Source organism: Mobula hypostoma, chromosome 8 (genome assembly GCF_963921235.1).
Source record: "Mobula hypostoma chromosome 8, sMobHyp1.1, whole genome shotgun sequence".
In the NCBI taxonomy this organism is placed as follows: Eukaryota; Metazoa; Chordata; class Chondrichthyes; order Myliobatiformes; family Myliobatidae; genus Mobula; species Mobula hypostoma.
Window position 1 is genome coordinate 140,555,858 of NC_086104.1, and position 142,094 is coordinate 140,697,951.

The window sequence follows — 142,094 nt, forward strand, 5'->3', positions numbered from 1 at the left end:
GCAGCCAAGTGGAGTCTCTAATTCCTGGACCTCCTTGCTATCGACCAAGACTTTGGCCTGCATTGGCCATCCAACATGGATGCACACATTTTCCACCTCGCAGAAAAAAACAGGTTTGCTCTGCCTGAGAAAAATGCACTAGAAGACAGAATCCAAAAAGCACCACTAGATGGTGCTGACCACAAAACAAATGTAAAATGGAGTTGGAATAAGCATCTGCTCTGATAACAAAGCATTTTGTTTTCCATTGCATTTCACTATCACCACACATAAATGACTAAATTTACTATGCACAGAGAGAGAACTGTACACTGTGTGATACACTTAATCCTGACAGGATTTTAAGTGGAGCTTAATAGGTCTGTTTGGGAGCCAGTCATATGTTAGTGACAATATTGTGGGTGTGGAGTCACATGTAAACCAGACCAGATCAGCATGGCAATGAACTGGACTGGTTTTTAAATGACAAAAATGCTGTCCATTTTTGTTACTGAAAACTTCCATGGTAATACCCTTCTCTGGTAAGTCATTCCACAGCTCAATGTTAAGGAGAATGTGTCAGCATTGGAGAAGGAGCAAAAGGATTTACAAGGATGGCACCAGAGAGACTATGTCCAATAGAAAACTGACTCAGCTGAGGCACTTTTCTCAAGAAAGAGAAGAGCTGCAACAGAGATTTAATAGAAGTCTTTAAAATCATGAAAGACTACAACATTGGGAAGATGTTTACATTTTTCTGGAGGTCCAAGCAGGGGACCATAACTTGTTATAACGGGAAGAATTATTTTTATCCTGGTTGGAATATGGAACTCACTCCCACAATATATAGTTGAAATGAACAACATAGATATATTTAAGGGTAATTTATGTCAGCACATGACAAAGAAAGGAATAGGTTGCTCCAACGACAGAGTAAGTTGAATATCCCTGTACAGAACATGCTGCCAACAGGGACCAACTGACTTACACATAAACTAGTGAAAGTATGTAGATGATGGAACTCCAAGCAACACACATAAAGTGCTGGAGGAACTCAGCAGGCCAGGCAGCATCTATGGAAAAGAGTACAGTCGACGTTTCAGCCCGAGACCCTTCAGCAGGACATTTTGCGTATGTTGTCCAGCTGATCTACATTCTGCCCTCTATATTGTATGCAATTCTATGCAACCCCTTGATCAATACTGTAAGGGTGGCAGCCATTCAAAACTTTTAATATAAATATTAAATTGTCAACAGTCGTGAATAATTTACCTGTTGTTATTTTTAATTTAATATTTTCCACAAGATTGAATGCTAAAATAGTTCAGCAGGAAGTCTCTTTCTCATAACAAGAAGCAAGTCCCCTTTTTTGACCTTTCATTGTCCTGACTGGAAGCTATGTCCACTTGGATTTAATGTAATGTGGCTGAAAGTACCATAGAACATAGAACACAGAGGGAAGGGATGTGATGCAAGCTGAGTTTGCCACCTATCACTAGCACTCTGTTTAAGAGGAGTGAAACAATGTCATGATTAAATGCCATTAATTATTTAAAAAGTACAAAATCAGGTATGTAGGGATAAAGTTGTGAAGCTCAAATATTTCAAATATTTCAAATATTTCCAGGTTTTGAGTTTTACTAGTCCATTCACAGTTTTTGACAGGTGCCTGAACCCCGTGACTCACCCTCTTTGCCAGGAAAATCCAGCCCTGAAATTATGTATATCTCATCAATGTTGGTCCTGTTATAGGATCATAGAGTCATACAGCACAGAAACAGTCCCTTTGGTCCAACTGGTCTCTGGCAACCAAGATTCCCATCTAAGCTAGTCCCATTTGCCTGTACTTGATCCATATCCCTCTAAACCTTTCCTATCCATCTACCTGTCCAAATATATTTTAAATGCTGTTAGTGCATCTGCCTCAACTACTTCCTCTGGCAGTTCATTCCATATACTGACCACTTGCGGGTTGAAAGAAAATTTTCCCTCAGGTTTCTATTCAATCTTTCCCTCGTCACCTTAACCTGTGCTCTCTGGTTCTTGATTCCCCAGACCTGGGAATAAGACAGTGTGAATTCACCTTCTGTCTATGCCCCTCATAATTGTATACACCTCTACAAGATAACCCCCATCCTCCTACACTGTAAGGAAAGGTCTGAACCTGCTGAACTTCTCTCCTTAACTCAATGCCTTGAGCCCTGGCAACATCTTGGAAAGTCCCTGCACCCTCTCCAGCTTTATGACATCTTTCCCACAGCTGGGTGACCAAAATTGAACGCAACGTTCCGAATGCAACCTCACAAAATCTTGTACAATTGCAACATCCCAACTTCTGTACTTGATGCCTTGATTGAAGGCCAGCATGCTAAAAAGCCTTCTATCCTCCCTGTATACCTGAGATGCTACTTTCAAGGAACCAGGTACTTGTAGCCTAAGGTCCCTCTGTTCTACAACACTCCAGGGCCCTGTGAACAAATCTACATATCTTGATACCCATGTTGTCAGGATTTCCAGAATGATCTGTTCATGGACAGATTTTGAAAAGTTCATTACTTTTTTGCCAATTTCCATCTTTGACTCTTCCCTTCCCTTTCTCCACCCATATTTCAGGGGAAGTCAATGACCAATGTCCGCTATAAGCAAGCAGACACCCATAGCTATCTTGACCACTCTTCCTTTCACCTTGCTACCTTGTTTCATGTAGGAACTCAATTCCATTCTTTCAGTTCCTCCATTTCTGTAACATCTGTTTTGACCAGTGTTTGATTTTTCCTCTACAGCGGATTGCCCTGCACTATGTTGCTAATATTTAGTCCATTTCCTGCACTCCTCCATCACTCACTCTCCTCACATCAGAATTAGGATAGGATTTCCCTTGCCCTCGCCTTCTATCTCATCAGAATCCTCATTCTGTGGATCATTTTATATAGTTACCAACTTATATAATGAGATCCCATAAACAAAGACACATCTTCCCTCCACTCCCCTTTCAGTATTTCCAACGCTGGGACATCTTGGTTCACTCTTCCATTGTCTTTACACTTCCCATTGAATCTCCTATGCAGCTGCTGACAAGAGATGTAACACCTGCCTCGTTACCTGTTCCTAGAATCCTCAGCATCCCTGCCAGGTGAACGAGAGATGTGCTTGTACTATCAACTTAATGTACCGCATTCAGTGCTCACTCTGTGATTTTCTGTGATCTCCTCTACTCATGCATGGAATCCTAGAGGAAGTAGGTTTAGAGTCTTAGCTAAACCCTTGACATCTCTGTGGCAGGGAAGCATCTCTCTTCACAGACATTGCCTGACCTGCTGAGTAACTGCAGCAATTTCTGTTTTTAATTCAGTGTGTGGGGATTATATTTAAAAACCTTTTCCTTTCACATCATGATATTTCCCATCCCTATCACATATGAGTTAATCAACAAAGGAAGGTCATTTTAAATGAGCCTCCTGTGTAGAATTGAGTCATGTAAGATTCTCTGAAAATCCAGAGTTGTGGAGGATAAACAATTGGTAACTGACACTAGTCAGAGTTCTTGTGGCTGATTTCTATTTAGTTGACATCAGAATCAGGTTTAATATCACCGGCATATATCATGAAATTTGTTTTTTTTTGCTGCAACAGTACATTACAATTCATAATACTAAAAATTATAAATTAAAATAAAAAGTACTGTATATTTAAAAAAATAAATTCAATAAATAGTGCAAAATGAGAGCAAAGAAATATTGAGGTATATACATGGGCCATAGAGCACTACAGCAGAGAAACAGGCCTTTCAGCCTAACGAATCTGTGCCAAACTCTGCCTAGTCCCATTGACTCGCACCTAGACCATAGACCTCCATACCACCCCATCCATGTACTTATCCCAGCTTCTCTCAAATGTTGCAATTGAACCTGCATCCATCACCTCAGCTGGCAGCCTGTTCCACACTCACACCACCCTCTGAGTGAGAAGTTCCCCCTCAGGTACCCCTTAAATATTTCACCTCTCACCATAGCCTATGACCTCTAGTTCTAGTCACACCCAACCTCCATGGAAAATACCTGGTTGTATTTACCCTTTTTATACCCCTCATAATTTTGTATACTTCTGTCAAATCTCCTCTCATTCTCCTGTACTCCAGAGAATAACGTCCTAACCTGTTAAACCTTTCCTTATAACTCAAGTCCCGGCAACATCCTTATAAATTTTCTCTGGACTCTTTCAATCTTAGTGATATATTTCCTGTGGCTCGGTAACCATAACTGCACACAATAATCCAAATTTGCCCTCACCAATGTCATATACAACTTCAACATAACATCCCAACTCCTGTACTCAATACTCTGATTTAAGAAGGCCAATGTGCCAAAAGTTCTCTTTATGAACTTATCTACATGTGACACCACTTTAAAGAAACTATGGATCTCTATTCCCAGATCCTTCTGTTCTACTTCACCCCTCAGTGCTTTCACCATTCATGTGTAAGTCCTACCATGGTTCATCCTCTCAAAATGCAACACTTCTCACTCGTCTGCACTAAATTCCATCTGCCATTTTCCCACCCATTTTTGCAGCTGTTCCAGATCCTGTAGAAGCTTTGAGAGCCTTCCTCACTCTTTACTACACCCCCAATCTAGCTGTCATCCACAAATTTGCTGATTCAGTTACCACATTATTGTCCAGATCGTCGATATAGGTGACGAATAACAATAGACCCAGCAACAATTCTTTGGGCACACCACTAGTCAGAGGCCCCCAGTCAGATAGGCAACATTTTCTACCACTCCCTGGCTTCTCCATCGACAGTAAGTACGTGTTGAATCCAATTTACTACTTCATCCTAAATGTCAAGTGACTGGGCCTTTTTGACCAGCCTCCAATGCAGGGTTTTGTCAAAGGCCTTGCTAAAGACAGTGTAGAAAATGTCCACTGCCTTTCCCTCAGCCACTTTCCCAGTAACCTCCTCGGAAACTCTGTAAGATTTGTTAGACTCAACCTAACATGCTTAAGGTGATGTTGACTACCCTAATCAGTCCATGTCTATCCAGATACTTATATATCCTGTCCCTTAGAATATCTTCCAGTAAATTACTCACTACTGATGTCAGGCTTACAGGCTCATAATTTCCTGGCTTATTCTTAGAGCCTTTCTTGAAAACGGTACAACATTAGCTATCCTCCAATTCTCCTACACCTCACTTATGGCTAAGAATGTTTCAAATAACTCTGCTAGGTTCCCTGCAATTTCTGCACTCGCTTTCTACAAGTTCTAAGGGACACCTGAAGGGGGAGCTACTGCAGAGGACCGAAAGAAGCTGCAGAGGGTTGTAAATCTAGTCAGCTCCATCTTGGGCACTAGCCTATAAAAGTACCCAGGACATCATCAGGGAGCGGTGTCTCAGAAGGGCAGTGTCCCATTATTAAGGGCCTTCAGCTCCCAGGGCACACCCTTTTCTCACGGTTACCATCAGGTAGGAGGTACAGAAGCCTGAAGGCACACACTCAGCGATTCAGGAACAGCTTCTTCCCCTCTGCCATCCAATTCCTAAATGCACATTGAACCCTTGGACACTACCTCACATTTTAAAAATATTTCTGTTTTTTGCGCATTTTAAAATCTATTCAATACACGTATTCCATGATTTACTTATTTATTATAATTATTTTTAAATTTTATTAATTTTTTCTCTTCTGTATTATGTATTGCATTGAACTGCTGCTGCTCAGTTAACAAATTTCACGTCACATGCCGGTGATAATAAACCTGATTCTGATTCTGACAATGCATGTGGACAGAATGGACCCCAGGTGTCATGCTATTGACCAACACTGTACGGAATGAACCTTAAGATCATCCGTACTGGACAAGTTCATATTTTCTTTCAAGACAGAAGACCATTCTGCAGACTGAAGCTATGGCAGCTCAGTACAATCCAGTTATGTTCCTTAACTTACCGCCCACTTACTCAACATCCCACACTCCCACCAAACTGACTCTCCCTTCGGCTACACTCTACCAAATGTAATTTAGAGTAGCTAATTAACCATTATGGACAGCACGCTAACGTGTCAATGAGCACAATCACTTTACAATGTCAGTAAATCACTGATTCCCACCACTGTCTGTAAGGAATTTGTATGTTTTCCTTGTGCCTGTATAGGTTTCCTCTGGATGCTCCAGTTTCCTCCCACATTCCAAAGATGTATGATTAGGGCTAGGGTTAATGAGTAGTGGGCATACTATACTGGCACTAGAGGGTTGGCAACACTTGCGGGCTGCCCCCAGCAAATCCTTGATACAAAGTGGTGCATTTCCCTGTATGTATTGATGTCTCAATGTACATATGACAAATAAAGCTTATCCTTTCTTTAAGATCTTTATCTTTCAGACAGCACATATGTGGGCTTGGGAGGAAAACAGTGCAGCTGAGGGAAGCCTACAAGGTCACAGGGAGAACCTGCAAACTCCACAAGGACAGTACTAGTGGTCGGGATTGAACCTAGTCACCGGAACCGTAAGGCGGTTGTTTTATCTGTGTCATGATTATGCCCTTACGGAAGCTGTCTGCAGCGCAGTGCCTTCAAAAATGCGATGTCACGATATGCAGTAAAAAAAAATTATCAGTCGGTCTGTTTCTGATCAAAGACTCAAGCAAATTTCTACAGGTGTACCTTGGAGAGCATTCTGACTGGTTGCATTGTAGACTCAGCAGCTCCGTCATGGGCACGAGCCTCAAGGGCATCATCAAAAGGCAAGACATGAAGAAGGTGACATCCACCATTAAAGACCCTCACCATCTAGGACATGCCCTCTTCTGGTGACTACCAGCAGGGAGGGAGTAGGACTCACACTGGGCGTTTTAGAAACAGATTCTTCCCCTCTGCCATCAGATTTATGAACAGTCCATGAAACAAGAACACTGGCGCTATTTTGCTCTCTGTTTCCATTATTTGTTTGTTTTAATATATTTCATATTGTAACTTATAGAGTGAACTTTAAGATCATCCACATGGACAGCACATTTTATAAACAATAAATTTCGTGCCGGTGATAAGCCTGGTTTTGATTCTCCTGACATATCTTTATTTATGAAAGGGTGATCTGCCTATCTTCACTATTGTTGCAAATGGTCAGTCATCAACAGTTAGAAAATGAATGTAAAGCAGAGGAAGGAATAGCAATCGGCATCGTCAATGATATTCCTTCCTGATATGGAATATACCCGTCAGGTCACTTGGACAATAAGCTGGCTGAACACTGACCTAACCCATCATTGACTCACAAGGCTCTGATGTCAGGGCCAAGCCAACACACTACAGTGGTACGGTGGCAAATCTCTCATTTAACCATATATGGAAGAGGCAGAAATCTCTAAGCAGAAACACAAAGAGAGTTTGTACATTCTTCCCATGTTTGTATGGGTTTCCTCCAGGTGCTCCTGTTTCCTCCCAGAGTCCAAAGACGTAAAGGTTAGTAGATTAATTGGTCATTGTAAATTGTCCTGTGATTAGGCAAGGGTTAAAATAGGTGGGTTAGTGGATGGTGCAGCTCATTGGGCTGGAAAATCCTGTTCTACACTGTATTTCTAAATAAATAAACAATTATGAACAACCGCACAATGATTTGTTAAGGGAGGGAATTATTGGCAGTAATAATTGAGATATTCCAATATTATGAAAGATTGATTCCTGTGACTTACTCTCAGGTTGTAACAGAGGGGCTGCACAATGCTTCTGTTGCGATTATTCACTGCCTGGTTTTGACTATTTACTCATTCACATACACTGAAACATCAGCTGATGTGAATGAATCAGGCAGAGTGAGGTCACTGACTGGGTGCAGACTGGCCTCACTGCAGAGGGGCCTGCTCTTTGTCTTAACATTTCCCAGATTCACCAGGGATTCAGCCTCGTGGAGATTAAGTTGGTTCAGTGCTGTGAGAATCAACATTATTCGTATCTGGGCATGATCTCAGGGGTAATTTTGCTGCATATCCCCTCCTCCTTCCACACATCTGTAGTTAATATGTTGTATTTAACACTGCAAACCCACCTAAGGCATCCCCTAAAGGAAAATCAGACAAAAAAACTGACACTGAACAAGTGGACTGACTGTTGGTGAAGGGGATTAGCTTTAATGTGAGAACCTTGAAGGGAGAGAGTGATAGAGAGAGATAGGGAAAGTTAGAGAGTTAGAGAGAGAGAGTATGGGAGGGAGAGAAGGTGGTAGGGAGAGAGGGTGGAAGGGAGAGAGCGGGATAGAGAGAGAGAAAAAGAGACTGAGTGAGAGAGGTAGGATTGGGAACATGGCACATTACCAATGGTGGAATGAAAACATTGGCAAAAGCACAACTGACGTGAAAAAGAAAACAATTCTTGAAAGTTATAAGAGGCTAGGCAAGTAGTAATGATAAGCATGATGTGAGTTTTTTTTTAAACTGTGGCAATGCTAAACCAACAGCCAGTGAAGACTAATAAGCATGGCCAATGAGAATGGAACTCAGTGTGTGTTCAAACACAGGGACCAGAGTTTTACAGATGCTGGAGCTTGGAAGATTGCCCTTGTAACCTTTGGAGACTTTAGCTAAGAATTGCAAAGGAATGGACATCCCTTTCAGTGGCATTTGGCTAGACAAGGGACTGCTGACCAATGAAAGAATGGAGGGTCAAATATCTTATAATCGCACAGAAGAAGGATACTTGGCTCCATACCATATCCCAAAGGAGTAATCACAGCAGTCACATTCTCCTTCTCCTTATTTTTTCTGTCCATCTAAAAATGATCCTCTTCTTTTATCAATTCCATTTTGGTTTACTTGCAACTTACTTACTCTTGGGGTAATTTACATTAGACTTTGGTATGGCAGTAAACTTACACACCTGGAGAAAACCTCAACTGTAATGGGAAAAAAAGGTCTAATTGAACACAGGAAATATATATAATTATCAATAGTTAGTTCCACCCTTAGTCAGTGGCTAATAACGGGATGGAACTGGATGTGTGTGTCTTGTGTCATGGCTTTGGTCTACCCAGCAACTGACTGAGCACAATCAGCAATCACTTGCAATGTGCAGACTACTGTTTAGCAAATTGTCACCCACCATCCTTTAGTGGGGTAATCCTAGAAACAGAGTCAAGGAATGGCACACCCCCTTGGTCCTGCTCCTCACACAAGACACAGAACAAGCTCTTTCAGGTGAGTTCAAACTGGAGTAATCATAAATGGGGTTGGTTAAATAGCCTGACTGAATTTTGAAGCAAATCCTGACTTGCTTTGGGAAAGACTTGAGGTAGAGTAAATTGGAAAAGGAGTCTGAATGCTAGTCTAGTGAATGGAAGTAACTGCTTGGTCTCTTGGCTTTGAATGCTTATCATGCAAAATGCTGCCATAAAGGGATTTTGATTATTATTTAGATGATTGATAAATTAGTAGACACTGTCATCAAACTCAGCATCATAAAATTATAGGATAATAGACCATATAAGGGAGCCCTTTGACTCATTGAGTCTGTATCGGATCTTCAAAAGTCAATCCAATATTTCTTACTGTCTGTCTATGCAGCTCTTTTTTCCCCTGGTATTTGTCTATTTCCCTGCCAGGCAATCTGTATCTCCATCCCTACCGACTATGTAACCCAAGTTCTGAACACAGAGCTCACCCTTGGCTCTTGTGGTAGTCTCTTTGCATCTGTGTCCTCTGCTTATCAGCCTTCATCCACCAATAATGATTTCTTTTTAATTACTCCATCTAACTGTTCCATGCTTTAAAAATTATCATCAAGCTCCTCTTAAACATCCCAGCTCTAAGAGAAGCAGATCTAGTCTCTCCATTCTGTTCATGGAATGGTAATCTCTCAGCTTGGAAGCATTTTAGCAACTACCTTTAGTACACTCTTCAAAGCCTCCTTGTCTTTTCTCATGTGTGGTGTCTAGAATTTAATACATCACCACAGCTAGTGCCAAACTAGGGTTTCAGGCTTATTTATTCTTTCCCCCTATCACATCATAAGTAAAGTTCAAAGTTCAAAGTAAATTTATTATCAAAGTACGTATATGTCACCATAAACAACACTGAGATTCATTTTCTTGCAGCCATACTCAATAAATCAATAATAGAATAATAACCATAATAGAATCAGTGAAAGACCGCACCCACTGGGCGTTCAATCAGTATGCAAAAGAGAACAAACTACCATATATAAAAAGAAATAATAATAATAAATAAATAAGCAATAAATGTCAAGAACATGAGATGAACAATCCTGGAAAGTGAGTGTATAGGTTGTGGGAACATTTTAGTGATGGGACGTGAAGTTGAGTGAAGTCATCCCCTTTGCTTCAAGACAGGTCCTATGAAATGATAACACCAAGGAATTTAAAGTTGCTGATCCTCCGATGAGGACTGGCTTGTGGACCTTTGGTTTCTGGAGTTAGCTCCTTGGTCTTGTTGACATTGCGTGAGAGGTTATTGTCATGGCACCAGTCAGCCAGGTTTTCAATCTCCCTCCTATATGCTGATTTCTCACCACCTTTGATTCAGCCAATGATAGAGGTGTCATCAGCAAACTTGAGAATGGCATTTGAGCTGTGCTTAGCCACATAGTCATAAGTGTAAAGCCAGTGGAGTAGAGGGCTAAGCACATAGCCTTGTGGTGCACCAGTGCTAATGGACATTGTGGAGATGTTGTTGTCAATCCAAAGTAACTGGGATTAAGTGAGGGGATTGAGGATCCAACTGCACAAAGAGGTATTGAGGCCAATGTCAAGGAGCTTATTGATTAGTTCTGAGGGAGTGATAGTATTGAATGCTGAGCTGTTGTTGATAAAGAGCATCCTGATGTATGCAGCAAAATGGAGCAGATCCAAGCTGCTTCTCAGTCCTGAAGAAGGGTCTTGGCCCGAAACATCGACTGTTTATTCATTTCCATGCATGCTGCCTGGCATGCTAAGTTCCTCCAGCAATTTGTGTGTGTGTTGCTTTGGATTTCCAGCATCTGCAGACTTCCTCATGTTTAGGAGTTAATACGTTTCATCATCAACCTCTCAAAATACTTCAGCGCTATGGATGTAAGTGCCACTGGACGATAGTCACTGAGGCAGGTTACCATGTTCTTCTTAGGCACTGGTATAGCTGAAGTCTGCTTGAAGCTGGTGGGTACATCAGACTGCTGAAGCGGGAAGTTAAAGATCTCAGTGAACATTCCAGCCAGTTGATCAGCACAGGTCTTTAGCATTGGGCAAGGTACAAGGTACCCCATCTAGGCTGGATGTTTTTCATGGGTTCACCCTCTTGAAATTAATTTGCTTTGGTTAACTTTCAGATTCAATTATGACTCCTTTCAGAAACCCTGTAGAAGGGAAGTATAAGAAAGAGGAAAGACACCAGAATGAGTAAAGTAACTGCTAGCAAAAGCTTGCACTCTACCTAATACTTAGATAACTCAGAATGTGAAACATACACCCACTTCCTTATATGGCAAAAAACTTGTTTCTTTGCAACTTTAGCAAGAAAGTTGCAATGGGCACACCTGTCTGCATGAAACTGAGAACTGAAGGCTGGGAGAAGCAAGTGCAAGCAGGCTCGATCATTTTGTTAAAAATTATGAACTGAAACACAGAGAGCACCATCCTTCCTTGTGCATACGCTGGTCACAGTCGAGCTGTACGGAACAAGGATGTGGGTTGGCAGACATCTACATAAGCTGAGACAGGGACTTGCCCTCACAGAACAGAAGAGCGTGCATTTCGAAGACGAGATACCTCCTCCAGCCTTTCAGAAGAGGGAGACCATGTCACTCAAGCTACCTCGGAACGTTTGGGATTTCAACCTTAAAGCTGATTCTGCACGTATAGGTACAGAGAGTCAAAAGCCTAACCTACTAATCTACTCTTTCCTCCTGTCTGTCAGTTTGCTTTATACCTTGACTAAGACTGCTTTGGAAGCTGATACGGAAATTCCCTCCCCTGTATGTTGCAATTCATGAGCGTATCTGGTTACATGAACTAGGTGCAGTAGTGAGATTACGGGGGAAAGGAGAGAAGTTATTAATCAGTAAAGGTTGATTCTATGATTGAAAGTGGTGGGATTTAGTGACAAACAGCATGTATCTAGATATTCCTGGGAAACTGTGGATAATAGGCTCATTGAGAGAGATTTTCTGGAGAGTTTGTAATCTTGCTGTGCATTTCAAAACCTAAGTGATGCAGTAAAGCTTTGAGTCTTAGTGGGGGTTGATTGCACTTCTCTGATACACAGCGTTCTGTGCAGAGACGTATATGAAAATATATTTAATTTTTTATTATATCATTGAGATCTCATTAGTATATGGTTGGACAGTTTGTGGGGAAATAAATCTAGTTGCCACGACATTTGGTGAGAGAGGAATCAGATCAGTGACCTACTTACTGTTTCTCAGAACGTGTGGCAGCTGCATTAAGAAATGACTGCTGCAGCAGATTTTCACTCACTTGGATATTTATGTAGACAAGCTTTCTGCAAACCTATCCTTTGCAAGGATTTACTGAGCTTGGTGGTGTAATATTTCATACTGGTGGAACTATGGTATTTGCTTACCTGTCAATTTTAACCAGACAATAAAATGTTTCAGTATATCATACAAATTTCATTTCTCTTACCATTTATGTATGCCCCCCATCCACTACTCTTCATTTCACTCTCCAATGTCTATGATCCTTCAACCAGAAGACTTCCTGCTTAAGTCTCCATTTTTAAATTTCCCTTCCTCCCACTTGGTCTTCACAATACTTATCAAATCAGCACACTATAAAGAATTTCAGACTCCTTCGCTTAAACTTTCCCTTTGCTGTTTACTGCCCACCATTTTTCTGTTGATGTTTTGGCGTGCCCACTTGAATGCTACATTACAAAGCACGGCATTGTGGTTTGCATTAATAGTCTCCTTCTGTGTGTATCAATCAAAAATACTTTAGGTTACTGGAGTCACAGTATGTCCTTGCCAACCATCAGTACTAATCCTATTTACCTGCACTTGGCCTATTGCCTCTATGCTTTGCAATTTTGCGTGCTTGTCTAGATAGTCCTTAAGTGTTGCGAGAGTCTCTGTTTCCAACGTCCCATCAAGCAGTGTATTACAAACTCCATCCATCCTCTGAGTGAAATAAATTCTTCCCAAGTTGCTTCTAAACCTCTTACCTCTTACTTTAAACCTATGTCCTCTGGTTACAGGCACCTCTGCTATTGGAAAACATTTACTAACATCTACCTCTCGACTCCCCATATAATTTTGTACTTGCCTACTGACTGCCTTTTATGTCGCTGGCATTTAGAGCAGCAATGAAGGTCCTCCATCTCTGGCAGTGTTCAGGATTTCCTTCATCGTGTCAGTAGCCTCTTCTCGGTTTTCACTACTGTCAGTCATGCAAGCCCTGGGTGAAGACTCAGGAATACCGTCACAATCAGATGTAGAAGGATTCTTCATTGCTGTTTCCATAACAATTTTGTTTTACCAGTCAGGGTTGTTAGGTCTGAGATGAACCCCTGAACCTGGAGGATAGTTGGATTGCTCTTAGTCTGGCCTCTACCCTTTGACCTTTATTGTAAGGGTGATGCTACCAAGGGCCAAAGCACAAGGCCCTGACTTGAGCCAACGTAGCTCTCTGGGTCATCGAGGCACATAAGTCTCCAAACCGTGACAGGATTGTGGTCCTCTTGGAGGATAATTTTGTACACCTTTATCATAGTGTATAATAATGTAGAACAATCTACAGAATTCATAATTAGGGTTCAATTTAAATTCAAAAGGGCTTGTTGGCAGCAATTCAGTGCGTATCCTGGCACAATTCCACTTTAAAATATGTTTACCGTTAGTGTATGGATCACTGTGGAGGAATACATGCTTTCTCAGATTTAATAAGTGCCAGTGCGATGTGGTGGTTAAGCAACTACACATTGCAAAGCACCTTTCATAAATATTAAAGTTTACTTCATCCATGTTTCCAATTGCACCGGATTTCTTTCCTATTTACCATAACGGGTTGTGTGCTTAATAAAAGATGAATATGTGGGAAAATGGAAGGGCTACTGTCACTCTTGTTGTTTGGCTCAGCTGCAAAGGAACTTGAGTCATGTTTAAGTGGAAGAAAAACAAGCCAAAACTTGCTGTCACAACTCGGTAAGCTTGATGGACACCCATCACTGAAACTCATCAGCGTTTCCATACTCAACCAGTCCAACATCCTCGCAGTTGGTCTCACAACCCTGACTCTTGATGACTCTTGAAAACAGGTTTGATCAGGCTATTCCAGCCTGTTCAAGGCTGCTTTTCCCCCTCTCCTGTAACGTCGAGCACTCACAAGTTTACTGATATCTGCTGGCTCATATTCCCTAATAAATTCAGTTCAAAAACCTTGTATACATTCACTCATATAAATCTCTTCACAACCTCACCCAAGCTCCTTCTCTGTGATCTGATCACTTATATGTTGTCACAGGTAAAGAAAAGGAGTAATCTGTGTACATACATCTATTGATGCTTCTGGACACATCTTCAGTGATGTTCCTGGAATCATCGGGTGTTTCGGGTCTTTCAACATCATACAACCTCCTCCAGGTGACCCAGCCGGGGCTGATCAGACCCCAGCTTGTGTCCAGATGGCTAGCTACTTATGACTCCATGGCTCCCCTCTTTTGAGCCACAGCCACCTTGAGGCCCTCTCTGCCGCATCGGTGGTACTGCGGATGGCTCTCCTCTTCCTCTCTCCCTCGATGCCCAAAATGCTGAAGGCTCTAACTAAAGAATGGGCTACGAATCTCCTACAACCAACCTCCACTGGGAGACACCTCGCTCTCCATCCAGCCTGCTGACAGTTGCTGACCAGTCTTGCGTACTTGGAGAGCTTCCTTTCAAAGGCCTCCTCCAAGCTATCTTCCCATGGGACTGTCAGTTCTAGCAGCATCACTTGCTTAGTAAACTCAGACACTAGGACAATGTCTGGTCGCAGGGTGGTGGCTGCGATATGGTTGGGGAACTTCAGCTGCCCTTCAAGGTCCACCAACAGCTGCCAGTCCCTTGCAGAGGTCAGAATGTCTGCAGATGTCTTTTTGGCAGGTATTGGCTGCTCCCCAGCTCTGACAAAGGCAGTGGTCTGCTTGGAGGGTCGGGACCGCTTCGCCCACTCAACTCCTGCGCTGACGGCTTCAGCGATGGTCTTCAGGACCTGATCATGCCTTCACCTGTACCGCCCCTCACCAAGTGCCCTTGCACAGCCGCTGAGGATGTGCTCCAGGGTTCCTTGCTTGGAGCACAGTGGGCACGCAGATGACTCTGCCTTGCCCCATGTGTGCAGGTTTGATGGGCTTGGAAGCACATCGTACACTGCCTGGATGAGAAATTGGATGCGGTGTGGTTCAGCTTTCCAAAGATCAGCCCAGGTCACTTTCCTCTCAATCACATTCTCCCATCTTGTCCAAGCTCCCTGTTGCTTCATTCCCACTGCCTTGCAGGCTCTCATCTCCTCCACTACTGCTCTCACCTCCTCCTGAACTAGACGACGCCTTTCCTTCCCTCTGGTGTCCATTTGGGGAGTTGGAAAGGATCCCAGCCCAGCTCGGCCTCATGTGACCGCTCCCACCAGCCTCCTGTGACTCAGCCTCGCCTCTGCCTCCTGAACAGCTTCCTCTGCCCTCCACTTCCTGCCAGTACTTACTTGGATCCCTGCTCTAGCCACCTTCGGGTCACTTGAGTCCCTATACTGTATGGATAAAGGTATGTTTTACAATAATGAAACACAATGAGTTAAATGGGCAGAATCAACCCTGGTATTCCTACCATTATTTAACCTTTATTTAATATCAATAGAGTTTATCATTTTTGTAGTTAGTACTGCCTCCGTGTGATGTGTACGATATACCTGTCAATATAATTCTGATAGAAGTGAGATACAGATGTGTCCCAATACCTTAAGTAAGACATGACACACATTGCTAAATATGGCTCTTCCTGTTCCAAGGCAACAAATACTTGAAAGGTGGTAGTGTTGAAATGCATGCATTTTTGGAGACTGATGCAGAATGAATTGAAATGATTCTTAGACCATGTTTCGAAGTGCTTTACTGTCAGGAGTGCATTATTTTGAGTTTAAATGTTTTGAGATGAAATGTGATTCTTCAATGAAAACATTGTACAATATACACCACGCCGTCAATGAACATATATGTATGTGACTCATATCACTAACATTCAGATGGTTTTCTAAGTGATTTTGTAACATCGCAGAGGAACGGTTGACTTGAGTCATATTGTTTGCAGATCTTAGTGAACAGTGCAAATGTTGATTGGCTGATTCCTGTGACAGGATGTGGGTTCACGATAACACTACAAAGTAACTACAACAGCACAGTGAGAACAGTGTCCATTTTTTCTTGCTGCTCAGTCAGCCAGTGTGATTCAGTGGTCCTTTAGTGACTTCTCAACGTCTTTCAAATAACTCTCCTTTATCCCCCTTCATGGGCATTTACCTACTAAGTTGAGTGAAAATCAAAAATCTGCAGGAGTTGGAAATCTGAAATGAGATTATGAAGTCCTGGAAACATGCTCCTTCTCTTTTCATATTTGCTGTCTTAGCTGCAGAGTACTTTCAGCATTTTTAGTTTTTAATTTGACTCAGTAAGTTGGATCAACATGAGGAGCAGGATTCAGCACTGGGGCTTATAACACGTGTATAGTACTTTTTTAGTACATACAAATTAGCGGCAAGAACAGGCCACGTAGACCCTCAAGCCTGCTTTGGCAATCAATAAAAACTCATCTGATCTGACTGTGCCCTCTGCACTCGCAATGTCTCCAGTTAACCCTCTTCCCCTTTGCTTATCAAGTACTTGCATACCTCTTAAAATGTTGATAGACTCTGTTTCTACCGCCTTTTGGGGTAGAATTCTAAAGACTCACAGACCTCTGAGACAGAAAAAAAACCCATCTCTGTCTTAAATGGATGATTCCATTCCTTATTCTTAAAATCACCCGGGTTAAGACTCCTCAAAAACAGGAAGCATCATCTCTGTATCCAACCTGCCAAGAGCCCTCATGATTTGATATTTCAATCAAGTTGCCTCTCACTCTTCTAAATCCATTAGATGCAACTGTCTATTATTGTTCATTACTGATCTTCTATTTAGCAAAGAATCTGAACAGTTCTCATAGCATTTACATCCTTCCTTAAATAGAAGAGCAATAATGAACACAGTGCTCCAGATGTAGTCTCACCAATGCCTTATATAAAAGTTTTTCTAATTACTTGCTGCACCTGCACACTAACCTTTTGCAGATTACGTGTTAGAATATTCAGAGATCTTTGTGTTTTGTAGCTCAGATAGTGCTCACCATGTTAAACTTCATTTGACAGATCTACCACATGCCCAATCACTGAACTTATCTATTTCTCTTTGTATCTTCCTTATGTCATCTTCATAATTTACTTTCCTGACTACCTCATGGGAGCTGGCTGCCATTAGACACCTGCCAAATCAATACAGCTTACACAAAATGCTGCCTCTGACCACAGTCAAGGAGACGCTTCTTTTCTTTTCACGGTGATCAGCCTGTCTCCAGGGGTTCATTACAGTACAGTTCACACAGCAATTAAATAAAGAAGTGAAAGCGGTGGAATAACTCAATCTTTTGAAAACTTTTGTCGCAAGTGGAAAAGTTTGGAGTCAAATTTTAAAATGAGTGAATGCCTATAGGAATGGAGGGAACTGAGAGGCTGAGGACTGAAGAGAGGTAATATGACAAAAGGTCAATAATTCAAAATAAAAACAAATTCAAATAAAGCAAGGAAGGAAACAGAAAGTGGAACTGTAAAGATGAACTCTTTTCCGATTTTGTTAAACTCCAGAAGGTTGTCATATGTTAAGTTGGAAGATGAGGTGCTGTTGATTGAGCTTATTAGATCAAAGCAAGATTTAAGCTATGTTGCACCAGGAGTGAGGGGAAGAATAAAGGTGATGATCCAGTGGAAACTTGCAGACTGATGAAGATACCATATAAAGTGGTGACCGAATCTCAGTATGGAGAAGACTGCATGTCAACAGCAAATGCGGTATTCTGAATCAAGTAAATAATTTTTCCACTTGGTTTGAGGCTCTGTACAGTGAGAAGAAGCAAAAGAGAACGTTGTGCTTTCTATTTCAATTTGTTTCCTTTTCCTTTTCTGTCTCCAAATGTCGTTTGTTTTAAAGTCATTATTACCTTTCTTTTTGTGCTATCGTTTCTGGTCTCCACCTATCACAATCATTTTGCTTCTCACTTCTCTCCCTCTCTGCAATTGAAAGCGTGCTTGTTTTCTCAGTTTTCCACTTCTTTTGACCAGGGAATGTTAAATTGTTTTTTGCCCCACTGACGCTACCTGATGTGCTAAGCATTTCCACCATTTCCTGTTTGGTTTTGGATTGTTGCCATCTGGAGTTCTTTGCCCCATAGGTTGTACCTTTCTTGTGGTTGTACAGGAACATGTCAAAAAACAATAAGCACAGTTGTGTACGTAAGTCTGTTTTAAACAGAACTGACCATTTAATTCCATGTGGTGAACTTGTGAAGCAAGTGCACTTTTTTCATGCTCTGCATGGTTTTCTTGATAGCAAGTAAGAAGACCATTAGAAGTTGCCTTGATAGTTCAGCTCATCCCAAATCGGTGAGACCTCTGGTAGTAGCCTGCTGCATTTACCAACTAAGTCATGAAAGAACTTCTTTCTAGTGGCTGTTTTTAGGTTTTAGGGGTATCCAAAGATCAACAATTCAGCAAAAATGACACGTTAGAAGCTTCACTCTATCTAGTTCCACTAACATCAGTACAGTTGAGAGATATGGAGCTGCCAACCTGTAATCCCCTGAAGTTGATTATAGTAATTACTCAAGATGAATATGCACCTCAAAGACACAATGGTGTACATTCATGCATTAGCACAAGGCTAAGGCCAACAAGCTAATATTCAAATGTAAGTCCATGAGGCACAAATGAACTAGTACATGCAAAGATGGAGGCCAGAGGCCTCCATTGGTTAGGATCAAGCATAGGTGTTGCATCCCAGCTACTAGATATGCAAGCCAGGGCAGTACAAAATGTACAGCAAGCTGTGGCCCATGTAGCAAGCTCTCCCTCTCCATGCAGCTGATGAACCCAAAGGAATGACAGAGACTGACACAATTTGGCACAAGTAGCACCGTAGGTTGCCAGTCAAGGTTGAACTCAATGTAAGACTGCCTTAGGGACTCCAGCTCCAGATTTGATTCTTGGGGTTTACTCCTGAAGCCCTCCTCACAAGTGGGTACAGCCGCAAGGTAGTAGAGGTTTGAGATCAGAGTTTTCTTTCTCCTAGATGAGCTGCCAACTGCTGCCTGACGAGCCCCATCTGCCGAAGAGACTGGTTTTAAGGTACCAATAACCTGCATTTGCCCCTTCTCCTGTAAGTAGAAACGGTTCCACTGGGTTTAGTAGCTAAGCCAAACGTAAAGTCCAGGAGTTGAACTGGTTGTCGGAGACTATCTGAGTCGCACGCCATTGGAAGCAATTAATAGGTGGTAGGATCTTATCCCCATTACCATCGCTGGCTATAACATCCTTAAGGAACAAAGATGCAAAGCTGACACATACAAAAATGAATAAATAGGAGCCAACGTATTCATGCATGGGTACATGTAGATGCCAATACACACATGCCAACACTCATACACACATAATTTTGCTAGGCACATGCAGTGCCAGGAAATTTAAGAGGCTGCAATTGGAGTGCAACATGTTTTGACAATACTGCCCTATGCATTGCTTGAACAATTATACATTTTATTTTAGACTCCAACTTTCTTCCTGTAAAGATAAAAGGAAGGAAGTCAGTTCTTTCTTGTGCCCCAGGCAAAGCACTTCTGTAAGTTTTTGTTTTACCTCAGCGAAAATCCCCATGTCTGAGAACAGTTGTGTGGGACCTTGACTACCAAGAACCTAATATTAGCTATAAGCAGATGAAATCCATTTTCATTTGTGGAAGTTAAGAGAAAGGCAAACTCATTTAAAGTGACAGGTTCTTGGATTTGAGAAAAGTAGAAAAACTGCACCTAACATCCAGCTGAGTTGGGCACTCACTGGAAGGAATTGGTACTTGAGAGTTGGTGGAGGGGCTGGAAATGGAGCTTGTAACAAACAACAGGCTAAGAAGCTTTTGACTGCATCAGACAGCAGTCTCACAGTGTGGTGTTGAAATCATACCAAGAACAAGTAAAACCAAAACACAAGAGATCCTGCAAATGCTGGAAATCCAGAGAAATGCACAACTTGCTGGAGGAACAGGCAGCATCTGTGGAGGGAAATAAGCAGTAAACGTTTTGGGCCGTGACCCTCATCAGAATTGGACAGGAAGGGGGAAGAAGCCAGAATAGGTAGATGGGGGAGAGAATGTATATAGCGGGCAGGTGATAGGTGAAGCCATGTGAGGGAAAAGGTGAGATGAAGTATGAAGCTGTCAGATGACAGGTGGAAAAGCTAAAAGGCTGATGAAGGCATCTGATAGAAGAGGGGAGTGGACCATGGGAGAAAGGAAAGGAGGAGGGATACCAGAGGAAGATGATGGGTAGGTGAGGAGAGGGGAAGAGGTAAAAGGGGGAGCTAGAATGAACAAGAGAGAAGGAGAAACAGGGAGAAATTACTGGAAGTTAGAGAAATCAATGTTCATGTCATCAACATTGGAGGCTACTCTGACGGGATATGAGGTGTTGCTCCTCCAACCTGAGAGTGACCTCATTGAGGCAGTAGAGGAGATCCTGGATAGACATGTTTAGAATGGAAATGAAAGTCAAATTGAAATGGGTAGCCACCGGGAGATCCTGTCTTTCACAGCAGACAGAGCGAAGAAGATCAGCAAAGCTGTACCCAAATCTGTGTTAGTTCTCACTGATGTAGAGGAGGCCTAACCAGGAGCACTGGATACAATAGGTGACCCCAATCGATTCACAGATGTAGCATCACAACACCTGGCGGGACTATTTGGGGCTATGAATGGTGGTGAAGGTGTAGGTGATGGGGCAGGCACAGTTCTTGTCCCGCTCACTCCAATTAGTGACAGACCAATCAATTTGAAGAGAGAGCGAGCTCTGCACGGGTCAGGGAGAAGTGCACAGATGCAGTAGGTCGTCATCGCGCAAGGATGCTGAGAAAGATCTGAAATAAAAGAGAGACCCCGTCTAGAGGAGCAGTCATCGGAGCAGTGTAAGTCAGGGTAGTAAAGCTTTGGCTGATCGGGGCTTCAGCGAGGACAGGCCTAGGTGAGGTCGGTAACTTTTTTATCCGCTGCTAACAAGAATAGGGGGTATGACTGCGAGACCAGTTTTCTGTTCTGGCTGTCAGACGTGGGATGTCCAGGAGACTTCCGGCCTCCCTCTTGGCCACATCTGTGCCAGGTGCATCGAGCTGCAGCTCCTTAGAGACCGAGTTAGGGAACTGGAGCTGCAGCTCGATGACTTTCGGCTTTTCAGGGAGAGTGAGGAGGTGAGAGACAGGAGCTACAGGCAGGTAGTCACCCCGGGGCCACAGGAGACAGATGAGTGGGTGACCTTCAGGAGAGGGAAGGCAGGGCATCGGGTAGTGGAGGGCACCCCTGTGGCTGTACCCCTTAACAATAAGTAGACAATAGACAATAGGTGCAGAAGTAGACCATTCGGCCCTTCGAGCCTGCACCGCCATTCTGAGATCATGGCTGATCATCTACTATCAATACCCGGTTTCTGCCTTGTCCTCATAACCCTTGATTCCCCTATCCAAAAGATACCAATCTAGCTCCTTCTTGAAAGCATCCAGAGAATTGGCCTCCACTGCCTTCTGAGGCAGCACGTTCCACACCTCCACAACTCTCTGGGAGAAGAAGTTCCTCCTCAAATCTGTCCTAAATGACCTACCCCTTAGTCTTTAACCATGCCCTCTGGTACTGGACTCTCCCAGCATCTGGAACATACTTCCTGCCTCTATCTTGTCCAATCCCTTAATAATCTTATATGTCTCAATCAGATCCCCCCTCAATCTCCTTAATTCCAGTGTGTACAAGCCCAGTCTCTCTAACCTCTCTGTGTAAGATAGTCTGGACATCCCAGGAATTAACCTAGTGAACCTACGCTGCACCTCCTCCACAGCCAGGATGTCCTTCCTTAACCCTGGAGACCAAAACTGCACACAATACTCCAGGTGTGGTCTCACCAGGGCCCTGTACAAATGCAAAAGGATTTCCTTGCTCTTGTACTCAATTCCCTTTGTAATAAAGACCAACATTCCATTAGCCTTCTTCACTGCCTGCTGCACTTGCTCATTCACCTTCAGAGACTGATGAACAAGTACTCCTAGATCACTTTGTATTTCTCCCTTACCTAACTCCACACCGTTCAGATAATAATCTGCCTTCCTGTTCTTGCTCCCAAAGTGAATAACCTCACACTTATTCACATTAAATGCCATCTGCCAAGTTTCTGCCCACTCACCCAGCCTATCCAAGTCACCTTGAGTTCTCCTAACATCCTCATCACATGTCACACTGCCACCCAGCTTAGTATCATCAGCAAACTTGCTGATGTTATTCACAATGCCTTCCTCTAAATCATTGACGTAAATTGTAAACAGCTGTGGTCCCAATACCGAGCCCTGTGGCACCCCACTAGTCACCACCTGCCATTCCGAGAAACACCCATTCACTGCTACCCTTTGCTTTCTATCTGCCAACCAGTTTTCTATCCATGTCAATATCCTCCCCCCAATGCCATGAGCTCTGATTTTACCCACCAATCTCCTATGTGGCACCTTATCAAATGCCTTCTGAAAGTCAAGGTACACCACATCCACTGGATCTCCCGCGTCTATCTTCCTGGTTACATCCTCGAAAAACTCCAATAGATTAGTCAAGCATGATTTGCCCTTGGTAAATCCATGCTGGCTCAGCCCAATCCTATCACTGCTATCAAGATATGCTGCTATTTCATCTTTAATAATGGACTCTAGCATCTTCCCCACTACTGATGTTAGGCTAACAGGGCGATAGTTCTCTGTTTTCTCCCTCCCTCCTTTCTTAAAAAGTGGGACAACATTAGCTATTCGCCAATTCTCAGGAACTGATCCTGAATCTAAGGAACATTGGAAAATGATCACCAATGCATCCACAATTTCCAGAGCCACCTCCTTTAGTACCCTAGGATGCAGACCATCTGGACCTGGGGATTTGTTAGCCTTCAGTCCCATCAGTCTACTCATCACCGTTTCCTTCCTAATGTCAATCTGTTTCAGTTCCTCTGTTACCCTATGTCCTTGGCCTATCCATACATCTGGGAGATTGCTTGTGTCTTCCCTAGTGAAGACAGATCCAAAGTACTTATTAAATTCGTCTGCCATTTCTCTGTTTCCCTTAACAATTTCTCCTAATTCATTCTTCAAGGGCCCAACATTGTTCTTAACTATCTTCCTTCTCTTCACATACCTAAAAAAACTTTTGCTATCCTCCTTTATATTCCTAGCTAGCTTGCGTTCATACCTCATTTTTTCTCCCCGTATTGCCATTTTAGTTAAGTTCTGTTACTCCTTAAAAATTTCCCAATCATCCATCTTCCCACTCACCTTAGCTCTGTTATACTTCTTTTTTAATGCTATGCTATCTCTGACTTCCTTTGTCATCCACTGTGGCCACTTTCCCCCCTTTGAATCCTTCCTTCTCCGGGGGATGAACTGATTTTGCACCTTGTGCATTATTCCCAAGAATATCTGCCATTGCTGTTCCACTGTCTTTTCTGCTAGGATATCCAACCAGTCAACTTTGGCCAGCTCCTCCCTCATGGCTCCATAGTCTCCTTTGTTCAACTGCAATACTGACACTTCTGATCTGCCCTTATCCCTCTCAACTTGCAGATAAAAACTTATCATATTATGGTCACTACCTCCTAATGGCTCCTTTACTTCAAGATCACATCAAATCCTGTTCATTGCACAACACTAAATCCAGAATAGCCTTATCCCTGGTCGGCTCTCGTACAAGCTGCTCCAAAAATGCATCCCGTAGGTACTCTACAAACTCCCTATCCTGGGGTCCAGTACCAACCTGATTTTCCCAGTTCACCTGCACGTTGAAATCCCCCATAACTACTGCGACATTTCCTTTGCCACATGCCATTGTTAACTCCCTATTCAACTTGCACCCAATATCCATGCTACTGTTTAGGGGCCTGTAGATAACACCTATTAGGGTCTTTTTGCCCTTACTGTTCCTCAGTTCTATCCACACTGATTCTACTTCTCCTGATTCTATGTCCCCCCATTTTGAAAAGTACTCCATTTTGAGAGCTGTTGGGCCGGGGGGGGGGGGTGGTGACCTACCTGGGGGAAGCAACAGTGGCCGTGTCTTTAGCACTGAGTCTGGCCCTGTGGCTCAGGAGGGTAGGGAAAGGAAGACGATGGCAGAAGTAATAGGGGACTCTATAGTTAGGGGGACAGATAGGTAATTCTGTGGGCGCAAAAAAGAAACAAGGATTGTAAATTGCCTCCCAGGTGCCAGAGTTCATGATGTTTCTGAGTGCGTCCACAATATCCTGAAATGGGAGGTTGAGCAGCTAGAGGTCGTGGTACATATTGGTACCAACAACATAGGTAGAAAAAGGGTGGAGGTCCTGAAAGCAGAATACAGTGAGTTAGGAAGGAAGCTGAGAAGCAGGATCTTAAAGGTAGTAATCTTGGGATTGCTGCTTGTGCCATGTGTCAGTGAGTGTAGGAATAGAATGAGGTGGAGGATAAATGTATGGCTGAGGGATTGGAGCGGGGGGTAGGGATTCAGAGTTTTGGATCATTGGGACCTCTTCTGGGGCAGGTATGACCTGTACAGAAAGGAGGGGTTGCACTTGAACCTGAGGGGGATCAAATCCCGGTGGGGAGGTTAGCTAATGCTATTTAGGGGGTTTAAACTAGATTTGCAGGGGGGTGGGAACTGAAGAGAAGAGGCAGAGGATGGGGAGGTTGGAGCACAAGTAGAGACAGCTCGTAGGGAGTTTGTGAGGAAGGATAGGCAGATGTTAGAGAAAAGGTGCACTCAGCTTGATGGTTTAAGATGTGTCTATGTCAATGCAGGGAGTATCATAAACAAGATGGATGAACTTGGAACGTGGATGAATACGTAGAACTATGAAGTTGTAGCCATTACAGAGAACTGGATGTCTCAGGAGCAGGAATGGCTGCTGAGTGTGCCAGGTTGTAGATGTTTCAAAAAGAACAGAGGGGGAGGCAAGAGGTGGAGGCATGGCATTGCTAATTAGGGATAGTGTCATGGTTGCAGAAAAAGAGGAGGTCATGGAGGGATGGTCTACCGAGTCAGTGTGAGTGGAAGTCAGAAACAGGAAAGGGGCAACAACTCTACTGGGTGATTTTTATAGACACCCCCCCCCCCCCCAATAGTAACAGCGATATCGAGGAGCAGATAGGAAGGCAGGATTTATGAGCATTTGGAGAGACATAATCTGATTAGGGATAGTCAGTATGGCTTTGTCAAGGGCAGGTTGTGCCTTACGAGCCTGATTGAATTCTTTGAGGAAGTAACAAAACACATTGGAAGCAGGTACATTAAGGTCTTTTAAGTGCCTCTTAGATAGGTACATGGAGTTTAGAAAAATAGAGGGCTATGTGCTAGGGAAATTCTGGATAGTTTCTAGAGTAGGTTAAATGGTTGGCACAACATTGTGGGCTGAAGGACCTATAATGTGCTGTAGATTTCTATATTCTATGTTCTATTTTGGCAGGGATAAGTGCCAGGAGGGATATTAGTTGGGAGGGATGAATGGACAAGGGAGTCACAAACATAGTGATCCCAGTGGAACATGGAGATTAGGGGAGGGGGAAAGATGTGTTCAGTGATCAGATCCTGTTGGAGGTGGGAAGAACTGCAGAGAATGATATGCTGGATGAGAAGGCTTGTGGATGGTCGATTAGGACAAAATGAACACTATCCCGGTTATGACAATAGGAAGATGACAGCAAGTAAACCCAAAGAGTAATACAAGTCAGGAAGTTTGGAAACCTCAGCAATCAGCTGGAATAACTGGGTGAAACTATGATGTAAAGAGCCTGTTGAATCTACAAGCAAGATAAATAGAAAGAGAACTGAGAAAAGAGGAAGAGAACAAAGTTGTTCCCAAAAGAAGTCCTGTCTTCGAGAAACGAGAGAATTGGTGTATTTTGAGTTCTGAAGGAAATACATCTTTAAAAAAAGGTTCATAACGTGGCATTGGATAGTTATTTCTGGAAAGAATGCTAGGACATAACATATAAGTTAACTCCAGGCTGTTATGTTTTGTAACTTCAAAACGTTAAACTAACACAGAGCCCGAAATGTGGGTCTAACTTTGTGTTTACTCTTAGCCAGGCGCACACGTAGCCTGTGGTCACATGATGATGTTTGCAATTCACATATTTATATATATATACAGTGCCTATAGAAAGTATTCAGCCCTTTTGGAAGTTTTCATGTTTTACTGTTTTATCACAGGGGATTTAATTTGGCTTTTTTTTTTGACACTGATGATCAAAAGAAAAAGACTCTTTCATGTCAACATGAAAACAGATCTACAGCTTTAATTAATTACAAATATTAAACAAGGTAATTGATTGCATAAGTATCCCTTCTGTATTGCATCCCCTCTGTATCTTGGAAGTAGGTACAGAGGGGATGTCAGGGGTAAGTTTTTTACACAGAGCGTGGTGAGTGCGTGGAATGGGCTGCTGGCAGCGGTGGTGGAGGCGGACATGATAGGGTCTTTTAAGAGACTCCTGGAAAGGTTCATGGTGCTTAGAAAAATGGAGGGCTATGGGTAAGCCTGGGTAGTTCTAAGGGAAGGACATGTTTGGCACAGCTTTGTTGGCCGAAGGGCCTGTATTGTGCTGTAGGTTTTCCATGTTTCTATGTTTCGATAAGTATTCACACCCCCCCCACCCCTTTAAATGTGACACACACCAAATCATCACTTCTGTAGCCAATTGGTTTTAGAAGTCACATAATTAGTTAAATGGAAATCTGTTCTTGGAGATCTGTGTATAGTCAAGGTGTTTCAGTTGATTGTAGTAAAACTACACCTTTATCTGGAAGGTCCAGCTGCTGGTGAGTCAGTATCCTGGCAAAAATACACCATGAAGACTAAAGAACACTCCAAGCAACTCTGCGAAACAGTTATTGAAAAGCACAAGTCAGGAGATGGATACATGAAAACTTCCAAGTCACTGAATATCCCTTGGAGTACAGTTAAGTCAATCATGAAGAAATGGAAAGAATATGGCACAGTTGTAAATCTGCCTACAGCAGGCCGTCCTCAAAACCTGAGTGACTGTGCAAGTAGGAGACAAGCAAGGGAGGCCACCAAGAGACCTATAACAATTCCAGGGGAGTTACAAGCTTCAGTGGTTGAAATGGGAGAGACTGTGCATACAACAACTGTTACCCAGGTGCTTCACCAATCGCAGCCTCACAGGAGAGTGGCAAAGAGAAAGCCACTGTTGAAAAACACGAATGAAATCTCGGCTAGAGCTTGCCAGAAGGCATGTGGGAGACTCTGAAGTCAGCTGGAAAAAGGTTCCAAAATTCCAAAATGAAACCAAAATTGAGCTTTTTGGCCATCAGACTAAACACTATGTTTGGTGTAAATCAAACACCGCACATCATCAAAAACACACCACCCCTACCATGAAGCAGTGGCTGCATCATACTGTGGGGATGCTTCACTGCAGCGAGCCTTGGAGGCTTGTGACGGGAGAAGGTAAAATGAATGCAGCATAATACAAGGAAATCCTGGAGGGAAACCTGATGCAGTCTGCAAGAGAACTGTGACTTGGGAGAAGGTATGTTTTCCAGCAAGACAATGACCCAAAGCATAAAGCCAAAGCTACACAGGAACAGCTTAAAACAGCAAAGTTCTTCTCCCGACGTGGCCAAGTCAGAGTCCAGACCTCAATCCAACTGAGAATTTGTGGCTGGACTTGAAAAGGGCCATTCACTCATGATCCCCATGCAATCTGACAGAGCTTGAGCAGCTTTGTAAAGAATGAAACAAAACTGCAGTGTTCAGATGTGCAAAGCTGATAGAGCCCTATCCACACAGACTCAAGGCTGTAATTGCTGCCAAAGGTGCATCTACTAAATACTGACTTGAAGAGGGTGAGTAATTTTGCAATCAATTATTTTGTGTTTTATATTTGTAATTAACTTAGATCACTTTGTAGAGATCTGTTTTCACTTTGACATGAAAAAGTCTTCTTTCTGTTGATCAGAGTCAAAAAAAAGCCACATTAAATCCACTGTGATAAAACAATAAAACATGAAAAATTCCAAGAGGGGTGCATACTTTTTATAGGCACTGTAACCCATAATGATTTATTTAAAGGCACAAGAATGCTTAGTCAAACAATATATATAAAAGATTACTCAATTATTACTGAAATATTAAATACACAACTCCTCCCGGCTTAGCTATAAGCTCCAACTCAATGTAGTATGCATCTCTACATTGTAGGGGTAGAAGGGTGGGTTGGCAAGTTTGCAGACGACACAAAGGTTGGTGGTGTTGTAGATAGTGTAAATGATTGTCAAAGATTGCAGAGAGACATTGATAGGTTGCAGAAGTGGGCTGAGAAGTGGCAGATGGTGTTCAACCTTGAGAAGTGTGAGGTGGTACACTTTGGAAGGACAAACTCCAAGGCAGAGTACAAAGTAAATGGCAGGATACTTGGTAGTGTGGAGGAGCAGAGGGATCTGGGGGTACATGTCCACAGATCCCTGAAAGTTGCCTCACAGGTAGATAGGGTAGTTAAGAAAGCTTATGGGGTGTTAGCTTTCATAAGTCGAGGGATAGAGTTTAAGAGTCGCGAAGTAATGATGCAGCTCTATAAAACTCTGGTTAGGGCACACTTGGAGTACTGTCTCCAGTTTTGGTCGCCTCACTATAGGAAGGATGTGGAAGCATTGGAAAGGGTACAGAGGAGATTTACCAGGATGCTGCCTGGTTTAGAGAGTATGGATTATGATCAGAGATTAAGGGAGCTAGGGCTTTACTCTTTGGAAAGAAGGAGGATGTGAGGAGACATGATAGAGGTATACAAGATATTAAGAGGTATAGATAGAGTGGATAGCCAGCGCCTCTTCCCCAGGGCACCACTGCTCAATACAAGAGGACATGGCTTTAAGGTAAGGGGTAGGAAGTTCAAGGGGGTTATTAGAGGAAGGTTTTTTACTCAGAGAGTGGTTGGTGCATGGAATACACTGCCTGAGTCAGTGGTGGAGGCAGACACATTCGTGAAATTTAAGAGACTACTGGACAGGTATATGGAGGAATTTAAGGTGAGGGGTTATATGGGAGGCAGGGTTTGAGGGTCGGCACAACAATGTGGGTCAAAGGGTCTGTACTGTGCTGTACTATTCTATGTTCTATGTTCTACTACATATATACACACTATATTTTATAATACAACTATTATATACAGACATCCAGAGCATAGTAAGTTTTAAATTGTCCTGTTTATCCCTAAAGATTTAATCACTGTGAAGGATTTCTTACTCTTGCGGAAAAATGTCTTCCCTGACAAGGAGGATCACTCTGCATGGCTGATGAAACTGATTGCTGTGAGAACATCTCAGGCTCTGAGGCCTTTTCCATGGTAGTTGTAGAAGTTAATTCTAACACTGCATTAAGTGGTTCTGACGGCGGTAACCACTCTTCTTCCACTTCCTTTTTCTTCTTCTAGTTTGAGCATCTTGATCTTGGGAAGGTACATTTAGTTCAATGGAGTATTTTCTTATGAATCCTTCTTTTGCTCCCTTAATGATCTGATCTCTCCTTTTGGTTTCTGCATCCACAGCATCAGCTGATAAATCCTCTGATTTTGTATCTCCATGATTCCTTTCTGTTTGGTCTTTGCATCTACTTTTACAAACAATTTTTTGTCTCCCACTTGAAATTCATGCAATAACCTTAATGCATGCAGAATAGATTCTGGTTCTTTAAACTCACAAGACCCAAATCCTTGCAACTTTTCTGAAGTTCCTTGAACTCTCTTCCAGCATAAAACCAAGCTATATTTCACAAATAACTTCCTGATTAACATACAAGAAACTTTCTCAGATAGGTTATCTACGAAAGCTGTTGTAGTCGGACCACTGCTTTCGTCACTTTCAGGCTTCCTCTGAGCAGCATGGTCCTTCGTTGGTCCAATGTGCTTTCCAACCAGAGGCAAAGATGTTGTCACCAATGCCTGTTTGTCCTCTGTCGGGCAATGGTTCATGATGTTCTGCATGGAGACAGTTGTAGCAGCATCAAATACCTTTCTTAATTTACCTTCAGTTGGCCTCATTGCGGGGAACATGGCATGCAAATGGTGGATGGATTTCCAATCAAGTTGTGGTTGCCTCAGCCACTCACATCCCCACCATGCTAGTCCTCCTGTTTGTACCACATACAAGCTCAATGTGGCTTGTTGGTTGTTGTATTTCATTGTCATGAATGTCATTCCAACAGGAGTTATCTTTTCTCCAGTATAAGTTTTCAGTTGGATATCTTCAGGCTTCAGATTAAAATCTTTGAAATGCCATTCAAACTCATTTTGTGGTACGTCTGAAACAGCCAAACCAGTATCCAGTTCCATTTTAATTAATTTGCCGTTCACTTCTGAGGTAAACCATATTGTTAGTCCTGACGAAGGGTCTCGGCCTGAAACGTCGACTGCACCTCTTCCTATAGATGCTGCTTGGCCTGCTGCGTTCACCAGCAACTTTGATGTATGTTGCTTGAATTTCCAGCATCTGCAGAATTCCTGTTGTTGGTCTATTGTTAGCTTTCACATTGTAAATCTCAAGGTTGCCCAGTCCTGTGTTACTCTCACCATTATCAGATTTTTCATCAACAACATGCAGATTAGTGCTCTTTCTGAAATTGCAAATTGACTTTTCGGCATTTTCTCTTCCCTAAGCAGTCCATTTATTTTTGTCTGCCCGAAATGTTCTTTGTATGTATCCTACTTTGTTGCATCTTCTGCATGCTTTCTTTGTCACATTTAAACCTGCATTTGCTTGGTGTATGTGAGCCCCAGCCACAATGGTTAACGTAATTTATTTTGCCAGACTGGTTTCTGTTTGGACACTGCAGTTTTGTTCACACTCACTTTTATTTCTGACAGCAGCTCGGTTGTATCTCTGTCTGCACTTTCCATTAGAACAGCAATTTCAACTGTTCTTTTGAATACAAGTTGTGCTTCAGCTGGGGGCCATTTTAGAATGCTTTCTTGTGAGATTGCACAAACTAAATAATGTCTTAGTCTATCATTAAGCCTGTTACTGAACTGACAATGCTCATACAAACTCTTCAGTTCATGGACCCCCCTTCTTTTTGATTCCACTTATGAAACCCAAAGCACTCTGCAACCAAAAATGGCTTTGGTTCTAGATGTTCCTGCATTACTTTGACAATATCTACAAAGCTCATTTCTGCTGATATAGTTAGAGCAATCAAACTTAGAAGTTAACTGTATACCTTTAAACCCAATGCATTCAGCAAAATTGGTACTCGCTTTTCATTTGCTTCAAAGTACTGTTCCAATCGGTCAGTACATATGAGCCTATTACCTGTTGTGTAATCAAACGTGTCAATCTTTCCGATATAGCCAGCCAGTTCTACTCTTTATTTATGATTATTGATGATTATCACCCAGTACTCACTCTTCATGAACACTGAATTCTTCAGTTTACGCCCTTTTTTTAACTCGATGTCTCTGCATGTGCTGTGCTGCATTTTTTACTCACCATATTTTTTTTAGTTTGAATGGCTCACTGCGTTTTAACAGGTTGGTAGCCATCTTGGGTGCATTTTTAAAAATACCTTGTCGCCAATGTTACGTTTTGTAACTTCAAAACATTAAACTCATCCAGAGGAAGAAACAGGAGTCTGAAATGTGGTCCTAACATCATGTTTTCTTTAAGTAAGGAGGCACATATCACATGGTATCATAATGACGTATGCAATTCACGTATTTATACATGTAACCCGTAATGAATTATTTAAAGAAACAAGAATGCTTAATCATAACTACATACATACAAGGTTACTCAATCATTATTGAAATGTTAAATACACAACATAAGTCCTTCGAGCCTTTCGAGCCACACCACCCAGCAATTCCCCCAGTTTAATCCTAACCTAATCACGGGACAAGCAACACACACAAAATGCTGGAGGAATTCAGCAGGCCAGGCAGCATCTATGGAAAAGAGCACAGTTGAAATTTCGGGCTGAGATCCTTCAGCAGGACTAGAGAAAAGAAAGACGAGGAGTCAGGGTAAGCGGGTGGGGGGAGGGGGAGGGCAGAACACAAGGTGAGAGGTGAAACCGGGAGGTAGGGGAGTGGGAGGTTGACTGGTGAAAGGGGTACAGGGCTGGAGAAGGCAGAATCCAATAGAGGACAGAAAGCCATGGAAGAAAGTAAAGGAAGGAAGAGCACCAGAGAGAGACGATGGGTAGACAGAGAGATAAGGTGAGAGGGAAAAGGGGATGGGAAATAAAGAAGAAGTGGGGGGGGGGCGGACATTACCGGAAGTTCAAGAAATCTACGTACATACCATCAGGTTGGAGGCTACCCAAGTGGAATATAATGTATCGCTCACTCAGTTTGGAGGAGCAACACCTTATATTCCATCCGGGTAGCCTCCAACCTGATGACATGAACATCGACTTTTCGAACTTCCAGTAATGTCCCCCCCCCACTTCTTCTCTATTTCCCATCCCCTTCTCCCTCTCTCACATTATCTCCCTGCCTGCCCATCGTCTCCCTCTGGTTCTCCTCCCTCTTTTTCTTTCTTCCATTGTCTTCACTCTTCTTCTATTAGATTTCCCCTTCTCCAGCCCTGTACCTGTTTCACCAATCAACTTCCCAGTTCTTTATTTCACCCCCCCCCACCCCCTGGTTTCACCTCTCACCTTCTCCCTCCCCTCACCCCTCATGCTCTAATCCTGACTCATCTTTTTTATCTCCAGTCCTGCTGAAGGGTCTCGGCCCAAAACATCTATTGTACTCCTTTCCACAGATGCTGCCTAGCCTGCTGAGTTCTTCCAGCATTTTGTGTGTGTTACTTGGGTTTCCAGCACCTGCATATTTTCTCTTGTTTCTAATCATGGGACAATTTACAATGGCCAATTAATCCACTATCCAGTATGTCTTTGGACTGTGGGAAGAAACCCACGCTGTTATGGGCAGAGCATTCAGGCAGTGGCAGAAATTGAACCAGGTTTACCAAAAAACATTGTGCCCTGTTTGTCTACTTCTACAGGGCTTGCCCATGAGAAAAATGCTTTGGTGTGAGGGTGAAGCAAATGGCTTGCATTGCATCAGCTTCCTGGAATCAGATAGTGATACTCAGTGGCAGAAACTACTGATACTCCTTCCATCTGACTATAGTCTTCGCTGATGTGTACCAGTTGTGCAGGTGCAGAAAAGATGTGACCGGAAGAGGGTGGGTGGGGGTAGAAATTTTAAGAGCATATGTTTATTTAAAACTATGAAAGAAAATTTTTAAAAAGATTTAATTTATGTAATTTACTTCACAACTTTAGGAACTCTCAAAGTGCTATGAAGCCACTGATAGATAGATAGATACTTTATTGATCCCAAAGGAAATTATATTGTCACAGTAGTGTTACAAGTGCACAGGTATACAAATATTAAAAGAGAAGTAAGAAAAAATAAAAAACAAGTTACCTCAAACAGTCTAACAGGAGGGGATCATCACTCCCCCGGCTATAGGTTGACTCATTATAGAGCCTAATGGCCGAGGGTATAAATGACCTCATATAGCGCTCTTTGGAGCAGCACAGTTGTCTTAGTCTATTACCAAAAGTGCTCCTCTGATCAGCAAAGTGGCACCCAGAATTGCTAGGATTGTCCAGGGTGTCCTTTGATCTACCACAGCCTCCAGTATGTCCAGTTTGATTCCTACAACAGAGCCAGCCTTTCTAATTAATTTTTTGAGCCTGTTGGCTTCACCTGTGTTGATGCTATTGCCCCAACACACCACCGCATAAAAGACTATACTGGTGACAACAGACTAGTAGAACATGTGAAGGAGAGGCCTGCATGCTCCAAAGGACCCATTCTCCTCAGAAAGTAGAGGTGACTCTGGCCTTTCTTGTACACAGCCTCTGTGTTGGTGCTCCACTCAAGTCTGTCAGGTGCACCTCCGGGTTCTTGTCGGTCCTCACCACATCCACGACCTCACCATCAATAGTAACAGGGAGCAGTGCAGGCTTAGTCTTCCTAAAGTCCATCACCATCTCCTTTGTCTTACTGATGTCGAGCTGCAGATGATTCAGCTTGCACCATTTGACAACGTCCTCCATCAGGGCTCTGTATTCATCCTCCCATCCTCCTTTTATACACCCAACTATTGCTGAGTCATCAGTGAATTTCTGCAGATGACATAATTCAGTGTTGCATCTAAAATCTGAGTTATTCAGAGTAAACAAGAGGGGAGCCAATACAGTCCCTGATGGGGCCCCAGTGCTGCTTATAGCCATGTCTGGCTACAGTTCTGGCTACAGTTCTGAAGCTACACAAACTGTGGTCTGTCAGTCAGGTAGTCCATTATCCAGGATACAATGGAAGTATCAACCTGCATTGAATGGAGCTTCTCCTCCAGCTGTATGGTATTGAAGGCACTTGAGAAATCAAAAAAACATGATCCACACAGTGCTGTCCTGCTTATCCAAATGGCAGTAGGCTTGGTTCAACAAGTTATTGACAGTATCGTCGACTCCAATGTGCTCCTGGAGGGCAAACTGCAGGAGATCAAGAGCTGATCTGACCAGGGGTCAAAGCTGAGCCAGGACTATCCTCTCTAGGGTCTTCATGATGTGTGAGGTCAGGGCCACTGGACAATAGTCATTCAAGACTTTTGGTTGGTCCTTCATGGGTACTGGGGCTACACATTATGCCATGTCACATTTGTAAATCCGGAAACACGACAGCTAAGTTCCTCAAAGTAAAGTTCCATGGACAGAAATGTAATGATCACATTACCTGCTTCAGGTGTTGGTTAAAATACATGTTGACCACTACAGCAGCATCGAACTCCCCTGCTCTTCCTTAAAATTGTTCTGCAGAAATATTCCTCCCATCTGAGAAGCAGACAGGACCCAAGTCTGTCGTCTCATTCAAAGAATACTTGCAACAATACAAAGTACCTCCAGAATTTGTTCTGGATGATTGATTTAAAGTCACTGAAATGGGGCTTAAACTTAGAACCTTCTGATTTCAAGCTAAGAGTGCTACTAACATTATTATTATGTCACTTCCTTGTTCTGGCTTCTCATTTCCTGTCCAATTGCTTGGACATTATTGAGATATGATTTGATAAGGCTTTAATACAAATGTAACTTCTGATTAGAATTTAACCCAAGATCAGTGAGTTGAGACCCTTTTACGTCACAAGCTCATTAAGATCCCAAAATTAATTCAAAGCAATGAAAATATTTGGTACATTTATCCAAGTTCTGTACCTTTGCGCAATCATAAACCGGACTGAATAAATGCAGAGGAGCACTTGGATTACTGAATGAGTATCCTAAAGGAGTAGTCTTTCAATGCTCTGCATTTTCACTATTTCTGATTTATATTTCTCAAGTTCAGTAATGAGTTCGGAAAACAGGAACATGACAAGCCCTGAAATTCCCAGACATATCTCATGATGTATTAGTTAGTAACAGATGACTTGTTATTAAAGTTTATCAACATGACTTGGTTCCATATTCCTTAGTAATGTTGTTTAATAAAAGCTAATGGTCACATTTTCAGTATTTAATATTTCCATCCCCCTAACCTCCACTCACAGCCTCAATGAGAGGAATAATGAGTTCATGGACTGCTCAGAAATGTGATGGCAGAGGAGAGGAAGCTATTTCTAAATCATTGGGTGTCAGTCTTCAGGTGCCTGTACCTCCTCCCTGATGACAGTAATGAGAAGAAAACATGTTCTAGATCGTGCGATCCACCTTCTTGAGGAACTACTTCTTGAAAATGTCCTCAAAGGTGGAGAGTTTACTGCCTGTGATGGAGCGAGCTGATTCTACAATCCTCTGCAATCTCTTGCAATTCTGTGCATTGGAGGCTCCATACCAGGCTTTTATGCAACCAATCAGAATACTTGCCACCAAACATGTATAGAAGTCTGTAAGAGTCTTTGCAATATATTGAATCTTCTCCAACTCCTAATGAAGTAAAACTGCTGGTGTGCCTTCTTCATGATTGCATCAACATAATTGTATAAGGGCTAAGTGTGTTGTAAAAGCAAGCCTGAAGGCTTTGTGTGTCAATGCAAGGAGCATTCATAACAAGGTGGATGAATTGACTGTGCAGATAGTTCGGAGAAGAGGAGAAGAAAGGCTCCAAAACATCTTACTCGAAGAACCAAAGAGCATTGAGGATCCACAACATCAGGAAGTTCCCCAACTATATCGCAGCCACCACCCTGCGACCAGACATTGTCCTAGTGTCTGAGTCTACTAAGCAAGTGGTGCTGCTGGAGCTGACAGTCCCATGGGAAGATAGCTTGGAGGAAGCCTTTGAAAGGAAGCTCTCCAAGTACGCAGGACTGGTCAGCAACTGTCAGCAGGCTGGATGGAGAGCGAGGTGTCTCCCAGTGGAGGTTGGTTGTAGGGGATTTGCAGCCCATTCCTTAGCTAGAGCTTTCAGCATTTTGGGCCTCGAGGGAGAGAGGAAGAGGAGAGCCATCCGCAGTACCACCGATGCGGCAGAGAGGGCATCAAGATGGCTGTGGCTCAAAAGAGGGGAGCCATGGAGTCATAAGTAGCTAGCCATCTGGACACAAGCTGGGGTCTGATCAGCCCCGGCTGGGTCACCTGGAGGAGGTTGTATGATAAAGGAACAGCAGTTGTAATGGGTGACTTCAATCTACGTATAGATTGGGTGAACCAAATTGGTAAGGGTGCTGAGGAAGAGGATTTCTTGGAATGTATGCGGGATGGTTTTCTGAACCAACATGTCGAGGAACCAACTAGAGAGCAGGCCATTCTAGACTGGGTATTGAGCAATGAGGAAGGGTTAGTTAGCAATCTTGTCGTGCGAGGCCCCTTGGGTAAGAGTGACCATAATATGGTGGAATTCTTCATTAAGATGGAGAGTGATATAGTTAATTCAGTAACAAAGGTTCTGAACTTAAAGAAGGGTAACTTTGAAGGTATGAGACGTGAATTAGCTAGGATAGACAGGTAAATGATACTTAAAGGGTTGACGGTGGATATGCAATGGCAAGCATTTAAAGATCGCATGCATGAACTACAACGATTATTCATCCCAGTTTGGCAAAAGAATAAACCAGGGAAGGTTGTGCACCTGTGGCTGACAAGGGAAATTTGGGATAGTATCAATTCCAAAGAAGAAACATACAAATTAGCCAGAAAAAGTGGCACACCTGAGGACTGGGAGAAATTCAGAATCCAGCAGAGGAGGACAAAGGGCTTAATTAGGAAAGGGAAAAAAGATTACGAGAGAAAGCAGGCAGGGAACATAAAAACTGACTGTAAAAGCTTTTATAGATATGTGAAATGAAAAAGATTGGTTAAGACAAATGTAGGTCCCTTACAGTCAGAAAAAGGTGAATTGATCATGGGGAACAAGGGGGACATGGCAGACCAATTGAATAACTACTTTGATTCTGTCTTCACTAAGGAGGACAAAAATAATCTTCCGGAAATAGTAGGGGACTGAGGGTCTAGTGAGATGGAGGAACTGAGGGAAATACATGTTAGTAGGGAAGTGGTGTTAGGTAAATTGAAGGGATTAAAGGCAGATAAATCCCTAGGGCCAGGTGGTCTGCATCCCAGAGTGCTTAAGGAAGTAACCCACAAAATAGTGGATGCATTAGTGATAATTTTTCAAAACTCGTTAGATTCTGGATTAGTTCCTGAGGATTGGAGGGTGGCTAATGTAACCCTGCTTTCTAAAAAAGGAGGGAGAGAGAAACTGGGGAATTATAGACCGGTAAGCCTGACATCGGTGGTGGGGAAAATGCTAGAGTCAGTTATCAAAGATGTGATAACAGCACATTTGGAAAGTGGTGAAATCATCGGACAAAGTCAGCATGGATTTGTGAAAGGAAAATCATGTCTGATGAATCTCATAGAATTTTTTGAGGATGTAACTAGTAGAGTGGATCGGGGAGAACCAGTGGATGTGGTATATTTGGATTTTCAAAAGGCTTTTGACAAGGTCCCACACAGGAGATTAGTGTGCAAACTTAAAGCACACAGTATTGAGGGTATGGTATTGATGTGGATAGAGAATTGGTTGGCAGACAGGAAGCAAAGAGTGGGAATAAACGGGACCTTTTCAGAATGGCAGGCAGTGACTAGTGGGGTACCGCAAGGCTCAGTGCTGGGACCCCAGTTGTTTACAATATATATTAATGACTTAGACGAGGGAATTAAATGCAGCATCTCCCAAGTTTGTGGATGACATGAAGCTGGGCGGCAGTGTTAGATGTGAGGAGCATGCTAAGAGGATGCAGGGTGACTTGGATAGGTTAGGTGAGTGGGCAAATTCATGGCAGATGCAACTTAACGTGGATAAATATGAGGTTATCCACTTTGGTGGCAAAAACAGGAAAACGGATTATTATCTGAATGGTGGCCGATTAGGAAAAAGGGAGGTGCAACGAGACCTGGGTATCATTGTGCACCAGTCATTGAAAGTGGGAATGCAGGTACAGCAGGTGGTGAAAAAAGCGAATGGTATGCTGGCATTCATAACAAAAGGATTCGAGTACAGGAGCAGGGAAGTACTACTGCAGTTGTACAAGGCCTTGGTGAGATAACACCTGGAGTATTAGTTTTGGTCCCCTAATCTGAGAAAAGACATTCTTGCCATAGAGGGAGTACAAAGAAGGTTCACCAGATTGATTCCTGGGATGGCAGGACTTTCATATGATGAAAGACTGGATCGACTAGGCTTATACTCGTTGGAATTTAGAAGATTGATGGGGGATCTTATTGAAATGTATAAAATTCTAAAGGGATTGGACAGGCTAGATGCAGGAAGATTGTTCCCGATGTTGGGGAAGTCCAGAACGAGGAGTCACAGTTTGAGGATAAAGGGGAAGCCTTTTAGGACCGAGATGAGGAAAAACCTCTTCACACAGAGAGTGGTGAATCTGTGGAATTCTCTGCCACAGGAAACAGTTGAGGCCAGTTCAATTAAGAGGGTGTTAGATATGGCCCTTATGGCTAAAGGGATCAGGGGGTATGAGGGGAAGGCTGGTACAGGGTTCTGAGTTGGATGATCAGCCATGATCATACCGAATGGCGGTGCAGGCTCAAAGAGCCGAATGGCCTACTCCTGCACCTATTTTCTATGTTTCTATGTTTCTATCAATGTCTTTGAGCCCAGAACAGATCTTCTGAGATGTTGACACCCAGGAGTTGAAACTGCTCACCATTTCCTCCGCTGACCCCTCAGTGAGCATTGGTGTCAAATCTACAGTCACTTCCTTGGCCTTGCTGACATTGAGTGTGAGGCTGTCATTGTGACATCACTCAGCCAGCTAACCTACCTCACTCCTGTAAGCCGCCTCATCATTATCTGAGATTCGACCAACAACAATAGCATTGGTAAATTTATAGATGGTGCTTAAGCTGCGCTTAACCACATAGTCAAGAGTGTAGAGACAGTAGAGCAGTGGGCTAAGCATGCAAAGCTTAGGTACACCTGCACTGAAAGTTAGTGAAGAGAAGATGAGACTGTGATGCAGAAAGAACTCAAGAAAGTGATCCTATTGTATGTCACACCCCATTGACCAGAAAGGAAGCATACAGAGTATGCTTCTCAGTACTTTCTTCACAATGTTAAGTTCATTTTATCTGTCACTGAATGTGGTTTTGGAACTGAGTTTACTTTGCCACCACTTATGGGGTAGATCAACTGCATTTAACACAGTTCCGGTTAGTGCATGGGGGTGGTAGTAGGATCTGGTGGTTAGGTCTCTGAACAAGTAACCCAGGGCCCTGAACTAGCTGTGCAAATATGAGCAAATGCACAGAGCTAACATGGCAGCTATGGAATTTAAAGTCAGATAAAAATAACAAATCACTTATTTAAAAGACTTATGGTGCTCATAAAACTAGTGAATAGTTCTACAAATCCAAGCAATTTATGTATGTCCTTCTTGGAAATAAATCTCATATCCTTACTTGGTTCAGCCTATACTGAACTCTGGAATTGCCGCTTTAGTGCACTCTAACTTTATCTAGTAAGCCACACATTATAACACAATGGTAGCTGAAAATCGTTCCTTCTCAAGAAATGTGCAACAACTACTGGCCTTGCCAGTGATATTCGTGTATGAAAAAAAAATTAATTATATATAAAGGGCAATCAGATTTTAGGAGACTGTACTCAATTTGATTTTCACTGGGATGGCAATTAATTAATTGGAGGACAACCTTTTAGTGGCTTTGAGTATATCTAGAGTTAGACACAAGTTTTTTTGGCATAAATCATAATGGAATAAATGCTTTTAGTGACTGCAGGAAGGACTAACTATATGAAAGGTTTGATATATTGAGGAGTTTACTGGTGAAGGGTTGAGAACCAACAAAAAGTTTTAAGATGATTGGCAAAAAAAGGACATGAGAATTTTATTTACGCACTGTGTGGTTGTATCTAGAATGCACTGTCTGACAGGTTTGTTGAGGTCATTCACAGCTTCTGATAGGGAAGTTGATCAGAATTTGAAAGAGAAAGGATTACAGGGAGTGAGGGAACAGAACATGACTAGCTGTACTGGAGATGTTTCACATTCCCTATTGACAGTGAAGGAAACTAATTCAGTCTACAAAAGTTCACAAAACAATCCCATTCCCCATTCATCCCTATGAAACTTCCTGGCTGGAGTGTTCAGTGATATCTTTAAGCTCTTGCTTTAGCAGTTTGAAGTGCTTCAATCATACTGGTGGTCTAGATGAACATGGCAACCTGCCTCAATGACTATCATTAATAGCACTTACATCCTCTGCGATGGAATGCTTTAAGAGATTGGTGATGAAATATATTAACTCCTGCCTGAGGAGTGACTTGGATCTGTTCCAATTTGCCTAACGTCACAACAGGTCAACAGCAGACGCCATTTTATTGGATTTTCACCCAAACCTGCAAACAGCTGGAAAGTGAAGATGCAGACATCACGAGAAAATCTGCAGATACTGGAAATTCAAGCAACATACACAAAAAAATTGCTGGTAAACGCAGCAGGCCAGGCAGTATCTATAGGAAGAAGTACAGTCGACGTTTCGGGCCGAGACCCTTCGTCAGGACTAACCGAGGGTCTCGACCCAAAACGTCAACTGTACCTCTTCCTATAGATGCTGCCTGGCCTGCTGCGTTCACCAGCATTTTTTGTGTGTGATGCAGACATCACAATGCTTTTCGTTGACTACAGCTCTGCATTCCACACTATCATCCCCTCAAAACTAATCAATGAGTCCAAGACCTAGGCCAAGATCTCCTTGTGCAACTGGATCCTCGATTTTCTCACCAGGCAGTTCAAATTTGCAACATCTCCTCCACAATCTCCATCAACACAGGTGCATCACAAGGCCGTCTGCTTAGTCCCCTGGCCTATTCACTTTATACGTATGACCGTGAGGCTAAGCACAGCTCCAATGCCATTTTGCCGTTTTCTGATGACACCACTGTTGTTGGCTGAATCAAAGGCGGTGATGAATTAGCACATAGGAGGAAGATTGAAATCTGGCTGAATGGTCCCAGAACAACAAACTCTCACTCAAGGTCAGCAAAACCAAACAGTTGATTATTGACTATGAGAGGAGGGAAACCGGTAGTCCATGAGCCAGTCCTTGTCAGGGGATCAGAGGTGGAGAGGGTCAGCAACTTTAAATACATCGGTGTTATAATTTCAGAGAATTTGTCCTGGGTCCAGCACATAGTGCCATTACAAAGAAGACATGGCGGGAGGAGAAGATCGTGGCACGATGCAGTGCGCGCAGCTCTCTGGTGAAATGACATCGTATCTATTAAATAGGGGCCATGGACAATTCTGATTTGATGGAGACAGACGTGAGAGCACGGAGGAACGTCTGGATTAATTTCTGAAATGCCCGGTTCGCTGCCACTGCTTCTGTGCGATCGAGAATCTCCAGAGGGAAGGCCCCAAAATCCCTGGCTTTGCCTGCTGCTGGCTACTGAGGCTGGGGTCGAAGCGTTTGGCAGAGATGATGCTCGGTACTCGGTGTCGGAGGGCTGATCGGAGCTCGAAGTTTACGGACGACTCAGAAATGGGCTGCGGTCGGGCATGGCAGGGAGAGTTTTCTTCCTTCTCCCGTCTGCGTGAGATGTGGGACTTTCAAGAGACTTTGAACTTCTTTGCAGTGCCATGGCCTGTTCTTCATCAAGTTATGGTATTGTTGCACTGTTGTAACTATATGTTATAACTATGTGGTTTTTGTTAGTTTTTCAGTCTTGGTCTGTCCTGTGTTTGCTGTGATGTCACACCAGAGGAATATCGTATCATTTCTTAATGCATGCATTACTAAATGACTGCGTGTCCTCATAATCTAATCTAATCTTATCTGACATGTCAGCACCTCTACTTTCTTAGAAGTTTGCGAAGACTCTGCATGTCATCTAAAACTTTGTCAAACTTCTTTAGATACACGGTGGAGAGTATAGTGATTGGTTGCATCATGGCCTGGTATAGAAACAACAATGCCCTTAAACAGTAGTAAATGCAGCCCAGTCTGTCATGGGCAAAACCCTCCCCACCATTGAGCATATCTACAAAGAGTGCTGTCGCAGAAAAGCAGCATCTATCATCAAGAATCCCCACCATCCAGGCTATGCGCTTCTTGCAGGTGCCATCAGGAAGGAGGTACTGGTCTCAGGTTCCACACCACCAGGTTCAGGAACAGTTATTACCCCTTAAGCATCAGGCTCTTGAACCAAAGGGGAAAACTTCATTCAGCTTCAGTCACCCCAACACAGAACTGTTCCCACAATCAATGGACAATACTTTCAGGGACTCTTCTCGATGTTCTCAATATTTATTACATGTCAGGTCAGGGCCTTGCCTTGCCACTGGTACCACGTAGCCCAGTACGACCTGTCTCTGGTTGGGTTGTCGGCGACTCAACCAGCACACCCCCTGCTGCACTTCGGTTAACCAGGGAGGAGGGTGTGCAGGCACACAGCAGGACTGAAAACAAAACCTGTCAAAGGGCGGATGCACTCTTTGTGAGTCAACGGCCACCTACTGTCTGTGTGAGGAGTGGCGCACCACACAGTCTTTCGTTTCGCGCCTTGTAAGGCATAAATGTGCCCGACGCCGGCCCCCTAGGCCTCAGTCGATGTAGTAGTAGAATTTATTATAGTTATTTTGTATTTTTGCTTTTGTATTTAAACAGTTCGTTGCCTTCTGCACTTTTGTCATTTATCCACCTTGTCGGGTGTGTTTTTTCATTGATCCTATTGTGTTCCTTTGTACTTATTGTAAGAAAATGAATCTCAGGGCAGTGTATGGTGACATATATGTACTTTGAAAATAAATTTACTTTGAATTCTGAACCTCTAATTTCCTCTGTAGCCTGGTCTCCCCACATTTACCAACACATTAAGGTCAATTTTCAGTTTCTCTTTAACCTACCAACTTACAGGTCTTGAGGGTGTGAAGGAAACTGGAACAGCTCAGTTCAAAGCTCATACGGTCATGGGGGCACTCTGCATTGGATAGGCTTGTGGAACAGACTTGATGGGCTGAATAGCCTCATTTTGTTACTACATCTTATGCTCCATCTTATGGATGGCACTGGAGGTTAGGATTGGACCTGGATCACTAGTGCTCAGAAGGTCCCCCATCTATGCTGTTTCTATTCTAAGAATCAATCAACTAGGTTTGCCTTTTGGCACTGTAAGTATAGACCAGGGATTCTCAACCTGGAGTCCATTGACCCCTAGATTAATGGTAAGGCTCCATGGAATAAAATAGGTTGGGGACAGATAGCATGAGATATGTTCTTTTCAGAGAGTTGGGCGAAAGTGAATTGGGTAACTGGCCAGAGGACTGAGTTGAGGCTAGGGTACTGAGCTCATTTAGGAATCAACAGTTATGGCTAGTCAGTGGACATGGAATTCTGAAAGCACGAGTTCAAATGGTTAATTTTATTAGATAAGCATTTATAACACAGATAAAATTAATTACATAACCATGCATATGGTCCCGGTGCAGATCGATGGGAGTAGGCAGTTTAAATTGCTTTTGGTATGGACTAGATGGGCTGAAGGGCCAGTTTCTGAGCTGTACTTTTCTATGTCTCTCTGATTTTGACCAGGGAAACCATCCTTGAAGGACTGAACAGGAATTATATCACTGACTGACTGATCTGCAAAAGCTGACTCAAGTGGTAGAATTAAAGGAGCAGATTAAATGAATAGAGAAAGGCTATGAGATTTACTGAAGGAGTTCCAGAACTGGTTTGCAGCTCCAGTGAAGGGCCAGATGAAAATCATGGATGCATAAGAGGTGCAATCATTAACTCATTTGTCATTCCAGATTTAGAACAAGGATTGTTTGGAATTAAAAGGGTGACTTGGGGTATGTTTCCTTTTTTTTCCCATGTTTAAGCACATCAATTTCCTGTCAGTGCAATGATAGTGTAGGCATCTGGACAACTCATTTCTATTTTAAGCAACCACTTCCTGCATTTGGGACTGCTTACAGCTTTCACAGATCAATTATATGTTCAACTGTTTAAGTATATTACTGTAAACAGAACTGATCAGAGTGCAAAGACAAAGCACTGGCCTTCCAGAAAACTGGCCTAAAGACTGGTCTGTGGTAAAATTCAAATCAAGGTCGTGCATCTTTCAAAACAGCCCTCAACCATGAATAAAGGAAACCAGTAATTCGGTGTCTAATGAACTAAAAGGCTAGAATCTCATGTCCAGCAACTAGTACTGATTATGCCCTGACCCTACTCATCAACAAAATTCATACAACACACACAAAACATGCTGGTGAACGCAGCAGGCCAGGCAGCATCTATAGGAAGAGGTACAGACGACGTTTCGGGCCGAGACTCATCCGCAGATTTCCTCGTGTTGCGTTTTTAAACAAAATTCATATTTCTTTTCCACACTGATTTTCAGAAATACCTTTCCTATGTATTATTTATTGAATGTAGAAGAATTGAATTCCATGTGGGTGCAGTTCTATACTCAGAATGCAAGAGTGCCAAGGGTTAGCTTTCTGGCTTTTCTCCATCTCACTACAATAGACGATCGACCCTGTGCATGTTATGACTTAGAGGTTGCTTGTAACTTGAATGTACTGTATATAACAACTTTAACACAGAATAACATCTCTGTGTTTCACAGGAAGATTATCAATCTAAGTTTAACAATCAATCACCTAAGAGCACGTTAGTGATGCTTGCCCAAGGAGGTGGATTTTTCAAAGTTATTTTTCAGGAAAGGGCAACATTTATTATTCATCCCTAATTCCCCTGAGTAGTTTGCTATGCCACTGCAGAGTCAATGCAGTGAGTCTAGAGTTAACAAGATTAGTCAAGAATTACAAAAGTTGACGGATTTCCTTCCGTTGAGAATATTAGTGAACCAAGATTTTTTTTATAGTCGGTCCAGTACTTTTGTAACTCATGTCAATTTATTTCAATGCCAGCTTATTTATTGAATTTACATTCCAGCTATAATGCTGGGATCTAAGTTCAGGATGATTTATTTAGGCCTCTTTATTGTAAGTCATTGCGTTGCACAGGACAGAAACAGTCACCTTGTTCCATCATGTCTATGCTTACCTTTTTGCCTATCTACACCAAACCCATTGACCTTCACTAGGTCTATATCTACTGTGCCTTGTCTATTTAAGTTTCCTCCACACTTGACTTCCCAAAATGCATCAAATCCTACTTGTTGGAATTAAATTGCTTCTGCCAACTTTCTGTCTGACTTATATCCTGACATGGATTTCACTTCACAACTGCCTTCGCTTAACCCACCCATACTAATTTTCTTATTATCCGCAGACTTACTAATCATACCTCCTACATTCACATTCAACTTGATTACATCACAAACAACAATAGTCCCAGCCAGACTAATTGCATATCTAATTAGCCAGGTCATTTTGGTTCCCAAGTGCCTAAACTTTCTGGACCAGTCTACCATGCAGACCTTAGCAAATGCCTTATTAAAGTTCATATAGCCAACAACTACTGCCTTACTTTCATCAATCTTCTTAGCCGATTTTCTTAAAGACTGGATTGCCATAATACCATAGTTTAAGAAAAGAAGAAGTCAGTCTGAGGTGGAAGGAAGAGTCAGAGAGGTTTTGGATAGAAGGCCAGAATTTAATGCCCATATATTCAAGAGGCCAAGATGTAAGGAGTGCAGAGTTCTTGGAGAAACTACCTTGCAAAGAAACAACCACATTAAAGATATATAAAGCCATTTTTGTTACTTATGTTTGATTGCCCAGAAGAAGGTAGTGGAGACCCACATTCTTAAGGTATTGCAGTTCTTCTGGTGAAGATAATCTCACAGTCTTGACACTCCAATGGGCCTTCTGCTCCTGATGTTCTTAATTGTCGGTGCCTTAGGGTTAGAAAGTGCTGTTCAGGAAGCTTCGATAAATTTCAGGAATGTACCTTGTGGATGGTGCATTCTGAAGCTATGGGTCATGTATTTATTTTTCAACATCTTGGTATTGCTGCAACATAACTATTCTTGGGAAAGAGCTGGGAAATCTCTTCTTGAGTCACATCAGTCCTTTAGGTGAAAGTGCTCCCAGGATACTGCTAGAATTTCCATCTTTCATGGTGATGAAAGAATGGTGACATGTTTGCAAGTCAGAATAGAATCACATTGAAGTGGAACATAACTTGCTAACATTCCTGTGCATTAACTGCCATTGACCTTCTTGCTGTTCATATTGGTTCATTACTGTCACGTGTATTGAGATACAGTAAAAAGCTTTGATCTGCTTGCCAGTCAGATATAAGTACGTTGAGGTAGCAAAAAGAAAAACAAAATTCAGAATATCGTGTTACGCATACAGAGCAAGTACAGTCAGGCAGACAAGTAACGTGAAAGGGCCTTGATGAGGTAGATGAGGAGATCAAGAGTTCATTTTTAGCACATGAAATGTCCATTCAAGAGTCTTATAACAGAGGCATAAAAGCTGTCCTTGAGTCTACTGTTAGAGGCTACAGAGGGAAGAGAAGGTCAGAGTATCCTGGATGAGTAACTGGTGTATATTTTATAGATGGTATACTGCAGCCACAGTGTGCCACTGGTGAAGGGAACTGATGTTCCAGGTGCTGGATTGTGTGCCAATCAAGAGGACTGCTTCATTTTGGATGGTGCCAAACTTCTTTAGATTTGTCTGGGTTGCACTCATCCAAATAAGAGGAGAGTCCATCACATTCCTGACTTGGGGTGTCAGAAGGTGAACTGCTTGTGACAGCTTGGGTTGAGTTGATTGACTTCCGGGAACAACGAACTTTCTTTGTTCAAGATACGATTCTCACCATTACAGTACTTTTCCCTTGATGCCCATAACTTTGGCTTTACTGGAACTCCTTGATGACACACTTGATCAAATGCTGCCTTTTTAAAATTTATTTAATGAGATATAACGTGGAATATGCTCTTCTGCCCCTTTGAGCCGTGCTGTCCAGCAATCCCTGGATTTAATCCTGGCCTAAATTAAACCTAATCATAGGACAAATTACAATGACCAATTAGCCGACAAACTGGTACCTCTTTGGATTGTGGGAAGAAACTGGAGCACCCGGAGGAAACCCATACGGTCTCGAGGAGAACATGTAAAATCCTTATGGGCAGCGGTGGGAATCGAACCTGGTTCCCTGGTACTGGTACTGTAAACATTGTGCTAACTACTATATTATGCTACTGTGCCTTGATGTCAAAGACAGTAACTCTCATCTCACATCTGGAATTCAGCTTTGTGATCCAAGTTTGAATCAAGGCAAGTTCCGAGTGGGTGGTAGTATAACTCAAAATGGGCGTCACTGAAAAAGTTGAGTTTTGACAACCGTGTACCTGGTCTAGCTAAGTTTATAGTCAACTGTAACTCCCAGGATATTAATGGTGGAGGATGTGGCAATGGTATTATCATTAAAAGCAAAGGTTGGTATTCAGACTCTCTTGCTGGAATGATATTGGACAGATAATATATAGGCATCTGTTAGTCTCTTGAGACCATGGATTTGCACCTTGGAAGGTTTCCAGGGCGCAGGCCTGGGCAAGGTTGTAATGAAAGACCAGCAGTTGCCCATGCTGCAAGTCTCCCCTCTCCACGCCACCATTGTTGTCCAAGGAAAGGGCATTAGGACCCATACAGCTTGGCACCGGTGTCATCGTAGAGCAATGTGTGGTTAAGTGCCTTGCTCAAGGACACAACATACTGTCTCAGCCAAGGCTTGAACTAGCGACCTTCAGATCACTAGACGAACGCTTAACCACTTGGCCACTTATCTTGGAGAGATAAGTGATGTGTTTTGTAGATGGTGGAAAGATTTCAGGGAGCCAAGTAATGTACAATGTGACGAGAATACACATAGATTAAATGTTAGCTGTCCTGTGCTGGCACCAGTGGGATCAGCAGTTGGTCTGCCGCCTGTCTTCAGGAGAGAGAGAGATAAGGAAAACAATGGAGCAGCATTTGGAGATGTTAATGAAGGGACAGGAGAGAGTAACGGAAGGAGAGCTGTCAAAGATCGGCTCCCCCTTTGAACCCTGAACTGTTTGAAGTGATGGACAGGCAATACCCCAGCAGGGGGATAAAAAGGGACAGGTTCGCTAAGGCAAGACACACACACGACACCCTAAGGTAATGAGACCCTGGAAGCGGTGCGTCTCCCACAAGCCGGTGGGAAGTTTTTGGACGGCTGATCGCGGGATCAAGCCATTGACGCTCAGGGTGGAAAAGCACGATTGGTGGGAACCTGGTGTGTGTCCACCGTTGCCTGGGTGCCAGGTTCACCGCAGAGAAACGATCGTATCGGGAAATGGAGGGGTCACGGTCGGTGACCTCAGATGACATCACAAAGGACTCGCCCGAAAGCTGACTGCGAAGGTCTGTGTGGAAGCCGTTTTGAATATTCATTCGTTTTGCTCTCTCTCTCCTTCCCCCCCACTGTCCATCGCCATGGCAGCGATTACTGCGAACTGAACTGAACTAAATTGAACTGAACTTTGGTCACTTTGAAACTGGTCATTTACCCCTAGACAACGATAGAGCTTGATTGATCCTGTTATCTTACTGATTGATCCTGTTATCTTAATTCTGTGTACATGTATGTTTATCATTGCTGAACTGTTGCATTCATTATCCTTTTGATTAGAGTACTGTGTTGCTTGTTTCTTTAATAAAACTTTCTTAGTTCTAGTAATCCAGACTCCAACTGAGTGATCCATTTCTGCTGGTTTGGCAACCCAGTTACAGGGTACGTAACAACAAGCTAATATAGAAATGCGGAGTATACCATTTTGTTTTTCAATGACAAGTTTGTTATAAGTACAATTTATGTGAGCCTTTAAAAGGCACACGACAGGATCTCAAATACAGAGTACTTCTCTGGTTACATAAAATATAAAATGGCCAATAATATCTCTGTTTTGACTGCTATTTCTCAGTTAACTCTCATACGATGGTGCAATGCACTGTCTGACACATTTCCTTTCAGATGGACTGTTGCAAAATGTCATCTACTTTGTTAAGCGGGTGGAAAAGGTTACACTGTACTATTTTAGAGGCACTGTTTATGGTGTTCCTTTTGTTCAATCTTACTGAACTGGATTAGTCATTATTACCTTAGTGTCAACGAGCTGCAGAATTCAAATACACTGGTTAGTTTCCTAATGACAACTCTTCAGAAGTTCTTTAGTATCTTCAGTAACTGTTTTATTTGGTCTGAGATGCTGGTAGAAGACAGAACATAGCACAGTACAAGCTCTTCAGCCCACAACCTATATAAACCTCCTCAATTTTGCCCTTCACTCCTACACAGCCCATAATCCTCCATTTTTCTTACATCATTGTGCCTATTTAAGAGACTTTCAAAAGTTCCTACCATGACCCTGGGCAGTACAGTCCAGGCACCCTCCACTCTGTTAAAAAAAAATACCATATAAGAAAAAACATGTCTTTCTTTTTGTTTGTAGGCCGTTCTAAGAGTGTGATGCCAGGAGAACACAGCTCAAATCGACCTTCATCTCCCAATATGCTGGAGCGTCCTGTCAAGTCAGGCTGGTTGAAGAAGAAGAGGTCTTTAGTGAAGCAGTGGCAATCTCGTTGGTTTGTTCTTCGAGGATCTTACCTGAGTTACTACAAGGAGGAGGAAGACGGGAAACCACAGGTAACCTAACGTTAATTGTTGGTAATAAATGGTTTCAAATAAACGTTGAAAAAGTAAATCTACACAAATACTGTGAAACCACGTAAACCCAGATTAACATTGTTGATGGCAATCCTTTGTCAACAAAATAGTATTTATAAGGCATATCCCTACTTTGCATATCATGGCCTTCGTAATGCACTATTCTTTATAAACGCAAACTGTCATTACGTTTAATTAAAGGGCCTCATTATAACAATAGCTCTTACGTCTGTATTACCTACAGGGCTGCATTGTTCTTCAGGACTGCAAGGTTAATGAACATCCTGCAAACCCAGAAGATCCAGGAAAGTACCTCTTTGAAATTGTTCCAGGTAGGTCTCACTGTTTAACCCAGAGTGGATTGGGAAATCCAGAAAGGCTCCCAATTTAAAAGCTCGACTATGTCAAGGTATTTCACTGGGGATAACATTTGAAAGATACAATTGAAAAACTTCATCCCTGGGTCACAAGAGGAAGAAAGTTAGTTCGGGTAATGATTGTTTTTGTACAAAACCTCTACTGAAAGCACCTGTATGTTTGACGTGCCTTGGTTATCATGATACCAGTAGCTAACCTTCCTTGTTTTCAAATTCACCATGGCACTGATTTAATTTCCGATATGAAATCTGGAATTGTTGTTGATCCGTCTCAAAAATGCTGTGCATCCATCATGCATCACAGCAACAGTGAGGACCAAGTTATGAGCTAATTGATCCCTTCACTTCCCTCTAATTCTTAGTGGGTTTCTATTCCAAAAAGGGAATCTGTGAAAATGGCCATGTCAACTGCTATGGCAGCACAGCGGTTAGCATGACATTATTACAGCTTGGCTGATGGAGCTTGGAGTTCAATTCCGGCATCCTCTGTAAGCAAGTTTGTACATTTCTACTTGTATGCTTGTGGGTTTCCTCCACGTGCTCTGGTTTCCTTCTGTAGTCCAAAGTCTACAGATTAGTAGGATGATTGGTCATTTTAAATTATTCTGTGATTAGGCTAGGATTAAATCAGTTGTTTGCTGGGGGGCACAGCTCAGTGAGCTGGACGGCCCTGTTCTATGCTGTATCTCTAAATAAGTTAAAACAAAATATTTGGTTCCTCAGTGACTTACTGAATACTTGGAAGCCAAGAAAATTGGTTCTCTAGCAGGAGGAATATGAGAAGGGAAATGGAAAAAAAGCAGGTGTTACATGCTCATGGTTGCCTGAGGAGATGTCATGAGAAGGGGAGAAGACTTCGGTGAAACGGAAGAAGAAATCAAAGCAGTGAAAATAGGATTCTCCAGAATGTTGTAAAAATTGTGGGTGGAAAGATCTAGATCATATTGGGTGTATCAGACATTGCAGAGGATTCTCCATTGAATGTGAAAAATGAGACCAACGGGTGAGCGGTTGACGTCTAAAGCACAGATGCCCCTGAGGGTCTTGTCAAATATGGTTGAAGAGAACTCATGGGTTGAGGATGAGGTAACCATATTTTAAGTTCCGATGTGGACAGTTGGATCAATAGTTTAGATATAATAGGGAAGAAGAAGCAGGGAGAATGGAATGGAGGACTTTCAGACTGGGAGGAGATGTAGTAAACATTACCATAGTCATATGGAATTGAAACTGGGTTTTAGCCCATCTTTAATAAACTTTTTAACCCATCTACAATAGTCCAGTTTGTCCACACTGGAAATGTGTCCATCTATGCCTTGGCTATTGAAGTGTCTTTTTAAATCCCTCTTAAACGAAGTGATCTTATCTGATTCCACTACCTCTTATGTATCATCTTCCAGATAGATGTCATTCTCTGTGTGAAGACCTACCCCTTGGATCCCCTTTAAAAACCCCTTCCTCTCACCTTAAACCTTGTTTTCACCATCCCTATCATGGGAAAAAGACCTTGACCGTCTGCCCTGCCTATATATCATATAGCCTTATGTATTTTAATCTGGTCAACTTTCAGCTTCCATTATTCCAGGGAAAATAAGCCCACCCTACTCCATCGCTCCCATAACTAAAGTCCTCCAATCCAGGAATCATCCTAATGAATTTCCTCTGCACCCTGGGAGCAATCACATTTTCCTACACAATACACCAATTCTGGACTTTCTTGGAATCTAATTGCTACCTATCCCTTTAAATGGAGACATGGAAGCTCATAAAGGGAGATAATTTACGGGTATATTGCTGATATAAGACTTTGGATTACACTACGATAGGACAGGAGCAGGTAAAAAGGCATAGATTGTATCTTTTCCAATTGCTTTCAGATGTGCTGGAGAAATAGGATCAGACTGTCAGAGGGGGAATGGTCTCACTGGATGATGAAAATGGGAGGGGAAGATATGGTAGGCTGTGTACCACATGGAGGCACTGAAAATATCAGAGGATTTTCTACTGAATGCAGTGGCTGGTGGTGGTGGTGATGGTGAGGGGGGTGTGATGGATTGCTGGGGGAGGGGGAATCTGAATCACTGGTATTGTTTTACTGCAGTGCATTCCTGATCAAATAATATTCATATACAAAAATACTGAATTTGAAATTCAATCTTCCCCCCACCCTTCCTTAATTCATGCTATCAGCAGAACCTCTACTCCCTCCTTTGTGGTGTGATTGTCCTCCTTTCTTTGAAATGTATCTTCACAATATATGTAAAACATACACTGAGTGGGAATGTGGAATGAAAGCCACATTTTCACTTGCTGTCTTATACTTGTTTCAAAACAAACCTTTGTTTAACATTGTCATTCAGTTGGGCTGCTAATTGATTGTCTTTTATTTCACATGAACAGTCTGATTGAACTTTTTAAAATAATAGATAAAACAAGCGAGGCATCTATCTATTGAGTGTTGTTCTCCAAGTATAGGTTGAATATGTTTTGAGTTTAAAGAATTTGAATAAATTGGTCTTTCAAGTACAGAGAAGCTTCAATAATAATTGGAACCTATGGTCATTGGTAAAATCAAACAGGGTCTAGAAAAGAAATGACCTTTAAAGAAAAGGTTACCTACAGGGTTAATAAATTGGAATTCAGCAAAGTGCTTCCAAATACAAGCACGGGCTAATATGTAAAATGATCACTAAAAAGTCTAGTCAGAGATTCAATTTAAATTTTACACAGAAAATTATTGAAATATGGAACTTGCATCACAAGTTGAGGCAAAAAGAAAGCTTCCATGCATTTTAGGAAGCGGTACATAAGGGAGAAAGGGAGAAAGAAATGTTGCTGGGTTGAGGTGTTCACCTTTGTGCCTTATGTCTACTTTGACTATTACTAAGGATGACTATAGAGTACATATTTGTAAAACATGTTAAATTGGTTTATTTATCAAATTGTTCTAACAGTGTGGTTGCAGCTATAATGAAAACTGAGTGTATTTCAGAACAATTTCCAATATATCTGCAACCACACAGTTATTGGAATCCGATAGAGATCTCGCAATCTTAGAGCCTTACTGACAATTTATGTCCGTTTTTTGAACCCCATTGTACACTTTTAGACAAAACGATATGAGATGCTGAAAAAGTTGCAGCAAAGATACACAAAATACTACCATGAAGAAAAATATTAGAAATATAAGGAACAATAAAAAATATATAAACATGAGAAAACCTGCAGATGCTGGAAATCCAAGCAACACACACAAAGTGCTGGAGGAACTCAGCAGGCCAGGCAGCATCTAGGGAAAGGAGTACAGTCAACGTTTTGGGCCGAGACCCTTCATCTGGACTGGAGAAAAAAAAGATAAGAAGGCAGAGTAAGAAGGTTGGGTGGGGGAGAAGGGAGGAAAAAACACAAGGTGATAGGTGAAACTGGGAGGGAGAAGGGTGGAGTAAAGAGCTGGGAAGTTGATTGGTGAAAGAGCAACAGGACTGGAGAAGGGGAAATCTGATAGGGGAGGACAGAAGGCCATGGAAGAAGGAAAAGTGGGGAGGAGCACCAGAGGGAGGTGATGGGCAGGTAAGGAGATAAGGTGAGAGAGGGAAATGAGAATGAGGAATGGCGAAGGGAGGTGGTCATTACCAGAAGTTCAATATAATCGATGTTCATGCCATCAGGTTGGAGGCTAACCAGACGGAATATAAAGTGTTGCTCTTCCAACCTGAGTGTGGCCTCATCGCCATGTAGAGGAGGCCATAGACTGACCTATCGGAATGGGAATGGGAAGTGGAATTAAAGTGGGTGGCCACTGGGAGATCCTGATTTTTCTAGCGGATGCTAGGCGAAGCAGTCTCCAAATCTATGTCAGGTCTCACCAATATAAAGGAGGCCACACCAGGAGTACCGGATAGGGTAAATGACACCAACAGACTCAAAGATGAAGCGTCACCTCACCTGGAAGGACCGTTTGGGCCCCTGAATAGTAGTGAGGGAGGAGGTGTAGCACTTGTTCGGCTTGCAAGGTTAAGTGACTGGAGGGAGATCAGTGGGGAGGGACGAATGGACAAGGGAGATGCGTAGGGAGGAATCCCTGCAGAAAGTATAAAGTCAGGAGGGCGAGGGAAAGATGTGCTTGGTGGTGGGATCCCACAGGAGATGCAGTAATTTATGTATATATATATATTTTTTTGTTCTTAATGCAAGTATTACATTTGAGGTTTCATATAACCAGTCAGTTTTGACAACTCATGCTGTCAAGCTCTGTATCACTGATGGAGCGCTTAACCAAAATTAAGCACAGCTGCCTCTCCAATCTGACCATTAAAATGGATACTCTCTCTTTTTAAGGATGATTATAACAAACACTGTAAAATTGATGGTGGAAGTTTTCCATCTTCAAAATGAGTCACATTTAAAAACAGAAACAGATACTGAGCTACAAGCAGTCATATGAATCCATTGCATGAGCTTCAGGCGACGCTAATGCAATTTTGTTCTCTCCCTGTTTTTCCCCACTTTTTCTCCCTCTTTGTCATTTAGTTTCTATGCTTTTATTTTTCTCATCGTTCACCAGTGTGTGTAAGATCTCTGTAAAGGTTTTCCCCAAACAAAGGGAAGGTAGGCTCATCCAATATGCACCAGGCCTGACAGCTGACATGATTACATGATTATATACCATGAGGGATTTGGCGTTTATTTCGTGTTTTGTTGAAGCAATCACCAGCATTGAATCAATTGCAATGGGCTGCATCAACATTTGACGTATGGTGAGAAAACTGTATCAGTTGACAAATGTGGCTCATTCAGTTCACACCTCAGTATTTGGATGGCCTAAAGCTATGGGTACATTCTGTGAAAGCATTTCTGACACTTAAAGACACCAAAGAGAAAAACAACTCAAGACCAGGCTTAGGCACCTTCAGTCCAAGATTGGTTTCTGTACATGTAGAGGATGTGGTATTTGAGAGTGAAGCTAACATGAAATGATGGCAAGTTTCATTCAGCACACCATGTTAGATATCTCCTTAAACACTGCTCATTTTGATGGTGAAAAAAAAATTAATGGACTTTAAATCAAAATTTCTTAAGTCATCTCATTACCTTACATCCTACATTTGTTTATGACCATGAATGTATCATCTGAGTGAAGGTGGGCTTTTAATCAAAGGAACAACTCAATTATAATACTCATTTTTTTTACCCAGTTCTTCCATTGTGTCACATTTCCTCACACACAACACACCTCTGAGAGCTTTGTGCTCCTCTAACTAATCAACCCTATGCTGACTGTACCATTAGTCACTAAGGTTTAAGTTCTGGAAATCCTTCCCTAATCCTCTCTGGCCCTTCTTTCTACTTGATAAATTTGTTGGGAATCTCTTTGACTAACCATTATCTACAGGTGCTTCATCCATGCAGAGGTTAGAGCTACTACCTCTCAGCACCTGAGATTTGGGCTTAATCATAGCCTTGGATACTGTTTTTGTAGAGTTTGCATGTTCTTCCTGTGACTATGTAGTTTCTGCTGGGTACTCCAGTTTTCTTCCTTATCTGAAAATTATGTCGGTAGGTTAACTGTTTATTATAAATTATCTCATGATGTAGGTTCATAGTAAAATGGGAAATCTGATGGACATATAGGAGCCCTGCAGCCATACAACAGTCTCTGATTCTGGGGATGATTGTTGCCAAAACACTTATCTTGAGGAAATGAAAATCACCTTCTCCCCCTTCCTTTCGGAGATGGATGGCTGATATGATCTCAATCATACAGATGGAGAATCTTAGGTTCTTGAGAACAATTCAATTAAAAAATTTTCAGCTATCAGGGATCCATTCTTTGCCTGCCTGGACGAGACCGGGGGGCAGATGAGCAATTTCCCCCCAGCTGATTTCTCATGGCCCTCATTTGAGATTTAATGTTTAGTATTTTTGAGCACTTTGTACAACAGGCATCCCTCCAATGTTATGTCTCTTTCTTTTTTTTTTGCTTATTTCATTTTTATACATGTCTGAGCTGGTATGTTCTTGTTGATTTCATTGTTTTTTTTGAAAATTTCAAAAATAAAGTATTAAAAAAAAGGAAGTAAAGTATAGGGAAATAAGCAGATGGCCAATGTTAATGATAGGATTGCTCTGCTGGGTGCAGGCATGGACCTAATGGTCTGAATTTTTTTTAGTTCATTCAAAGGACATAGGCATCACAGGCTGAACCAGCATTTAACTGCCCATCCCTCATTGCCCTTGAGAAGGTGATGGGGAACAACCTCATCTATCAAGTATTGGAGGATCCCTAGCCAGGGTAAACTCAAGCAAAGCTGCAGGGCTGGACAACATACCAGGTCAGATGTTGAGGGACTGTGCAGCCCAGCTAACAGAGGTCTTAGTGTACATCTCCTTGAAACAGTCGACTGTCTCTGCAGGCTTCAAGGCAGCCACCAATATTCCAGTGCCCAAGGTAGCAACTGTAACTGGCCTAAATGACTACTGCCCAGTGGCGCTGAATTCAACAGTCATGAAGTGCATTGAGCTGCTGGCAATGGACTGTATAAAATTCCGCCTTCCAGCTACATTGGACTCTTTCCAGTTCACCTACCATTCAAACCGATCCACTGTTGATGTCATAACCTTGAACCTCCACTCCATCCTGTTCCACATAGAAAAAAATGTCTAATACGCCTAGATGTTGTTCATCGACTTCACCTCAGTGTTTAATATGATCAGCCCTCAGGGGCTGGTAGGTAAACTGTCCTTGTTGGGATGCCACATCCCTCTCTAGAAATAGATGTTGGACTTCTTGATGGAAAGACCCCGGTCAGTCTGAGTTGGCTCCATCATCTCAAGTTCCATCACACTGGGCACTCATGCCCCCCAGGGCTGTGTGGTTAGCCCATTGCTAACTCATGACTGCACTGCCAGATCCAGCTCAAACTGCATCACCAAGTTCGCTGATGATAATACAGTGGTTGTCCTCATCAGCAATCACGATGAGTCGGCATACAGAGAGGAGATTGAGAGGTTTGACAAATGGTGCAAAAATAACACTCTGAATCTCAATGTGGACAAGACAAACGGGATGATTGTGGACTCCAGGAAGGCACTGGTCGACCACTCTCCACTGCACATCAATGGCTTTGCCATGAAGTGAGTGAAGAACACGAAGTTCCTTGGTGTGTACATAATGGATGATCTAATTTGGACCCACAACACCTCCTCACTAGTCAAGAAGGCACAGCAGTGTCTACACATTCTGAGGAGAAGCAAGGCTCTTGACCCCATTCCAAGAACTTTCTACAGAGGCACAATCAAGAGTGTCCTGTCTACCTGCACCATTTTGTGGTATGGACGTTGCAAGGCATCCAAATACAACTCCCTACAGAGGATAGTAAAAACCACCAAGAGAGTCACCGGGGTCTCCCTCCTCTCTGTTTGTAAAATTTACCACATTACATGAGAAGCATTTGATGGCTCTGAACCTGTACTCTCTTGAATTCAGAAGAAAGACGGGAGATCTCACTGAAGCCTATTGAATGTTGAAAAGCTTCAACAGAGTGGATGTGGAGAGGATGTTTCCTGTGGTGGGGAGTCTAACACCAGAGGACAAAGCCTCAGAATAGAGGAACATGCATTTGGAGCGAGAGGAGGAGGAATTTCTTCAGCCAGAGAGTGGTGAATCTGTGGAATTTGTTGCTGGGATGGCTGTGGAGGCCAAGTCATTGGTTATACTTAAGGCAGAAGTTGATAGGTTCTTAGTTTATCAGGGCATGAAGGGATATGGGTAGAAGGCAGGAGAGAGGGAATTGGATCAGCCATGATGAATTGGCAGAGCAGACTCAATGGGCCAGATGGCCTAATTATCTCCTATATCTTATGGTCTTGTTACCAGGAGTGTTGTATACAAAAGGCCCAAAGCATTGTTGAGGATGCCTACCACCCATCCCACGGTCTCTTTGACCCATTACCATGAGGAAGGAGGTACAGAAGAATCAGGACTAGGACTGCCAGACTGGATAGTAGTTTCTTCCCTTGGGCTGTAAGACTAAAAAATACCCTGCCACCACCAAGGTCTCATCACTAGGACAGAGGACTGTTTATTGTTTACGTACTGTTTACTGTTTAGCAGTGCTGCACATTACATGCATTTTTATTATATTTCATTAACTTATTTATGAAAATATTTTGGTTTAGTCGTGGTCATAGTCATAGTTATACTTTACTGATCCCGGGGGAAATTGGTTTTCGTTACAGTTGCACCATAAATAAGAAATAGTAATAGAACCATAAATAGTTAAATAGTAATATGTAAATTATGCCAGTAAATTATGAGATAAATCCACGACCCGCCTATTGGCTCAGGGTGTCTGACCCTCCAAGGGAGGAGTTATAAAGTTTGTTGGCCACAGGCAGGAATGACTTCCTATGACGCTCTGTGCTGCATCTCGGTGGAATGAGTCTCTGGCTGAATGTACTCCTGTGCCCACCCAGTACATTATGTAGTGGATGGGAGACATCGACCAAGATGGCATGCAATTTAGACAGCATCCTCTTTTCAGACACCACCGTGAGAGAGTCCAGTTCCATCCCCACAACATCACTGGCCTTATGAATGAGTTTGTTGATTCTGTTGTTGTCTGCTACCCTCAGCCTGCAACAGCAAACATGATAGCACTGGCCACCGCAGACTCATATAACATCCTCAGCATTGTCCGGCAGATGTTAAAGGACCTCAGTCTCCTCAGGAAATCGAGACGGTTATGTGCTGTGTGTGATACATGTTTTGTGGGTGAACTGTGGTCAAAAGGAACATTGCTTAATTTGGCTGTATATATCTACAGTCAGATGACAATAAACTTGAATTGGAACTTGAACCTTTTTGAACTGGGCAATATTGAGGTGTGGGTAATACCCACAAGGCCGTGAGGGAGAAAGTTCCAGGATTTTGACCCAGCTACGTCTAAGGATTAGCAATGTCCAATTCATAACGGTGGTTTGAGGGGTATCTTCCAAGTGATGGTGTTCCTGTGCTTTTGCTGCCCTTGTTCTTCTAGAGGTTAAGGGCCTGGAAAGTGCTGTCCAAAGACTCCTGAATAGTTTTCTTGTGTCTGTAGTAAGTGGCTTTGGTATTAAATTTTGTTTGGTTATAGCATATTGAAGAGTCTTGCGACATTTTACCACATTAAAGATACAATTACAGTTACAATGTAAGGTTTTGACCTGAAAAATCGTCTTTCACTCTTGACCAGGCTGAGAAATCCCAAACTGGTGGTGATACTGCCTTGACCTGCTGAGTATTTCCAATGCTTGCTGATTTTATTTCAGATTCTGTGCATCAGAAGTCTTTTATTTTTGTAATATTTATCGGTAATTGGTGTAGGGCAATAAAATGTTTTATGCTTTCTTTTTACACTTTATGTATTGCACTGTGCATAAAACAACAAATTTCTTGACATGTCAGTAGCAATAAACCTGATTCTGATTATGAAATGTATATCGAAGTTTAAACAGGTGGACTTAAAAAAAATGTGAGCTAATGCTTTGACATCTGGTGCTTTTCAGCAGTCCCTGGTGACCGAGATCGGCTAGGGAATGTTCAGGACTCACACATGTTGATGGCCAATTCTCAGAATGAAATGGAAGAGTGGGTGAAAGCAATCCGAAGATCGATGGGAAGCCTTTCTACAGGAGGTACAATATTAGCTTCAGATTTGTCTTTAATTTCTGTTTATAAAAACTGATTATGACAAAAATATTCTTAAAATGTATGTGCTACAATCTTACAGACTGATATTTTGTGATTAGTACGAGGATGCTACACTGCTGATGGTTCTGACCTTTAGGTGAAACCTCAAACCTCAAACTCAAGCTAGTGGAAAGATTGCAAAGCACCATTTGTAGAAGCAAATCTCCCTGGAGTTATGGCTAATTCTCAGCAAAAGACGTTACTAAAGCAGATCCTCTGTTTTTTATTGACACTTTTATTCATGCTTCAGTACTGTTAGTGAAAGTGTGGTGGGGTGGAGATATGACTCTACCAAAAACGGTGTAAGGTGCTCCTTCCCTCCGCTAGCCTGCAGGTCACCCTTGGGCAAGGTGTAGCACCTGCTTAGCCTCCTGATCAGGGTCACATGAAGCCATGGGAGCAGGTGGTGGATGGTTGTTTGAGCAGCTGGTGCACATCACAAGTCCTGGTTATGCGACCACAGACGCCAGGGAGACGATCTCTGAAGAAGATTGATAATGGCTGTGGCTACCCGTCTTGTAAAGACACTGCCCAGAAGAAGGTAATGGCAAACCACTTCTGTAGAAAAATTTGCCAAGAACAATCATGGCACATATTGATCATGGTGACAACTGTTAGTGAACTGACTGCTGGATTTTTACACAGTGGTGACATCTGTTAGTCTCACGAGACCATGGATCTGCGCCTGGAAATTCCAGTCCAGGGCGCAGGCCTGGGCAAGGTTGTATGGAAGACCGGCAGTTGCCCAGACAGCAAGTCTCCTCTCTCCACGCCACTGGTGTTGTCCAAGGGAAGGGCAAGGGCTGATACAGCTTGGCACCATTGTCGTCGCAGGAGTTGCCAGAACGAGGTGGAAGGCAACGTCGGGCTGCCTTAGGGATTGCTCCAGACTTGTCCTCAGGGTTTACTCCCTAAGCCTTTCCCATGACTGGGTATGGCCGCAAGGCAGCGGACGTTTGAAATCAGAGTTTTCCCTTCTCTTAGATGGACTGCCTTCCCAAGCTGATGAGCTCCATCTGCCCAAAACACTGGTTTTAAGGCGCCGGGACCTGCCTTCGCCCCTTCTCCTGTCATTAGAAACAGTTCCGCCAGGCTTAGAGGCTAAGCCACATGAGACGGCCAGGAGTTGGACTTGGTTGTCAGAGGCTATTTGAGGCACATGCCGTGAGGAGAACTTTTAGGTAGTGGGAGCTCGTCTTGATAACCTTGGAACCATTTTTACACGATATTTGTATGTACACTTCAAAAATTGTAAAGCATTCAGTGACATCCTAAGTTGGTGGAAGGAAATTGAGAAATACCGTGTGCACAATTGATATTATCAAAACCAATAATATCTGATAGCTAAGTGTGTTCCGAAGTAAAGTTGATTCACTCCTTTGATGCCGCTAAGTAGGCACATGACACCAAAGCATAAAGGTGGTTAAGATTTGATCCTGGCTTAACAGTGGCTGATCTTAGACAGGGAGTAGGACTCATAATACATGCCCATACCTGATCAACAGAGATTGATCTCTTTGGACAGCACAATCGAGCATGTCTTATGAGGAAAGGTTGAGCAAGCTGGGGCTTTCTGTTTGGAGTGAGGAAGATAAGAGGTGACTTGATGGAGGTGTATAAGAGGAATAGATAAAGCAAACAGCCAACACCTTTTATACACACATTCTTTCTCTCTCTCTCCTTTTTCTCCCTCTGTCCCTCTCACTATACCCCTTGCCCATCCTCTGGGTTTCCCCCCCCCCCCCCTTTTCCTTCGCCCTGGGCCTCCTGTCCTATGATCCTCTCATATCCCTTTTGCCAATCACCTGTCCAGCTCTTGGATCCATCCCTCCCCCTCCTGTCTTCTCCTATCATTTTGGATCTCCCCCTCCCCCTCCCACTTTCAAATCTCTTACTAGCTCTTCTTTCAGTTAGCCTTGACGAAGGGTCTCGGCCCGAAACGTTGACTGTACCTCTTCCTAGAGATGCTGCCTGGCTGCAATTTTTATGTGTGTAGCCAACACCTTTCTCCCAGATTGGAAATGGCAAATAGAGAGGGAATAATTTTACGATAACTGAAGTATGGGTGGTGGGGGGGGGGATGTCAGAGGTAGTTTTTTTTTACACAGAGGGTGGTAAGTGTGTGGAACACACTACTGGAGGTGGTGATAGAAGAGGATACATTAAGGAGATTCAAGAGACTCTTAGGCACATGGATTAAAGAAAAATAGAGGGCTCTGAGGGAGAGAAGTGTTAAGATAGATCTTGGAGTAGGCTACAAGGTCGACATAGCATCGTGGGCTGAAGGGCCAGCACTGTGCTGTACTGTTCTATGTTCTAATGGTGTAGCTAGTGTAGCTGTTGCCCCTCAACTCCACTGAACTGGGATCAATCCTGACCTCCAGTGCTTTCTGAGTGGACTTTGCATACTTTTCCTGTGACCACGTGGGTTTCGTCCGTGCACTCTTGTTTCCTCCCACGTCTCAACGACATGTGGGGTGTAGCTTAGCTGGCTTCTGTAAATTGCCCCTAAAGTGGGGGATGAGTGGTGGGATGAGGAAGAGCTGATGAGAATGTGGGGAGAATAGAATGAGATTTATGTAGGTTCAGTGTAAAAATTGCCAGTGGTCGGTATAGGTTCAATGGGCTGAAAGGCCTATTTCGATGACTTTTTGAAGCCACTGTCATTGTTAACAAGTGGGTGCAAAGTTGTATTAAGCTTACTAAACAATTTATTTGAAAATATGTAATGCACTGTGAAATCTCTCATATGAACAGCACTGCATCTCACACGAAATTTAGAACATTCATGCCAGGATTGGAAATTTTTTTTTGCAGCAATAAAGCGTTCATAATTAATAAAATATCCCAAATATATCTATAGAAGCATATTTGCTGGACCAATGTTAAAGTATTTACTGGTGTTATATTAACACCATTCTTCCCCTGAATATCCCTTCCTGAACCAATTAGCTATCCCTGAACCTCATCCTTTACTGCATTTTGCACAGTTAAATCTGATGCAGGGAAAAGAAAATGATGCATTTTTACATTTTACCTATGACTCATTAGCCTCAAAGAACAGCAGAGAGCATAATGCAGCTTTCTTCAAATAGAGTAAGGTATGTCTCAATGTTATAGCTGAACACAGTTAGTCCAGTCTTTGAACTACAGAAACCAAAGCATCCTTATACAGAGTTTGCTCAGCCTCACTTCTCAAATGCAGTGGTCCTTCCAGCTGGTTATCTTTCAGGAAAGGTTAACTCTTAATTTCTTTGTCAACTTTTAGCTGGAGGAGGACTGAATTTGGGAACTTGCACAGTAAAGTTTATACTTTATACTTTACTTTATACTTCATTGTCGCCAAACAATTGATACTAGAACGTACAATTATCACAGCGATAGTTGATTCTGTGCTTTGCACTCCCTGGAGTACAAACCAATAATAAATATTAAAAATTTAAATTATAAATCATAAATAGAAAATAGAAAATGGAAAGTAAGGTAGTGCAAAAAAACCGAGAGGCAGGTCTGGATATTTGGAGGGTACGGCCCAGATCCGGGTCAGGATCCGTTCAGCAATCTTATCACAGTTGGAAAGAAACTGTTCCCAAATCTGGCCGTACGAGTCTTCAAGCTCCTGAGCCTTCTCCTGGAGGGAAGAGGGACGAAAAGTGTGTTGGCTGGGTGGGTCGTGTCCTTGATTATCCTGGCAGCACTGCTCCAACAGCATGCGGTGTAAAGTTTGCTGCAAATTTTAAGTTCATTTCTTGGTTTTTGATTAGTAAGGGCATCAAAGGCTACGGGGACAAGGCAGGAGAATGGTGTTGGGAGAGAAAGTATATCAGTTAGAATTGAATGGTAGAACAGATGTCCCTATGTCTTATGGTCCTATTAATATAGCACAGTACAGTTACTGTCCTTTCTCCAATGATGTTGAGCTGAACTAGTTAAACTGGTAATTAAACACATAACTAAACTAATCCCTTCTGCTTACACGCGGTCCATATCACTTCATTTTCTACACATTCACGTGCCTAATCTAAGAGCTTTTAAAATGCCTCTATTATATTTGCCTCCACTACAACACCTGGCAGCACTTTCCAAGCATCCACCGCTCTTTGTAAAACAAAACCTGCCCTACACATCTCCTTTGAACTTACCCCCTCCCCACAGGAGCACAGTGATTAGCACAATGTTTCACAGTACAGGCGACCGGTGTTCAATTTCCCCCACTGCCAGGGAGAAGTTCTCTCCATGACCACATTGATTTCCTCTGAGTGCCCAGGTTTCCTTCCACTGTGCAAAGACGCTACGGTTGGTAGATCAAAGGGTTGCAGGGCAGCACGGCTTGGAGTGCTGCAAGAGCCTGTTCCATGCTGCACTTCAATATGGTAAAAAATAAATAAACACTCGCCCTCCAGTGCTCTGGGTGCTTCAACCTGAGGAAAAAACTATCGACTGACTATCTATGTCTCTCATAATCTTATAAAATTCTGCCTCTCCTGAGAAAGAAGCCCAGTTACCAGGATCTTGATAAGGGAACCAACTTGGTTGCCAGTACCTACATTCCAATAAATATTATGCCATCTAAGGCTGAGACAGATCAATTTTTTTTTGTGCTACAATGGTGTCCATGGTTATGGGGATCCAGGGAGAAAAATGGAATTGAGGATTTGAATGGCTAGGAGTTTATTGTCTATTCCTCTTCCATTTGAATCCATGGTTCAGCATTCCTGCTTTGGCCCAGATAGTCTTGTTCTGAGATCAAGCCCTTTTAAACATTTTGGGTTAGAGATTCAGTGTTTTATGACCGAACATGGACTTAATCAGAAACACAAGTCACTTTTGCAACGCTCTGGAAACTTCACAGAGTGAGCCACCCTTTTGCGTGCAGAGTTCCTCCTGAGCTTTGTGAGGTCTTACTTGGAGAGAACAGCACCAGTTACCTGGGATAGTCATATTGGAGTACCCTTGTGCATGCAGAGTTCCTCACGGAGCATTGTGGGGTCTTAGAGTGTTACACCTGTAGAGAACAACACTAGTCACCTGGGATAGTCATATTAGAGTAGTATTACTCAAAATTCTGAGATCCTTGTAAGTTGTTCTCTTATTCACCTTTCATTCTCCATCCTCCACCCTATTCTCTGAATGAGAAACCAACTTCCACCCCCAAAACTCTCTGATGTCACTCTTAAGTCCACAGGTTTCAGGCTGTGACACACTGTGGCTCAGATGGTCTTAGCTGTACCCAGCAATGTCATTATCAAATGCTGATATATCATTAGGAGTTTGAGGAGATTTGGTATGTCACCAGAGATACTGGGAGCATTCTAACTGGCTGCATCACTATCTGATATGGGAGAGCTACTGCGCAGGATTGTAATAAGCTGCAGTGAGTTATAAACTTAGCTCCATCATGGGCACTAGCCTTCATAGTATCCAAGACATTTTCAAGGAGTGACGTTTCAAGAAGGTGGCGTTCATCATTAAGGACCCCCTTCACCCAGGCCCTGTACTCATTGCTACCATCAGAAAGGAGATATAGAAGCCTGAAGGCACACACCTGATGATTCAGGAATAGCTTTTTCTCCTCTGCCATCACAATTTTTTTCTATTATTTTGTATTGCTTTGTACTGGGGCTGCAAAGACAATAAATTTCATGACATACGCCAGTGATATTAAACCTGATTCTGATTCTGACTCTGAACTGAAGACTTAGTTTGGAGGCCCCACTATCTATCATCCCCAGACACAATGTTCTAGTTCCTGTTGTCAAGTCTCCAATGGTCCTGTGAGGTGACCCACGTATGCAGTGACTCTCCAAAGCCCAGACCTTCACCCAGAAATCCAGCAAGGCCACATTCTTTGACTAATTGTCATTGGTCCAGGGCTAAAAGTTGCAATTGCTATTCTGCAGGTCTAGGGTGGCTTCAGATACCACTGAAATTTGTAGGTTGACTAGCCATCATGCTGCATCAACTATGCAACACACTTAATTGAATTTTTAGGCCTTGGTCACACAAGTTTTGAGAACTTTCTAACTTAAACCTCAGTTCAAAGTAATCTAGTTTCTCAGAAAATATCTCCATTAGTGTATTATTTACAAGGAATCACAGACAACAGTTTACAGAAGCTGCTATCTCTTCAATTCCAGGAACTGGAAATCTGGCATGGTGTAGAGTTGTGACTGCAGAAGGAATCAGTAAAACTTCTGCAAAATACTTAACTCACACATAAAACCCTTGTCTCCACTTTCTCTCTGTACCTCTCATTCCCTTTGATGGAAGTCATGCAGATGCCTCATATCAATCAGCGACTCAGGAAAAGCTTCTTCCCCTCTGCCATCCGATTCCTAAATGGACACTGAAGCTCTGGACACTACCTCACTTATCTTTAATATACATTATTTCTGTTTTTGCATTTTTAAAAATCTATTCAATATATGTAATTGATTTACTTGTTTGTTTATTATTATTTTTGTTTGATTTATTTTCTTTTCTTGCATTGAACTGCTGCAGCTAGGTTAACAAATTTCACGTCACATGCCGGTGATAATAATTCTGATCCTGATTCTGATTCAACTGGCACAATTCTGCACTACTTTGTATATGACTCTAAAATATTGAAGTCATACAACAGCTCATGGCAAGAGAGACCTATTTCTTGCAGATCTTGAGGGTTGTCTAACATACTCAGTGGCCACTTTAGAAGGTATACCTGCTGGTTCATGCAAATATCTAATCAGCCAATCATGTGGCAGCAGCTCAATGCATAAAAGCATGCAGTCATGGTCAAAATGTTCAGATGATACTCAGGCCAAACACCAGGATGAGGAGGAATTGTAATCTAAGTGACTTTGACCATAGAATGATCATTGGTGGGAGACGGGATGGTTTGAGTATATCAGAAACTGGGATTATAACACACAGTGGTCTCTTGAGTTTACAGAGAATGGTGCAAAAATAATCCGGTGAATGGCAGTTCTCTGGGCAAAAACACCTTGTTAATGGTCCTGACGAAGGGTCTCGGCCCGAAATGTCCACTGTACCTTTTTCTAGAGATGCTGCCTGGCCTGCTGTGTTCACCAGCCACTTTGATGTGTGTTGCTTGAAATGCCAGCATCTGCAGATTTCCTCGTGTTGCGTTGTTAATGGTAGACTGCTTCAAGCTCACAGGAAGGGGACAGTAACTCAGTTAACCATGGATTGCAACAATGGTGTGCAGAGGAGCATCTCTGAATGTACAACATGTCGAACCTTGAGGTGAATGGGCTACAGCAGCAGAAGACCATGAACATACAGAAATACACTCAGTGGCCACTTTATTAGGTATGGGGGGTATGTAATTAAGTTTCCACTGAGTGTATATTTGTTTTGATACCTGAACCTTGATGTTTATTTCAGTCAGAGTCATAGTGCATATATAAACAGACCACTTAGCCAACTGGGTCTATGCCAACTATTAATTTGTATCTGCATTGATCCTATTCTACGGCACTTTGTTTATAGCCTACCAACGATACCTTCACAACTCTTTCATTCCTTAAGTCTTTGATTCTTTGCTTTATGTGTTTTGCTAACAAGTGTTGTTGATAATCCATCCTTCTTATGTTAAGGAGAGAGCTTCACTCTGTTGAAAAAACCATAGCTATGAATTACAAAAACAAAGCATTCAACCTGAGGATTCTAATAATTAAAACTGAGCAGGGCAGGGAAGACTAAACATGAACTTTACTTGCAGCTCAGTTTCCGTCCTTTATAATTGCACAATCAACCATTAATTATGGTCTGCTGCTTCCAACAACTCAAAACTTGCTAGCAAAGATTATTTTCTTGAGACCATGCCTTATCTAAGTTTCCTTTTACAACCATAGACCACTGAACTGGATCTCATCAGCAGCCATGAAATTGAATATCAGAATTTTGCCAAATAGACCATAAAGTAAATTTATGACCAGCCTGTGTTTCACTTCCTCAGATGTTGTGGACAATGCTGGCAAAACTAGCTTCATCACTAAACACTTTTCAACAGAATTTCTTACTAGGCTATTTTAGAAAGCAGTAAACTGTTAGTCATATGCTGCTTCGGGAGACACATATTGGCCAAACTGAGGAAGTCAAGAAATTTCCTTCCCTAAAGTGTTTCTACAATAGTTTCATTGCTCGATACTATCATTTTATTGCTTTCTTACTCAAGTACCTGAATTTAAGTTGAACATCTATAAAAACTGCTAATGCTAGAAATCTGAAATAGAAACAGAACATGCTGAATATATTTCGCAGATCCAGTAACAGCTGTGGAAAGTGAAACAGAGTTAATGTATCAGGTCTAGAACTCTTTGACAAAAAGCAAAGAGAGAGAAAAAAAACGTTAGGCTTTAGAAGCACATAAGGTCAGGGAGGAATAGGTAGATCAAAGGGAAAATCTCTGATAAGATGGAACCAAATAAGCTAATGACGAAGTAGGTGGCACCACTGTCCTTAGATCGCGTCCTTTCCCATCAATGTCTTTCGAGGTGGAGCAGTAATTCATCGTGTTTCTTCCAATTTACTATACACGTTGGTTTCCATTTTCACAATACAGTCTTCTGGATATTGGAGAAACCAAATGCAGATTGGGTGTTTGCTTTTCAGAATATCTGCATTCAGTCTACTGGAATCCTTTGGCTTAGCTTTTCTCTTTTCATTATTATAGTTGTTTATTAGGCGTATTGCCACTGCCCTACTATTAACAACACACAGTTGACAAAGAGGCATAATCTGATTGCAATAGCTCTACCTACTCTTTTGGTCTTACCTATCAAAAATATTGCCTTTGTTCTGTCTGACCCTCCACCACTTCCTGGTGCTGAAAATAATCTTACTTGCTCTTTTTCCCCGTTATGATGAAAGGTCTTGGAGCTGAAATGTTAATTCTGTTTCTCTTTAATGATGTTCTCAGGATGACACTTTCCATTCTAGAACATTTCGGATGTCCTCCTTTTTTTTTTCAAAAAAGCAGGGGTTCCATTTCACCACAACTGATGCTGCCCTTTCCCTCATCTTCTCCATTTCTCACACATCCGCTCTCACCCCATCCCCCTGATTCACAACAGGGATAGTGATCCCACTATCATTACCTACCACAGCACAAGCCTCTGTATCTGGTGCATCGTTCTCTATAATGTCTGTCATCCGAAACAGGATCCTTCCACTAAGCACATCTCTCCCTGCCATCCTTGTTCCACTCACAGGAGGGATCACACTCTATGTGACTCCCTTGTCCTCTCATCCCTCCCCACTGACCTCTCTCCTGGTATTTATCCTTTCAAGCGTGATGGCTACTACACCTGCTCCTACACCTCCTCCCCAGCACCATTCAGGGACCGAAACTGTCCTTACAGATGAGAAAACACTTCATTTGCAGGTCTGTTGGGGTCATCTACTGTATCTGTTGCTCTAGTGTGGCTTCTCCTACATCAGTGAGACCTGACACAGACTGGGGAACCACATTGCCAAGCACACTTGCTCTGTCCGCAGCAAGAGGCAGGATGCCATTTCAATTCAACTTCTCATTCCTTTTTTGACATGTCTGCCTGTGGCTTCCTCTTCTGCCATGATGAGGCCAAGCTCATATTGGAGGAACAACGCCTCATATTCTGTCTGGGTAGCCTCCAACCTAATGGCGTGAACAGTGATTTTTCTAACTTATGGTAATTTCTCCCCCTCCCACACTTATTTTCTCTTGTTCCAGTCCCCATTGTGTTTACTTCTTACTCCTTCTGTTCTCCTCAGCTGCCCATCACTTCCCTCAGGCTCCCCTCCTTTTTCCCTTTCTGTGATTCACTGTCCTCTCCTATAAGATTCCTTCTTCTTCAGCCCTTTAAATTTAACATAGAACATAGAATAGTACAGCACATTACAGGCCCTTCGGCCCACAATGTTGTGCCAAGCCTTAAACCCTGCCTCCCATATAACCCCCACTTTAAATTCCTCCATATACCTGTCTAGCAGTCTTTTAAACTTCTCTAGCGTATCTGCCTCCACCACTGACGCAGGCAGTGTATTCCACACACCAACCACTCTCTGAGTGAAAAACCTTCCTCTAATATCCCCCTTGAACTTCCCACCCCTTACCTTTAAGCCATGTCCTCTTGTATTGAGCAGTGGTGCCCTGGAGAAGAGGCGCTGGCTATCCATTCTATCTATTCCTCTTATTATCTTGTACACCTCTATCATGTCTCCTCTCATCCTCCTTCTCTCCAAAGAGTAAAGCCCTGGCTCCCTTAATCTCTGATCATAATGCATACTTTCTAAACCAGGCAGCATCCTGGTAAATCTCTTCTGCACCCTTTCCAATGCTTCCACGTCCTTCCTATAGTGAGGCGACCAGAACTGGACACAGTACTCCAAATGTGGCCTAATCAGAAAATTCCAGCTTCTGACTTCATTCCCTCACCCCACTCACCCACCCTCCTCCTGACCTGGTCTGACTTATCACCTACCAGCTTGTACTCCTTTGCCTCCCCCAACCTTCTTATTCTGGCGTCTGCCACCTCTTTGCCAATCCTAATGAATGATCACAGCCCAATACGTGACTGTTTGCTCCCCTCCATAGAACTTGCCTGACTTTCAGAGTTCCTCCAGCATTTTGTGTGTTGTTGAGGAAAGAGATATTGGGTTTTGGAGTGCAGAGGAGATTCAGGAGGTAGAGTCTGGAAAAGAGTGGCTTAGCCTATAATGAGACATTGAGTTATCTGGGACCGTGCTCACTGGAATTCAGAAGAATGAGAGAGGATCTTACAGAAACATATAAAATTATGAAAGGGATGGATAAGATAGAGGCAGGAAAGTTGTTTCCACTTTTAAGTGAGACTAGAACCGGGGGACATAGACTCAAGGTTCAGGGGATCAGATTTGGGATGGAGATGAGAAAAAAACTGCTTTTCCCATAGAGTGGCAGAATTACCTGCTCAGAGAAACAGGCTATATCATTCAATATATTTAAGATACAGTTACATACACTTTTGCATAGGAGGGGTATTAACGTTTATGGGGAAAAGACAGGTAGGAGAAGCTGAATGCATGGCCAGATCAGTCATGATCTTATTGAATGGTGGAGCAGACTTGATGGGACAGATAGCCTACTCCTGCTCCTATTTCTTCTGTCCTTATGATTTGCTGCATTAAATTAAAATATCCATTGTCATCCACCACCCACTTTATTGATTGTATAATCCTTCATCCACCTGAGTCTGCTTTCTGGAATTCCCTCCTCACTCAGTCTCTATAGCTTATTTAATAGCTCCCTCCAAACTATCTCTGTTACCCATCTGCCTCTGTACTCTCCAGATCTTATTCAGCACCTGTTGACTTCACTCTTGCCCTGACAGTAAAGACATTGAGTAAACAGAACTTCAGCTTTCTTTTGTTATGATTTCCATTTCCCTCTGATTCATGAGTATCCTTGGTTTTCATCCTTCCGTCACTGGTGATCATATCATCAGGTGAGTTCCTAAATCCTGGAATTCCTTCTCCAAATGTTTCTTCCTCTCTCTCTCCCTTGTTCTAAGAGTCAACCTAGCTCTGAATAGACTTTTGACCATCTGTCTCAAAGTCCTCTTTTCTGACTCAAGTCTATACACTCTTCCAACAACGTGTTTGAATTATTTTACTACATCAAAAGATGCTACATAATTATAAATTGTAGTTGAGTTTGTTGAAAGCAGTGGAAATGGCCTGCAAAAATTACATGCTATATTTAACTGAGGAGATGGGGTTAGTTCACTCTACCCTTTGTGATTCTGCAGCTCCTTTCTTAACGGTGTATTGAACTCAACATTCACTCCGATTCAGGAGCCTGATCGTTGAGGGGTAGTAACTGTTCATGAACTCAGTGATGTGGGAGGGCTTTGCCTTTGATGAGCTGGGCCATATTTACTACTTCAGAATCAGGTTTATTATTACTGGCATGTGTTGTGAAATTTTAGATTAGATTATTAGATTATGAGGACACACAGTCCCCTTTTATTGTCATTTAGTAATGCGTGCATTAAGAAATGATACAATGTTTTTCCAGAATGATATCACAGAAACACATGACAAACCAAGACTGAAAAACTGACAAAAACCTCATAATTATAATATATAGTTACAACAGTGCAAAGCGATACTGTAATTTGATAAGAACAGACCATGGGTACGGTACAGTCTCAAAGACTCTCGAAAGTCCCATCATCTCGTGCAGACGGTAAACCTCCAGCGCTGCAAACTTGCCGATGCAGCACCTCGGAAGCATCCGACCACAGTTCGACTCCGAGTCCGTCCGAAAACTCCTAGCCTCCGACCAGCTCCCCGACACCGATGCACCGAGCACCATCTCCGCCGAGCGCTTCGACCCCGGCCCCGGCAACAGGCAACAGGCAAGGCCGAGGATTTGGGGCCTTCCCTCCGGAGATTCTCAATCGTGCAGTAGTAGCGGCAGCGAAGCAGGCATTTCAGAAGTTTCTCCAGCTGTTCCTCTGTGCTTCTTCACGTCTGTCTCTATCAAATCAGGATTGTGCACGGCATCTACTTCACAGATACGATATCAGTTCGGAACGGCCGCATGCGCTGCATCGCGCCGCCATCTTCTAAATTAAATCATTTAATTTGTTAAATTAGCAGCAGCAGCTCAATGCAATAGATGATAATATAGAAAGAAGAAGAAAAATAAATAAATAAATCACAGTAAGTAGATATATATGTCTATTATTTATTACTATTTATTTATGTATGTTTATTATATGAATAGATTAAAAATAGTGCAAAAACAGAAATAATATAAAAAAGTGAGGTAGTAAGGCTTCCTTCCAAGATACCTTACGGAACATCAATCTCGAGCAGCAGAGCTTGATAGATATGATTAAATATTCTTGTTTTAGCCTGATACTACTTTTTGTAGACTCTCCATTCAGTTCCATGGCATTTGTGTTCTATACCAAACTGTGATGCAGCAACCAGTTAAATACTCTCCACCATGCACCTGTAGATGTTTGTCAAAGTTTTAGATGTCATGCCAAATCTTTGCACACTTCTAAGGAAGTAGAGGTGTTATGTTTTGTAACTTCAAGACATTAAACGAATTTAAATGAAGATATGGAGTCTGAAATAAGGGTGTAACTTTGAGTTTACTTTTAGCGAGGCACACATGTATTACTTGGTAGCATGGTGATGTATGCAATGAATGTATTATTACATATAACCCATAATTATTTAAATGAACAAGAATGCTTAATCAACCAATATATATGTACAAGATTACTCAAATATTATTGAATATTAAATACACAACAAGAGGCGCTGCTGTGCTGTCTTTGTAATGGAATTTGCGTGCTGGGTCTAATTTAGGTTGGCACGACGTTATGACAACTTGGGATGTTCCAGAGTTCAGAATTCAATTCCAGCACTGTTCTGTAAGGAGTCTCTGTATGTCCTCCCTGTAGAATGCATGGGTTTTTCCTGGGCGCTCCAGTTTCCTCCCACAGTTGAAAGATGTACCCGGGTAGGTTAAGTGGCCATTGTAAATTGTCCCATGGATAGGTTAGGGTTAATTGGGTTTTTTGGCAGTTGCTGGGACGGTGCGGCTCAAAGGGCCCGAAGGGCCTACTCTGCACTGTATCACTAAGTAAATAAAATAACCAATAAACACTGTTAAAGATCTTCATCTATGCTCCGTAGCCATTCAAGTGCTTGACACTGAGATTTTGCTGCACCTTTGTACTTCAGCCTATCACTGGCATGATCGCAGCTTGAAGGGTGTACATAGGCCTAAAATCTACATGAAATTTTGTTGGACTCATGGTAATTAAACTATTACCTCAATTTGAAATGAAGTCATCATTTATACAATGCTAACAGCTCAATGGTCATGTTTGCGGCAAAGCCAGGAATTTCCTTTGGAATTCCTCTTATCAGCAGTCAAAATTCAAAGTGCATTTATTATCAAAATATGCACATGTCAGTATATACTACCATGGGATTTTCTTGCAGCCATGCAGTAGAATTTATGAAAAACTACAAAAAAAGACTGATAAACACTAATGTGCAAAAAAAAAGACAAATTGTGTAAAAATACTGAGAATGTGAATTACAGAGTTCTTGAAAGTGAGTCTGTAGGTTGTGCAATCGGTTCAGATTTGAGGTGAGTGAAGTTATCCATGCTGGTTTAGACAAGTCGTGCCAGTAATCTCATCATCCCTATAGGAGATAGGAAGAACATTTTCATATTTGGATTTACTACTCTCTCTGTGAAGGTGGTAGAACCTGATTCTGAGATCTTTGATCTCCAAGAGGGTTGGTAGATTTCTAATTTAATTATTTTCCTTCCCTCAGCTGTCTTCGGCCAGCGTCTGACAGACACAGTGGCATATGAGCAAAAGTTTGGCCAACACTTGGTGCCCATCATCGTGGAGAAGTGTGTTGCCTTCATGCGGGAGCAGGGACTAAAAGAAGAAGGAATCTTTCGCTTACCTGGGCAAGACAACTTGGTCAAAGAACTGAGGGATGCTTTTGATGCTGGAGAGAGGCCAACATTTAACAGGTATGCAAATGAAACACCCATTGTGAGGAAAATTGCTATAATGCCATCACATTTAGGAAAGTGTATTATCAATACGCAGCAAAGAGCACACAAGGGAAAAAAGACTGCGAGAAGAACTCAGTGGGTCAGGCAGCATCTATGGAAGTGAATAAACAGTCGATGTTTTGGGCTCAGGACTGAAAAGGAAGAGGGAAGTTGCCAAAAGAAAAAAGGTGGTGGGGGGGGAAGGGAAAGGAGGTAGTAGGTGATAGGTGAAACCAGGTGGGTGGAAAAGGTCAACGGCTGGAGAAGTAGGAATCTGATAGGTGAGGAGAGTGGACATCGGAGAAGCAGGAATCTGATAGGTGCAGAGAGTGGACATCGGAGAAGCAGGAATCTGATAGGTGCGGGGAGTGGACATTGGAGAAGCAGGAATCTGATAGGTGCGGGGAGTGGACATTGGAGAAGCAGGAATCTGATAGGTGCAGAGAGTGGACATCGAAGAAGCAGGAATCTGATAGGTGCGGAGAGTGGACATCGGAGAAGCAGGAATCTGATAGGTGCAGGTGGACATCGGAGAAGCAGGAATCTGATAGGTGCGGGGAGTGGACATCGGAGAAGCAGGAATCTGATAGGTGCGGAGAGTGGACATCGGAGAAGCAGGAATCTGATAGGTGCGGAGAGTGGACATCGGAGAAGCAGGAATCTGATAGGTGCGGAGAGTGGACATCGGAGAAGCAGGAATCTGATAGGTGCGGAGAGTGGACATTGGAGAAGCAGGAATCTGATAGGTGCGGGGAGTGGACATTAGAGAAGCAGGAATCTGATAGGTGCAGGTGGACATCGGAGAAGCAGGAATCTGATAGGTGCGGGGAGTGGACATCGGAGAAAGGGAAGGAGGAGTGGACTTACAGGAAGTATTAGGCAGGTGAGAAGAGGTAAAAGGTCAGAGTGGGAAATAGAAGCAGTAGATACGGGGGTGAGGGAAATCTATTTGCCAGAAGGAGAAATTGATATTCATGCCATCAGGTTGTAGGCTACCCAGACGGAGGCCCTGAGGGTGGCCTTATCTTGGCACAAGAGGAGCCACAGACTGACATGTCAGAATGGGAATGGGAATCTGAATTAAAATATTTGTCACCAGGAAGTCCCGCTTGTGGCAGATGGAGCAAATGTACTCAATGAAGAGGTCTCCCAATAAATGCTGGGTCTCATGAAGGTGGAGGAGGCTGCACCAGGAACACCAAACACAATAGATAACCCCAGCAGATTTGCAGGTATAGTGTTGCTTCACCTGGAAGCACTGTTTAGGGCTTTGAATGGAGGTGAGGTAGGAAGTGTAGAGGCAGATGTAGTACTTAAGCTGCTTGCAGGGATAAGTTTTGGGAAGCAGATTAGCAGGGAGGGATGAATGGACAAGGGAATTGCAGAGGGACTGATGCCTGTAGAAACTGGAGAGGGGAAGAAACAATATATTTAGTTTAATGTTCTCCCTTTGTGCATTTTTTTTATGATCGTCACACTATTCAGCAATTATCCTTGTGGTTGATGATTTTGCATTAGGCACTGGAATTAATCTTTCAGCAATGGTGTACACATTCCACTCCACTTTGATATCACTGGGTAAATTAAAATGAACAGAATCTTTAAAAAGCAATATAAAATCTACTTGCTCATCTACAGTGCCAAAGTTCAACTCAGTGTTATGCAGATCACAGAGTTAAAATTCCTCTTGCCTCTTCTCAGCCGAATAGCTTGTCATTTGGTGCTTTGCACCTGGAATACCATAAAACCATAAAATGTATGAGCAGAATTAGGCCATTTGGTCCATCAAGCCTGCTCCGTCATTCAATAATGGCTGATCATTTTTCCCTCTCCTCAGTCCCACTCCCCAGTCTTCTCCCCGTAACCTTTGATGCCATGTCCAATCAAAAACCTATCAGGCTCTGCCTTAAATACACCAAACGACCTGGCCTCCACAGTTGCCTGTAGTAAGATATTCCTCCAATGCACCAGCCTCTGGCTAAAGGAATTTCTCCGCACCTCTGTTTTAAATGGGCACCCGTCTATCCTGAGGCTGTGCCCTCTTGTCCTAGACTCCCCCATCATGGGAAACATCCTTTTCACATTTACTCTGTCTAGGCCTTTCAACATTTGAAAGAGGTCAATGTGATTTCCCCCTCATCCTTCTAAATTTCAGCAAGTGTAGATCCAGAGCTATCAAACGTTCCTTGTAGAATAACCCTTGCATTCCCAGAATCATTGTTGTGAACCTCCTCTGAATTCTCTCCAATAGAAAATGGCTCTGAAAAACTTTTAAATCAGCAATATTTCAGATAAAATATAGTTTAAGATTTTACTGTATCCGTATATAAATTCATCCTATATAGCCTTTCTCTGAAACAAGTTCACCATGCCCGCAAAGTCAATATTTTAAACAATCTATCTTAAAGTTACCTCATAAAGTGCATAAATCTATGGATTGTGTTACCCATTCTCCAAATACCAAAACTTAAAAGACCAGGAACTGGGCAATCTGTCCCTCAAACCTGTTGTCATTCAGTCACAACTAATTCTTTCTTTCTTTCTTTTTAAATCTTTTTATTGAGTAAGTATACAAAAAAGGTAAGCCATATAAACATTAATACAATGTTAAAGTATAATAAAATTCCAAAAGATAACAATACCAAAAAAAAATACTACAAACAATGTAATTTAAGCATAAGAAACCAAAATAACATAATAGTATACTAGATTTTATATATATCAATGGAAAAAAAGAAAAAAAAACCCCAAAAAAAAAACCCACCGTGCAACTAACTAAAAGCAAAGCAAAGCAATGGGCTAACTTGAAACCAAACAGAGTTAAACTTAAAATCACGTCCTCAATCCCGACCTCCATTAAAACAGTGAAAAAAAAACAAGAAGGGTAAATATTACATTAAATGAAAATATCGAATAAAAGGTCCCCAAATCTGTTCAAATTTAAATGAAGAATCATGAAGGTTACTTCTAATTTTCTCCAGATTCAAACATAAAATCGTCTGAGAAAACCAAAACAACTAATTCAATCGCGGCCTTGACCACTTTCCTTCTCTCTCCCCATATCCATTGTTCTCTTTAAAAACGCAAACACGAGGAAATCTGCAGATGCTGGAATTTCTTGCAACACACATAAAAAATGCTGGTGAATGCAGCAGGCCAGGCAGCATCTATAGGAAGAGATACAGTTGACGTTTCGGGCTGAGATCCTTCGTCAGGACTAACTGAAAGAAGAGATAGTAAGAAATTTGAAAGTGGGAGGGGGAGGGGAAGATCCAAAATGATAGGAGAAGACAGGAGGGGGAGGGATGGAGCTAAGAGCTGGAAAGTTGGAAGGATATATGGCTGTAGTAGCGAGTCTGAGTCAAAATGTGGTCGAAAAGTTGAAGGGCCGAAGAAATTAAAGATGGGGAGCAGTGAGAGATGGTTTCACCGAACTCCCGTCAAAGAGAAGATTTAAACTTCCTCAGTGTAGGCATCACCGGAAGAGGCTTCGCAGTAGTGAATTTAAAAGCGCAAACACGAGGAAATCTGCAGATGCTGGAATTTCAAGCAACACACATAAAAGTTGCTGGTGAACACAGCAGGCCAGGCAGCATCTCTAGGAAGAGATACAGTCAACGTTTCGTGCTGAGACCCTTCATCAGGAAGAAGAGATAGTAAAAGATTTGAAAGTGGGAGAGTGAGGCTCTTGGCTCCATCCCTCCCCCTCCTGTCTTCTCCTATCATTTCAGATCTCCCCCTCCCCCTCCCACTTTCAAATCTCTTACTAGCTCTTCTTTCAGTTAGTCCTGACAAAGGGTTTTGGCCCGAAACATCGACTCTACCTCTTCCTAGAGATGCTGCCTGGCCTGCTGCGTTCACCAGCACTTTTTATGTGTGTTCCATTGTTCTCTTGTGTAAATATTTGTTGATCACATCCTTGAATATATTCAGTGACTGTCTCCACAACTCTCTGGAGTAGAGATTTCCAAAACAATGCTGAAAGACAAAATTCCTGCTTGATCTAAATTTTCCAAAGCAATGCTCCTTAGTTATAGATGTCTCCATTAGGAGTAAAGTACTCTCGGCATATATCCTGTTGGTGTTGCTCAGAATTTTACATGTTTTAATTTCTCTGAACTCTAATAAGCTCTCAAATCTTTTCATATGTCAAACCCCTCATCCTGGTAATCAATCTAGTAAACCTTTGTTTTGATCCAATGAAAGTGTGTCTGTCCTTAATAATTCCATGCAGTACCCGGTAACAAATCACACTCATCATCATAAAGCTGGTGTTCCCAAGCCAGGGTCCACAGATCCCTCGGTAATGGTAGGGGTCCACGGCATTAAAAAATGTTGGGAATCCCTGTCATAAAGAATAACTTAAGAAAAGTAAGTCCACACATTATGGCCAGCAAAGCTCTAACTGGAGTAAGGTCTTGGGAAATTTGGGACAACGAATGGGGGACTCATGAAAATAAAATCAAAATCAAAGCAATAATTAGGTACATTTCAAGAGGATTACAGTTGAAAAAGTGAGAGGTTGTGTTCAATCAGCTTAAATTCTTTTTGCCAATTTTGGAATTTTGTGTGCTATTATTTGGTGGGTGTACACATTCAAGATTTTAAGAAGCATTTAAGAAAATCTCAAGCATGTGAGGGTTCACCTATCATGGAGGAGTGAACAGGATGTCTTGGGAATAGAAGACTGAAAGTGACAATAAATGTATTTAATGTATTTAAATATGTTTAAATGTATTTAATATAAAAAAGAGCAAATCTGCAGATGCTGGGAAGCCTAAGCAACACATAAAAAGCTGGAGGAACTCAGCAGGCCAGGCAGCATCTATGGAAAAGAAGGAACAGTCAATACTTCGGGCCTTCAGATTTCTTATTCTGACTTCTCCCCTTCCTTCCCAGTCCTGCTGAAGGGTCTCAGCATGAAATGTTGACTGTTTACCCATTTCCATAGATGCTGCCTAGCCTGCTGATTTCTCGCAGCATTTTGCAATGTATTTAATATGTTCCCTGAGGTAGCAGAAGTTGGTTAGTGCAAATACAAGACATTCACCACAAAATAAAATAAGAAACGCAAAAAAGAACTTCTTTACTCAGAGTGCAACTCATAATCATAGGAAGTGGTTGAAGTAAATGGTAAAGTTAGATTGAAGGAGGAACTGGATAAGTTACAAGAATCAGCAACTCTATCAACTTACTTGGCAATTTGAAACAAATGAACAAATTTCATCCAACAGATACCAGCTGCCTATCCCGCCCTGAATTAATTTTGCGTGAGGGAATCTCCAGATCTGCTGCTGTTGTTATTTTGTATGTCATTCAGACTTCTAATTGAAGTGAGGCCTTAGGAGGCGAGTCTGTCCACGAGCCTCCTCATGCCATCAAAGTGTGATACCACTTAATTCAGAATTTTGCCTGGTGACTGACTTTAACCTGAATTCTGCAAAATAATTATTGCCTCCAGGCACAAAAAATACAATGAGCTGCGCAATGGCCATTATGCCCTAATCTATCCAAATTATCTGCAAGAATTTCTTTAAAATTCCTTCCGCTTGCTTCATTAAATTATTATATATTGACACATGCCTTTTCTTCCAGGGATACGGATGTGCACACTGTCGCCTCTTTGTTCAAGCTGTACTTTAGGGAGCTCCCAGAACCGGTCATTCCTTGGTCCCAATATGAAGACTTCCTTGCATGCAGTCAGAAGATGGACGGCGAAAACAAGTTGGTGTGTTATTCGTCTACCTGTAATTTATACTCTATCTTGCTGTTTTCTATTAGCTTTGAAGAATACAGATTTATTTCTAAAAGTCAATTATGCCCGTACATTTTGTATAATTGAAGAATTGAAAATACACGTGAACTAAGATGTTAACTGTCCAGTGCTATCACCAGTGGGATCTTCAGTTGATCTGCCACCTGTCTTCAGGAGCTAAGAACTGGAATTTAATAATTATTGCCACATGTACCGAGATACAGAGAAAAGCTAGTCTTGCATTCTGTTCATACAGATCAGATCATTACACAGTGTAGTGAGGTAGAACAAGATAAAACAATAACAGAATGTAGAATAAAGTTTAACAGCTACAGACAAGGTGCAGTGCCGGTAAATATTAAGGTGCAAAATCGTAACAAGGTAGATTATGAGGTCAGGAGTCCATCTTATCACACTAGGGAACAGTTTAATAGTCTTATGACAATGGGTTAGCTGTCTTTGAGCCTGGTGGTATGGACTTCCAGGCTTTTGCATTTTCTGCCTGATGGAAAGGGGGATAAGAGAGAATACCCAGGGTGTGTGAGGCCTTTGGTTATGCTGACCACTTTATTAGGCAACGCGAAGTATACACAGAGTCCATGGAGGGGAGGCTGGTTTCCGAGATGTGCTGAGCTGTGTCCACAACTCTAAGATTAAATGATGATATACAATCGCTCAGTTCCATTCAATTAGTCACATGGGAAGCTCACGAATATTCTCTTTACCTCTAAATAAAAAAAATGCAAACAGGCTAACAGAGAAATATGTCATTTGGCCCATCTGGTCCATCCTGACTTACACAATGATATCAAGCCTTCCCATACTTTTCCACTATATTCACGTGCTAATTTAATTGCCTCTCAAATGCACCCAAAATATCCATCTTATCTAGTTGAGGAAACATTTACATATATTCTGAGTATTAAACATTATTTTAAAATTTCCATTGGATTTTTAGTACAACAAAAAGAGACAAGATTATAGGAGAAGGAATTGACTCTCAATCCACTCCTTCATTTAACAAAATCAAGGTTGATTCATAACTCAACACTATTTATTATGTTTCTTGCCATATCCCTGAGAATCTTTCAAAATCAAAAATCTAGAAATCCCAGATTTAGAATTAACAATTTACCTTGTGTGAGTTATGATGTCTGGAAATCCCGCAGTATAGGTGTGATCCACTCCAGAAAGTTTGACTCTATCTTTTAGATTCTATTCCAAGCAAGACTCTCCAACTAGCAGAGCAAGGCTGGCTAAAAATACACCTCCTCTTAACATCTTGTAAAAATGTTTGGATCATGACAAGGGCAAAAGGATTAAAAGAACTATTTTCACTGATTCCGACAAAGATCATAAATTTAAAGCTAAAAGAAAAATGAAGATTTTGTGCTCAGAGTTCAGATTCAAGACACCCAGTCACATTCAGTAGAAGCAGTAAAATCCATTCACAACATTTAATGTACTAGAAAAAATTTTAAGAGGAAATAGAAAATGGGATCAATCAACATTGAAAGGTGTTTTCAGAACGTGGGAAAAAGGTAGATGGGCTCACTTAAATTTAAAATTGCTTGAAAGGGAAGGAGACAATATAGAGTCCTTTGTATAGCAGAATGATAGCAGGAATAATATTATAAAAGAGGCTTATTTCATTAAAATAATGGCCCAGTTTTCAAAATTATTTAAATTAAGGGACACAAGCAATTCTTCCATTGGATAGTGTTAGTATCATATCGTGCCAGAAGAGCAAAGGAATAAATTGGATAGAGTGTTTCTACCAGGTAATAAAGTATTCGGGCAGGAATTAAATCATATAGCATTTAGATAAGAGTGTCTAGGGAAAGGAAAATCTCATCTCAGTTCCTAACACTAACCATTTACTCTGAGAATTTATCACCTAGTTCTAAATCGTCTAGCCTGAAAAAAATGTCAATTGAATTATAAAATAATAAGAAGATTTCAGAAGTGATTTGTTAAGTTCAAACTGTCAAATCCAATCTGAATCTTATACTTCCTTACTTAATGCCCATTACGCTGCTGGTGTTTAGAGTATTAATGAATCCTCCATCAGTCTGTCCATTCCTTAGAACACATATATAGAAGGATTCTTCATTGTTGTCTCTGCAACAATTTTGTTTAACCCGTCAGGGTTGTTAGCCCTGAGCTGAACCCCTGAACCTGGATCACTCTTAGTCTGGCCTCTACCCTTTGACCTGTTTGGCATGGGTGACTCTACCAGGAGGCAAAGCATAAAGCCCTGAATGCAGCCAACATAACTCTCTAGGCCATTGAGGCACACAGGCCTCCAAATTCTATGACAAAGTTGTGGCCCTCTTGGAGGAGAACCTTATACACCACAAATGAAAACTTCCCATTCCTCTGAATTCCAGGGAGTAAGAAATAACAAAATGAAATTAATGCAAGCCATCAGAATTGAAAGCCATCTTTAAGAAACAAATATCACACAGTCTGATAAAGTACTGTATTTTCAAATCTAATGGTCTCGTTTATCTCCTATAATCTGTTAAGACTTCCTGATGTGAGGATGACTGTGGGGTAATGTAATTCCCTGTTCACCCACATTACCCTTGTCCAAAGGGAACAGTAAATTTCTTGGGATCAATCTGGTCTGAATTGGTAAAATATAATCATTTTTCTACTCTGCTGCTAATTCTTCTGCTGTGCCTCTTTTGACCCTCATGACTCACACCACAGAAGTTTTCCAATCATTAACAAGAGAAAATCTGCAGATGCTGAAGATCCGAGCAACACACACAAAATACTTATAGGAGCTCCGCAGGCCAGGCACATTCATGGAAAAGAGTACTGTTGATGTTTTGGGCCGAAACCTCGACTGTACTCTTTTCCATAGATGCTGCCTGACCTGCCGAGTTCCTGCAGCGTTTTGTACGTGTTACCACAGCAGTGTTCATACTTTTATAAACTAGACTATCACAAAAACAGAAAATAAAATCCCTGAATTTCTGAAGAGATTTTTATCATTAACTAAAGTAAACCCTCACTCCTGGTACCCTGTTAGTGATTCTGCACTTCTATGGATTCTTTATTTCTTCCAAACTCCAAAGTCCTCTTCAAATTGAAGGCGGCATCCATGATTTTTAACCTGTCATTCATTTGTGGGTTTTTTTTCTGTTTTGTGGATGTCTGCAAAGAGTGAGAATTTCAGGTTGTATACTGTATATATTCTCTGATACTAAATCAAACCATTGCACAGATTGGCAGTAAGATCCCATTTCTTCTAACTGGTAACCAAACTTTTTATTTAAGTGGATCCTTTCACATTCTTCAAATTCCTTTGGAAATTTTCACAACATCACAAAGAGGTTTTCAGACAATGACATATAGCCATCTTTTGTGCTGCTCCAGTTTTTATTGTTTTTGTTTTGGGATCTGAGATTCACTGACAATTTGCCGAGATTCACTGACATTTAATATTCTGTATAAGAAATGTGAGAGTCTAATCGCACAAGCTCCCAATGACAGCAGTGTGAAAACTACTGATAATTGGCCCTTCAGCAGTATTGAGTGAGGGATTAATATTGGTCAAGGATCAGTAATAAATTGCCTGTAGCTATAGAGTTCTGCAGAACAGAAATGTGCCCTTCAGCCCATCTAATCCATGCCTACCCTTTTGCCCATCTACACTAATCCCACTTGTCCTCATAAGCCAATTTAAGATGGGGAGGGTTAGTTATTCTCTTCCATAACTACCATGAAATTTACAAAATTTTTGTCACTGTTCCCAGAGTGTTCCCCTAACAACACTTCCACCATCTGTTCTGTTTCATTTCTTGAAGACAAGCACCACCCTGCCTCTAGTAGGACTTTCTTATACTCTGTCTCAAGAAAACTTTCTTAGGTGCACTTAGCAAATTCCACCCTGTCTCAGCTCCTTGCTCTTAGGCAATCCCAGCCAAAACTCGGAAATTTAAAATCACCCAGTCCCATAACCATTTCCCTTTTATACCTTTCTCCAAATTGCTTACATATCTGTACCTCTGATTCCTGCTTACTATTTGGAGGCCTGTAGCATCATGCCAGCAGAACTATCAGCCTGCTCAAATTCCTAAATTCTACCTGTAAGGTCTCACAGAATGACCCCATCCAGATATCTTTTCTCTAGGTGCTGCCGCTATGACTTCCCCTCCTTTACATTTCCCTCTGTTGCTTCTGAACAACCCCAGAACATTAAGCTGAGTGTCCTGCAGTTCTCTTTACTAGGTTTCTGTCATTGCAATAACATCATAATTCCAAGTGCGTATCCACACTCTAAACTATTTTAATTTACCTGTGAGACTCCATGCATTAAAGTGAATGCATTTAGTTTTGTCAGTCCTCTCATACTCCCTACTTGCCACAGTCTGCTTTGCCCACTGGACTTAATTTATTCTCTATATTTTTTTACCGCATCTGCCGCTCTGCTACAATATTCCCAACACTCTGTCAAATTAGTTCAAACCTTCTTGACAACTATCAGCAACCCTTTTGGCAGGGATATCAGTGTCCCTCCAGTTCCTCAACAGGGAGAACTTGAAATGTTTTCAATTCACTTGAGGACAGATGAGGTTTCAATTTAAAAATTCAAAAGATAGCAGTTTTAAGAGTGCTGCATACCTTTACTGTTCTGTCCAAGACCTTTCCGTATTCAAGTCATGAGACCCAATATATCCTGTCTCAAAGACGTGAGAGTTACCGACATAACTGCAGTGTACAATGCACAGCCAGGCACATTATACACTAATAATCTTCTATCTGACTGTTAGGAAGTTCCAGTGGTTCAGTGTCAGGCCCCATGATGCTTTTCTATTCTTTGGGGTCCTGATTCCCTTGCTTCCTCTCATAATAAAGTAATACCAATACAGAAATTCTTTTAAAATCATCTGATCCTCTTTCTAACACTTCTTTAAATCTCAACTGGTTCACTGAAAAACGTAATATTCCATTGTCTAACATGTTTTCCTTAAAACTGAAATAAAAGTGATTGAAATATTTAATAACATCCAAAAGTCCAGAAAGCCTGCTCATCCATCACCAAAGATTAGATTGTGTTAGATTAATGGAATTTTAATTACTCTATTTAACATACTTCTTTAGAGCAACATCACACCAAACTAAATATAAGTGGGTTTCCAAACAGTGGCCTTGGTGACAATATACAATAATTCAGAAGATGTGTAGTTTGGGTGGTTGATGGTTGGGTTGAGTTGTCCTCTGATCTTGGCAATTTAGTTGCAAACGTTTCATCACATGTGAGAAGACATTGTCATTGAGTCAGTCTTATCGCATCAATAGTATGCTGATAATGCCTCCTTGCATCATGATAAAACATTTGCAATTCCCAAGATCGGAGAACAACTGAATCCAACATTAGACAATTATCCAGCAAAACAGAGCACCTGTAGTCTGGTTGATATTCATATTATCATGGACAACCTACTCATTTTGTTTCTTTGGCAATCTCCATTATCATTTTTGGTTTTTACACAATTATGTCAGTGTATTAGGTTCAATATTTGGTGAAGGGATAAAGCATTCAAGTGATTGTGCAATTGAGTTTTATTCAAAAGAGGCAAGATGTACTTTCTGACATCCTAGATGATTTTTGTCTATTTCTGGGTGGCATTAATAGAAGTGATTCCTGCAGCAGCTATACTCAACAATCCAGGAATACCTCTGCCATCTGATTTCTGAATAGATATTGAACCAATGAACACAACCTTACTACTCCGTCTATTTCTATTTTTGCACTATATAATTTAACTATTTTTAAAATATATATATATATATTCACTGTAATTCAGTTTTTTTACATCATCATATATTGCACTGTATTGCTGCTGCAAAGTTAACAAATTTCACAATATTTGCTGGTGGTATTAAACCTGATTCTGATTATGATTAATACTAAGACTTGTCATCTTTTCTTGACAGGGGAAACAGGAACTGACGAAACTGATATCATTGTTGCCTCAGGCAAACTACAACCTGCTTGGTTACATCTGCAGGTATGCAGGTCTATTAGAAAAAAATACAACCCATCCCTTTGGACATTTGCAAACTTTGTTGCAGCGAATATTAAAATATGAACACTGGATGCATCCGTGTAATAAAGAACCATGAAATTGGATGTGATATGTAGTATCTGAGGGCTATGGAACTGGAGATAGATTGGAAAAGTTGTGTGGTATTAATAGAGGGGTAGAAGAGGGCTATTAGTTTGAAAGTAGGTGAATATCAGAAATAAATATGAAAAATGCTGAAAATACTATCCAGAGAGAGTGACAGAGTTCACATTTCGGTCAATGGTCTTTCATTAGAACTCAATCTTGCACCATTTCACGGAGTTCTTATAAAAAGCCAAGACACAAATATTACCAGGCTTACTGAGTATTTCTAATATTTTCTGCTCATCCGTTGTATGTTCAATGAAGGCTTCAGTTTAAAATGGGAGTGATTTTTATCTTGATTCTGATTGGTTTACTATTGTGCGGGAATAAGCTGTCTTTGGTTGCTAGAGCTAAAGGTGGTTGTGAACATCAGCCTTGGTGTATAATCAACTTGGCATAGTCATTTCAACCAATCAAAGATTAAGTTACCCTTCTACATATCTGTATGGATGTGATACATATGTAATGGAGATGTCAGAGGCCAGAATTGTAACCAGAGAACACATTTAAATAATTTACAAAAGGACTGGAGGAACAGGAGAATTCATGCAATGAGTGTTTAAGATTTGGAAGGCATTATATTGTACAAAGCTCATAACTGATTTTAAAGTTGCCTTCAAAAGGGAAATAGAAAAGTATCCAACAAAATGCTTTTGAAAGAACGGGCTCAGACTAGATAGGTCTTGTGTTGCTGTATTATTCAATGATCTGGAACAGTGCTTACTGGATGTTAGAGTTTTTCTTCTCTTCAAAATAACTTTGATAACTTGACCTAAATCTATAATAATGTGACAAACTCTGATCTCTTTCCTGTTCAGGTTTCTCCATGAAGTCCAGTTGCATTCTGCTGTTAACAAAATGAGTGTGGACAATTTGGCCACTGTTATCGGAGTGAATCTCTTCAGGCCCAGGATTGAGGATCCTGTGGCCATCATGAGAGGTAAGTTAAGCCTTACGCAAAATCAAGTCTACAGTTTGAGATAGTTAATAATAACTCAAAACTGCTCTTGTGTGAGCGATATTGGTAAATTGTATCTTGTAACATCTGACAATAATAGACTTGTCTTGTCTACAATCCATCCAGATGAATAAATGACAACAGTGCATTGAGGAAGTACAAAGTTGAATAATAACAGACCGCAGAATGAAGTGTTACAGTGCAGAGAAAGAGTAGTGCAGACGGACAGTAAGGGACAAGGTCACATGGATGTATTGCACAGAAGATAAACAGGAAATGACCCTGACCTGCTCCAAATCTGATCATATCAACAGCTTAATGAAAATTGCTGAAAGTGGATCAAGCATTTTACAATGGCGAGAAATGAAGTTGCAATAGCTTTAAACCAGACAATGCATCCCATCAGCTGATTGATGTTATTGGTAGAAGGCTAGGAAAAGATCATTTTTCGTCTCATGTTTCAAGAGCTGGATATTGTAATCTTTTGCAGTTTGTAATCCTCTGTAATCCTCTTCCAAAATTTTGCTCAAACAATTTTATAAAGAATCAAATGTTGAAAGTGGAGTGCCACTTTTGTAACATACGTTCAACACCTGAAGAAGGGTCTTGGCGCAAAATATCGACTATCTATTTATTTCCATAGATGCTGCCTGACCTGCTGAGTTCCTCCAGCATTTTTTGTGTGTTGCTCTGGATTCCCAGCATCTGCAAACTTTTCTCAGGTCAGCATAAACATGAGAAAGGTTTCTAACCCCAGGATCTGGAAAAAAGTCCTGATATGATAATATCAACAATTTGAATTTAGGAAGCGTGCTTAACAATAGAAAACACTTTTAGCAAGACAAAACAAGTTAGGGTCCTCAGGCAAGCATTATCAACAAAAATTAAACACTAGGCCAAGAAAGTAGTAGAATTGTCCACTTTAAGGAACTGCCTAAAGGAGGCGAGAGAGGCAGAGAAGTTTAGGGAGGGAATCTGATGCTAATAAAGCAGTGATTAAAATTAGGGACAGTTCTCTGAGATTGGAGAGGATTGTAGAGGTGGATAGGCATAAAGAGATATGGACCATGGAAGAATTGAAAAGCAAGCATGAGGTTTTCACAGACATGCACTTGTTAATTGGGATTACCCACTCTTGTTTTGTGATCTGAAGAAAGTGTAGATATGGGTGATGGTAGAATTGGATCTGATACTGATGCTTCAGTGGAATATTCCACTGGGAGTTAACCTGTTTGTCAGCACATATGACGAATGGTCACCTGGTCTAAAGTCCTGGAGTTTAACCAGATCCAAAGCCATATGGTTAGTAGGTTAATTGGATGTTGTAAATTGTCCCATAATTAGAATAGGGTTAAATCATTGTGTTACTGGGTGGCGCAGATAGAAGGGCCTTTTCTGCATCGTATCTCAAACTAAAATAATATGCAAATATGGATAATAAAGCCTGCAAAAATAAAACAGTGACTCAAGTTTTACCTTCATTTTGAATGGTGCATAAGATCCAACTCTTCCGGTTACAGGCTCCTTAAAGTTTCCAAGTTGCCCAACCTCATCATTAATTTGTTTCAGTGTGTTTCACCAGGATAATGGCAGAGCTAAGAAGGATTGAATTTCGAAGACAGAAACAGATTAGAATTTTTCCCCTGAGCCAAAAAATTAAAAATAACTTTATTGAGATACCTTAAGATAATGAGAAACTACTGAAGCACCCTGGTTTCCTTGGCTGCGTAAGTCTAGGGAAGACACTCTCAAGTCCCGCTAAACTCGGGAGATTGAGATGGTTTGCCCCACCCCAAATCCCAATTTGTGTGAATGCTGTTTAATTTGCTACCTTGTTACAAATTAGTTCCAGAAAATAACACACTATTAAAGGAATTATACTTATGAATCTTAACTTAACTAAACGGTTAATAAAGAAAAACAAAAAGAACAGGGTCCATTTTAACTAAAGTCAAATGTGCACAAGTTGGAGTTCATGTTGAACTTCTCTGTCACTCACGCGCTGGGCCCTCGGTCAGCGTGAAAGCTCACACCACCTTCTGCACTTCACTCGCATCCATCTCGAACAAACGGGTCTCCCACCGGGTCATATCCCACGACTGGTTCTCCCCAGTGTCTCCTCTCTTCATCTCCGCTGAAAACAAGCCCAAGCCCACCCTTATTATCCCCCACCAAGAAAAACCTCCCACTAGAACATGTACTACATCATCCTTTATCTTCAACAATAACCCAAACAGGCTGAAAGCAGAACAAATCACTCCCACAGAGCTGCCAGATGAAACACCTACAACATAACAGTACAGATGTGAACTGGGGCATTACACTGCTTTTCTGTTAAGGCTCTCTAAAAGAAGAGAGACTAAATTTGGGCCAGCCGTTTAGTAGTAGTCAGAAAAAAATCTTATTCAGGCAGAAAATAGTGGAAATCTGTGATGGGTAGATGGGGTGGGTCACCTCCCTCTGGTAAATATCTCCTTACCTGCCCGTCACCTCCCTCTTGGTAACTTCTGGTAATTAACCATGCATCTCCTACACCAGTCCCCATTCCTGCTTCCCTCTCTCACCTTATCTCCTTAGTTGCTCATCACCACCCTCTGGTGTTCCTCCCTCTTCCCTTTCTTCCATGGTTTTCTGTCCTCTGCTATCAGAATTCCCCTTCTTCAGCCCTTTATCTCTTTCACCAATCAGCTTCCCAGCTCTTCACCTCATCTCCTTCCCCTTTCCTGGTTTCACCTATCAACTTCCACTTCAAACTTCTTCCCTCCCTCCCCCTACCTTCCTAGTTTGACTTCTTCCTTTCCTTTCCAGTCCTGATGAAAGGTCTTGGTCCAAAACGTCGACTGTTTACTCTTTTCTGTGGATGCTGCCTGGCCTGCTGAGTTCCTCCAGCATTTTGTGTGTGTTGCTTTGGACTTCGAGCATCTGCAGATTTTCTTGTGTATGGGTAGATATTGTTTGGCAAAGGTATTAATGATTTTTAAAAAAAGGTGAAGCCGAGATAAGACTCATTGTGAACTAAATGAATGGCAGAAAGGATTCAAGGGACAAAATAGCCCACCTCTGGCACACTCAGGACTCATTGTGCACTCCCTCTGGATTTTACTCAAGGCCTCTCAAATCTGTGATCAAGAGATATCATTTTCACAAGAAAAATCCCTGGCAATAATTGGGGAATTTGGAAAAAAATATCTGATTTTTAGGGTTGACGCTGCCATTAGCAATGATTCAAATAATTGCAAGTTGATGCGCAATGTGTAGTAAATGAGCTGGTTGAAGGAAGAAGTTGCCATTTTGATGAAATCCCTTGTTTAGTGTTTGAAATATATGTGAATTACAAGGTTCATTTCAATAGCTGGAAATGCTCATTTATAAAGAGAATTGGTCTATTCTTAGACAGTCAGGGCACATAAAAATAGTTTCATTCAATTGTTTGGCCCTACTGAACCCACTATGTACTAAGTAACTACCATTACCTAGAGGAGCTACAGAAGAGAAATTACCTAGAGTCCATGTAGAGATAAAATAGAGAGCTCAAAACTGTGAGCAATTAAGTTACCTTTCCAAAATGTTCCTTATTATCCACAATTTTATGCTTCTTTTCATCATGTGCAGGTCACTGGAACATTGAATTAATCCATCTCAATTAACTTACAGTTTTAATTTGGTTTCTGATGAGCATATTGTTACTTTGATTCATAGTTTTTCCCAATGTAAAGTATAAATTTTAGAAGTATGTTTAGCAGAGAAATGACTCAATCTTTTCTTTTGATATAGGAGCACCACAAATTCAGAAACTGATGACTGTGATGATCAGCAACCATGATGAATTGTTCCCAAAACACAAGGATAAACCACCTTCCCCTTCGAAGTCAGAGAGCAAGAAAGCTTCTATTCAGCGGAGCATGGTTGGCTGGGGTGCTTCAGAGAATCAGACCGATGCTTACAGGGTACAGCCGTCTAAGAATGATCTTCATCAATAAACAGCTCTTTGACAACTAGCATATAGTTAGCAATTTTAATCTAGCAATAGGGATTTAAGGGATAACTTCATCACTCAGATAGTGGTGGGTGTATAAAATGAGCTGCCACAGAATATAGTTGAGGCAGGTACAATAACTACATTCCAAATACATTTGGATAAGTAGATGGATAGGATGGCTTTAGAGTGATATGGGTCAAATCTAGACACATGGGACCAGATTGGTGAGCACCATGGTCAGCATAGATGTTTTGGGCCAAAGGGCTTGATTCCATGCTCTATTATTCTATGACATTAGAATGTTCCAATGTGCTCCATGGGAAGAAACTCAATCAAAATTTGGCATCTTCCAAAAACTTGATTGAAAGACATATGTTTAGGAAGCATTTTGCAGAGATATCTTGAGGCTGAGAATTTCGAAGAGAACTCTAAAGCCTAATGCCTAGGTTACTAAAGGCACGGCCCTCTGTATTTGGGCAAAGAAAATGGATATTACATACAATATCCATTTCTAGAGGGGTTAATAGGGAATGCTGACTGAGGATAGATGCTGCACGATGGATTGGTTACCACATCAACATTCCCTGTCCGAACTCTTGCTGGAAGCATGTGGCATGGTTATCAATTTCTCCCCAACTTCAATTAGCAGCACAAGGATTTGTTGGTGTTTCCTTTTGTAGACTTCAAGCAATGTAACTTATTGCCCCTAGGTAGGGAGACAAACCTAACTATATTAAATGTGAGCATGGAATTGAATGGTCTAGAACACTGACAGAGAAAAAAAATATCAAAATGTAGACTGGTTTAGACCAACTTAGTGACTGGCTGTAATCTTTCCATTTACACATCAGTAATTCCATTGCTTCCAAATAATATAGTCATTTCAGGTTAATTGCGGCAAACCAGGACTAATATATTTAGGCCCAATTAAGCACCTGCTCCAATTAGTAACAAATTATGTGTTTAAATAAAATACCTAATAAATTAAAACATTGCCTATACTACTAAAGTACTATAAAACTGTTTGTTAGTTCTAAATAGTTATCAACAAGGAATTAATCCAGTCTACAGTGCCATTGACTGTAAATGAACAAAATCAGTGTAGACACCTAGTGTAGATAATGGTTTGTCATTGTACAAGGCTTTTGATGATTGCATCCTCCAAATCTTCATTTTCATTGTAACATTCAAAATGAATATTGATACCTTCAAATTCTCTATAGTTCCTAACTTGTTGAAGTATGAAATCATTTCATTTTCACTCCTGAATGTTTCTGGCATCTTAAACCCTGAATGCTTGAAACTGCAGTGAACAAAGCAGTTTTGAATTGTCTTTCTACTTATTTCTCACCAACTATCAGTGACAAAAATCACTGCTTTTTGATCACAAGTGTACACAAATGACACCATTTAAAAACTGCATTCTCTAAGCATGGTGTAGTGTCCTACGGCCAAACAAGTCTATGCGTTTGATGCTAATTAGAAACTGTTTGGCTACAGTCTTCTGTCCCAATTAGGTAGCATAATGTGCCAAATAAATGAAGGGAATCCAGCTATTTTCTCGATTAGTTATTTGTTCTTTAAGAGTTCTTGCAAGTAAGTGGCTGCCCCAATTAACTGATGGCCCTGTTAACTGGAAACCACTGTATTTGTGAATTCAGTCATTGCGCCTTATGGAGCCTATCAAGGTGATAAATTGATTTCACTTTAAGGATTTTGGCTGTGGCTCTGTGGGAACACACTCATCTTCAATTCAGAAATCACAAGTATGAGTCCTACTCCAGGAGCTAGGGAATGTAATCCAGGCCACTGATTCTGGTGACAAAACTGAGATGTTATACATCTTTCACCCAAGATGCTCATACAAAGCCATGTCTGACCTCCTTGGCAGACATAAAGTTCCCTGCAGTTTTGTTAGAGAAGAACAGGGGAATTATCCCTGGAATATGGGCCTCCATTACCCATCAACAACAGCACAAATTTAAACTAAGCGCTGTTTTGAAGGAACTTGCCCTGTACCCCGTTTGCTGCATCATGACAGAGACTGAAATGCAAGTTATAGGCTTAAATTATTTTGGAATATCCTAAAATGGAGATGAAACAGACAATAAAAATGTATATTTCTCAGTGAAATATTAAGAGTATTTACAGTAATTTATTTGTTTTTAGCCCAACCAAATTGACGGGATTGGTGAAAACACTTTGGAGAGTGAATTTGAAAGCTGGAATGAATGCCCCAGGAAAAGGACACAGACACTTCCAGCCAGCAGCTGCATGTTGAATTCAGCCGGACAGATGTCCCACAGTGTTAATACTGCTGACTTCTCAGACAAACGCAAGTCCTTTCAAGAAAACACAACTGACAGACACAAAAGGAGTTATTCCCAGGACCTTATGAAGGCTCCTACTGCCTATGAACAGGTCTCCACTTATGATGATATAGCAGATTCTGGTGATTCTCAGAAAAAAGACTCTGTGAGTTCTGGATGGTCTGTTGAACAAAGTGAATCCCTTAGTGTGGAACTGGAGAGTTATGAGAATTCTCTCTTCAAGGACAGCCAAAGCCTCTCAACAAAGACCCAAAAAGATCAATCAAAGGTGGAAAGGGAAGATGAAAAGGTGGAGCTTGACATGGGACAAATGAGCACGGAACAGATTCGGAGCCTGCTTGTCGAATTAAGAGAGAAGCTAGACAAGCAGAAGCAAAGTTATGAGGAGAGAATTGAAAGGTAAGCATCTCTAATAATGAACTGAGTTTCCCAAGGTAGATTTGGCTTAGTGGGAAGTACGCTCCTCTCTGAATTGAAAGACTTCCATTTTAAGTCCCCTTGCAGAGACTTCACTGCTGAGGATGTTATATATTTAATACTTTAGGTGAAATATCAATGATCCCACAACATCTGTGGAAGAAGAGCAGTATGGTATTTCTAGCTATCCGGCCAACAGTTCTTAAAATAAATCTGATCATTACTGCACTTTATGCTATAGCCTGCTGTTTGCATTTCAGCTATCACAATTTCTAGTTTGTTGGAGCAGCTATGATTTAATTGCCTTGAAGGTTGTAGGGTATTATGGACATAATGATTTACATAATCTCTCCTCAAGTGAGAATTCCTATATCACAGGAACCAATCAAAGGATTCTACTTTTCTTTGACTCAAAGCTAAGTATTTTCTTTTGTAGATATGGAGATCAAAATTTTACACGGTGCTTCAAACAGAGCCTCACAAAAGCTGTGCAGTCTCAACAAGAGAAAGATTTGAATTTCTGTAACCCCTTTTACTCAGTATAGAAGAATCAGAGGCCATCCAAAATTCTAAGGGAAGTTCACACAGTGGATTCTGAGAGGCTGATTGATCTGGCTGGAAGTCTAGAACTAAGAACATGGTCCCCGAATAGGAGATAGGTCATTTGGAGCTGAGATGAGGAGAGTTTTGTTTTATGCAGACGGTTGTAAAATATCAGAATTGCTCTGTTTTAAAGGTTCATGAATGCCCAATTACTGTCTATTCAAGGCTATTAGAATTTTGTGCTTTAGAATTGGAGGATATGTGGTTTCGATGGGAAAATGGACAAGGCACAGGATCAACCTTGAATAAAGAGTGGCAGAGCAAATTTAAGGAGTCATATTGCCTCCTCCTGTTATTTTTTGCTCTTAAAAGACAGTTGGGTATGCTAAAATCAGTAGTGTAATGTTTTGTAACCCTGAAAAATAAAACTAATTGAAAGGAAAACATAGAGCTGGGAGTAACTCGTTAGTTTTGTTTTACTTCAGAAAGGTATGCATGTATGAGGTGGTGACAGAATGACGTATGCCATTCACATACTTTGATATACAACCTGTAATAAATTATTTAAACTAAGAATGCTTAATCAAATGGTATATTTACAATATTACTCAAATATCACTGAAATATTAAATACACAACATTCCTTTCTGCCTAGATATAAACACAACTCAATGTAGTAGGCATCTCAACTACACACACACACACACATACACAGAATATTATATAATGCAACTACTATAGAGACATCCACAGCATAGTGAATTTTCAATTGTCCCAATCAGACCTGAAGATTTAATTGCTATGGAGGCTTTCTTACTCTTGTGGGATAATGTCTTTCCTGACTGGTGGGGGGGAGGGGGGTGGTGGTGTGGTGATGTCACTCTGCATGGCAGAGGAGACTTGTGGTAGTGAAAAATTCTCGAATTCTGGGGCCTTCTCCACGGTGGTTGTAGGAGTTGACTCTGGACTGAAGGAAGTAGTCTGACAGTTCTGGACACATTTCTTCTGGACGTATTGGCATCCGTAACAGTGCATGGCAAACTGCTCAATTTGCTAGTCTATCCTAGGCCACCAGACAAAGCTTTGAGACAACACTGTCATTTTGACCATGCCTATACAACTGGTATGTAATTTCTCCAACACTTTAGCTCTCAGCTTGAATGGTATAAGAACTCCCAATCCCAATATAAGCCAACCTCCGTTATGTGCGAGTTTATCCCGGTGCTGGTAAAAATGGGGGAACTGTGATTTTGACACAAAGGTTGGAGGTGTTGTGGATAGCGTGGAGGGCTGTCAAGAGGTTACAGCTGGACATTGATAGGATGCAAAACTGGGCTGAGAAGTGGCAGATACAGTTCAATCCAGATAAGTGTGAAGTGGTTCATTTTGGTAGGTCATATATGATGGCAGAAAATAGTATTAATGGTAAGGCTCTCGGCGGTGTGGAGGATCAGAGGGATCTTGGGGTTTGAGTCCATAGGATGCTCAAAGCAGCTGCGCAGGTTGACTCTGTGGTTAAGAAGGCGTACAGTGTATTGGCCTTCATCAATCGTGGAACTGAATTTAGGAGCCGAAAGGTAATGTTGCAGCTTTATAGGGCCCTGGTCAGACCCTACTTCGAGTACAGTGCTCAGTTCAGGTCGCCTCACTACAGGAAGCATGTGGAAGCCATAGAAAGGGTGCAGAGGAGATTTACAAGAATGTTTCCTGGATTGGGGAGCATGCCTTATGAGAATAGGTTGAGTGAACTCCGCCTTTTCTCCTTGGAGTGACAGAGGATGAGAGGTGACCTGATAGAGGTGTATAAGATGATGAGAGGCATTGACTGTGTGGATAGTCAGAGGCTTTTTCCCAGGGCTAAAATGGTTGCCACAAAAGGACACAGGTTTAAGGTGCTGGGGAGCAGGTACAGAGGAGATGTCAGGGGTAAGTTTTTTTATACAGAGAGTGGTGAGTGTGAGGAACGGGCTGCCGGCTGCGGTTGTGGAGGTGGATACGATAGGGTCTTTTAAGAGACTTTTGGATAGGTATGTGGAGCTTAGAAAAATAGAGGGCTATAGGTAACCCTAGTAACTTCTAAGGTAGGGAGACGCTCAGTACAACTTTGTGGGCCGAAGGTCCTGTATTGTGCTGTAGGTTTTCTATGTTTCTATGTTTCTACCTTGGGTGGCCATGTAGACCTGAGACAGTGTGGGTTATTTTTCTGGCTTCCCTTTGGATCATCTTTGCTGTGATAGGGAGTCTTTCAATTTGCATTAGGGAGAATACATCAAGAGGAATGTCCTCTTTTATAAATTTTTTAGGTATTTTCCTTTTCCAAGGTAATTGGGACAATCCATCAGCATTTCCATGATTAGTTGTCCTCCTGAGTTTGATCTTGTAACTGTATTCTCCAAGAAATAGTATCCATCTCTGCATTTGTGCAGCTGTTGTCAGAGGAGCACCCTTCTGTTGACTGAAAATGGACACCAGTGGTTGATGATCAGTAATGAGGCTAACTCTCTCCCATACAAGTACTAGTTTCCAGTAAGACGGTGACAAGCTTCAGCTCAGCGGCTTCTGTGGGGCCAATCAAAGGTGTTTGTATTTTTTAAATGTATTTTTTTTACAATCGCAAGACCCTGCAGGACATTAAGAATTTAAAGTACTGCAGGTCTACCTCATCAGCATGTACTGATTGGCAGAGAAGTTGAAGGAACTAGATTTGGTGTGGATTGTGTTGCCTGCTGCATCAGAGAAGCTTCGGAGGAGTTGGCGCGTGGAGGCAGTGTGCAGTCCAACAGCGAGTGATCACCTTAGTCGCTTTTCTTGTGATCACAGGACCCTGTTGGACATTGATCATGTGGAATGCTGCAAGTCCAGTTCACTGATTTATTGGTGGATGGTGGGGTAAGTGGTAGAAGCAGATGGCAGGGAAGCTGCGTGGCCTCGGTCATAGCAAGGACAAGGCCTCAAGCCGTGGTATCGTCTATTTACGGTTGACCAGGAGAGAGGTGTTGGTCAGCACGCTTCACCGGAGTGCCAGAGGGCAGTGTGGCATGGCGTCAAAGCTGGAATCAGTGCTGCTCCCCTGTGCTTACTTGGCAGAAGACAAGCCATATTGTGTTTAACTGCAGACTGCTGCAACATTCATGGACTCAGACTCTTGGATTATATTCTTTTTTGTGTGACTGATATCTGTGCTTGTGATCTTATATGTGCTATATGTGCCTTGTGTCATGTATGACTTTTGGCTCTGTGTTTTGCATCTTGACCCCAGAGTAATACTGTTTCATCTTGCTGTATTTATGGATATTCATGTCTGGTTAAATGACAATTAAACTTGAACTTGAAATGTTTTACGCCCCAAACCAGACTCAAGACCTCTTTGTCAATCTGTGCATAACTTTTCTCTGCAGAGGTAAGGCAATGTGATGCAAAGGCTATGAGGTATTCACTCCCATCACTCATAGCATGTGACATGATTGCACCTACTGTATACCATAAGGTGAGACATCACAGGCAAGCTTCACTGAACAGTATGGATCATAATGTGTAAGTACAGTGTGCCTGTTATCACCATTCCATTTGTTTTTTGGAAAGGCACCTTAAAATGCTTTGTCCATTTCCATTTCTTCCCGATCTATAGTATTAAGTTCAAGAGGTGAAGCACAGTAGGCAGGTTTGACGGGAACCTGCTATAATAATTGACAAATCCTAAAAAGGTCTGCAACTGTGACATGCACTTTGGCCTTGGGGCATCCACCACTGCTTGAATTTTCTCAGCAAACTTGTGTAAATCTTGTGTGTCAATGGTGTCACCACAGTAAGTGATGCTTGGTTTAAAGAATTCACACTTGTTGCATCATGCTCTAAGCCCATAATATTCTCATCTTTTTAACACAGTTTCAGGTTTTGGAGATGTTCCTCATCATCCTTACAGATAAAAATGATGTCATCCAGGTAACATTGAGTGCCTAAACAGCCTTGAAGCACCTAGTCCATAGATTTCTGCCATAGTGCAGGTGCAGATGCCACTGCAAAAGTCAGCCTATTATAGTGATAAAGCCCTTTGTGAGCATTTATGGTGAGAAACACTTCAGACTCTTCTTTTTGCTCCATCTGTAGGTAGGCCTCAGCTAGGTCCACTTGCTGAAGTGCTTTTCTCCAGAGAGGTTTGCAAAGATATCCTCTACCCTGGGCAGAGGGTATTGACCTACTTTCAGTACTGCATTGATAGTGACCTTAAAATCACCACAGGTGCTAACAATTTTACCCTTGATGTGTTTGAGTTTTCCAATGCCATCCTTGAACACTGCTGTTGCATCATTCAACACACATAAAAGTTGCTGGTGAACGCAGCAGGCCAGGCAGCATCTCTAGGAAGAGGTGCAGTCGACGTTTCAGGCTGAGACCCTTCGTCAGGACTCCCTGAATCGGCCTGAAACGTCGACTGCACCTCTTCCTAGAGATGCTGCCTGGCCTGCTGCGTTCACCAGCAACTTTTATGCGTGTTGCTTGAATTTCCAGCATCTGCAGAATTCCTGTTGTTGCATCATTCAGTACCTTTCTTAACTCGCTTTTAATTGACTCTGTTGCAGGGTCTGTGGCATGCAAATGGTGGATAGATCTCCTATCAATTTGTAGTTGTCACAGACAATCACAACCCCACAATGCTGGCCCTCCTGTTTTTACCGCATACAAGCCCAATGTGGCTTGTAGGTTGTTATATTTCTCTTTTACAAATGTCACTCCCACAGGAGTTATCTTTTCTCCAGTATAAGTTCTTAGTTGGATATCCACAGGTCCAGTTCAGTATCTTTAAAATGCTGTTCAAACTCATTTTGTAGAATGAGTGAAACAGTTGAACCAGTGTTCAATTCCATTTTAATTTGCATCGGCTATTTCATTTACTTGAAATAATGATCCATTTGCTCCATATACAATATCCAGTTATGCCTTGTGCAATCGAACGTGTCTATCTTTCTGAAGAAGCCGGTCATTTCTGTTTTTTTATATATCAATGATAATAATCACCCAGTACTCACTGTTTATGAATTCGTGAATGTCTGTTCTCTGCCTTTTTTTAAACTTGAACGTCTCTGTCACTTCCCAAAGAAGTATTTTTTTTTTAACTCCAACGTTTCTATAACTTCAACAGGTGGGTAGTTGGCTCGGGTTCATTTAAAACTTCCTTGTCACCGCCATTGTGTTTTGTAACTCCAAAACATAAAACCAATTGAAAGGAAAACTTGGAGCTGGGAATAAATCCTGCATGTTTCATTTTTCTTTCGTGAGCTGTGCACTTATGAGGTGGTGGTATAATGACATAAACCATTCATGTAGTTTTACATACAACCCTTAATGAATTATTTAAACAAACAAAGAATGCTTAATCAAGCAATATATTTACAATATTACTGAAATATTAAATACACAACAAGTAGAAGCTTAAGCTCTTAAAATTTGTCAGTTTCCAAAGCCTGTGTGTACATACAAGTTTCCACAATGGTTTTCAATGGTTATGAGTTGCCACAGGATCTTCTGTAAGACTGTCTATCGTAAGCATTCTAGTGTGGGAAAGGAAGTGGAATTATGTTGAAATCACACTTAAAATTATGAGGCTGTCATGAGTATGGTTGCCAAGCTAAAATATCACTTTAAGTAGTTAATTCTTTATGGTTTTATGGTCCAGAACCATTCACCTTACTGAAGTAAAATGCAAGGTTTGTACTTATACAGTGCTGTCCACTGCCTCATAAATTACTAAAATTCTTTTAAGGAACTTAAGTTCTTTGTAAATGCTTTCACTCTTGTAATGTAGGAAATGTGGGGAAAGTTTACATGTGTGATACACTTTTTAGCAACCAAGGGGCCACATGGTGCAGACTTCAGTTGTAAAAGGAACTGTCACTCATCACCTAGAGCTGGCTTATGGTAAATAGCACTGCAATAACAAGAAATGTCAACATAAATCTTCCCTTTCTATCCATGAGCTTCACATATCTGAGAACATGACAAATGCAACCTGCATTAATATAATACTCATGTCTTAATTAAAACATTTCCCAGAGGTGATTATTGAACAGAATTTGTCAATGTGTTACATAAGCAGACAATAGGTCAGATAATCGAAGTGTGGTCAGAAAGGTTTAGGTCGCTATTAAATGAAAATAAGTTTAAACGTGTGGGCACGTGGTCAAGTGGTTAAGGCATTGGACTAGCTACCTGAAGGTCGTGAGTTCGAGCCCCAACCGAGGGAACGTGTTGTGTCCTTGAGCAAGGCCCTTAATCACACATTGCTCTGCGACGACTCTGGTGCCAAGCTGTATGGGTCGTAATGCCCTTCCCTTGGACAACATTGGTGTCGTGGAGAGGGGAGACTTGCAGCATGGGCAACTGCTGGTCTTCCATACAAACTTGCCCAGGCCTGTGCCCTGGAGAGCGAAGACTTTCCAGGCACAGATCCATGGTCTCGCAAGACTAACAAATGCCACATCAAGTTTAAACCTCAACATCTGAAGCTGCAACTGTTCATTGATGAACTATGAAATGTGAGGACCTTGAAGGGATCTGGAAACACTGAATGAAAATTTTACTGAAGTTTGATGTCAAATGGCAAACTTCACATCCATCACATCCATTTAGATGGTACATTTGACATCAATCTTCTATTAAATTAGATGGTACACTGAGTTTATCATCAGTCCTGTTCAATGGTACATTGCGCACCTACTGAAAAGTTTGCTAAATAATGCACTGTGTGTCTCCACAGTCCTTTTAGAATGTTTCTATCAATTCCATTAGTTGGTGCACCATCCTTTCAGAAATTACACTACCTACTATCAATCATTTGTTCACTGTGGATCTACCATCAATAAGAATTTCAGGTTGTATACAGTATATATGTAAAATGAAACCCTTTGAACCATTTGAATACTGTAAAAGTGTGCTGTGTACATCAGCTATTACTGGTTCCAGATAATATACTCTGCAGGTATCAGTTCTGTTAGATAATCCACTGAGGATCTACTATTGGTTATGAGTTCTGTTAGTCCTGTGGTTAGTTCTGTTATGTGTCTATCATTAACCCTTTGGTTAGTGCAGTTGTGTTTACTATCAAATATTTTACACAATATATCCACTATCAATACATAAAGTTGATGTACAGGTTGTCAGACTTCAAACCAGAGGATAACTAAGCACCCTACTATCAGTCCTGTTGGATGGTGTACGGTATGTTTGCTTATCATCCCAGGGAGTGTGCACTCCAGCTCACTGATATTTTCAACGCTTCACTTATCCAGGCTACTGTCCCCACATGCTTCAAATTAACCACCATCATCCCTACACCAAAGAACCCTGCACCTTTAGAACTCAATGACTACCACCTGATGACACTGATGTCATAGAACATAGAATATAGAATAGTACAGCACAGTACAATGTTGTGCCGACCCTCAAACCCTGCCTCCCATATAAGCCCCCACCTTAAATTCCTCCATATACCTGTCCAGTAGTCTCTTAAATTTCACAAATGTGTCTGCCTCCACCACTGACTCAGGCAGTGTATTCCATGCACCAACCACTCCCTGAGTAAAAAACCTTCCTCTAATAACCCCCTTGAACTTCCCACCCCTTACCTTAAACCCATGACCCCTTGTATTGAGCAGTGGTGCCCTGGGGAAGAGGCGCTGGCTATCCACTCTATCTTGTATACCTCTATCATGTCTCCTCTCATCCTCCTACTCTCCAAAGAGAAAAGCCCTAGCTCCCTTAATCTCTGATCATAATGCATACTCTCTAAACCAGGCAGCATCCTGGTAAATCTCCTCTGTACGCTTTCCAATTCTTCCACATCCTTCCTATAGTGAGGCGACCAGAACTGGACACAGTACTCCAAGTGTGGCCTAACCAGAGTTTTATAGAGCTGCATCATTACATCGCGACTCTTAAAGTCTATCCCTCAACTTATGAAAGCTAACACCCCATAAGCTTTCTTAACTACCCTATCCACCTGTGAGGCAACTTCATGTCAATCATCATGAAGTGTTTTGAACAGCTGGTAATGGCACACATCAAAAACTGCACTCCTACCACATTGGACACTTGATTACTGACAGAACCCCTCTACGACAGATGCCATAGCATCTATCATGCGCCTGGCCTGACACACCCAGAAAACAAGGACACTTATGTGAAAATACTGTTACTGGATTTAATTTTGGCATTCAGTACTACTGACTTTGGTAGGGAAACCCTTGATCCTCGGTCAGAACGCACCACTGTGCAACTGGGTGTTGGACTTCCCAACCAAGACTTCAGATAGTCAGAATGCAGAACCGCTCCTCCCTCCACATCATCTTTAACACAGGCGCCCCCAGGGCTATGTGCTGAGCCCACTGCTGTGCACTCCGCTCACACATGGCCAAACACCTCAGGCCATGAGGTGTTAATATGATTATCAAGTTCACTAATGACACGATAGGGTTGGGATTCATTATCAACAATGAGACAGCCTACAGAGAGGAAGTGGAGGAGCTCAAAGCCCGGTGGTTAGCCAAATAACCTCTTCCTCGATGTCAATAAGACAAAGGAGATGGTTATCAACTTCAGGAGAACTCGCACCACTCACACCCCGCTTTACATCGGCAGCACGGCAGTGGAAACTGCAAGCAGTTTCAAACTCCTGGGAGTGCATATCCCACACAACTTCTCATAGTCTCAGAATACATGCTGCACAATCACAAAAGCTCACCAACATCTCCACTTTCGCGGAGGCCAAAGAGAGCTGTACTATGCACATCAATCAGTGAGTAAGTCAGTAAGGAACTGATTGTGGACTTCTGGAAAAGGAAGTGGTGGGACCACACACCAGCCCTCACTGAGGGATCAGCTATGGACTGTTTCAAGTTCCTGGGTGTCAACATCCCTAAAGATCTAACCTGTAATTGCATATTGATGTAGTTGCAAAGAAGGCACAGCAGCTGCTATATTTGAAATTTCTACCGATGTACCATGGAGAGTATCCTAACTGGTCGCATCACCATCTGGTATGGAGGGGCCACTGCACAGGATCGGAAAAAGCTGCAGAAAGTTGCAAACTCATCCAGCTCCATCATGGGCACTAGCTCCCCAGTATCCAGGACATCTTCAAAAGAGGTGGTGCCTCAAAAAGGCAGCATCCATCACTAAGGATGTCCTAGGACATGCCCTCTTCTCATTGCCACCACGAAGGAGGAGGTACAGAAGTCTGAAGCCACGCACTCAACGTTTCAGGAACAGCTTCCTCCCCTCCAGCATCAGATTTCTGAATCGATAATGAACCCATGTATACTACCTCATCATTTTTTTTCTATTTTTGCTTTCTCTTTGCAGTACCTATTATATATATTCTCATTTTGATTCAATAATTCAATACTCATGACCTTCTACAAATGTGCAATAGAGAGCATCCTAACATGCTGTATCACTGCATGGTATGGAAACTACACACAGCGGACATGAGGGATTTACAACGGATCACCGGTACCAACCCACCTGCCATCAAGGACATATATAAACAGAAAGGAGTCAGAAGAAGGCCAGCAATTCCACCTCAGCCACCCTGTCCCACTCCCATTAGGGAGGAGGCTTCATAGCATCCATGCCAGGACCACCAGACTCGAGCAGTTACTTTCCCCAAGTAGTAATGCTGATCAAGCCTCCTCCCACTAACCCTACCCCACATCCCCAACAGCACTACTTTATTATTTCCTGTCAGAGTCACCTTATGTACAGACACTCCTGTCTAGCATCAACTTACGGACATACAATCAATCAATGTATATAAGCTATATTATTTATAATTACTGTATTTTCTATTATTGTGTTCTTTATCTGACTGTGTTTTTTGTGCTGCATTGGATCTGGAGTAACGATTATTTTGTTCTCCTTTACATTTGTGTACTGGAAATAACACTAAAGAACCTTGAATCCACACAATGTGCGTATATATCATAAGTGTATAAGATGATGAGAGGCATTGATCGGTGGATAGACAGAGGCTTTTTCCCAGGGCTGGAATGGCTAGCACGAGAGGGCACAGTTTTAAGGTGCTTGGAAGTAAGTACATAGGAGATGTCAGGGGTAAGTTTTTTACGCAGAGAGTGGTGAGTGCGTGAAATGGGCTGTCAGCAACGGTGGTGGAGGCGGATACGATAGGGTCTTTTAAAAGACTCCTGGACAGGTACATGGAGTGGAGCTTAGAAAAATACAGGGCTATGGGTAACCCTAGGTAAGGTAAGGCCATGTTCGGCACAGCTTTGTGGGCCGAAAGGCCTGTATTGTGCTGTAGGTTTTCTGTGTTTCTATGCTGTGTTAGGTGGTACACTGAACATCGATTGCCTATTCTTTTGGATGTTACATCACATTTTTACGACTATTTTTATAGGATCATCACAAAGATATTGTCTACATATAATGTCTGTCTGATGGTGCCCTGCTTATCTACAATCAATCTAGTTAGATGGTTCATTTGAGTCTAGTCTCAGTCTTGGTACATGGTGTTGTGTGTCATTGTGAATATGGTTAAAAGGCTGTTTCAGGGTACATTATGTCTACATTAGACAAGTCTACTTTATAAGGTGTTGTATTTGAATGCGCGCAGTATATGGAATAAGGTAGATGAAATTGCAGCACAGTTGCAGATTGGCAAGTATGATGTAGGCATCACTGAAACATGGCTGAAAGCAGATTATAATTGGAGGCTTAATGTCCAAGGACACACATTATATCATAAGGGCAGGCAGGAAGGCAGACAGGGCTGACAATATTCTGATGATAAAAAATGAAATCAAATCATTAGAAAGAGGTTACATAGGGTTGGAAGATGTAGAATCATTGCAGATAGACCTAAGGAACAACAAGAGTAAAAAGACCCCGATGGGAATTGTATTCAGACCCCCAAACAGTAGTAAGAATGTGGCCTACGAAGTACAACAGGGGATGGAAAATGCATGTCAAAAGGGCAATGTTACAATAGTCATGGGGGAACTCAATATGCAGGTAGATTGGGAAAATTAGGCTGTTGCTGGATCCAGGAGGGGGAATTCCTAGGATGCATATGAGATTGCTTTTTAGAGCAGCTTGTGGTTGAGCCCACTATAGGATCAGCTATTCTGGATTGGGTGTTGTGCAATGAACCAGTATTGATTAGAGACCTTAAGGTAAAAGAACCCTTAGGGGAAAATGATCAAAATATGATCAAATTAGAATTTAGAGGATTGGGAAGCTTTTAAAAACCAAAAAAAGGCAACTAAAAAAGTCATTAAAAAGGTAAAGATGAAATACAAAAGAAAGCTTGCCAATAATATTAAAGAGGATACCGAAAGTTTCTTCTGGTACTTAAAGTGTGAAAGAGAGTTGAGAGTAGATTTTGGAGCTCTGGAAACAATGCTGGAGAGGTAGTAATGGGGGACAATGAAATGGCGGATGAACTGAATAAGTATTTTGCATCAGTCTTCACTGTGGAAGACACTAACAGTATGGTGGAAATCCAAGTGTCAGGGGTCATTAAGTGTAAGAAGTTACCATAACTAGAGAGTTCTTGGGAAACTGAAAAGTCTAAAGGCAGATAAGTCACCTGAACCAATGATGTACACCCCTGAGTTCTGAAGGAGGTGGCTGAAGACATCGTGGAGGCATTAGTAATTATCTTTCAAAAATCACGCGATTCTGGAATGGTTCTGGAAGACTGGAAAATTGCAAATGTCAAACCACTCTTCAAGAAGGGAGAGTGGCAGAAGAAAGGAGACACCAGGCCAGTTAGTCTGACCTCAGTGGTTGGGAAGATGTTGGAATCGATTATTAAGGGTGAGGTCTCAGGATACTTGGAGACATATGATAAAATAGGCTGTAGTCAGCATGTTTTCCTCAAGGGAAAATCTTGATTGATAGACCTGTTGGAATTCTTTGAAGAAACAAGAAGCAGGATAGACAAAGGAGAATTGGATGATGATGCGTTCTTGGATTTTCAGAAGGCCTTTGACAAGGTGCCACAAATGAGGCTGCTTAAGAACTACAAGCCCATGGTATTACAGGAAAGATTCTTGCACAGATAAAACCGGCTGATTTGAAGGAGGCAAAGAGTAGTGTTCCACAGGGCTCTGTACTGGGACTGATTCTTTTTACATTTTATGTCAATGATTTGAATGATGAAATTGACGGCTTTGTTACAATGTTTGTAGACAATATGATGATAGGTGGAAGGGCAGGTAGTTTTGATGAAGCAGAGAGCTACAGAAGGACTTAGACAGATTAGGAGGATAGGTAAAGAAATGGCAGATGGAATACAGTATTGGGAAGTGCATGGTCATGCACTTTGGTAGAAGAAATGAAAGTGTTGACTATTTTCTAAATGGAGAGAAAATACAAAAAACTGAGGTGCAAAGGGACTTGGGAGTTCTTGTGTGGGATTCCCTAAAAGGTTGATTCTGTGGTGAGGTAGGTAAATGCAATGTTAGCATTCATTTCAAGAGGACTAGAATATAAAAGCAAGGACGTAATGTTGAGACTTTATAAAGCACTGGTGAGGCCTCACTTGGAGTATTGTGAGCAGTTTTGGGCCCCTTATCTTAGAACGAATGTGCTGAAACTGGAGACCGTTCAAAGGAAGTTTCACAAAAATAATTACAGGATTGAATGGCTCTTCATATGAAAAGTGATTGATGGTTCTGGGCCTGTGTTCACTGGAATTCAGAAGAATGAGGTGTGACCTCATTGAAATGGATCAAATGGTGAAAGGCCTTGATAGAGTGGATGTGGAGAGGATGTTTCCTATGGTGGGAGAGTTTAAGACCAGAGGACACGGCCTCAGAATAGAGGGGCTTCCTTTTAGGATGGAGGTGAAGAGGAATTTCTTTAGCCAGAGAGTGGTGAATCTGTGGAATTCTTTGCCACGAGCAGCTGTGGAGGCTAAGTCTTTATGTATATTTAAGGCAGAGTTTGATAGATTATTGATTGTTCAGGGCATGAAGGGATATTGGGAGGAGACGGGAAATTGGGGCTGAGAGGAAAATTGGATCAGCCGTGAAGAAATGGCAGAGCAGACTCGATGGGCCAAATGTCCTAGTTCTGCTCCTATAGCTTATGGTCTTACTTTCAACTCTGCTGGATGCTATAAAGCATGACTACAATGAATCCTGTCAAATGGTGCATTGTGTCTGGTCCCAGTCTGAATATATGGTTACGCACATCCACAATGACCATTTAAATGGGGTACTATGTGTCAATGGTCAGTGCTTCCTCACAGTATTGTCTACCATCAATTCTATTGGATAGTACACTATTTGCATAGTTAGATGGTGCATCGGGTGTGTTCCTTCAATACTTTTCAATGGTGCTGCATGTCCTATCAATCCTGTCAGATTGTGCCTTACATATCTAGTCCAAGTTTTATATAAGATAAATGTTGTCTATTACCATTTGTTAGATGAGTAAATGCATTTTTACTGTTAAGTATGTTGAATGGCAGACTGTGAATATGCCTTTGAATCTTTTATAAGATGCACGATATCCACCATCAGTTCCAGTTGGATGATACACTGTGTATTTTCTATCAGTTTTGATGGTTCTTACACCAGGAATCTACTATCAATCCTATTAAATAGTGCACTGTGCACATCCTATCAATCCTGTTAGAAGTCACACTGTCTATCATTAAACCTATTAGGTAATGAACTAGGAAGTCCCTACAAAGGAATGTGAGAGGATTATTGGGGTCTCCCTACCCTTCATCGGGGACATTTATCAGGAGCGCTGCATATGCAGGGCCCTTAGCATTATTCAGGATCCCACCCATCCATCCAGCATCCTGTTTGACTTTCTACCATTAGGCAGGAGGCTCCAATGCATAAAAACAAGAATGGTCGGGATAGGTAACAGTTTCTTCTGTCAGGCTATTAGGCTTCTGAACTCCCCGCTGCATCACATTCAAAGTACTGCTGGTTAATCTGGTCCTTACCTTGCAATATTTAATTTACGTACTTTGGTTTGTTATTCATGCGTGATTCATCTGTAGATTTTATCCTTACTTTCATAAGTTATCTTGTACAATGTGTGTTATGTGTACCACTGTGATCTCCTTTCTATATTCTACATTATGTGGTTATATACATTATTTACATGTATTGTATATGGTTAAATGACGATAAACTTGACTTACAATCCCATTAACTCGTACAGTTCATTTCCAGGTTAATTATGTTTAATGGTATATTATTGGTCTGTAATAAGTGGTCAACATTGACTTGCATATCCACTATTAGATCCCTTTAGTAATGGATTGTGTTTACTATCAATGAATTTGTTCCTGCTCTTTGCATTTCTGATCAATCCTGTTATGTGACCTGCTGTGCATCTACTATCAATCCTGTTAAATGGTGCACTGTCAATTAGCAATTCTGTTTTAGGGTTAACTGTACTATCACTCCTGCTAAATGGTGTATTGTTTCTACCATGAAATCTTTTTGATGACACACTGAATATCCATTACCAATTGACTTAGATGGTACTCCATGTACTGTATCTACTTTTAATACTGTTTGCTAACCCATTGTGTGTCTATTGCATTATCAGTCTTGCTGGATGGCACACTATGTGTGTGCAAAATGGTGCCTGCACGACAAATGCCAATTGCCTTAGATATTTCATTGTGCATGTATACTGTGCTGTCAATCCAATTGGCTAGGCTGGAAATTTTGAAGGTTGGTTATAATTAAAATGATTCACATTTTGATGGCATTTACAAAATTGATACATTTTTATTTGCAGTGTTCTAACAGAGAATTATGAAGTCTGGGCCAAAGTGTTGCGACTCAACCAACAGATAGAGGAACATAAGAAGCTGTATGAAGCAATGGAGGTCAAGCTCCGTGACACCACACGTGCACTAGAAAATGCTGAGAAACGGAACCTTGAGCTGCAGAAGGAACTGAAGGGCTCCTTTCAGGCAAAGAATGAAGCCTCAGCTTAAATCTCCAATAGTCACTGGACTTGGGAACTCCTTCAACAGGGCTGAACCGATTGTTTGTAAACAAGTAAATAAAAATCTCACTTTTACTTTTCTGCCGCCAGTTTATCAAGGTGGTATGACATTATACATGGAATTATTGGAGCAATAATTCTGCAGAATTTCATGTCGTAGATTGACATAAGCTACTTGCAAATGTTTCAACATTTGGGCAGAATGTTTCCTTAAATGTTTCCTAACAGAGATGTGGATGGCTCTCTAGAATGGAACAGGGCTAAGTAAATTCAGTATTGTTCATTTGGCATACCCTTCATATTTCTTCTTTCCCTCCTCATTTTCTATTTGCTGCTGCTTCAAGATATCAATTGGAATCAGTTTGAGTTTCCACAGCATGTTGATCTCCCCCATGACTGCCTTCAAACTGCTCAATATCTACAAATGTGTTATATGGGATCGCCTCTTATTAATTATTGGGAAATAAATGGTCTTGTCTTTGATTCTGTGATAAATAGTCTTCCTAACCACCAATTCTATTCTATCAACTGTATGAGGTTGAAATAGACAAGCAATGTTATATCTGAACCTGAAGTGAGTTTCTGATCACATATCCTATGGCTCTTTCCACACCCATATTATCTCCTACACCACCAATGCCACAGCAGTTTGTCAGCTGTTAAAACCATCCTATCTGCTTTGGAACACCCTTAAAAAAAATTCCAATGTACTTTTGCCTAGCTGCCCATCAAGTCACTCATTTCACTTAAAAATTCTCATCTTTGTTTTCAAACTCCAAGGTGTTTTTTTTGTTTCCTTGCCGTCTTCTCCAGCCCTACCACATTTCAAAATATCTTTGCTCCTGCAATTCTCTCCTTCCACACTTCCCCTATTTTAATTACTGCACCAGTGATGGTTGTGCCTTTAGCTCTCAAGCTTTAAGTGCCCTGAAATCTACTTATAGAACCTCTCTGTCTCTTCTCATATAAGATGCTTGTTCAGGTCTTCTTCTTTGTCAATCAGTCCATTTTCTCCTTGTGATTCTCATGTCAAATCTTCTTTGGTAATGCCCTTGTGAATCACAATGGGACGGTTTAAGAATGCACTATGCAAATGGTTGTATCTTTATAAATTGTACATATAACAAATGTTGTTGTTGACTGCTGTGAAGAAATAGCTAAATTTATGTAAAGACTTACTCAGATACATCAACTTGATAAATGATTTCTAACAGTTGCCTCATGTGGAGTGAAATGTGTATGACTTGCTTACTAATCTTGCACAAACTACCACCAGAAAAATAACTTGAAATGAGGTACATTGTAACTGCTACAATTGGTTTGATGGATCTCAACTACATCTGCTTTATTTTTGTCATGCCACTTTTTGAGCCTATGGTCAATAGAAATAGCTTGCTCCAAACAGTCAAAAATAAGCTATCACTATACCATCAAGTGGCAGGAAAATACATAGGGAAATGATTGGCCTTGGTCTTTCACAAATAAAAATAGAAGATGAGAAAAGATCTAGTGCTTTTCTGGCATATATGACAAATAAACTCTTCTTGGGCCTCCAGCTGGGTACAGATATCAATCTTAACTGACATTTCGATGGTAAACTCTGTTATCTTCATCAGGGATGATGCCTAGGTATGTCTAGTCCGGTGGTACATGTACCTCCATCGTCCATCACTCCTGATTGGTTAGTCCTCATCCAATCAGGTTCCCACTGTCCCACCGTATTTATAATTGAATTCCAGTTCTTACTTAGAGTGGGACCTTCATCTTTGTTAAAATTCTTTTCCTTTAGTTTTATTTCAAAGGCTTCTGTCACCAGGTGGTCACAAAACCCATTGGCACGGCACAGTAGCTTTGTGCTGTTGAAGTCAATTCTATGGCCATTTCAAATGTAATGTTCTGCTACCACTGCTTCCTCTTGGTAACCCAAACCAATACACCTCCTATGCTCCTTGATGCAGGTTTCCACCACGTGTCCCGTCTGGCCAATATACGCTGCTTCACATTCACAGGGAATCCAGTAAATGTCAGTCATCCTGAGTCCCAGGTCATCTGGGATAAGCTGCAATTTGAACTTCCTTATTGGTTTGTGGATGGTATTAATCTGGTATTTCTACAGGATTCTGGCGATCCTTCCAGAAACCGAGGAAATATAGGGTAGACGGAATTTTAACAAAGACAGTGGTCTCGCTCTAAGTAAGAACTGATATTCAATTGTAAACAAGGTGGGACAGTGGAAACCTGATTGAATGAGGACTAACCATTCAGAAAGAACCGATGACGGGAGTATATATACCACCAGACTAGACATGACTAGACATCATCCCCAATGAAGATAGCAGGATTTGTCATCGAAATGTCAGTTAATATTGATACCTGTACCTGACTGGAAGCCCGAAAAGTCTACTCGAGAAATGGAAGATGCTAGAACATCCAGCTAGTAAAGCAACAATTGTGAAGAAGATCTAATATTTCAGGTTGAAGAACCTTCAGAGCTGTGAGAAAGAACAGGTTTAAGTTGTGAAGAAGATGGGATGGCAAAGTGATTAGTGGTGCTTGTCTCACAGGTCCTGAGGTTTGGGTTCAGTCCTGATCTCGTCTGTGTGGAGTTTTTAATCTTCTCTCTGTGACCATGTGGATTTCTCCCAGGTTCTTCTGTTTCCTACAACATGTCCAGATTGTGCAGTTTGGTGGGTTATCTGTCCACTGTAAACTGTCCTTACTGCAAATTGGATACTGAGAAAATTAGGGCGAGTTAATAGTGATGAGAGAGGAAAAAGAATGAAGCTAAGGTAGGATGTGTATAAAAGAGTGCTTGATGGTTATTGCAGACAATTGGCTAAAGGGTTTGATTCCATTTTGCATGACCCTATGATCTTTGAAGAAAATGACTTTCTCTGGTGGAATTAAAAGCACAAACATGAAGAGATCTGCAGATGCTGGAAATTCAAGCAATATGCATAAAAAGTGCTGGTGAATGCAGCAGGCCAGGCAGCATCTATAGGAAGAGGTACAGTCGACGTTTCGGGCCGAGACCCTTCATCAGGACTAACTGAAAGAAGAGTTAGTCTCGGCCCGAAATGTCGACTGTACCTCTTCCTATAGATGCTGCCTGGCCTGCTGCATTCACCAGCATTTTTTATGCGTGTTCGTTCGGTAGATGAAACCTTCTGTAGGTTGTTGGGATGATAACATGTTGATGAATGCTTCTTGTTGATGGGTTATTGAGGGAAGTTAGAGAATAAAAAAACGAGCTAAGTAACACATAAAAGCTGCGAAATGCAGAACTGTATGAAATGCCCAGTAGACCAGGCTACGGTAGAGGGGAGAGTACATCAAGCCAATACCACAGTAACTTACAGCAGAACTTGCCAGTTCTAGCATGAACAAACACAGCAAATACCTCAATTTGTTGAATTCCTGTGGAATTGCTGAAATTCCCTTCATTAACCCTATTAAGGCCTATTTTTCTATACCAATGAAAAAGGCATTTAATATGCTGGTCTTCATCAGTCAGGGCACTGAATATAGGAGTTGGGACACTATGCTGCAGTTCTATATATGAGCCTGTGGTGAGGCTGCACTTGGACTTCGGTGTACAGCTCTGGTTTAGAAAAGATGTAGTTAAACTGGAAGGAATGCGGAGAAGATTTCAGGATGTTGTTCAGGCTAGTGAGCCCGAGTTAAAGGGAGAAGTTGACCAAGCTATGTCTTTATTCCTTGGAAGTTAGAAGAATGAGGAGTAACCTTACAGGAATGTTAAAATTATGAGGAACACAGTTAAAGTGGATGGAAACAGTCTTCCCCAAGGTAGGAGAGACCAAAACAAGGAGGCATAGATTCAGGGTGAGAAGGGAAAGATTTAAAAGGGATATGAGGGGCAACTTTTACCCACAGAAAGTGGTGAGTATATGGAAGAAGCTGCCGGAAGTAGTTGAGCCAGGGTCAATGGTACCATTTAGGAAGCTCTTGGATAGATACATAGAGGGACGGAGCTTAAAGGAATATGGGCCAAATGTAGGAAATTAGGATTAGCTGGATGGGCAGGGACTTATTGGGCCAAAGGATCTATGTCCATACTCTATGCCTCCAAATATTATTGTAATGCTTTACGAACATAGGCTAGAAAAGTTATGTGGAAGGGGAATTGGTATGGTTCTTAATTCTTCGTTTCTGTCAGCATTAAAATGGCATCAATGCAGGCACTGGAGGAGGGAAGTACACATTGTGAGTAAAGAAATATTAAAGGGCTTATCATCTTTGACAGAGGTCAAGTTACCATGTCAAGATGAAATGCATCCCAAGCTGTATCAAAAAGCAAGGGGAGGAAATCACAAAGCTCGGATCATAAACACATGAAATTCTGAAGATGTTTGAAATCCAGAGCAACACACACAAAAGCTGGAGGGACTCAGCAGGTCAGGTGACATCGATGGAAATTAACAAGCAGTCGATGTTTTGAGCTGACCATCTTCTTCAGGATTGGAAAGGAAGAGGGAAGACACCAGAATAAAAAGATGGAAGAAGGGCATGGGGGATAGCTAGAAGGTGATAGGTGAAGCCAGGTGGGTGGGAAAAGTAAAGGGCTGGAGAAGAAGGAATCTAATAGAAAAAGAGAGTGGACCACTGGAGAAAGGTAAGGAGGAGCGAAACCAGGGGGCGGTGATAGGCAGGTGAGAAGAGCAGGCATCATTGTCATGGATGCTGCCTGAACTGCCGAGTTCCTCCAGCATTTTGTGTATGATGCTCTGATCATGACCTTCAACTCTTCCTTGGTTACATATGTGGAGCTGGAGGACTCCAACTGTTATATCATTGATTAAAGGCCAAAAGTGTTTCTAAAAGAGGTGAAGGAGAAGATGGCGGCGCGACACAGCGCGCAGCGGCCACTCCAGTGAATAATATCTGTTATCTGTCAAGTAGGGTGCCGTGCACAATCCTAATTTGATGGAGACAGACGTGAGAGCACAGAGAAACATCTGGAGAAACTTCTGAAATGCCTTCTTCACTGCTGTTGCTGCTGTGTGATCCAGAATCTCCGGAGGAGAAGGCCCCGAATCCTCGGCTTTGCTTTTTGCTCGGCAGCCAGGGCAGGGTTGAAGTGCTCAGCAGAGGACAGTGCTTGGGAGGCTGTATCGGAGGGGCTGGTCGGAGGCTCAAAGTTTTCGGACGGTTTCAGAGTCGGCTGTGGTCAAGTGCTTCCAATGCGTCGGCAGTTGTCGGCGCCCGGAGGTTTATGGCAGGGAGAGTTTCTCCCTTTTGCCGCCTGCTATCGAGGACTATCGGGAGTCAATCAGAACTTTGAGACTTTTTTTTATCATGCCCATGGTCTGCTCCTTATCAAATTATGGTATTGCTTTGCACTGCTGTAACTATATATTATAATTATGTGGTCTCGTCAGTGTTAGTCTTTGGTTTGTCTTGTTTTTTTTGTGATATCACTCTAGAGGAACATTGTATCATTTCTTAATGCATGCATTTCTAAATGACAATAAACGAGGACTGAGTGTCCTCATAACCTAAAAGTCTAAAAAATCTGTGTATTAATCTCGATGGGCAGATTAAAAAGACAAACTTGAGTCTTCAGGAAAATGCCAGTAAATAATGGACAATAAGTAAGTATTCATAAAGTGAAGTCCATATCCATTAATAATTCAGTTGTTTGAGGAGGTACCAAGAATAGTCAATGAACACATTAGATTTGATGTAGCCTACATGGACTTTAGCAAGACTGCATGTGACAGGCTGTTTAATAAAATAAAAGTCCATGGGCCCCAAAGGGAAACTTGCAAGTTGGACTTCAGTGATTAGAAAAAAAAGGCTTTTATTGTGATTATTCTTGCTTAGTGTGGCATTTATCAGTGTACATCATGTTAAAATTGGATGGGAGGGTGAGTGAGGGAGAAATCTGTTTGTACTGAAAGATGTTGGGTAGTGTGTTGGTAGAAATGCAATTCAGTCTAGGAAATATTGGCTAATGCATCTAATAAGGACAAACAAGCACAGGATTACACAATAAACAGTATAATGAGAGGTGCAAGTGAACTGCAGGAGCTGGGTTTGTATGTCCTCAAATCCATGAAGATATTGCAGGTACATAAGGTAGTTAAGAGGATATATTTGACACTTGCCCTTATTTGTGATTCAATAAGACATTAATGACCATGCTTGAAGATTAGTGTGTCATCTATGCATGGAGTCAAGAGATAGTGGAAATCTAAAATGAATTTTTTGCATATATTTATTCAGGGAACAAACACAGAACTGGGGTAAAATAGTCATGAGTACAGAGACTGTATACAGATTACAAAAGATGAAGTGCTGGCTACCTTGAAGTACATGACAGCAAGTAAATCCTCAGGGCTTGACAAGGTGCCCCTTCAGACCTTGCGAAAGCTAGTGCAGTAATCACAGGGACACTAAGAGAGATCATGAAACTGCAGGTGATGAGCTGGAAGATAGCTGATGCTGTTCTGTTGTTCAAGACAGGCTCTAAAAGTAACCTGCAAAGTTATAGTCCCTAACAGCACTGTGGGTGTATCTACACCTCAGGGACTGCAGCAGTTCAAGAAGGCAACTCATCACCACCTTCTCAAGGGCAACTAGGGATGGGCAATAAATGCTGGCTTAGCTGGCGACACCCACATCCCGTAAATGAATTTAAAAGAATATGTATGTATGTGGGTTGGTGAGCGTGACGATAGTCTTGGGTAAAATACTGGAAGGTATTCTAAGGTACAGGAAATATAAGTATTTAGACAGACAGGGCCTGATTAGGGACCATTATCATGGCTTTCTGCATGACAGGTCATGACTAACCAATCTTATAGAGCTTTTCAAGGAGATTACCAAGAAAGTTGATGAAGAAAAGGTGGTGAATAATGTCAAAGTTTTGCTTGGCAGGTTGGTCCACAAGGTTGAGTCACTTGGCATTCAGGATGAAGTAGCCACTTGGATCTAACATTAGCTCAGCAGGAGAAACCAGAAAGTGTTAGTAGATAGTTGTCTCTCTAACTGGAGGCCTGTGATGCGTGGTGTTTCACAGGAATTTGTGCTGGGTCCATTGTTATTTGAAATCTATATTAATAATTTAGATGATAATGATTTGATGACTTAAATGAGAACGTGGATCAGCAAATTTGCGAATGAAACCAAGAGTGTGTCATACTATCACAGCTTATAGCGTGATCTTGACCAGCCGAGAAAATAGTCTGAAAAAAAAATGTCAGATGTAATATAATGTGGACAAGTGTGAGATGTTGTACTTTGGGAGTACAAACCAGGGTAAGGCTACACATTGAATGGTAGTGCACTGAGGAGTGTGGGAGAACAAAGGGTCCTGGGAACACAGATCCATAATTCCTTGGATGTGATATCACAGGTAGACAGAGCCTTAAAGAGAGATTTTATTACATTTGCCTTCATAAATCGGGGCACTGAATACAGGAGTTTTGAAGTTATGTTGAAGTTGTAAACGATGCTGGTAAGACCGAAATTAGAGTATCATGCACAGTTCTGGTTACCTACCTATAGGAAGGATAATAATAAGCTTGAAAGAATGTACAGAAAATTTATATTGCTGGGACTTGAGAACATGAGTTACGTACAGAGAGAAGCTGAAAAAGTTAGGACTTTATCCATTGGAGTGCAGGAGAATGAGGGGAGATCTTATTGAGGTGTACACAATTATAAGAACTTTAGATGGGGTAAATGCATGCAGGCTTTTTCCCCTCAGATTAGTCAAGATTAGAACTAGAGGACATAGGTTAAGGGTGAAAGGTGAAATATTTAAGGGGAATCTGAGGGGAAATCTCATCACCCAGAAGGGTTATAGAAAATGCAATAACTCAATGCTGGAATACTGTATATAATCTGGTCATAGTAGCGGAGAGGTAACAACAGCAGATTTGAGGAGGTTTTCATAAGCAGACACTAAGATATAAGGAACAATTGCTTAGGCTGGGAATATTTAGAACAGACGAGGCAGAAAGAAAATTTCAGGATGGATTAAATATAAAAGGACCTATTTCCCTTAACATGGAGGGAAATAACTAAGGGGCATAGATTAGTAGGTTTAACAAGGAAGAAGTGAAGTCACTTCATCCAGGGACCAAAGGCTAATGGACATCTGGAACTCCTTGTCTGAAGGAGGTGAGAAGTCCCACTTCAGTTCACGTGCAAAACGTCCTTTCTCTACAGGTCTCACCTTCCCTGGAATAGAGCCCATTGCTCCAAAAATATGAAGCCCTCCCCCCTGCAGATATCTCCTTAGCCACGTGTTAAACTGTATGATCCTCCTATTTTAGGCCTCACTAGTATGTGGCACAGGTAGCAATCCTGAGAGCACAACCCTGGAGGTCCTGTCCTTTAACTTAGCACCTAATTCTCTGAATTGACCTTGCAGGACTTCGTCTCTCTCTCTACCCAAGTCATTGATACCGACGTTGATCACAACCTTTGGCTGCTCATCCTCCCACTTAAGAATTCAATAGGTCAATAGGTACATTTAATGTCAGAGAAATGTATACAAAATACATCTTGAAATTCTTTTTCTTTGCAAACACCCATGAAAACAGAGTAATGTCGCAAAGAATGAATGGCAGTTAAATGTTAGAAACTCAAAGCACCCCCCAACTCCCCCCACGCATAAGCAGCAGCAAAGCAAACATCACCCCCTCCCCCACCAGCAAAATATTAAATAAGTTGTGCAAAAATAAAAATAAAAATGTAGTTGAGTAGTATGTATTCAATGTCCATTTAGAAATTAGATAACAGAGGGAAGATATTTCTGAATTATTGAAAATGTACTTTCAGGCTTCTGTACCTCTTTCCTGAGGATAGCCATGAGAACAGGGCACGACCTGGGTGATGGGGGTCCTTAATGATGGACGCCGCCTTTTTGAGGCATCGCTCTTTGAAGATGTCCTGAATACTACGGAGGCCAGTTCCCATGATGGAGCTGACTAAGTTTACAACTCTCTGCAGCTTATTTCAATCCTGTGCAGAAACCCCCCACCCACATACAAGAACATGTTGTAGCCAGTCAGAATGCTCTCGACAGTACACCTGTAGAAATTTGTGAGTGTTTTTGGTGACATATCAAACTCCTAATGAAATATAGCTGCTGCCATGCCTGCATTGATATGTTGCGTACAGGTTAGATCCTCAGAGATAGTTTGTATGGAATTGGAGGCGATAGCAGAGGTACTTAATGAATACTTTGCTTCAGTATTCACTACGGAAAAGGATCTTGGTGATTGTAGGGATGACTTGCAGCAGACTGAAAAGCTTGAGCATGTAGATATTAAGGAAGAGGATGTGCTGGAGCTTTTGGAAAGCTCAAGTTGGATAAGTCACCGGGACCAGATGGGATGTACCCCAGGCTATTGTGGGAAGTAAGGGAGGAGATTGCTGAGCCTCTGGTGATGATCTTTGCATCATCAATGAGGACGGGTGAGGTTCCGGTGGATTGGAAATTGCGGATGTTGTTCCCTTATTCAAGAAAGGGGATAGAGATAGCCTAGGAAATTATAGACCAGTGAGTCTTATTTCAGTGCTTGGTAAGTTGATGGAGAAGATCCTGAGAGGTAGATTTATGAACATTTGGAGAGGCATAACATGATTAGGAATAGTCAGCATGGTTTTGTCAAAGGCAGTTCGTGCCTTACAAGCCTGATTGAATTTTTTGAGGATGTGACTAAACACACTGAGGAAGGTAGAGCCGTAGATGTAGTGTATATGGATTTCAGCAAGGCATTTGACAAGGTAACCCCATGCATGGCTTATTGAGAAAATAAGGAAGCATGGGATCCAAAGAGACATTGCTCGGTGGATCCAGAACTGGCTTACCCACAGAAGGCAAACAGTGGTTGTAGACAGGTCATATTCTGTATGGAGGTCAGTGACCAGTGGTGTGTCTCAGGGATCTGCTTTGGGACCCCTACTCTTTGTGATTTTTATAAATGACCTGGATGAGAAAGTGGAGGGATGAGTTAGTAAATTTGCTGATGACACAAAGCTTGTGGGTGTTGTGGATAGTGTGGAGGGCTGTCAAGAGGATACAGTGGGACATGCAAAACCTGGCTGAGAAGTGACAGATGGCAGAATTTCAGATGATGAGAAGAGGATGTACAGGAGTGCGATAGATCATCTAATTAAGTGGTGTTGCAGCAACCCAGATAAGTGTGAGGTGGTTCATTTTCGTAGGTCAAATATGATGGCAGAATATAGAATTAATGGTAAGACTCTTGGCAGTGTGGAGGATCAGAGGGATCTTGGGGTCTGAGTCCATAGGACACTCACAGCTGCTACGCAGGTTGACTTTGTGGTTAAGAAGGCAAATAGTGCACTGGCCTTCATCAATTGTGGGATTGACTTTAAGAGCCGAGAGGTACTGTTGCAGTAATATAGGACCCTGGTCAGACCCCACTTGGAGTACTGTGCTCAATTCTGGTCGCCTCACTACAGGAAGGACATGGAAACCATAGAAAGGGTGCAGAGGAGATTTCCAAGGATGTGCCTGGATTGGGGAGCATGCCTTATGAGAATAGGTTGAGTGAACTCGGCATTTTCTCCTTGAAGTGATGGAGGATGAGAGGTGACCTGATAGAGATGTACAAGATAATGAGAAGCATTGATCGTGTAGATAGCCAGAGGCGTTTTCCCAGGGCTGAAATGGCATGCATGATAGGGCATAGTTTTAAGGTGCTTGGAAGTAAATAATTGTCAGGATGGAGCTGCCAGGACTGGACACCATCTATTCCAGTAGACTCAGGAGGAAAGCAATCAGCATAACCAGAGTCACCACTCACCCCGGCCACTCCCTGTTTGACCCACTGCCGTCCAGCACAAGGTTCAGGATGAAAAGCCAGAACAAATAGACTGAGGAACAGATTTATTTCAGAGCTGTGGCCTCCATCACACCACTCCCACAGAACAATGACTGAAACTGTGAGCACACATACACACACAAGGACTCAAATACTTGCACTAACGGCACTTTGTGCATTACTGTGATATTCTGGTGCTGCTGCAACCCATTTTCTGCTACTTATCTATTTAATACTCTTTTTCTATTACTGTCTTGTTTTTATCTACCGCTTTAATTACCTGAGAAAAGCCAAACAGATTTTCATTGTACCTATGTATAATGACAATAAAGATCATTCAATTCAATTCAATTCAGAGGAGATGTCAGGGGTAAGTTTTTTACGCAGAGAGTGGTGAGTGCGTGGAATGGGCTGCTGACGGCGGCGGATACAATAGGGTCTTTTAAGAGACTCCTAGATAGGTACATGGAGCTTAGAAAAATAGAGGGCTATGGGTAAGCCTAGGTAGTTCTAAGGTGAGGACATGTTCGACACAACTTTGTGGGCTGAAGGGCCTGTATTGTGCTGTAGGTTTTCTATGTTTCTATGACACCCAGGAACTTGAAATTGCTCATTCTTTCCTTTTCTGATTCCTCTATCAGGACTGGTGTATTTTCTCTTTTCTTTCCCTTCCTGAGATACAAATCAGTCCTTTGGTCTTACTGACGTTGACTGCAAGGTTGTTGCTGCAACACCGCTCAATTAGCTGATCTATCGCACACCTGCACACCCTCTTTTCACCATCTGAAATACTGTCAACAATAGTTGTATCATCAACAAACTTATAGATGGCACTTGAGCTGTGCTGGGCCACAAAGACATGGGTGCAGAGAGAGTAGAGCAGTGGGCTGAGCACCCATCCCTTAGGTGCGTCAGTGTTGACCGTCAGCGAAGTGGAGATGTTATTCCCAATCTGCACAGATGGTGGTCTTCTGGTTAGGAAGTCAAGGCTCCATTTACAGAGGGAGGTACAGAGGACCAGGTTCTCGAGCTTTTTGATCAGAATTGCAGGAATGATTGTGTTAAGCACTGGGCTGTAGCTAATGAACAGCATCCTGACATAAGTACTTGTATTGTCCAAATGATCCAAGGCCACGCGAAGAGCCTATGAGATTGTCTCTGCCAAAGACCTATTGTGGTGACAGGCAAATTGCAGTGGGTCCAGTTCCTTGCAGAGGCAGGAGTTAATTCTGGCCATAACCAACCTTTGAAAGCACTTCAACACCGTAGAAAAATCCAACACTACTCTTTCAAGTAAAAATAATCCCTGTTTTACCCAGGAAATTTATTTTCAATTCCTGCTCAAGAAAGGCCAGTGGCCATCTATCAGAATCATTAAAGAAGCAGTTGGACATGGCAATGTCTGTACCTGACTTTGTTTGAACCTGTTTGGTTTCAGTTGGAAGAGAATGAATTTGGATTGTGCTTCCAGTAGATGGGGCTATAAGACTCAATGTGACCCACCACCAAGTTCAGTTGCAAACTTGGCACCAGTTTCTGTTTATAAAGGGGCATTGCTGGTTGGATAACAGAAACTAATTTTTTTTGTGATCTGAAGTGCCACAAAGTAGTGCAAATAAATGTAAAAATGTGCCATTTTTTTTACTCTCTATCCATAATACAATATAAGTTATTTTCTGAATCGCAGGCCTACATTGGTCAGTGTTGACCATGGATGTTGTATCCTAGCTGTCTAGATATGCAAGCCAGGGCAGTAAAATATGGAGAGCAAGTGGTTGCACATGCAGGAAGTAGCCCCTCTCCATCCATCTAATGAACTCAAAGGAACAGCAGAAACCGATACAGGTTGGTGCCAGCATCATTAGAGGAGTTGCCAGTCAGTGTTGAACTCTATGTAGGTCTGCGTTAGGGACTCCAGCTCCAGATTGTTCCCTTGGGGTTTACTGTACTCCCAAAGCCTTCCCTATGAGAGAGTATAGACGCAAGGCAGTGGAGGTTTAAGATCAAAGTTTCCTTCTCCTAGATGGGCTACCAATCATGGCTGGTGAGTCCCATCTGCCTGAAGTGACTGGTCTTAGGGTGCCAGCAACCCGCCTTTGCCCCTTCTCCTATTGGTAGAAACTGTTCTGTCAGGCTTAGTAGCTAAGCCACACGTGAAGGCCAAGAGCTGGTCTTGGTTGTCAGAGGCTATTTGAGTTGCACACCTTGGGGAGCATTTACAGGTAGTGGGAACTTATCCCCATTACTAACCCCAGCTACAACAACCTTAAGGGTGACATGAACAAAATCTGGCCCTGGTCACAGGGATAGGTGTCTAAAAGCTTTCTCGAAGTAGTAGACTATAGAAGTTTAGGGAGGGAATAGAGTCTTGGCAACTGAAGTCAGAGTCACCTGAAGTAAAACGATTAAGTTTGCACATGCTTTATAGGCCACAACTCTCGGATTCTGGGGTTTGTATGGATGGAGCAGATCACAGTGATAGGATAGGGGAAGCCATTGAAAGATGTGAAGGGTGGAAATTTAGGTCAGAGGAGTTTGATCGGACTATTATAGGAAAAGTTCCAATGAATAATAACGGTGAATAACCACGTGAAAGGACTCATAGCAACGCAGAAGACTGTAACATCAAAACAGCATGCTGCTGGTTTGTAGGAGCGACCTCTCTCTCCCTCGCTAGTGAGAGAGAACTTGTCTGAGATAACGACGTGTTGGGATGAACTGTAGTTTGTTGATGGATGGACTCCAGATCAAGGTCTCTTTGTGGGCTTTGCTATTGCTTGCAAGGTGGAGGGAGGGAGAGGGTGGGAGGGTTGATGCTTTTGCTCTACTTGTGTTTGGGAGGAGGGAGGGGGCTTTGGGGGTTCTGACATTTCTGTCATTCATTGTTTGGGCTTTTTTTCTGTTTTGTCAATGTTTGAAGACTAAGAATTTCAGGTTGTATACTGTATACATTTTCTAAAATTAAATTGAATCTTTGAAAGGAATATGTATAACACCCACCACTTGAATTGTGTCCCCAAATTTGTAGAATTTGTTTCTGGAATTCTATCCTATTATATCACACTTTCTTTTTTTTAAAAGAATGATTGTCTTTTACCTCTCACTGTTCTTTGAATCCAGAATACTGAATATATTTGTCATTCAGCATGTCTTTTGCTTTGGCCTCTCAAGACTATTTGACATACATCCAGATTTAAACTTCCTTATCTTCCTCAATGACATGTGTCAGGCATCATGAACAAATCTAGGTGACCTCTGGTAGGACATTTTCCAACTTTCCACTCAGATGAGTTGCTACGTCGAGTTTGTTCTTTTACATTGATGTAAAAGTTCCCAAATGCCGCTGTAAACAATTGTTAGATCCTGCCCAGCAATCGATGAGAAATGTGCCATTGGATCAGCACTTGATGGCACAATGTCGATTTGTTCACCCACAACATTTAAAAAAATCAAACCATCAACAGTAAATAAGGATCTCACTGCAGACTGTATTTTTCTCAAGGATGTCAAATGTTTTCCAGCACGTCCAGCTAATCTGTTCCAATTCCAGACCCTGTTTTTTCTTAAACAAGACCTCATTGCTAAAAATACACTTAACTTGCTAAATGAGTATGCTTTTGGGGGGTAATAGTGCTAAAAATACAGCTTCAGACTGCACTGAAAATGTTATCATTTGGCTTTGAGTTTCTATCTGCGTGCAGAACGGCAATAATATTATGAAAACTGGAAAAAGTTGGGGGTCTTTCATTGTACAAAACACGAAGCAGTAATAGCATCATGCAGAATCAATACTTTACATATTTAATTGACTCACAATCTAAACAGAGCTGGCTGAAATCCAATCTCTCAATGCAAAACTGCATTCATGCAATCCCAACTTTTCCTCATTCATTGTACAGGAGTTCCAGAAATTCAAAACATGAAATTCCTCCTATTTGTGCTTAGGACTTCTAAAGTCCAAGTCAAATCCTAATCATTAATTTATTAACATGAGATATTCTGCAGATGTTGGAAATCCAAAGCAACACACACAAAATGATGGAGGAACTCAGCAGGTCAGGCAGCATCTATGGAAAATAGTAAACAGCTAACGTTTCAGGCTGAGAACCTTCCTCAGGACTCATTAATTTATTGCTAGTTCTTTTCTATTTTTTTTCAATGGCAGTCTTAATAGCGTGCATTAATCTCATAGAAAAGCTTCTCAGTTTAAGTTCATACAGGAATCTTCTACTGAACATACATTTCATCCTTTGCAATCCAAATTGCCCAGCTCGTTGCAAGTATAACATAGCATCATTCGTGGCTGTTACTTTAAGTGCTTACTCCTGACAAATGCTTAAAACACTGTCAAAAGTCAGTTTCCAATTAACAGGTGTACACTGCTTAAGACATGAACTGCCAGCAACATTCTTTAGCCTAGAAATAGCATTGAGTGAAGAATTCTAGCTTTTCTGAATGTGCTCAGCTGAATGTGGCGGACCCAGGAATTTCTGCTAAGATACATCACATGAGGGACTGGTTAGTGATCTCTTGAATTAATGTCTTTCAACTGTTGTACTGAGTGGCCCTTTGCACTAGACTCCCAGAGACCATTCTCAGATCAAACATAGGTTACCTAGTTTGTTTTCAATGAGGTGTGTATAATTAATTCAGACATGGTCAGTTACCAATCACATGGGCAATTCTGCCTCTTTGCAAGTTACTAATTAATAGCTTGACAGGAATCAGCACTGAATTGACACACCTTGTCTGCTACTGCTGCTGTGTATGATTGGAAAATTATATCATATTTAAAGCGCTGGAACTGAACATTTGGTCCACCGAGTTAAATCAGTTTTTATGCTCCACATGAACATTCACTTACACACACTTTACCTCCCCTTTTCAAAGTTCTAAAGTTCAAAGTAAATTTGTTATCAAAGTATGTTTTCACTATACTCAACCCTGAGATCCAGTTTTTTTCAGGCATGCACAGTAGAACAAGAAATATACAATAGAAGAACTGCACACAAAGAAAGACTGACGAAAAACCAATGTACAAAAGAAGGCAATCTGAGCAAATGCAAAAGGAACAATAAAAAAAATACTAGGAACATGAAAATGAGCCCATAGCTTGTGGAATCAGTTAAGAGTTGAGGTGAATGAAGCTGTCCACACTGGTTCAGGAGACTGTTGGTTGAAGAGTAATAACTGTTCCTGTATCTGGTAGTGTGGAACCCAAGGCTCCTGTACCTCCATCCAAATGGCAGCAGTGAGAAGAGAGCATAGACTGGATGGTGGGGTTCCATGATGACTGATTAGAAAGGCTGGCTCTGTCTTTGGAGTCAATCTGGACAAACTGGAGGCTTCAGGAGAACAAAGGACCCTACGGAAAATCCTGGTAATTCTGGATGATGTTTCTCATGCTTGGCATGCCACCTTAGCAGACCAGGTTAAGACAACTGCACTGCTCCAAAGAAAGCCGTATGAGATCATTCTTAGCCATGGCCATTAGACTCTATAATGAGTCAACCTATAGCTGGGGAAGTGATGGCCCCCTCCTGCTGGGCTGTTTGAGGTAACTTATTTGGACACTGTAATTTCCTTTGGGATCAATAAGTATCTGTATATCTATACTGCTTTCTGGGACAGTGCTGCTTGTAAATGTGCTCAGTGGTGGGGTGGGCTTTTCCTGTGAAGGACAGTACTGTATCCACCAATTTATGTTTTTCTGTTCTTGGAAATAGGAGTTTCCATAGGAGGCCATGACACAACCAGTCAGGATACACTCTACTGTGCATCTATAGAAGTCCATCAAAGTTTTAGTTGACATACTGAATCTGCACTAACTTCTAAGAAGTAGAGTTCTCTGTCATTCCTTCTTTGTAAATGCAATTATGTTCCAGACTAAAGACAGATCCTTTAATAACACCAGGGAATTTAAAGTTACTGACTCTCTCCGCCTCCAGTTCCCAAATAAGGACTGGATCATGGACCTCTATTTCTTCCTCCTATAATCAATAATCAACTCTTTGGTTTTGCTGACATTGAGTGAGAGGTTATTGTCGTGGCACCATTGAGCCAAATTTTCAGTCTCCTTCCTATATACCTATTCATCACCAACAACAGTGGTGCCATCAGCAAACTCAAATATGGCATTGCAGCTGTGCTTACCCTCACATTCATAAATATAAAGCAAGTAGAGCAGGGTGCTAAGCACATAGTCATGTGGTACACCTGTGCTGACAGTGATTGTGGAGGGGATGTTGTTGCCAATCCAACTGACTGAGGTCTGCAAATGAGGAAAGCAAGGATCGAATTGCACAAAGAAATGTCCAGGCTTAGGTCTTGTTGTTCTTGATTGGTTTCAAGGGGATGATAGTGTTGAATGATGAATTGCAGTCAATGAAAAGCATCCTGATGTATACAACTTCACTATTCAGATGTTCTAGTGTTGAGTGAAGAGCCGATGAATGGCATTTGCTCTTGACCATAAGACCATAAGCTATAGGAGCAGAATTAGGCCATTTGGCCCATCATGTCTACTCTGCCAATTCATCACGGCTGATCCAATTTTTCTCTTCCCAATTTCCTGTCTTCTCCCTATCTCTCTTCATGCCCTGACCAATCAAGAATCTATCAAACTCTGCCTTAAGTATACATAAAGACTTAGCCTCCATAACTGCATATGGCAAAGAATTCCACAGATTCTCCACTTTTCAGCTAAAGAAATTCCACCTCACCTCCATTCTAAAATGATGCCACTCTATTCTGAAGCTGTGTCCTCTGGTCTTAGACTTTCCCACCATAGGAAACATCCTCTCCACATCCATTCTATCAAGCCCTTTCACTATTTGATAGGTTTCAATGAGGTCACCCCTCATTCTTCTGAATTCTGGTGAATACAGGCTCAAAGTCATCAAATGCTCTTCATATGACAAGTCATTCTTCCTTTTATGTTCTGGTCCTCTTGAAATGAATGCTAACATTGTACTTGTCTTCATCACCACACACTCAACCTGCAAATTAATCTTTAAGGATTCACGCACAAGTACTCCCAAGTTCCTCTGTGCCTCAGTTTTTGTATTTTCTCTCTATTTAGAAAATAGTCAACCCTTTCAAATTTTCTCGGTACATATTGGCACCAATGACATAGGAAGGAAAAGCAAAGAGGTCCTGAAGAGAGAATTTAGGGAACTCGGCAGAAAGCTGAGAAGCAGGATCTCCAGAGTAGAAATTTCTGGATTGCTACCTGTGCCATGCGCCAGTAAGGGTAGAAACAGGACAATTTGGAAGATAGATGTGTGATCGAGAAACTGGTTCAGGGGGAAGGGCTTCAGGTTCTTGTATCATTGAGATCTCTTCTGGGGGAGGTATGCCCTGTGCAAAAGAGACAAGTTACACCTGAACCTGAGGGGGACCAATATGCTTGTGGCCATGTTTGTTACAGCTTTTTTTGGCGGGGGGGGGTTGAAACTAATTTGGCAAAGGGGATCGGAACCGGAGTGAAGGGACTCAGGATGGGATGGATGGTAAAAAAGCAAAGACAGTTACAATCAGGCTGTCAGGAAGGGCAGGCAGATGATAGGACAAAAGTGCAGCCGATAGGGTGAGTATCAGTGCATTAGGGATAGAGAATCAAAAAAGCTAGCAAATACAGTACTCAAAATGTTATATCTCAATGCATGGAGTATAAAAAATAAGGTGGATGATCTTGTTGCACTTTTATAGATTGTCAGGTATGATGGTGTGGCCATTACTGAATCGTGGCTGAAGAGTGGTTGTAGTTGGGAGCTGAATCTCCAAGGTTACACATTATATTGGAGGGATTTGAAGGTAGGCAGAGGGGGTGGCATGGCTCTGTTGGTAAAGAATGGCATCAAATCATTAGAGAGATGTGACATAGGATCAGAAGATGTTGCACCCTTGTGGGTTGAGCTAAGAAACTGCAAGGGTAAAAGGACCTGATGGCAGTTATATACAGACCTCCAAACAGTAGCTGGGATGTGGACTACAGATTACACCAGGAAATGGAAAAAGTGCATCAAAAGGGCAATGTAATGACAGTCATGGGAGAAGTTAATATGCAAGTAGATTGGGAAAATCAGGTTGGTAATGGATCTCAAGAGAGTGAATTTGTTGAATGCCTATTAGATGGCTTCTTAGAGCAGTTTGTCATTGAGCCTACCAGGAGATCAGTTATTCTGGACTGGGGGTAATGTAATGAACCGGAGGCAATTAGGGACCTTAAGGTAAAGGAACCCTTAGTCATAGTCATAGTCATAGTCATACTTTATTGATCCCGGGGGAAATTGGTTTTCATTACAGTTGCTCCATAAATAATAAATAGTAATAGAACCATAAATAGTTAAATAGTAATATGTAAATTATGCCAGTAAATTATGAAATAAGCCCAGGACCAGCCTATCGGCTCAGGGGGTCTGACCCTCCAAGGGAGGAGTTGTAAAGTTTGATGGCCACAGGCAGGAATGACTTCCTATGACGCTCTGTGCTGCATTTCGGTGGAATGAGTCTCTGGCTGAATGTACTCCTGTGCCCACCCAATACATTATGTAGTGGATGGGAGACATTGACCAAGATGGCATGCAACTTAGACAGCATCCTCTTTTCAGATACCACCGTGAGAGAGTCCAGTTCCATCCCCACAACATCACTGGCCTTACAAATGAGTTTGTTGATTCTGTTGGTGTCTGCTACCCTCAGCCTGCTGCCCCAGCACACAACAGCAAACATGATAGCACTGGCCACCACAGACTCGTAGAACATCCTCAGCATCATCCGGCAGATGTTAAAGGACCTCAGTCTCCTCAGGAAATAGAGACGGCTCTGACCCTTCTTGTAGACAGCCTCAGTGTTCTTTGACCAGTCCAGTTTATTGTCAATTCATATCCCCAGGTATTTGTAATCCTCCACCATGTCCACATTGACCCCCTGGATGGAAACAGGGGTCACCGGTACTTTAGCTCTCCTCAGGTCTACCACCAGCTCCTTAGTCTTTTTCACATTAAGCTGCAAATAATTCTGCTCACACCATGTGACAAAGTTTCCTACCGGAGTCAGTGATCACAATATGACTGAGTTTAACTTGAAATTTGATTAGGAGAAAGTTAAGTCTGACATAACAATATTTCAGTGAAGTAAAGGAAATTACAGTGATCTGAGAGAGGAATTGACTAAAGGAAATTGGAAAGAGATGCCGGCAGGAATCACAGCAGAACAGAATTGGCTTGAGTTTCTGGGGGAAAAATGAGGAAAGTGCAGGTTAGATGTATTTCAAAGAAATACTCAAATGGCAAAATAGTACAAGGGAACTGACAAGGGAAGTCAAAGCTAATGTGAAAGCAAAAGAGAGGGCATACAACAAAGCAAAAATTAACAGGAAGAGAGAGGATTGGAAAGCTTCTAAACACCTACAGAAAGCAACTGAAAGAACCACTAGAAGGGAAAAGATGAAATAAGAAAGCAAGCTAGCAAGCAATATCAAGGTGGATAGAAAATGCTTTTGCAAGTATATGAGAGTGGATATAGGACCACCAGAAAATGAAGTGGGAGAAATAATAATAGGGGACAAGGAGATGACAGATAAACTAAATGAGTATTTTACGTTGTGTCCGTCCATCGTCGACATTGATGAGCACCCCGACACCATTATGATGGTGTCGAGACTAGCGCGTGATTTGGACTTAAGTGAGGGAGAGTTGTGCAACATCAGCCTCACTCTCTCTCCCAATTCCCATCTGGATCCAATGGCAAGACAGAGTTGAGACGGCTGGAGATGGGACTAGGTGCAGTGGATGACCAGGACGTCTTCTGTGTCTTGTCCTGCTCTGCACGATCCACAACGCTTGCAGAGACCGCCTTCTTGACCGTTGGACCTTCCATTGGTCTCATCTGCTCAATCCACCGGAGTCTGTCTTCACATGCTGGGATAGACAACTCCCTATCTCACCAAGGGTTTGAGACCCGTCGGCTACCCTCACCTTGTTTATCCGGCTTGTCGAAGCCATTGCCCGGGGTGTGGCCGCTGTCGCATGCAAACAGCTATGGGGAGCCACAGGTGAGAGCTGACTGCCAGGTGGGGACCAAAGGTGGACTAACCGCCCTGAAAAGGATGCGACATGTTCCCCCACCAGAGGTGCTACCCCTCTCTGACACCCCATACACCCCAGTTTTACATTAGTTCACTGTGGAAGACACTAGCAGTGTGCCAGTTGTTGAAGCGTGTGAGGGAAGAGAAGTGAGTTCAGTTACTATTACAAGGGAGAAGCTGCTCAGAAAGCTAAAAAACATAAAGGTACATCCAAATCATTGACATATAACGTAAAAAGAATTAGTCCCAACACAGACCCTGTGGAACACCAGTCGTCACCGATAGCCAGCCAGAAAAGACTCCCTTTATTCCCACTCTTTGCCTCCTGCCAATCAGCCATCTTTATCCTTGCAAGAATCTTTCCAGTAATTCAGACATCCCACCCTGCAAAAGCTCATTTCAGGGAGGTAGCACCACCATTTCAGGGAGGTAGCACCCCCACCCCACCCCGCCCCCCCGGTCGACATCCAAGGGTGTATGTAATACTTCGTTTCGTGATTTTGTCTAATTTGGAAACCAAGTTGGGTATATGCAGAAAAAGTGGCATTAAAATATGTACTTATATTATCATGTTTATTCTATTACAACTTTAAGCAAGTCTACAGGGAGTTTGGCCTCATCACGTAGGACATCAATAGCGTAGCTCCTTAGCAGCTAGCCAGCTAGTTTAAATAACATTAGCTATGCTAGTGAACGAACGACACCTGTTAAACTCACCTCAACATGTCTTTTACATTTTAACCCACGATGGGCAATAGAAAAGTCAGTGTTGCAAACAGTGCAGCGAGCAACACTCTCATTATTTTTGTGGTCGACTGAAAAGCCCACCCACAGAGAAAACTGATAGGTCTACTTAGCAGGGGTCCGCAATCGTTTTTGCACCACAGACTGGTTTAATATTGACAATATTCTTGCGGACCGGCCGACCTGGAGGGAGATGTTAATCACGACCGGAATATAGGTGATAAGTCAATTATAAGTCAATAGCATCATAACATTTTAAGTAATGTTTGGATATTAAACACACAGTGCATATTTTCCCTGTATGAACATATAAAATCATTGCAACACACCAATATCGCTGAATCAGTGGGAGCCCTGGGCTGAATACTTGTTCCCTGCAACAAGACGGTCCTATCGAGGGGTGATGTCGAAGGGGGTTCCTTATGTCCAGTCTATTCCGCAATTTAGTTTTTGTTGCATTCATTGCAGAAAACTCCGCTTCGCAGCGATATGATGTTGGAAATGGAAACAACGTTTTCAGTGCTTTCATGGCTATCTCAGCCTTGACTTTGATCCAGAATGCCGGCAGAGATGTTATGTCAAACATACTTTTCAGCCCATCGTCATTTGCAAGCTCGAGGAGTTGATCTCCTTCCCGCGCTGACATGGATGACGCGAGGGTAATGACCTCGCGTGCATTTAAGTTCAACAGGGAATGAGGAAAGGTGCAGCTGACTCATATCTCTTCCTCGCGGCCCGGTGGTTGGGGACCACTCTTAGCACGAAGAGAGACCAATCAGGATGCTGGCTCTCCCTCTCCCTCTATTTCTCAAAAATATATATTTCTGGGATATTGTATATAATTTCCAGGCATCAGGGAGCCACTATCGATATGCGGGAGATTCTTCAGTCACTTCAATCAGAACTCAGGGGTGTACACCATCTGGTCCAGGTGACGTATCTACCTTCAGACTTTTCAGTTTCCCAAGAACCTTCTCTAGTTATGGTAACTTCTTACACTTAATGACCCCTGACACCTGGAACTTCCACCATACTGCTAGTGTCTTCCACAGTGAAGACTGATGCACAATACTTATTCAGTTGTCCCCCATTACTACCTCTCCAAGATCATTTTCAGGTGGGCTGATATCCACTCTCGCCTCTCTTTTATACTTTATGTATCTGAAGAAACTTTTGGTATCCTCTTTAACATTATTGGCTAGCTTACTTTCGTTGAATGACTTTTTTAGTTGTCTTCTGCAGGTTTTTAAAAGCTTCTCAATCCTCTAACTTCCCACTTAACTTATGCTCTATCACATGCATTTTCTTTGGCTTTTATGTTAGCTTTCACTTCTCTTCTTAGCCACAGTTGTGTCATCTTTCCTTTAAAATACTTCTTCCTCTTTGAGACGTACATATCCTGTTCCTTCCAAATTGCTTCCGGAAATTCCAGCCATTGCTGCTCTGCTGTCATCAGTGTTCTTTTCCAATCAATTCTGGCCAACTCCTCTCTCATGCCTTGGTAATTCCTTTACTCCACTGTACTACTGATATATCTGACTTTAGCTTCTTCTTCTACAATTTCACGGAAAATTTGATCATATTATGATTACTTGTCCGTAAGGGTTTTTTTTACCTTAAGCTCTCTAATCAATTCTGTTCATTGCACAACACCCAATCCAAAATAGGCACTTTGTGAGACAGTAAGGAAAATGCAATGGATCCAAGTCACTCCTCACGCAGGAGTTGATATGCTGTCTGATGAATCTCTCAAAGCACTTCATCACAGTGGATGCAAGTCAGGGGGTTCCCAACCTGGGGCCTACGGATGCCTTGCTTAATGATATTGGTCCATGACATAAAAAAGGTTGGAAAGACCTAATGTAAGTGCTACGGGATGATAGTCATTCAGGCTGGTTACTACGTTCTTCCTGGGCACGGTATGATTGAAACCTACTTGATGCAGGTGACATGTCAGAATGCTGAAGCAAAGATGTCAGTAAACTATTCCAACCAGTTGATTAGCACAGGTCTTCATTACTCGGCATGGTACACTATCCCTGGGCCAGATGATTTCAGTGGGTTCACCCTTCTGAAGGATGCTCTCACGTGAAATCACAGTGTCATCAGGGTCTGTGGAAGTTCCCTATATCCTATAAAGTTAGCCTTGCATTTGTGTAGCAGCTTTCATGACTTCAAAATGTCCCAGCCAATAAAGAACTTATCTGATGGAGCATTTTGATAGATTAACAGGAAGATTGATGAGGGAAATGAAGTTAGTGGTCTTGGAAAAAGTATTTGATAAAATGTCACATAATAGGGTTGTCATTTAAATTAAACTCCATGGAATAAAAGGAGCTGTTGGAAAATGGATAGAAATATATCAGGAAAATATAACAGGAGCAACAGGAAAACTGGGGGAAAAAAAGGTGGTTTTACAGACTGGAGAGAATATCCAGTGGAGTTTACCAAGGGTCAGAACAAGGACCACAGTTTTTTCCTGAATGAACATTAATGGTTTGGGACTGTGGTGTGCAAATGACACAAAATCTCCAGGATAATGAACCGCGAGTATTACTAGATTTCAAAAAAAAATTATGGTAAGTTAGCGGACTGGGCAGGAAGGATCAAATGAAATTTAATAAGGAGAAATGTGAAGTATTATCTTTTAGTAGGAAGTTTTAGAAATGCTAATATCTGGGAGTATTGGTACATAGTTCAATGGCCTGAGTGTCAGATATGGAGGCGAGTATTGGACTGATTTTGTTCGCTCTCCTACAAATGTTTATTCCTCCCTCCACGGCACCAAGGTTATGAACTGATCTGGCTGCTGTACCTTTCTGCCTCGCTGCTGTGTTGAACTGGGAGCGAGGCTTGGGGCCTACGCTGGCTGCTCTGGGAGTGGACCTGGGATTCAGTCTAGTTCAGGGTGCTTTTGGCTTGCTTCTATTGTTTACACGATGTATGTTTTTTTTCTCTTTCTCTGCGCAGTGGCTTTTGGTCTTTCTTTATATTAATTGGGTTATTTGGGTTTCTTGCTTCGTGGCTGCCTGTAAGCAGACAAATTTCAAGGTGTACATTCTTTGATCATAAATATGCTTTGAAACTTTGAAAATGGCAAGACAGGTCACCTTCTAACTGGCAGGATAACACTGCTTAAGGGCATGATTTGACAGCAACATTCTTTGGGCCAGAGATTGCACCAGGCTGGAGATTTCCAGTTCTTCTAAAGCTTATGGCTTCATTAGCAGGGCTAAAGACTACAAGAGTGAGAAAGCCATGATAAATCTTATAAAACTCCGTATCAGCCAGAACTTTAGGAAATATTGTAAAGATTTTAGAAAGGGTGTAGAACAGATTTTCCAAAATGATTCCAGAGATGAAAGACTTTGATTATATGGATAGTTTGGAGAAACTGGCATTGATCTCTTGGCTACAGAGGAGCTTATAAGGGGATCTGACAGAGATGTTTAAAATCATGAAGGATACAAACATCAGCAAGCGAGAGAATAAAAAAAAGTCCCATTTTCAGAAGTCAAGAATTAAGGGACAAAGAATGATGATGACTGGCAAATGAAACAAAAAAAATGACAAATGAAAAATCTTTGTTACATAAATGAGTCATCATCATCATCATGTGTTGCGTTGTTTGACATAGGTGATCATGGTGACCATGATTGTCTTTACAAGACGGTGACCCCAGCCATTATCAATACTCTTCAGGGATTGTCTGCCTGGTGTCAGTGATCACATAACCCGGACTTGTGATATGCATCAGCTGCTCACACAACCATCCACCACCGGCTTCATGGCTTCATGTGACCCTGATCGGGATATGGGGTGTGGGGCCTAAGCAGGTGCTACACCTTGCCTAAGGGTGATCTGCAGGCTACAGATGGAAGGAGTGTCTTACACCTCCCTTACTAGAGATGAATCTCCACTCGGCCACCCGATATAACTAAGTGGGCTATGGAAAACACTGTTATTGGTAGTGACGAAGGAAAATTGAATTGTATTGTTCAAAATGAAGCTGGATTACTATTTTAAAGGAGAAGGCAAGAAACTTGGAATGCTGGACTGCTCATTCTTAGAGCCGGTACAAACTCAGAAGGTTGAATGTCCTCTTTTACATTCTACCATTCTGAATTAGGAATTTGTAGTCACTATTATAGTGTCAAAACAGCATGTTTGGGAAATGGGTCTACTGGAAAAATCAAGTTAAGTCAAGTTAAGTTTCTTGTCATTTAACTAATACATGTATACTATCAAAGGAGACTATGTTTCTCCGAAATAGGGTGTAAAACACTGTAGTATACATACCAAACATAACACATAATAACATATAAAAATAAAGATGAAATCTACAGATGAGTTGGTCATAAATAAACAAACTGAAGTGCGTAAATTAAATATTGTAACGTATAGAACAAATTAACCATTGACACTCTGAATACGATGCAGCCGAGAGTCCAGAAGCCTCATGGCCTGAGGGAAGAAACTGTTTCCCATCCTAACTGTTTTTGTTTTTATGCAACAGAGTCTCCTGCCTGATGGTAAAAAGTCAAAGAGGACGGTGGATGATGGGTAGGATCCTTAATATTACTCAGGGTCCTCTGTATGCTGCGCTCCTGATAAATGTCCCTGATCAATGGTAGGGAGACCACTACGATCCTCTCAGTCGTTCTCACATTCCTTTGTAGGGACTTCTGGTCCGATGCTTGACTGCTCCCGTACCAGATGCAGATGCAACTTGTCAAGATGCTCTCAATGGTGCTCCTATAAAAAATGCATTTACACTGGAGGGGTGGGGGGGTGCCTCGCTTTCCTCAATCTCCTTATGAAGTGTAGATGCTGCTGTGACTTCTTGTTCAAGGAGATGATATTAAGGGACCAGATGGGGTCATCTGTGATGTGAACTCCTAGGAACTTGGTGTACTTAACTCTTTCTTCAGAGGAGCCATGTATTCGCAGAGGGGAATAATTCATCTGCAGCTTCCTGAAGTCCACAATGATTTCCTTGGTCTTCCCCACGTTCAGACTTAGATTGTTGTTCTCACACCACTCTGTCAGCCAGTCCACTTCCTCTCTGTACTCTGACTCATTATTGCTGTTGATGGGCCAATCAATGCTGTGTCATCAGCTGAATCGTGCAACACAGTTATGCGTCAGTAGTGGGCTGAGCGCAAAGCCCTGGAGCGTGCCAGTGCTCAGCATAATGGGACTAGGGATGTTGCTGCCCACATGGACTGACTGTGGCCTTTCCGTTAAGAAATCCAGAATCCAGTTGCAGACGGAGGTGTTGAGGCCCAGCGAACACAGTTCCCCACCAGGAAGAAACACTGCCTAATCTAGAATTCTTCATCATACTATCAGTAACCCTTCTGTCATCATGTTGAAACATCTCTTTCACAGGAAGTAGTTAACACTGCTACAGTCCCAGTACTTGGGCTCTCATTCAATTCCAGAAAACTTTCTCAATAATCATATTACTTGTTAACGTTTTTCTTGCTTTTACATCCCCATCACGTCTTCAGTTCCGATTTCTTTTTAACCCCACGCCTTAAAGGAAAGCCCACTTTATACTATGGAATGAAGGTTTCCAATTCTGCACATTAGCAAATTCAATTAGATACATGTAGAGATAACTGAGCCTAACAGGGCTGTGTATTTGCCCTGAACCTATGGGTACCAACAGTGCACATTCATAAATACATTTAAGTGGAAGCTGGGTTAATAGAAGGGTGAAATTAAATACATGAGGTTTTCCAGTGCATTGAAAGAGACAATATGGCATTAACACATTCAAGGGAATTGAATGCAAATTGTACACCTACCTATACTGAATGAATGTTACAGTAAATTTTCCTACATACTTTGCCTTTTGAATACTAAAGATTTTACAAAACATTTCAAAAGGGCGAAGAAGATGGCGGTGTGATGCAGCGCGCACAGCTGCTCCGAATTGATATCGTATTTGTGAAGTAGGATGCCGTGCACAATCCTGATTTGATGGAGACAGCCATGAGAAGCACGGAGGAACATCTGGAGAAACTTCTGAAATGCCTGCTTTGCTGCTGCTGCTACTGTGCGATCGAAAATCTCCGGAGGGGAAGGCCCCAAATCCTCGGCTTTGCCTATTGCCTTTTGCCGGGGCCGGGGTCAAAGCGCTTGGCAGAGATGGTGCTCGGTGCTCAGTGTTGGAGAGCTGGTCGGAGGCTCGAAGTTTTTGGACAGACTCGGAGTCGGACTGTGGTCGGGTGCTTCCAGGATGCTGCATCGGCAAGTTTGCGGCTCCGGAAGCTCATGGCAGGAAGAGTTTTCTTCCTTCAACCGTCTGCATGAGATGATGGGACTTTCGAGAGACTGAGATTTTCTTTACCGTGCCCATGGTCTGGTCTTCTATCAAATTACGGTATTGCTTGCACTGTTGTAACTATACGTTATAATTATGTGGTTTTTGTCAGTTTTTTTTTAGTCTTGGTTTGTCTTGTGTTTCTGTGATATCATTCTGGAGGAACAAATTGTATAATTTCTTAAACAATAAAAGAGGACTGCGTGTCCTCATAATCTAATCTAGTCTAAAAAAGTTCAGGCTTAGAGTTCCCCATATTCTGATCAATATTTATTCCTGGCTCTGCCCTTGTGAACATAAATTATTAGGTTATCTTCTACAAACGTATATTAGTCATTCTTTTGGTTTGTCTCGACAAAACAGAGTTTCACATCCAAGCAACACACATCAAAGTTGCTGGTGAACGCAGCAGGCCAGGCAGCATCTCTAGGAAGAGGTGCAGTCGACGTTTCAGGCTGAGACCCTTCGTCAGGACTAACTGAAGGAAGAGTGAGTAAGAGATTTGAAAGTTGGAGGGGGAGGGGGAGATCCAAAATGATAGGAGAAGACACGAGGGGGAGGGATGGAGCCAAGAGCTGGACCGGTGATTGGCAAAAGGGATACGAGAGGATCATGGGACAGGAGGTCCGGGAAGAAAGACGAGGCGAGGGGGGGGAGAACCCAGAGGATGGGCAAGGGGTATATTCAGAGGGACAGAGGGAGAAAAAGGAGAGTGACAGAAAGAATGTGTGTATAAAAATAAGTAACAGATGGGGAACGAGGGGGAGGTGGGGCATTAGCAGAAGTTAGAGAAGTCGATGTTCATGCCATCAGGCTGGAGGCTACCCAGATGGAATATAAGGTGTTGCTCCTCCAACCTGAGTGTGGCTTCATCTTTACAGTAGAGGAGGCTGTGGATAGACATGTCAGAATGGGAATGGGATGTGAAATTAAAATGTGTGGCCACTGGGAGATCCTGATTTCTCTGGCGGACAGAGCGTAGGTGTCCAGCAAAGCGGTCTCCCAATCTGCGTCGGGTCTCGCCAATATATAAAAGGCCACATCAGGAGCACCGGATGCAGTATATCACCCCAGTCGACTCACAGGTGAAGTGTTGCCTCACCTGGAAGGACTGTTTGGGGCCCTGAATGGTGGTAAGGGAGGAAGTGTAAGGGCATGTGTGGCACTTGTTTCACTTACACGGATAAGTGCCAGGAGGGAGATCAGTGGGAAGGGATGGGGGGGACGAATGGACAAGCGAGTCACGTAGGGAGTGATCCCTGCGGAAAGCAGAGAGAGGCGGGGAGGGAAAGATGTGCTTAGTGGTGGGATCCCGTTGGAGATGGCGGAAGTTACGGAGAATAATATGTTGGACCCGGAGGCTGGTGGGGTGGTAGGTGAGGAGCAGGGAAACCCTATTCCTAGTGGGGTGGCGGGAGGATGGAGTGAGAGCAGATGTACGTGAAATGGGGGAGATGCATTTAAGAGCAGAGTTGATAGTGGAGGAAGGGAAGCCCCTTTCTTTAAAAAAGGAGGACATCTCCGTCATCCTAGAATGAAAAGCCTCATCCTGAGAGCAGATGCGGCGGAGACGGAGGAATTGCGAGAAGGGGATGGCGTTTTTGCAAGAGACAGGGTGAGAAGAGGAATAGTCCAGATAGCTGTGAGAGTCAGTAGGCTTATAGTAGACATCAGTGGATAAGCTGTCTCCAGAGACAGAGACAGAAAGATCTAGAAAGGGGAGGGAGGTGTCGGAAATGGACCAGGTAAACTTGAGGGCAGGGTAAAAGTTGGAGGCAAAATTAATAAAGTCAACGAGCTCTGCATGCGTGCAGGAAGCAGCGCCAATGCAGTCGTCGATGTAGCGAAGGAAAAGTGGGGGACAGATGGCAAAGTTAATAATCCTATAATACTGTAGTTTAAGGCTGCTGCATCTATATTGTGTCCTTCATGAACTAACTATGTCCCTAGGCGGTGATGAAACATCCTTGAAATTTCTTATTCCTGCAATGTAGGCAACAAGGTAAGCAATTTGTTCACATCAATATGAGAAAATCTGCAGATGCTAGAAATGTATTCCTTCCAGGCGAGGCAAATCTTCACCTGTGTGTCTGTTGGGGTCGTCTACTGTGCCTCCTGTATAGTGGTGAGACCCAACGTGAGTTGGGAGTCCATATCACTGAGCATGTACGCTTCAACTTCAGAAAAAGTGGGATCTCCTGGTGGCCACCCATTTCAATTCCACTTCCCATTCCCATTCCAACATGCCAGTCAATGGCCTCCTCTGCTCATGTGATGATCATAAGACCACAAAACCATGAGATATAGGAGCAGAATTAGGCCATATGACCCATCGAGTTTGCTCCACCATTTCATCATGGCTGATCCAATTTTCCTTTGAGCTGTTCTTCCCCGTACCCGTTCATGCTTTGACCAATCAAGAATCTATCAAACTCTGCCTTAAATATACAATTCCACAGATTCACCACCCTCTGGCTAAAGAAATTCCTCCTCATCTTCATTCTAAAATGACTCCCCTCTATTCTAAGGCTATGTTCTCTGGTCCTAGACTTTCCCACCATAGGAAACATTCTCTCCACATCCACTCTGTCAAGGCCTTTCACCATTCAATAGGTTTCAATGAGATCATCCCTTATTCTTCTGAATTTCAGTCAATACAGGCCAAGAGCCATCAAACACTCTTCATAAAATACAGCATTCAATTCTGGAATCCTTTTCCTGAACCTACGTTGAACCCTCTCCAGTTTCAGCACATCCTTTCTAAGATAAAGAGCTCAAAACTGCTCACAATACTCCAAGTGAGGCCTCACCAGTGCTTCATAAAGTCCCAACATTACATCCTTGCTTTTATATTGTAGTTCTCTTGAAATGAATGCTAACATTGCATTTGCCTTCACCACAGACTCAATCTGAAAATTAACCTTTAGAAAATCCTGCACAACCACTCCCAAGTCCCTTTGCACCTCAGTTTTTTGTATTTTCTCTCCATTTAGAAATTTCTTCCACCAAAGTGCATAGCCTGAAACCTCCTGACACTATATCCCATCTGTCATTTCTTTCCCATTCTCCTAATTTGTCTAAGTCCTTCTTGTAGCCTCTCTAATTCCTCAAAACCATCTGCCCCTCCACCCATCTTCATATCATCTGCAAACTTTGCAACAATGCTATCGATTCCATCATCCAAATCATTTACATATAACATAAAAAAATCAGTCCCAACATAGATCCCTGTGGAACACTACTAGTCACCAGGAACCAACCAGAAAAGGCTCCTGTTATTCCCATTCTTTGCCACCTGCAATCAGCCACTGCTTTATCAGTGCTAGAATCTTTCCTGTAATACCATGGGCTTGTAGCTTGTTAAGCGGCTCATGTGTGGTACCTTATCCAAGGCCTTCTGAAAATCCAAGTATCCAACATCAATTGATTCTCCTTTGTCTATCGTGTTTATTATTTCTTCAAAGAATTCCAACAGATTTGTCAGGCAAGATTTTCCCTTGAGGAAACCATGCTGACTACGACCTATTGATGAGGCCACACTTAGTTTGGAGAAGCAAAATCTTATGCTCCATCCGGGTAGCCTCCAACCTGATGCCATGAACATCAATTTTTCAAACTTCTGGTAATTACCTCCACACCCCCCCCCACCACCACACCATTCCCCCATTCCCTTTTCCTTCTCTCACCTCATCTCCTTACCTGCCCATCACCTCCCTCTGGTGCTCCTCCCCGTTACATTTCTTCCATTGTCTTTTACCCTCTGCTATCAGATT

General features: G+C 42.0%; 1 protein-coding gene across 4 annotated transcripts; it reads left to right on the plus strand.

Moving 5' to 3' along the window:
- The first annotated feature begins 11,521 nt into the window (after window positions 1–11,521).
- Window positions 11,522–111,777, plus strand: LOC134351014 (rho GTPase-activating protein 25-like). 4 transcript variants are annotated; one of them, XM_063056975.1, is made up of 11 exons: window positions 11,522–11,830; window positions 50,270–50,463; window positions 50,729–50,816; window positions 60,408–60,536; window positions 74,926–75,133; window positions 80,753–80,885; window positions 86,865–86,938; window positions 87,919–88,040; window positions 91,833–92,005; window positions 94,207–94,766; window positions 110,118–111,777. In XM_063056975.1, the coding sequence occupies exons 1-11, from the start codon at window positions 11,653–11,655 to the stop codon at window positions 110,317–110,319; spliced, it is 2,061 nt and encodes a 686-aa protein (XP_062913045.1). In that variant the 5' UTR covers window positions 11,522–11,652; the 3' UTR covers window positions 110,320–111,777. The 4 variants fall into 4 exon arrangements, with proteins under 4 accessions (XP_062913045.1, XP_062913046.1, XP_062913047.1 ...); XM_063056976.1 differs by having other exon boundaries at window positions 60,411–60,536; XM_063056977.1 differs by lacking the exon at window positions 11,522–11,830 and adding an exon at window positions 15,675–15,723.
- The last annotated feature ends 30,317 nt before the right edge of the window (window positions 111,778–142,094 follow it).

What these genes read in the sequence shown, in the direction of transcription:
- LOC134351014 (XM_063056975.1), top strand. Translation starts at nt 11,653, where the DNA reads ATGTGGGTTGGCAGACATCTACATAAGCTGAGACAGGGACTTGCCCTC. An exon ending in ATCAGACCGATGCTTACAGG is followed by an intron (nt 92,006 to 94,206) that starts GTACAGCCGTCT and finishes ATTTGTTTTTAG; the next exon opens with CCCAACCAAATTGACGGGAT. An exon ending in TATGAGGAGAGAATTGAAAG is followed by an intron (nt 94,767 to 110,117) that starts GTAAGCATCTCT and finishes TTTTATTTGCAG; the next exon opens with TGTTCTAACAGAGAATTATG.